A 144,179-nucleotide genomic window follows, 5' to 3' on the forward strand; every position below is an offset into this window, starting at 1 on the left:
TCAGGTAATTAACCCCACAGCTCAGTAACTGACCTTTGGCAGTTTCCAGGAAAAGGACCTGACTGGCCCTTATCAGGGCATGTGACTACCCTTTCATATTAGCTACATGTGGATACATGAGAAGCTGCCACGTGGACACACTGGCCTAAAACACATCCCAGGGAACTGATGCCTCCAGAAGGAAGGTCCCTGTGAATTGAGAGATGCCTTTAACAAGGACTATTATCTGAGTTAGCTTCTGTCCATCAGCATCCTTCTAAGGCATTTTGCTTTGTCTCTGTTTGTTTTTAATTCCTGATTTGAGGTTCCAGAGTGATTTGGCTGTGATATGTGTTACCAGTCCATCCTAAAGGAGATCAGTCCTGAGTGTTCATTGGAAGGACTGATGTTGAAGCTGAAACTCCAATATTTTGGCCACCTGATGCAAAGAGCTGACTCATTGGAAAAGACCCTGATGCTGGGAAAGGTTGAGGGCAGGAGAAGGGGATGACAGAGGATGAGACGGTTGGATGGCATCACCGACACAATGGACATGGGTTTGGGTGGACTCCGGGAGTTGGTGATGGACAGGGAGGCCTGGTGTGCTGCAGTCTGTGGGGTCACGAGGAGTCTGACATGACCGATTGACTGAACCGAACTGAACTGAATTGTGTTACCCAATGTGGGTCAGGGACCCCAGAGAACTAATGTGGTTTCATAAAGGGGCTACACGCAAAGATGCGGGCTGAGGGTAGGGAACCACAAGGAGTAGTGGGGCAGCTGGGGGCTGGTTACAGAGCGGGTCACAGTGTCACCTACAGGCGTTACAGGGCAAGAGCGGGTTATACTGTCATCTACAGGCGTTACAAGGCAAGAAAAGGAAAATTTCCAGCCCTGGAGACAGAGAGGGCTGTGGGAGGGGTGCTGATCTGTGACAAAGGGAGCACGTCACCCACAGGAACCCGGAGATCAGAACAACGGAACACCTCCGCTCCACTCCTTTCTGTACTGAGGACTGGGCGGGTACTTCTCATCAGCTGCTTCAACTCTAAGTCAGGACGCAAGGGAGCCTGTTGACAATTTCCATACCAATGAGCCTCTGAGGGACTAAGATTTTTTTAAAAAGGCTAGGGACTTTTTCAGTGGTTAACAATTCCAGTGGTTAAGAATTTGCCTTGCAGTGCAAGGGATGTAGGCTTGACCCCTCATCAGGGAACTAAGAGCCCACACGGGGCAGGGACACTCAGCCCCCACGCCACAGCTAGAGAGCCCAGGTGCTGAGACTAAGACCCGACTCAGTGAAACAAAGAAAGATGCATTTAAAAATAGAGAATAAATTTAAAAAAATAACTTAAAGGAGAGCTACAGAGCAGTGGCCATGAGTACACACCCTGAAGTCTCTCTGCAAGGTAGACTATGCCTGCGCTGGCCAGCTGGACAAAGCTGCTTTTCCTCCACTGACGTGGGATTTCAATTTTTAAGCTTAAGCCTCTGTTAAGAAGACAATTTCGTGTTTTTGTCATATTTACTTAAAAAATAAAATAATAAAATGCACCATATTCTTGAACTTATCTGGAAGACAGCACATGCGCAATAGATTTAATCTGCTGAGTACTATTTTCAGGGAATTGCAACCTCCCCGTGTTATTTGTCTGCAGTGAGCCCAGTGAACAGTAGAAATAAACCTGGTCTGTCCCTGTTGGTAGGGTGCGACACAGGCGAGGCTGCCCGGGGACGGCTGTAGCCTCCACCGGGAAAAGGTGACAGACTAATCCCAATCGCCCAGGTGAGCTAGAGAGGCTCTCTTTTGTTGATTTTGGATTTCTCCTCCGTTGGAGCCTCAGGCTACTGTGTACTTCAGATGGCATGTTTGTTCAGATGCTTGCCTGCTCTCCGTCAAAGAGGATTTAGTAAGCTCGCTCTTGGGTTCTTTGGCTCTAATTGGTAACACAGGAGTCATACTGTATTTCAAGTTTTCAATTCCATTCTTCAGAGGTGCCCTGGGATTCTTGGCAAATGACTGGTCAGAGATGAATCATCATTAGACAAAGAGGGGCTCCTTTCTTGGTTGGTATGCTGTTCATGGTGCTTGGTGAGAAATCTGTGTTTCAGCAAGAACGTGGAAGTTTTAAAAGCGAACAAGAAGATAAATTTGCTTTCTGTTAAAAATGTTCCCTTTGCTTTATGAATGAAACAAATCCTCTCCTCCTCACTTTGAAGAGTTCCTTTTCCAAACAAGAAGTTAAGGAAAGGAATCCATAATTGACAATTTTAGCAGATGTTTATTCTGCCCGACAACAAACTAAGAATACCATTTCTTCAGCTCATTAATGAATTCTTCATTCCACAAGTGGTAACCTACTGAGAAGTGTGTGTCAAGTCACTAAACGTGAGAGTGTGTTTACGCGTGCTAAGTCACGTCTGCCGTATCCAGCTCTTTGCCACCCTAGGGACTGCAGCCCACCAGGCTCCTCTGTCCATGGGGATTCTCCAGCTGAACCCACATCTCTTGACTCCCGCTCGGCAGGGAGTTCTTTGCCACGAGAGCCACCTGTGCTGCGTGCTCTGCTGAGTCGCTCCGTCAGGTCTGACCCTTTGCGACCCCGTGGACTGCAGCTCGCCAGGCTCCTCTGTCCATGGGATTCTCCAGGCAAGAGTACTGGAGTGGGTTCCCACGCCCTCCTCCAGCGGATCTTCCTGACCCAGGGATCGAGCCCAGATCTCCCGCATTACGGGCAGATTCTTTACTTTCTGAGCCACCAGGGAAGCCCCGCGCCAACTGGGAAGCCCCAAATATTAGAGTACTCAAGGCTATTTCTGTGTCTTCTTATTTCACTTTGTATACTTTTAGGTCAGTTTCATCCCCACTCATAAATTCAATGACCATCTCTAGTTCAGAGTTTTATTTTAGACTTCTTTTCTACTACCTTTTTGTCCTCTCTTGTTCTATTTTTTCAAAAGTACTTCAAATTAAATAGATGTAGAACCAAACTCATGATCGTCCCAGAAAACTTGGTTTTTATCCCATATGTCTTTCCCTACATTCTTCTTACAATCATGTAAGTAAGAAACCAGGAATAAACTTTAGCATTTTTCTGGGTAACTCTTCATCCAATCCATTACCAATTCCTATCAATTTTCTGATGAAACTTCTATTTAGCTTCATCAGTAACACTCTAGTAAAGCCACTGTCAGAATTCATCCCAGTCTACCTGCAATAGCTCATAATTTATGCCCTTATTCTGTCCTCCTTACAATCTACTCTTCATTCTAAGACCAGGGGGCTCCTTGAAAACAAAAACTAATCATAACAGGCAAACACACGCTCTCATGCTCAACACCACTTAAACAACCGATGGCTTTCCAGTGCTTTGGTGCTTCCACTGCTAATTACATCGGAGAAAACCCTGGTCACACAGGCAACAGAGCCTTGCGTGTTCCGGCCGCCGCCTCCCTTTCCAGCTGCGCCTCTCCAGGCCGGCCCCGACTCTCCCACGAGCCGCAGGACTGTGCTCTTCCAGGCACAGGGATTTTGCACCTGCTGTTTTCCCTGGCCAGGAAGTTCCTGTCCTCCTTGTTACGTTAAGGAAATCCTCTTAGGCCCACCTGACTCAATCACACAGCCCTGTATGCTGGGTCCATACTCTGCAACCTTCCCTTCCCCGGCTGTGAGGGCCCAGACTGTGCTCAGTGCATCTTTGGCAGTTTTACCTCAGGAGGGACTCCCTGTGCTTCAGCTGCCTCACCTGTACACAGGAATAATGAGATGTCCTTCGCAGGGTTTCTTTAACTGTTAAACGAGACACATCACCTTCTTAGGACAAGGCCCGAGTTGGACAGAGACAGCTCCTGACGCCGGCCACCGTCACTGCGTCTCTTGTTCGTTTAACCTCCAGGGCCCTGCGGTTCATAAACAGTGGCTGCTCCACTTACATTCGGAAGATTGGTGAGAACCTACTGTATGACCCGGGGAAGAAACAGGCAGGCATGACCTCCTTGTAGGACGTTTATTAGGTTAACCTTAAAACATGCATTGGGCGCAGACAAGCACTGTCTGATTCCACTTCAACCACGTACCTAGCATCGTCAGATTCATAGCGTCAAAAAACAGACTGGCAGACGCCGGGGGCCAGGGGCTGGGGGAGCAGGGGATTGAGGCTTAGCGTTTAATGAGGACAAAGTTTCAGTTTATGAAGGTGAAAGCTGCCCGGGATGGATGATGGTGGGAGCTGCAGGGCTGTGTGAAGGCGCTCAGTGCCACTGAGCCGCACAGTTACACATGGCTAAGATACTATGTTCTGGATTATGCGACTTCGACCACAGTAAAAAAAGAAGACGACTGGAAGACTGAGTAGCTTTCTATCTTAGACGCCAAATGATCCTCAAATTAGCCTTTCACAGCTGAACTGAAAGCGAGCGTCTACACCTCACATCTAGTTGCACACGCCTTCCAAGCTCTTGCAGTGAGTTGCTTTCTGAGTGCTATTAAGTAGCACGTGCATTCTCCCTAGAGGCTGGCAGGGAGTGATCCACCTGAGGCATGAAACTTTAAATCAACATTTTGTTCCTTAATGGGAAAGTCTTCACTGCTGTTTACATGTCCTCCACTGACAAACACAACATGCCATTTCAGGGCATCAGGACCAACCCCGCAGATAATAGGTCATCGATGACATTTTCAGCCTCAGTAACTATGCCTTTTGTTTGGAGCTTCTTGACGTGTCAAACTCAAGCTGAGCCGTTGAAGAGTGGATGAGAGAGGATCAGTTACAGATCGGTAACTGTTTACTCCGCAGGGAAAACTGACTGTGCGGTGGGCCTCCCGGCCCAGAATGGCTGATGGCAGGAAGAGCAACGGCACCAGAGGCACGGTGCTGACCCGCGTGGACTCCCTGCTGACTGACCCGCGTGGACTCCCCGCTGACTCCCTGCTGGGACCCCCTTTCCCGAGGGGTGCCCATCTCCAGGTCGCCAGGGTCGGTGCTGACCCGCGTGGACTCCCTGCTGACTCCCTGCTGGGACCCCCTTTCCCGAGGGGTGCCCATCTCCAGGTCGCCAGGGTCGGTGCTGACCCGTGTGGACTCCCTGCTGACTCCCCGCTGGGACCCCCTTTCCCCAGGGGTGCCCATCTCCAGGTCGCCAGGGTCGGTGCTGACCCGCGTGGACTCCCTGCTGACTCCCCGCTGGGACCCCCTTTCCCGAGGGGTGCCCATCTCCAGGTCGCCAGGGTCGGTGCTGACCCGCGTGGACTCCCCGCTGACTCCCTGCTGGGACCCCCTTTCCCGAGGGGTGCCCATCTCCAGGTCGCCAGGGTTGGTGCTGACCCGCGTGGACTCCCTGCTGACTCCCTGCTGGGACCCCCTTTCCCGAGGGGTGCCCATCTCCAGGTCGCCAGGGTCGGTGCTGACCTGTGTGGACTCCCTGCTGACTCCCCGCTGGGACCCCCTTTCCCGAGGGGTGCCCATCTCCAGGTCGCCAGGGTCGGTGCTGACCTGTGTGGACTCCCTGCTGACTCCCCGCTGGGACCCCCTTTCCCGAGGGGTGCCCATCTCCAGGTCGCCAGGATCATTGGGTCCTCACAGCTCCTGGCTGCTCCCTTTGGGAGGACTTCCAGGTCCCGACAGGACCCGCCTCACCCAGAGATGCCTGATGAAGAGCAGGCCCCTGTCCCCCGGGAGGACCCACAGCTAACGCCCGGTGGTTCCCACGGTGTAAAAACCCATCCTCTTCTCAAACTGGGACAACTCTGGTGTTCCTTTGGCTCCAGAACTCCCTGTGGGATGAGGCTGAGTCGAGTCAGCACCTAAACCACATCTTTACCCAGCTTTCCCCCAGCCCCCATCCTGCTTCCTGTACATCCAATCAGGCTTCTCTCCTGAGAGCACCCCCTTACTAATCAGAATCGGTCTCAGACACGGTCTGAAGGAAAGGTGATGTAAGTTTCACTGTGATCATTTCAATCCACCACACAGGCATATCTTAGTACAGAGTCGAAGCTCTGAGGTCGGCATTGGAGAGTTTTGGAAGGAGCCGTGGAAAACCAAGCGAAAGAGCAGAAGGCAGAGTTTTAGTCTGAATGAAGCAACAACCTACTGATACTGTGTCTGCGTGATCTGGCCTCTGGTGATATGAACCGGAAAATCTCTCTGAACTCTGAGATCTAAAAATCCATACCGCCCGGCAGAGGACTGACTGAAGGAAAACCCAGCTAAAGCGATTTTCGGGTGTTCAGATCCTCTGTGCTTAGACTGGAGACACAGGAAGTTCCCTTGAGGAATAAAATGAGTGAGAAAGGCTATAAGGGCGGCCATTAGGGACTGTCTCAGCAAAAGGGATTTTCCCAGACTGAATCAGCAGAGAACGATCATTCATAAAATCTGGCAGATATGAAGAAGCCCTTGCTAAGAGAGCACCGATAGCTTCCAGAATATATAAAATAGAGCAGGTGAAAGACTCAGTGAAGAGCTATTTCTCAGGTCTTTGTGTTGGTAGATGTTTAAAGATTCTGTCGCTATGATGATGCCTCTGAACAACTTTTAATAAAAACAAACGTCTTTCCCCAGCTGTGTTTTGAAGCACATTTTTCACGTATTTGAATACGTTAAGATCCATTTAGCACAGCTTTTAATTTTTTTGAAATGGTGATTGTCAATTGCTGAATGTTTCTCTGCTCTTTGTTATGCCAGTTATTCTTGGTATCCTGAACCCAGAGAATTTTAAAACTAACACTGCAAAAGGTGGTATTGCTTGCCCTAAAGGCAGAAGTAGGAAAAAAAAAAACAAAACAAACACCTTATCCTCAGAACACTCTCAACAACTACCCTGAATTAGGAGGGGAAAACTATCAAAACTCGCTAACCACAAGGGAAGCGCTTTCTGTCTAAAGGGAAAACTGGTAAAGTGGGATGTTTTTGCTTGTGCGTTTTCAGAACCATAGACGTTTAGAAGGAATAGATGAAAATAATGTGAACTCAAAGAGGGAGAAAGGCTGCTTATAAAAATTAGCATGGCACTTCTGCTGCTGCTGCTTCTAAGTCGCTTCAGTCGTGTCCGACTGTGCGACCCCAAAGACAGCAGTCCATCAGGCTCCACCGTCCCTGGGATTCTCCAGGCAAGAACACTGGAGTGAGTTGCCATTTCCTCCTCCAATGCATGAAAGTGAAAAGTGAAAGTGAAGTTGCTCAGTCATGTCCGACTCTTAGCGACCCCATGGACTGCAGCCTACCAGGCTCCTCCGTCCATGGGACTTTGCACTTCAGATATCGACAATTAAACAATAATATTTAATTCTCTATTGAATAATTCAGTCCTCAATCCTCCAGGCCCAGCACTTTCGGTGACAGATTCACTTCTGTTATGCAGATTTCTTAGCTTAAAATCTCGCTCTCTCTGGGGCCTCTCCTGAGTCCCATCTACACAGCCATCTACAGAGCCATGCAGTCATGCTCTGGAACACCACCCTGTTCTATCTCCTTGCACATTTCCCCTCCAGAAACCCCCATCTGTCTATCTCCCTAACAATCAGCTTGGTTAATTTCCATCCCTTCCTTATAGTGTGTTCAGCTTCCTGTCTAGAACAAGAGCTGGCTTGGTGAACAAGGGCTCACTGGTCAAATATGTGAAGAAAAATAGCCCCACTAGACTCATAGCTCCAATAAAAGAGAAGACTAGGCATCTTTTGCTCAATGCCTTGGCGGTGTTCTTGGTGCCTGGCATGAAGTAGATGCTCAAGAAACATTTGCTGAATAAATAAACTATCCTGGATGTGGATGACAGAGCAGAAAGCAAGTAAGAAAAGGCCCCTGCCCTCAAGGATGCTGTTAAATCATTAACAATACTTGGAGTGGCTCATTAACTCTTGACTCAATGGGAGAAAAAAAAGAAAGCAAAACAATTGTTTAGAATGAATGGGCCTCCTCTCTGGAATGAGACTTAAATCTGTTTAGCTGTTACATTTTTGTAAATGGCTTAAAGACTGTGTATACTTTGTAAATACTATTTAGGGATATTTGATGTCAATTTTTATTTTCTTCTCCTAAGAATCTGGGATAAGGACATTTTATCTGTTCTCATGTGATCAGATCAAGTCTAGTCTCTTCTGAAAATCTACTTTGCACATGTGCCTGACCCCTCTCCACACGCCCTGCACTGGAGCCGGTTGATTCCATTTTTCAGAAACGTATTAATATCATTACATGCTGCTTTTCACAGGCGCTATTACTTCACTTGCTCAAGAGTTCACTTTAGCGTCAATGCTTATCAGTTCATATCCAAAAGTTCTGCTTCTTCCAACACATGCTGTGAAATGCCACCGTAATTGCCGACCCAGGGAGGTGACCTCAGTCCCTGAGCTTGGCTCTATAGACACTGCTCTGCCAGAGCAATTAGTTGTCTCCAATGGTTGTTTTATTTTTGCTCAGAGAAGGAGAACAGTTCAACTCATTTTTACTAGTAAATTCAACTTCTATACGTATTGTTGTTGAAAAGAGATTTTCTCATTTTTCAGCTCCATGACACTTCTCATAGACCACCATGGAGTTCCCCTAGATGGGGAAATCTAACCTGTGTAGTCATTCTATGCCTGACGGCATGCCAGCTATATAGGGGGCACTTATTTAATCTACTGTATTTATTCACATATATTTTTCAATAAAAATATTGGGCATCTGTATGCCACTCATATACAGATGAAGGCAGTAGGGTCCCTGTCCTCAGACACTCAGTCGATGGCATGAAGACAGGCACAGGACTGAATAAAAACAAGGATGTTTCTCTCTTTGACCACTCTGGATAATGGGAAACTGACAGTTTCGGAACTCTGAGTATCCATAGCACGTATGCGTCTCGGCTTTGTTAACTTAAGAGAGCGCGTCTCTTCTCATGCTGCTTGACTCTGAATCAGCTCCATTTCTGCCGTAATGCCAGGGAAAGAGAAAGCATTACCGTCACTGTTCTATTAAAGGCTGTTTTCCATTACACAAAGCACTTGGGGGGACCTGGAAGAGGAGTGCCCACCAAGAGAAGCCAATTCTATTCTCTGTTCTATTGATCCACAAGGGAAATAATTCCAAAGATATACTGGTTGGGGAGAGAAATTGAACTTCCTGGGTTAGCTTTATAATAGTATTTCTAAACAGAGCCATCTACATAAACACCATTCCCCACGATGGATTGGCTCTCATTTCCATGAGGAAGTGCAATTTCTCCGAGAGTGAGAATACGGTCTGGAAATCAACTCAGTTCAGTTCAGTTCAGTCACTCAGTTGTGTCCGACTCTTTGCAACCCCATGAATTGCAGCACGCCAGGCCTCCCTATCTATCACCAACTCCCGGAGTTCACCCAGACTCACGTCCATCGAGTCAGTGATGCCATCCAGCCATCTCATCCTCTGTCGTCCCCTTCTCCTCCTGCCTCCAATCCCTCCCAGCATCAGAGTCTTTTCCAATGAGCCAACTCTTCACATGACGTTGTCAAAGTACTGGCGTTTCAGCTTTAGCATCAGGCTGATCTCCTTCAGAATGGACTGGTTGGATCTCCTTTCAGTCCAAGGGACTCTCAAGAGTCTTCTCCAACACCACAGTTCAAAAGCATCAATTCTTTGGTGCTCAGCCTTCTTCACAGTCCAACTCTCACATCCGTATGTGACCACAGGAAAAACCATAGCCTTGACTAGATGGAACTTTGTTGGCAAAGTAATGTCCCTGCTTTTGAATTTGCTATCTAGGTTGGTCATAACTTTCTTTCCAAGGAGTAAGTGTCTTTTAATTTCATGGCTGCAGTCACCATCTGCAGTGATTTTGGAGCCCAAAAAAATAACGTCTGACACTGTTTCCCCATCTATTTCCCATGAAGTGATGGGACTGGATGCCATGATCTTCGTTTTCTGAATGTTGAGCTTTAAGCCAACTTTTTCACTCTCCACTTTGAGAACAGAGCAATGTTTACAGGTGGTGACCTGATTCTCAGATTCTTTGGTCTCCTTGAACAAAAACCACAGCTCACCCAGCACAGACTGCTATTGTTAACATTACTCCTATTTCTGTTGAAATTTCTTTTTGTCACTTGAAGTTTTGTGTAAGTTGGCAGACAATTAGATAATGTTTCTTTAATTTTCCAAAAATGCATACACCAACAAAGATATTAACAACATTTGAATTCCATGAATGTATATACATATATATCATGGATATAAAGTTCAGTGTATTTTTACAGTTTTGAATAAAATTATATTTACAATGAATTACTAGAATATTGTAACCATTCTGTAAAATGTCATCTATCAGGTACTATGATGGCTACCAGGAGATTTAGTTATGTTTGTCCGCAATCCCTGAGGATGCAGCTATGGGAGACTTTTCTTGTTCCTTGAACCCCACACTCAAGCAGGGAGCTACATGAGGCAAAATGGGGTGGGGAAAGTGGAGAGAAACAGACAGCTCCTTTCACTGTTCCCTGCCTCTGCTCCTGGGACCACAAAGCAGCACAACCGTTCTGGAAAATCTCGTGGCATTGTTTGATACAACTGAAGAGGCACATAACTTACAGTCAGACTTACAGGCTGTAAACTTGTAGACCCAAGGACTGGCCCAAGAGTGTTTACACCACAGCACTTGTAATAGCAAACAAACTGATACAAGCAAGTGCCTTCAACTTCAGACTAGATATTTTCCTAAAAAACAAATCCTGGGGACTTCCCAGGTGGTCCAGTGGTTAAGACTCCACCTCGCAATGGAAGGGCCAGGGCTCAGCCCCTGGTCTGGGAACTAAGATCCCACGTGCCGCAGAGCCACTGAGTGCACACTCTGCGACTCCCGCGCCAGCACCCCTCAGCTGCAGAGCCTGCTCCGGAACACAGGCCTCGCACGGCACAGTGGGAGCCTGTGCTCCACAGCTAAGATTGGACGCAGCCAAATGAATACAGAGCTCACGTTTTTTCTTACAATGAAATTAATGACCTAAAGGGCTAGGGCACAGGTCAGCAAACTTTTTCTTCAAGAGCCAAAAAGTAAATGTGTTAGACTTCACCTGCTAAGAAGCAAAACAGGATAATATATAGAGACATGTATAGATGCTATATTAATGTAACTATTTAAAATATATCCATCTAAAAGTGTGAGGAGAAAAGCCATTTTTAACTAACTGGTCATTTAAAAAAATAAATGACATAAAATAAAATAATGAAACAGAAGTAGTGAGCTAGATTTGGCTTCTGGGTGGTTGGTTGCTGGTCTCCCGCCCAGACCATCACACCAGCATAGAGGAATCTGAAACAGTCAACGTGGAGCGGGGGCGTGGCTGAAGCACCCGTGATGCACAAGCCCACGTGGAGACAGTCCCGAAGCCTCAGAGCAGCCTCTGGATGGTGCTCCCAGCGGTGCCCATTCCCGAAGCCTGCAGAGCAGCCTCTGAATGGTGCTTCCGGCGGTGCCCATTCCCGAAGCCTGCAGAACAGCCTCTGGATGCTGCTCCCGGCGGTGCCCGTTCCCGAAGCCTGCAGAGCAGCCTCTGGATGATGCTCCCGGCGGTGCCCACGAAGCAGAAGCACAAAGGAAAACAGGGTGGCGCACCCCATCCTCACAGTAATCATGGCTTGTTTGTGGAGAGGACGATAAATGGGATCCATGAGGGTCACGGGGACAAGGGGGTAGGCATTAGTAAAAATTCCTTAAGCTAGAAGATGAACATATGGTGTTTAGATTTTTTCTCATATATGTGATATAAATATACTTCGTACATATTAAATAATTAGTAACAATACAAGATGAAGATCAATGCCACTTTATGGATATCATACAAATTTTAAGTGACAGAGAAAATAAAACACAATTGGGTCAAAAATCAGAGCCATCACATCCAACAGTTTATATAAAGGAGACTTACTAAAATCAGTCTGGGAAAAACATCTGCTTCACTGCATGTTGGAAATGTTGCGCTCAGATTTCCAAATGAGGAAAACAAACCACCTCTCTGCGCCCACAGCCATGTGGCTGAACCACCAATGCAACTGAGCTGCGGAAGCTCCTGGTCTACTTTTGCACTTCTTTGTTCCAGTGAGACCTCTGGAACTACCTGAATATCAAGTCCCAGGAACACTTCTACAGCTGAAAAAACGACATAAACAGAAAAGAGCGCCTTCCTTGGCCCCCAGAATGGCGTCTGTGATGATTTCCATCAGGGCTCGCATTAACCCAAAGAGGCCACTGCACTTGCATCGTCCCTTTATCTCCGCTCTCTGACGTTTGTTCATAAATAGTGAAGGGAACAATCAGAAGAGGCTCTGGTTCGGGGGAAGCGGGGGCACCAGCCTGGGACACTGCACTTGATCAATGTCACTGCCAGTGTCAAGAGATGGTCATTACTGCCCGGCAGATTTATTGCCTGGGTCAAAGCAAATTACTTTCTCTTCCTCTGGCCCTGGCTCCCGAGGTTTTTAATCTTTCTCCTTTGCTTTGTCGGTTTTCGTGCTTGGCTTCAGGCGATGGGAACACCAAGTTTGTTTGTTTGTTTGTTTGGATGGAGGGGGCAATTATCATGATAATTGACACCTTAGAAATGGTGACTTAATGAGGAATGCATACAATCATTGAATTAAATGATTGTTGTTCAGTTGCTAAGTCTTGTCCGATCCCTTAGAACGCTTCCTCGTTCTTCTCCTTTAGCTGCCCCCTTCTCCTTCTGCCTTCCATCTGTCCCACCATCCGGGTCTTTTCCAATGAGTTGGCTCTTTGCATTGGTGGCCAAAGTATTGGATGCCAGGCTCCTCTCTTCTTCACTATCACCCACAGCTTGCTCAAACTCATGTCCATTGAGTTGGTGATACCATCCAACCATCTCATCCTCTGTCGTTCCCTTTTCCTCCCACCTTCAATCTTTCCCAGCATCAGGGTCTTTTCCAGTGAGTCAGTTCTTCGCATGAGGTGGCCAAAGTATTGGAGCTTCAGCTTCACCATCAGTCCTTCCAGTCAATATTCAGGACTGATTTCCTTTAGGATTGACTGGTTTGATCCCCTACTGTCCAAAGGACTCTCAAGAGTCTTCTCCAACAGCACAATTTGACAATTCGTATCACCCAACACAGCCTCATCTATGCAATCACCTCTGCATAATTTGCAGCAACTTCCTCACTGGGTTTACCAACAATGATCATGTCTGTTTCTGTCATTCATACTAATTACATATATTTTTCCATCGTGTTACTGTTAATTGATTTGTTTTACATTCATCTACTTCAGCTCTATTTGTGTTCAGTAGAAAGCATTCAACATACACTGATTCTTCCCGGTAATGAATCCCCCCCCAGGAGCCATTCCATAAATGCCTCTTTCATAAGATGTGCTCTAGGATTCTTCTGACTCAACCAAGGTTTTCCATAAGTGAATGACATTGGGGGGGCGGGGGGGGGGGCGGGGGTGGATGGCTTGAAAGGAGACCGGTTGGGAGGGGAGGACTCATTTCATTGACAGGGACTGGCTGCTGGCTCCACCCCAGCTTGGGAGTCAGATGTGCCACACCGTCCTCTGCAAGAGAAGGCAGAGGTTGTTGTCTTTAAGTGAAACTTCCCAGTTTTAAAAACATCAGGAGCGTTCAACAAAGCATATATGAGTTAGCCAAACATAGCTAAAAGCAGCTGTTTTTCAACTTCTGACCTCTTATTTATGTTTCTACACTTTTCCTGAGCCACTCTATAGTTCTTTAGTTCATTCCCTAACTCCTTCTACCACTGAAATCCACATCAGGCCCTGCTCAAAGGTGACCTCCTGTTCTTAAGTGCAGCTTTGCTTCTGGCGCGTGTCCTATCATTACTTCCTTAACAGTTGTGTGCTTATCCGCCTGTGGCCTCCCTCCCCAAGACGGCTCAGCCTGGGGTCCGGTGTTTGTCTCCTTGGCACCGTGAGGCTGGCTCTGCACTGCGCACAGCAGAACCCCCTCGGGCCACACGGCCCTGGGGGCCCCACTGTGAGCCGGTGCTGGTGCCGATGCTGCAGAGGGCAGGTCAAGGTCCGCGAGCTCATGAAGCTCACATTCCATCAATGGAGAGAAAAGTCAAGAAAGTCGAAAATTAAAAAAGAGGGTGAGTCTCTTAACCTCATTTGTACTAGCCAGAAATTGTCTTCAAAGTGTTTCTTTTTTTTTATATACACATGGGTGATGTTCAGAAAAAGGATGTCTGTAATCAATTCTCACAGGGATCTGTGACCTCAGATAAATAAACACCTCACAGCAATATTGTTTTAAACAAACAGCAAGATGCCTGTTCCCTCCTCACTTCAATCTTCTTTCACATCAAGCGTTCCTTGTAACCAGCTACTTAGTAGTGAGAGCTTGAACTTATATCGCTTATTTGCAGTTTTCAAAGCACATTTCCTTTCATGACTTACTCTTGCCTCTGTAAAAATGCTATGAAGGGCTTATTTACCATCACAAGGCTTTGCAGACGGGAAATTGAGGTTCAGAGGTGTTCAGTGGCTTAAGCAGTATCACGTGGCTTGTACGGCACTAAAGCAGTGCCTAATTCCTGACCCAGCATCTCACCACACGTTGCATGACTTCAAATTGCCTCTATGACTGACCCAAATCGCTTCCCACCCCCATGGGTCTCTTCATATGGGAATAGTTGCTGATGAAAGACAGAATCTCAATACATTTCTCAACTCACCATGGTCCTTAACTCATAAACTATCCAGGCAGAGGAGAAAACACCCTTGAGCAACTCGGGTTTGAAATGTGTGGGCCCACCCATACATGGGTCCTTTTTTCAACACCAAAAGCTACAGTACTATACAATCTGAGGTTGACTGAATCCACAGATGTAGAACCAGGGATACAGAGGAGCCAGAGATGAAGAGAGCCAATTAGAAATTACACGTGGATTTCTGACTATCCAGAGAGTCATTGCTCCTAACCCCATGTTGTTCAAGAGTCAAATATATATGTGTGTGTGTGTTCAGTTCAGTCGCTCAGTCGTGTCCCACTCTTTGCAACGACATGGACTGCAGCACGCCAGGCTTCCCTGTCCATCACCAACTCCTGGAGCTGACTCAAACTCAGGTCCATTGAGTTGGGGAGGCCATCCAACCATCCATCACCAACTCCTGGAGCTGACTCAAACTCAGGTCCATTGAGTTGGGGAGGCCATCCAACCATCCATCACCAACTCCTGGAGCTGACTCAAACTCAGGTCCATGAGTTGGGGAGGCCATCCAACCATCCATCACCAACTCCTGGAGCTGACTCACACTCAGGTCCATTGAGTTGGTGAGGCCATCCAACCATCCATCACCAACTCCTGGAGCTGACTCACACTCAGGTCCATTGAGTTGGTGAGGCCATCCAACCATCTCATCCTCTGTTGTCACCCTCTCCTCCTGCCTTCAATCAGTATATGTGTGTGTGTGTGTGTGTGTGTGTGTACATATATTCCGCCCCCCCCCAGTTCTCTTTTAGCTATGCTTCCTTGAATCAATCTGCTCTACTCCCTCCTAAAGGAGGCTTTCTGAAAAGATGGCCATAATAATCTCAAACACACATGTTTATATCTCATGATGCAAGAGCTACAGAGATTTAACTTCCAAATTCCAGTTTATAACAATCTGGATAAAGACAGATTAGCCTGGCCTGCATTACTTCCCTAAAAATACGCAGTCTTATGGGTGCCTAGACCTAGGTCACTGATCCACCTCTGTGGGCTTCACCAGGACAGTATGGAGTGAGGAAGGAGTCTGCATAAAGAAAGCATGTGTGCATGTCTGACTCTCTGAGACCCACCAGGCTCCTCTGCCCATGGGATTCTCCAGGCAGGAATACCGGAGTGGGTTGCCATGCCCTCCTCCAGGGCATCTTCCAGCTCAGGGATGGAGCCCGTGTCTCTTATGTCTCCTGAACCGGCGGGCGGGTTCTTTACCACTAGTGCCACCTGGGAAGCCAGAAGAAAGGAGAGAACTGACAGGAACAAGAGATGGGGAGATGTTGGGGGCCAGCGTGAGGCACTCCGCCCATGGCAAAGGTCATGAGGAAGGAGGCTCGACATATGCAAAGGCAGGATCGAGCCTCAGGAGTCCCCCTGGAAATTCTCGAGCATCTACCCCCATAACCAGAGCCTGCCTACTTTACTACTTTGTGCTCTCCCCTACACCTCTGACTTTATGGGGGGCTGTCCCCCACCACCTCTTTCAGAGAAGGAGTTAACTTAGAGCTCCAGTTAATAAAAACTCCTGGGCGTGACAAGAGTGTTTTAACCTACAAACTCCTCTGAAGGTTCTCTAGCCTGCCTGACGGGCTTGTCCGGCCACATGTGATTGCTCACAGCCTCCCAACCAAGAGGCACGAGATGCTTTAAACCTTCTAAAAACAGGTTCCTTAGAAAAGTTAGAAAACCATTAGTATAAGTATAGTGGGCTGATTAGAAATTGTGTTGGTGAAGGGTTTTTCATTTGTTGAGCCAATGTTTGTTGCTAAGTCTCCACATCCCCTGCCCTTACACACATTAATGAATATATAGAAGAAATAAGTATTAACCTTTGATATTAATCACGTTAGACCTTAGGCTAAGCAAATTCTTTCCTTAACTAAACCAACTATACCCTCACCCTATAGGAATGTAACTTTATTTGGGTGGCGTCTGTTTTAAGAATAATCACCCCTGGAGAAATAAGTGTTCTGGTTGACTGACCACTGTCACAAGGAGAGGGTCATAAATTGTCAGCAGGCCCCCCTGGCCAGAAGATGATGTAACACCCCTAAGACCTCTGTATACATTTGTATGAAGCACCTGACTTTAATAAAAGTCAGGACTGCTGTCCCACGTGACTTTTGTATAACATCTCAGTGTATAAAAACAGACTCTGGAAAATAAAGAATTGGGATCAGTTCCTCGAAAGACTGGTCTCCCCATGTCACTCTCTCTCTCTCACTCTGGCTGAGTCTCCATCTGGAGCGTGGAACTCGCCATGCTTACTAATTATGCCTGGGCTTCTAAGATCCGACCAGGGAGGCCTCAGTGTCTCCTCTCCTTTGGGAGAATGGAAGGACGCCTGTGGCCTACGTAAGTGGTGCAAGCTTCTTGTCTTGAAGTTTTATTGGTCTCCCGCGTAAACCAAGCTACTCAGCCTCTTTTCTCCACTGAATTTTCCTACTGAGCTATCCTCATTCTATTACTCTTTACATCTCTAATTAATGTCTAATTGAAGCTATTGTATCCTGATCCTCTGGATCCTGTACCCTGGATCAGCCGGGGCTGGACCCCGGCAGGGAGAATAAGGTGCTTTTCTACATCACCTGGTTAAGAATATCTGATTTATGGTAAAGACTGAGAACAACAGACAGAAATAGAAAGTTAATGCGTACATGAATTAGACTCCCTTGTATCTGCATTTTTTAAATTCATGGTGTGTGTGTGCTTAGTTCTGACTCTTGCGGCCCCATGGACTGCAGCCCACCAGGCTCCTCTGTCCATGGGATTCTCCAGGCAGGAATACTGGAGTGGGTTGCCATGCCCTCCTCCAGGGGATCTTCCCAATCCAGGGATTGACCCCAGGTCTCCCACATTTCAGGCGAATTCTTTTCTATCTGAGTCACCAGGGAAGCCCAAATTTGTGGTATAAACATCAAATAGTTGATATGTATGAACTGAAGACTTACATATAATAACGACATTGTTTTAAAGATGAGCAAGATGCAGCCAACAGTGGGGAAGAGTTGGTGACACTGTCTTCAGTGCTTACAGAAAGACACCCAGAGAGAAGTGCAGGCTAGTCAATTCCCCTTAAGGAAGGCATTCCCAGGGATTTATGAATGCATTCACTCACTTGTTCCATGCACATGACAAATGCACTAACAGTGGGTACAGGGCTTAACTCATTACCTTTAGCACATGAACCATTCACAAACTTGAGAACTTTAACCAGTATGAACAACATATTTATACTTAGAGTGCCAGGAAATAATCAAGTGAACTTTATAAATCCGCACTTTGGAGAGAGTACAGAGATGCCAAAAGCTGTGGGCGACAGCTTTTATCATGAAGCATTTTCACGCTATTTCAGGCAGTTATGAACTCCAGTTTGGCCTGCTTTCTACAGCATCCTCTTACTGACTTATGCCTGGATCAGGGTTTACAATGTCCCAATTTGTTTTCTGGTTTTCCGTGGGGAAAAAATAAATAAAATTACATTATGGAGTGACCCATTTTTATCTCTCTCTGTTTATCCCCGTGTAGAATTATTCCTCCTAGAAAAGGTCTGAGGAAGATGGATAATTCCCTAAATAATAAAACCCTGCAGTCTTTTTCTCTGACAATACCCCTAGTGAAGAGGTGCAGAGAAGTCACTGCCAGGCGGAGCCAAGAGATAAGGTCAGATGCTGGCATTTATTCATGAAAATAGTAGCAAGATGGTTGGGTGCATTATTTTTAAGGTCCCTTCGAAATGCACGACAATGCCTTTAACAGGAATTCTGCATAAGAATGTCAGCACAGCAGGGCACAGGAAACCAGGGCTGTGGTCTCTGGAGGTACTGGGGGGAGTCTGCAAGGCTCACGGCCTAAGTGCACATCATCATTGTACTGTGAGGAGCACTGTGTCAGTGCTTCAGGAAACTCAGGTGCAGGAGAGAAACTGCTCTTGTTCAAAGGACACTCTCACTTCTCCTACTGTTACAAACATATACACAGGCATTGGAGGCCAAGGGATAACCCATGGAGCTTTACAATCCAAAAGAAGAGTAGCTTTCCAAATAGAAATATTCTGTGAAAAGCTTGGACATTTTAACATGATTTGTTCTCATAGCATCATAACAATCATAGCATCATAGCATCAATCATAGTTCTCATAGCATCATAGCAATCATAACATGATTTGTTCTTGTAGCATCGCTGACTCAATAGACATGAGTTTGAGCAAACTCCAGGAGATAGTGAAGGACAGGGAAGCCTGGCGTGCTGCAGTCCATGGTTGCAAAGAGTCAGACACTGTTCAGACTTAGTGACTGAAGAATAACAACAAAAAAAAGAATAATCATCCTACATATTTCTTTTTTTCTGGTATATGCTTGTGTAAAACTTTCTCACTGTCCCAGGGAGGGAGCCAATTCTGACTCCACGTGGGGAACTTTCTTTGGCTTGCTTTTCGATGACTCAGTGGCTGGGCTGGAGGACCCTGCCCCTCCGCGTGACTGTGAACTAATTGCCTCTATTCAGCTCTGGAGGGACAGCTTGTCCCTGCCGCCTGTGACCAGAAGAGAGGAACACTCCCCTTCCGAAGGCGGGCCACTCCCTGGAGATGCTCTGCAGGACTAAAGACCCCTTCCCTTTACTACCCGCCCTCTAGTCTGCCTTTTGACTCTAGTTCCTTATTGCTTCTTTCTCTCTAATCTATAAAAGAACCTAGTATCCAGATAACGTTAAGATGGTTATTTTGAGGCTCTAGCCCACCATCTTCTCAGGCAGCTGCTTTCCGAGTAAAGTCGCTTCCTCACCTCAACACCTCATGCCTCGTATTCACTGGCCTGTTTGCAGCGAGCAGGGTGAGCTGGGACTTGGTAAGAAGACAGACAGTTTTTAAAACGTGAACTTTGGGAATTTAACCATAATGGAACCCTGCATGTGTCTTTTAGGCTTTATTCGTATTTGGGGAACGTACTGAGTAATGTATTGTGCTGGTCAAAAACTTCATTTGAGCTTTTCTGTAACATCTTATGGAAAAACCCAAACGAACTTTTTTGGACAACCCAAATAAATCACAGTTCTGAGACACTCAGCTCCAAATAGCCCACAAATTTTGAGTCGTAAAAAAAAAAAAAAATCATGAACCCAAGGGAAAAGGAAAAAATAGACTAAATGTTAATTGCTTGGAGAAAGAAAAGATAACAACCCCTGACTTACAGGTAACTGGAAAGCAATTTTCAAAACCCAGTCCCATTTTCACGAAGGATAACAAAGTGCCAAAATAATTTCAAATAAAGTATATTTAGGAATCACAGGAAGCAGTGTTATCAGGCTAGGAACTTCAAAAATATCACCTGCCAAAAGCAGGGAATCATCCTGTACTTCCCAACATTACTATGCCATTTACATGCTGGACTTTCAATTCAAAAATGAGAGGAAAAAAGGTAATTTTATGAACTGATGAATACTAACAATCAAAAGCTCCCAACAAGGCTCTGCTGGAATCTCAGGCATTTTTAAGAAAAGCAAAATTATGATGAAAATCTAAATGGCACTGGCAGTTAGAGATAAGCAATGTAATTGTTAAGTTGCAAGGTGAAGAAATGGTTTTGTTGGTCTCTTAGAAAGGAGACACAAAAGTTTGGAGCAATATTACCGAAGAGTAGGATCTATTGCAAAACAAAACCCAGCAAAGCCCCCTTTATCTTTCTTTTAGTCAGTATTCTTGGCTTTCTTTGTCTCTTAGGTATGTTAATTTACAAAGCATCCTCCTTAAAAACTAGGCATCACCATGGAGATGATGCATGGAGACCGTTTTTATCAGAGTCACCGAGACTTTCTGTTCTGTCAGTTTGGTGTTCTGATGCTTGCTGGCAGGCACTTGTGTGTGTGTTCAAGTCTAGTCTTTTTAGAAAGAGAGTGACATCCTCCAATTGTATTCCTGTTGACACTTCATCCAGGCTCTACACGTCCACATGTAGCCTTCACCAGACTTGTTTTTATAGAATTAGGGAGCTTGTCAAGGTAGATTAAAATAACAGTGTCTCCACAGGGCATGATCAAGTACATCAACAGAGTGCAAATTTGGGATCTATAGAACTTAGGTAGATGGTACAAATTAGCATCGTGAGTCTGGTGGGACCATGAAGACATGCAGCTCTATGTTCTTCAGACAGAAGGCAGTGCCTACTCCATGGAGCAGTCTGTTGCCTTGCTGAAATTTGTCTCCCAGAATCCTGAGAACTGATACTTTAGAATAAGTAAAAACAATCAGAATATACATATATATATGGGCTTCCCCAGTAGCTCCTCGGTAAAGAATTCGCCTGCAAGTCAGGAGACATCCCCTGGAGTAGGAAACAACAACCCACCCCAGCATTCTTGCCTGGAGAATCCCATGGACAGAGGAGCCTGGAGAGCTACAGTCCATGGGGTTGCAAAGAGTTGGACACGACTGAAGTGCCTTAGCATGCATGCATGTGTGTGTGTATGTGTACATACATGTGGGGCTTCCCAGGCAGCACCAGTGATATAGGACCCACTTACCAATGCAGGGGACACAGGGGACAAGGGTTTGATCCCTGGACTGGGAAGATCCCCTGGAGAAGGAACGGAAACCCACTCCAGTGTTCTTGCCTAGAGAATCCCATGGACAGAGGAGCCTGGCGGGCCACGGTCTTTGGCGTCGCAGAGTCTGATGTGACTGAAGTGATTTAGCATGCACGCGTACATATATGTTGTTGCTGCTGCTTTTAATCACTAAGAAATGTCTGACTCTTTGTGACCCCGTGGACTGTAGCCCACTACGCTCCTCTATCCATGGGATGTCCCTAGCTAGAATGCTGGAGTAGGTTGCCATTTCCTTCTCCAGGGGATCTTCCTAACCCAGGGATCGAACCCAAGTCTCTTGACGCTCCTGACTTGCAGGTGGATTCTTTACTGCTCAACCACCAAGGAAGCCCATTTGTTTATTTGTGTGGGATCTCCTCTCATGTTTGCAAGTGAATGGAAATGATATGTTATTGTTGTTGACAGGAGATATGGGTTTAATCCCTGGGTCAGGAAGATCCCCCTGAAGGAAAGGGCAACCCACTCCAGTATTCTTGCCTGGGAAATCCCATGGACAGAGGAGCCTGGGAGGCTACAGTTTATGGGGTCACGAAGAATTGGACATGACTTAAAACTAAACAGCAACAAGTTAATGTGGGATCTTGCTTCATGTTTGCAAGGAGATGGAAATGATGTACCTGACCTAAAAACAAGACTGACTTTGCGTGGCAGACATGGAAAGATCACATCCTTACTAAACGAGAAGCCCAGTGTTCCTCTGCAGACAGAGCTCCCAGGGGACCCTCCTCTTTCTGAGATGCTATTTGATTCCGCTTCTGAGGTTTCCCGTGGCAAGGGACCCAAAGTTTACATCTTGAACACCTTTTTCTTCCTCTAGTCCTTCGCCTCAGTCTCCCTGTTGTTCTATGGTTGATTAAATAATTTTTGTCAAGATAACTGGACTTGGTAAAGTGTGATGAACAACTTTAGGTTAAAGGGACACATTTACTTTCCCACATTAAGCAGTCAGATCAATTTTCTGAAGCGGCAGTCTGCCAATAAAATACTTTGTCTCTTCACTGCTGCTGCTGCTGCTAAGTCACTTCAGTCGTGTCTGACTCTGTGCAACCCCAGAGACGGCAGCCCACCAGGCCCCACCGTCCCTGGGATTCTCCAGGCAAGAACACTGGAGTGGGTTGCCATTTCCTTCTCCAATGCATGAAAGTGAAAAGTGAAAGTGAAGTAGCTTCAGTTGTGTCTGACTCTTCTCGACCCCATGGACTGCAGCCCACCAGGCTCCTCTGCCCATGGGATTTTCCAGGCAAGAGTACTGGAGTGGGGTGCCATTGCCTTCTCCGCCTCTCTAAACTAAATGCACGTAATTACTCACACTCGCTCAGCAATAGAAGGTTTAACCCTTCATCCTACTGAAATTCTCAGAATGAGAAGGGAGGGTTAGAAGGGAGGTGTGGAAAGTTCTGAAGAAGGCGGCCTTCTCCAGAAGCTTGTCTGAGAGCCTGGCCTGCCTCCTCCACTCTCCTCTGTCCTCCTCACGCCTCAGGCCTTTTGCATCAGAGGCGCCAGAGGGAAGTGGGAGCTCTGACCCAGAAGAGAGGTGAGCAGAACACAGACGCAGGAGTCTTGGTTTTGCGGTGCCCAGGCCCTCTGGCCCAGCCACACTGCCTTCAGTGTTGGCTGGAGATGCTAGCGTCTCCATATTTGTATAAAACATGTGGAATGCAGCTTGCTGCCTGGGAAGGACCCACTCTGAAGAAACAGACACCAGGCAGTCATCAGGACACTTGCCTTCACTCTATATTTACTAAGAGGCTGTGTGTCAACGGAGAGAGGACACATGATCCCAGATCCATGCGGACGCTGTGAAATACCCAGATATTTCAGATCTGGAAGGCACATGGGAGACGCTGTAGTCTCTCATTTTAGAGACAAGAAGATTAAAGTCCAAGAGACCAAGGGTCACACTGCAAGCCAATAACTGAACTTGCACTGGAATCCAGATACTCAAAATTCCCAAGTTGTAAAACCTATATCTAATGGGAAGAAAAGGGCAGTAACAATAGAAAGAGCTGCCTCACGCTCACGGAGATGTGCCCGCGTGCTCTGCGTGGGCACCGCTCTAGACGCGCGTCCCGTGTCTCTGCTAGCCTTCACAAGCTTCTACTGCTACCCCGGTAAGGAAAACTGAGCTTCGGTGGGTCAGCCAACCTGCCGGGCCTCCAGCCTGCCCCTCACGACTCCTGAGGTGAGCGTCTTCACTAACAAGCAGGGCATTTTCTGGCCTGGGTCCACTCTTTAGATACAAAGAACGTAAAAGATTGATGGTGGCTCAAATACCCTTTTGTTGCTACTGTTTAGCCGCTAAGTCGTGTCTGACTCTTTTGTGACCCCGTGGATTGTAGCCCACCAGGCTACCCTGTCCATGGGATTTCCCAGGCAAGAACACTGGAGTGGGTTGCCATTTCCTGCTCCAGGGGATCTTCCTGGCCCAGCGATTGAACTCGTGTCTCCTGCACTGGCAGGAGGATTCTTTACCACTGAGCCACAGGGAAACTCTCAAAAGTCTTTAAACCTGCCCAGTTGAAAATAAGTTGATATATTAAAATGCTATTACTTAGAATTTTACAGCAATGGTTGACAAATCTAGTTAAGTATTTAAATACTTTTAAAAAATTATTCAACTTCTCATTTTTCTTCCTAGATGAAATCAAGTAATTTTTTTTATTTCCCCACCCCTGAGTAATTTTAAAGGTCATATTTGTATTAAAAAAGTGAAATTAAAAGCTTTTCAATATTGATGCAGTCTAATTTTCAACAAAATGGCATGAATCCTTCTCTTAAGCATATGGGAAGTCACACCATCTCCAACAGGACAATGTGGCAGAGAACAGATGACATATTACAAAGGGTGTGCTTGTCCGCACTCTCCTCATGCCACAGGAAATCTTTTATTTCTCCAATTACCACCCAAGACCATGTCACCGGACACTTCTCTTCCTACCAAGAATCTTCTCCTTTTACATTTTTCTCTCCCCTAAGCTTTCAGCTTTGCAAATTCCTATCTCCCCTATCCACTGCAGAGTCAAACTCCCATCACCGCAATGAATAGAGTTGTCATCTACAAGTGGCAGAACACCCAAGCCAAATTAGTGTAAAACGGAATAGACTGCTCCACACGATCAGCAGCTCCAGGACAGAGCGGATTTCAAACAGAACTGAGCGCAAGGTTTCCCAGTGACTAGGACAAGACGTCTCTCTCCAGGGCCTGGTTCTGTATCCCTGTGCTGGTTCCACATTTAGACTCCATGCGGTAGGCAGCAGGGTCAGTCCGTGTACTCTTCAAGTACAGTGGGAAAGAAAGGGTGCCTTTTCTAAAAGACCTGTAAGAACCCTGAAGTTCCTGTAACTGCACTGACCGTGGCCAACTCAAAACGCCAGGCTAGCCATGATTCAAGCGGGGGTCAGAGCTTCAGTCCTGGAGAGGCAACAGAAAGAGCACAGAAATGAACAGTTTAGGGAAACCCCAAATAAAAATCGGGGATACTGTCAGAAGAATGAGAGATGGTTCTATGGGAGCAAACAGCAATAAATACCGCATGCTTTTTTGTATACATTTCTCCCATATTAGAGGAAAAAAGCTCATTTTCTTAGAGAGCATGTCCACTGAGGTACTTTTCTCCCAAGAAAAAGGAATTATCATTATAGTACGCGGATTCTTGTTTTACTTTTACCCTAACCTTCAACTCAATCTTCAGCTAGCTCTTAAAAAATAATTTCTTTCCTCCTGTTATATTGAGAAACCTTCTAAAGTAATATAGATGGATTTATTTCTATGATCCTTTAATGTCCGAGTACCTGGACAAACTGAATGAAATCAGGCCAAGTGTTGCCTAATGGAGCATATGTTTTAATGGGTTGGTAAAAATGATTTGCAATTTAAGCACAGCTCCTTTGCAGAGATAGAAGAGGCTGTAATAGGCCACTGCTGTTATTGAAGGGTGCCCATAAATTAATATTCAATCTTGTTTGAGAATTAAGTCCTTGCTTTATGCTTTAAAAATGCTTTATGCTTTATGTTTAAAAATTCTGATATTTATCAGAAAAATAGATGACTGTGTTTATTACAGGTTGAATTTGGAAGGTTTAATAAGCTATAAATAGTGATTAGGAATTTAGAGCTCACATATTGACAGGCTTTACTTATATTTTCCTTTATGACTGAGGTAAGACTATTTGGGGTGCAATATATAAGAAATGCATTTAATTAAATGATCAAATGATTATAAAATGCATTGCACAGTTCTTAACTGGTAACAAGCTTTGGACCAATTCTTGCTGCTATTAATAAAATAGTGACAGTGGTTTTGGTGATGATGATGACTCTGTAGCTTGGAGACACGAGTATTATTTAGAATCATTAAAGAATAATGATAAATAATAATAAGGAGATCCAACCAGTCCATTCTGAAGGAGACCAGCCCTGGGATTTCTTTGGAAGGAATGATGCTGAAGCTGAAACTCCAGTACTTTGGCCACCTCATGTGAAGAGTTGACTCATTGGAAAAGACTCTGATGCTGGGAGGGATTGGGGGCAAGAAGAGAAGGGGACGACAGGATGAGATGGCTGGATGGCATCACCGACTTGATGGACGTGAGTCTGAGTGAATTCTGGGAGTTTGTGATGGACAGGGAGGCCTGGTGTGCTGCGATTCATGGGGTCACAAAGAGTCAGACACGACTGAGCGTCTGATCTGATCTGATCTGATAATAATAATATTAGACATCAGGTAAGAGCCCCAATGGGGAAATGACAAGAGCAGGGCTCCATGGCGTTTCTGTCTGGCATGTAATTTACAGACATAAGTGTATGCACGTGAATGTGTACATACACAGTACAACAAAATGTGCACACGCACACACACACACAAACACACACACACACAACTGCTGTTCAAATTACCAATGTGTGTGTGCTCAGTCGCTAAGTCGTGTCCAACTCTTTGTGGCTCCATGGACTGTAGCCCCCCAGGCTTCTCCGTCCATGGGGTCTCCCAGGCGAGAATACTGGAGTAGGGTGCCATTTCCTCCTCCAGGGGGTCTCCCCGACCCAGGGATCGAACCCACGTCTCCTGCATTGGCGGGCAGGGTCTTTATCTCTGAGCCACCTGAGACCTAAGCCCCAAACACAAAACAATGATTTCCAATTCTGTCCTTTCTTGGCAAAACACAAGACTAAACAGTAACTATGAAATAGTTACATTTTCACAGCGGTTCTCTTAACAGAATCAGAAACCACAGCGATACAACTGATGAGAGGGAGCCCCAATTTCAGGAGGACTCTAACCTTTCAGAGCACAGATGCAGTGCTGTGCTCCAACAGGGCTCCTTGCTCTGGCATTTCATATGTTCCCAAGGGTGGCAGAATATTATTGCCAACCTTTATCTCATGATTTCCTATCATATTCCAGCAGCTGTAAAGTCCTTTAAATAACTGTAAAACATATACAATAAAAACGATTTTAATATTATTTTTTCAAAGAAGAGTCCTTTTCCCTGCACACGGGTGTCTTACAGGCTGAGGAACACAGCGCTTTGCACCTTCTGGCCTTAGTTTTGCCGTCTGTGAAATGGAGCGAGACTGACGCCTTGTGCAGAGCGGTGGTGAGGCATGCGCAGTGCTCCTGGTGGGGGCGGGATGGACGCGCCGTGACACTGGAGTCTGTTCGGGTCTTCAGATCCCCGCGTTTGCCGTTTGTGAATCTGCCCCTCCTGTTTAACTCAACGGCCCTTCCCTTCTCAGCACTCTAAAAGCTGTATTTCAACCAGCAGCAGAACGACTTAGAGGGGTGACTCCTGCCTCCTCGTTCTTCTAGCAGGCTCCTGCTCCGCACTGTGAATGGGGCATCCAGAGGGTTATTTTTCCTGGATCGCACTCCGTGTGCTGCGCGCATGGGTGTCGGCTGACCCAGCACATCCTCAGCTGGAGCAGTGTCTATGAATACAAACCATAAACCTGAATCACTAGGGCAATGAATCGTGGGTGCCCACCTCCATCAATCTCCTCTACAAGCATATTGCACAGGAGGATTTTTCACTGGTAGCGACTTTCTGTTGGAATTTCAAAACAGTCATGCAGTTTCTCTTGGGCAAGAATCTTATTCAAGCAAGGACTATTTTCTTTCCTTTTTTCTCTATTTGCCCTTCTTTCTTTGTAAAGCCTGGAACAAAAGCTCCTGTATCTAGACTCCATTTTATTTTGTTGCACAGGGATCAGAAGTATGATCATTTTTATAGAGATTCTATCCATAGAAGTTACTATTTGTTTTCGAACCCAGGTCAACAGGAAGAAAAAAGAGAGAAAATGGAGGGATAAAAGAGGAAAGAAGGGCAGGGAGAAGAGACAGAGAAAGAGCGAATGCCACAGGTGGAACTGAGGCTGTGAATTTAGACAGAACTTGTTTTAAATTTTGGATCTACAACTTTACTTGTATGCAAATCCAGTGAATAAGTTCTAAAAGCCTCAGCTTCCTCATCTGCACAATGGATATATTATTATTAATCCACTCCAAGATGCTGTTAAAGAGATTAAATAATGTAATACATAGAGAACACCAAGCTGCCTGCTTCAGCGAGTACATAGTCACTCCGATTCAGCTCCTACTAACAACTGCTATTATATTCATAGAACAGCCACTGGTTGATGGCCTGCTCATGGCTAATTCAAATAGTATTTCGTCTCTACCAAACAGCTAAAGCTCAGAACAGAATAGTTCATTATATTAAACCATGGATTCTAGAAATGGAGACTTAAAATAGACACTGAACATCAGGACTTACACAATTAAAAGTCTACTTGGAATCTGTTTTATGATCAAAGGGATCTTTCTAGACCTTTCCTGGGGCTGTGCTGTACTAAGTCACTTCAGCTGTGTCCGACTCTTCGCAGCCCCATGGGCTGTCGCAGCAGGAATGCTGGAGTGGGCTGCCATGTCCCCCTCCAGGGGATCTTCCTGACCCAGGGACTGAGCTCCTGCCTCTTACTCTCTGCACTGGCCGCCTGGAAAGCCTTCCTGGGATGTGAAAAACGACAAAAAGAGCTCAGTGCCTTCAGACCAACGTACTGCTCACAGAGAAAGGCGGAGGAGCGCGACTCATTCACTTGCCTCTCAGCACCCTCTGAGACAATGAGTGGGTTCATACGAAAAGGAAGCTGCAGGAACAGAGGAGAGCGTGGAATGAGTTTGATTCCATTATAAAGCTGGTGTAACACTGGAAAAAATCAAATGCACACAGGTGGCCTGCAGTAAGCATGAAATCTACGTGGACACACAGAAAGAAGATATTGGTACCAACTGCTGAGGCAGACGAAAACAAGATGTACTTATTAGTTACAATCTTATATACTTCAGAAAATTAAATTCATGTCCATGGATACTGTCTTGATTATTATGAAATGAGGATGAAATGACTGCAATGAAGATATTTCAAGAGAACATTCTGAAATTTCATACTGTCACTGAAACGCTTAAAGATAAAAATTCTGTGATGAAAGAGACAAGGACTCTATTTGAAATTTAGAAGTGTTATCAATATTTTATATCACAGTATTTTATAGAAATAATAACTTTTTGTGTTATTTCCTGTGCATATTTCCAAAATTATCATCAGTGAATGACATTTGAAGGCAAATGTTATCTCTTATTTCATATAAGCTGATAAAATGTTTTTAAAATCATCAAATAAATAAAACAATTCCTGTATAACTTGCTATCTGACTTTTTCTAGCATGTATGATCACTATTATATTTAATGTCTAAGTCACAATACTTGTGAGGCCTTGGAATTTATCTTTTTAAGGACTCAGTTTCCTCATCTCTAAAGTAGGGATAACAGCAGTGATTACTTCCTGGGATATTGTGGGGATTAAATAAAGCATGTAAAACCCTAATCCTGACTCACGGCAGCAAGAATTTAACAGATTTAATACAGGTGGTGGCTGATATGAAACTTTCTGATTTGGACCAGGGGTATACTCACTGGTGTTGGCTCTTTAGTGGAGTAGCAAAAAAACTGAAACATAATAATCCTATGTCGCTAAAGCCACACTCTTCACTGTGGTCTTATTTCAGTTATATTTGCAATGGTATAAAAATTATAAATACATAAAAGGTTAGTTAGGTCCATGAAATATTAAAAATACAAGTATTATAATCTTAGATTAAAAAATATTTTCCTAGGAATGTAAATTCACTCACCTTTGTTTAAAAAGACTTGTGCAAGGATTTATACTGGGCTATGTTTTACAGTCACAAAATCCCAGCAGTAATTTAAATATCCTCCAGTAGAAGAATGACAAGTCACAGAACATCTATGAATCCTCTTTACACACTAAGAAGAATGAGGTAAATAAATGAAAGAATATGAAGTGGTATTTAACTTCCTTGGGCATGAAAACGTGCTTAAATGACAACCTAGTGGTCTGCGCCCACTTGTGTTAGGAAGGATGACACACACATGCACGCCTTTACGGACGGAATCAGAGAAGGCAGAAAACAGCCACAGCGGTGCTGGCCGTTGCGAGCAGCACTGAGGAACTGAGAAACTAAAATGTAAAAAAGAAAGAAGAATTCTTTCTATATGCTTTTTGGTGCTATTTAAAAGTTTTAATGTTCATTTAATCGCCTTACAAAAAAGATATGATATTAAGCTGTAAAAGGGGGCTTCCCAGGTATCACAGTGGTACAGAATGCGCCTGCCAACACAGGAGATGCAAGAGACAAGGGTTCGATCCCTGGGCCGGGAAGATCCCCTGGAGAAGGAAATGGCAACCCACTCCAGTATTCTTGCCCGGGGAATCCCATGGACAGAGGAGCCTGGTGGGACACAGACCATGGGGCTGCAAAGAGTTGGATGTGACTAAGCACACACACATTAAACTGTAAAATAAGCCGTTAAGATTGCTTTTTCCAGTGGTCATTTATTTTCTGGCTTCCCAGATAGTGCTAGTGATAAAGAACCCGCCTGCCCGTGCAGGAGACTTAAGAGACGTGGGTTCAAATCCCTGGACTGGGAAGATTCCCTGGAGGAGGGCACGGCAACCCAGTCCGGTATTCTTGCCTGGAGAATCCTGTGGACAGAGGAGCCTGGTGGGCTCAGTCCATGGGGTCACAAACAGTGGAACACGACTGAGTGACTTCTACTTTTTTAATTTATTTTCATTTAGATTTGATTGATTCCAGGACAGTATTGAGATCCTCTATCAATGTATACGTAGCACACTATAGAATCAACAGTCGTTTGCTCCCCAATACAATAGGGTCCGTGCCATAGACACAGTCTTCTAATCATTTTAACCTGGCTGCCCAGACACTACAAGTCAGGAGGAAGTACCTAAATGATATCTGCCCAACCGTTTTCGTTCCAAAGAGGAACTGAAGAATGAGGTGTTATATGTGGGGATTCACTAGCTTATTGACTTTCTGAGACAAATTTTAATGTTGGGTGGTGTGGTTTCTTTGAAGGGAAAGATTGCAAACCCTTTTCTTTAAATGTAAATAATAATCAATGGCTGGAAAGAACCATAGTGGTTAACAGAACAAACAGCTCTCAATTACTCTAAGACCAAATGAAAATGTAATCTATAAGTATTACTTTAAGGTATTTTAGATTCAGTTAGGTAAACAAACAAACAAAATCTCAGAACTTCGTTTGATTCTCGATTAGAATCATGAACCTTTATACCAGTAATAGTGAGAATCCAACCCCTTGAAGATACACACAATGTAGTGTAACGCTGGGTTATATATATGTTACCTGGAGTGGGCAACTGGTTATTTTATGTTGCTCTTTTTGAAGAAATAAATCTCCTTAACTCATTTCAAAGTGGCATAACCCAGAACTCAATTGCTGGCATCAATAAACTTCAGAGTGCTGAATTTAAAGGGCAGTCCATCCCATATCTTATTCTCCTTCCTGTCTGTATTGGAAACTTGTTACCACTGATAGCATCCTGACCCTCTATTAGGTTGTATTAACTAGTTTGCCTGGTACAACAGTCTTATTTTTTTCCTAAATATTCTGTTTAGAGGAATGTCTTCTAGTCTCACTCTCCATCATGGTGTTGTTTTAGTTGCTAAGTCCATGCAGCCCCATGGACTCTACCTGCCAGATTCCTCTGTCCATGGATTTCCCAGGCAAGAACGCTGGAGTGGTTGCCTTTTCCTCCTCCAGAGGATCTTCCTGACCAGGGATCACACCCGCACCTTCTGCACTGCAGGCGGACTCTTAACCGCTGAGCCACCTGGAAGCCCCTCACCCCCCACGCTTTCCAGGAAGAACCTCAGCTACGCTCATGGTTAGGACCGTGTTTTATCACCACTGGCTTCCCAAGGTTGTACCATCTAACCAGACCACTCCCCTGAGCACTGGCATTTCCTGTCTAACTAACTGCAGGCCAGTTTCTTCCAAAGTCCTACAGGCCTCTGAATCCACTGTACACAAATTCTATTTCATCACTGTATTCATTCCACATCCTTTATGCCAATGACATCCTTTATAATAGTTGGGCTTCCCTTGTGGCTCAGCTGGTAAAGAATCTGCCTGCAATGCGGGAGACCTGGGTGTGATCCCTGGTTGGGAAGATCCCCTGGAGAAGGGAAAGGCTACCCACTCCAGTATTCTGGCCTGGAGAATTCTATGGACTGTAGAGTCCCCAGGGTTGCAAAGAGTCAGAGACAGGAGTGTCTTTCACTTTCACAGCTAGCCAGTTGCGTAAGTAAAAAGCTGTGGACCTCATCCTGCACTGCAGCTTTCTCACGATCAGCATCACCTGTGCAGTGTGATGAACACAGATTCCCAGGCTCATCCCCTGAAATTCTGATTCAGGAAACCCGGGGTTGGGCTGAGACTCTGTGAATTAAATACTCACATCAGTAATTCTTACACTGTGCTCTTCTCTCTCCCCAGTAATAAAGTCCTATGTATTCTGACTGATAAACAGTTCCTGCACCCGTTCGCTCCCCTCCCTGTGAAATGACGTGAGACAAGGCTCCACCTGCTGTGCTCTGGCGCGTCAGTCACAGCTAACTCATCTGCCACTGCTCCCCCAGCCACCCCTCACTGCTTCCCTTCCTCGCCACCTCATGTTCATCTGACTAACTTCCACTTGCCAGTTAGATATCAGCTCAGATATTAATTCTTCTAAAAAGTCCATACTGATTTCCGTGTTCTGGAATAAATACATGAGTGTTTTCCAGAGGAAAACTAATGAGATTTATCTTTTGCATACTGCTGACGTCTGTCATTGGGGCTTCCCTGGTGGCCCAGTGGTAAAGAATCCACCTGCCAATGCAGGAGACAAAGGTTCGATCTCTGGGGCAGGAAGATGCCTTGGGGGAGGGCATGGCAGCCCACTCCTGTATTCTCACCTGGAGAATCCCATGGACAGAGGAGGTTGGCGGGCTACAGTCCACGGGGTCTCAATGAGTCAGACAGGACTGCGCGACCTAGCCTGCACATACACGTGATGTTCTTCTTCAGACGCGAAACCCTATGAGGGGGACCCACAGCATCCATGACACATGATGTTCTTCTTCAGACGCGAAACCCTATGAAGGGGACCCACAGCATCCATGACACATGATGTTCTTCTTCAGACACAAAACCCTATGAGGGGGACCCACAGCATCCAGGGCACCCAGTCCAGAGGAGTGCCCCATGTATTAACTGAATAGACAAGTTTATGAACCAGGATGATAAGTATGCAAAGCTATGATGGAAGGAGTCAGTTGGAAGGTGACTATGATGGAAGGTGACGGATGCCTACAAGCTAGAGCTCAAATAGGTAAAACAAATGGAGGCGTTTGGATTGGATACACGGAAGTGAGAAATTCCCTAGGGCTGATGTATACGGACTACTACTTTAAAAAGACAAAACATTAACCTCCAAATGGTATAAAACCAGTTTTAAACTTGTGTGCAAAGACCCTTTGATAACCTCCTGGAAGGACATCTCTCACAGACTCATAAATTTGTTTAAATTATGATAATAGCAATTAAAATAAAATTAATCAAACACACCATGGAAATTTTCCTTAAACATATTTAGATTCTTAAAATCACCATTAACAGATGAAACCATAACGGAAGTGCACTTTCGGCATAATTGTCATTAACTTGCTAATCATCTGTGTTCATTTAAACCCTAAGTGTGTAACTATTCACATGTAGCACAGTCATTCTGCCTCAGATTAGAGAAGGCCTCGGTAAAACAGGATGAAGAAGTAGGTAAACTCAAGAAATGTAAGGGCTTCCCTGGTGGCTCAGTGATAAAGAATCCACCTGCCAATGCAGGAAACACGTGTTCCATCCCTGATCCAGGAAGACCCCACACCCTGAGGAGACGCTAAGCCCATGCGTCACAACTCCTGAGCTTGCGCTCTAGAATCCGGGGGTCGCAACTACTGGGCACACCTGTGGCAGCTACTGAAGCCCGAGAGCCCGAGAGCCTGTGCTCTGCAACAAGAGGGGCCACCACAGGAGGGGCCACCACAGGAGAGGCCACCAGAGGAGGGGCCACCACAGGAGGGGCCATCACAGGAGGGGCCACCAGAGGAGAGGCCATCACAGGAGGGGCCACCACAGGAGGGGCCACCAGAGGAGAGGCCACCACAGGAGGGGCCACCACAGGAGGGGCCACCAGAGGAGAGGCCACCACAGGAGGGGCCACGACAGGAGGGGCCACCAGAGGAGAGGCCACCACAGGAGGGGCCACGACAGGAGAGGCCACCAGAGGAGGGGCCACCACAGGAGGGGCCACCACAGGAGAGGCCACCAGAGGAGAGGCCACCACAGGAGGGCCACGACAGGAGGGGCCACCAGAGGAGAGGCCACCACAGGAGGGGCCACCACAGGAGGGGCCACCACAGGAGAGGCCTTCACAGGAGGGGCCACCACAGGAGGGGCCACCACAGGAGGGGCCACCAGAGGAGAGGCCACCAGAGGAGAGGCCACCAGAGGAGGGGCCACCACAGGAGGGGCCACCACAGGAGGGGCCACCACAGGAGAGGCCACCACAACTCAGTCATCACACCTGAAGGGGAGCCCCCCATCCCCGCTCACCACAACTAAAGAAAAGCCCGAGTAGCAACCAAGACCCAGCACGGCTAAACATTAGTTCACTTTTTTAAGAAAGAAATGTAATGTTATGAATGTGGGGGTCAGTTCAGTTCAGTCGCTCAGTCGTGTCCGACTCTTTGCGACCCCATGAACTGCAGCACGCCAGGCCTCCCTGTCCATCACCAACTCCCGGAGTTCACCCAGACTCACGTCCATTGAGTCAGTGATGCCATCCAGCCATCTCATCCTCTGTCGTCCCCTTCTCCTCCTGCCTCCAATCCCTCCCAGCATCAGAGTCTTTTCCAATGAGTCAACTGTTCACATGAGGTGGCCAAAGTACTGGAGCTTCAGCTTTAGCATCATTCCTTCCAAACAAGTCCCAGGGCTGATCTCCTTCAGAATGGACTGGTTGGATCTCCTTGCAGTCCAAGGGACTCTCAAGAGTCTTCTCTAACACCACAGTTCAAAAGCATCAATTCTTTGGCGCTCAGCTTTCTTCACAGTCCAACTCTCACATCCATACATGACCACTGGAAAAACCATAGCCTTGACTAGATGGACCTTTGTTGGCAAAATAATGTCTCTGCTTTTCAATATGCTATCTAGGTTGGTCATAACTTTCCTTCCAAGGAGTAAGTGTCTTTTAATTTCATGGCTGCAATCACCATCTGTGGTGATTTTTGAGCCCAAAAAAGTAAAGTCTGACAGTGTTTCCACTGTTTCCCCATCTATTTCCCATGAAGTGATGGGACCAGATGCCATGATCTTCGTTTTCTGAATGTTGAGCTTTAAGCCAACTTTTTCACTCTCCTCTTTCACTTTCATCAAGAGGCTTTTGAGTTCCTCTTCACTTTCTGCCATAAGGGTGGTGTCATCTGCATATCTGAGTTTATTGATATTTCTCCCGGCAATCTTGATTCCAGCTTGTGCTTCTTGCAGCCCAGCATTTCTCATGATGTACTCTGCATAGAACTTAAATAAGCACGGTGTATGCAGCCTTGACGTACTCCTTTTCCTATTTGGAACCAGTCTGTTGTTCCATGTCCAGTTGTAACTGTTGCTTCCTGACCTGCGTACAGGTTTCTCAAGAGGCAGGTCAGGTGGTCTGGTATTCCCATCTCTTTCAGAATTTTCCACAGTTTATTGTGGAATGTGGGGATAATAAAAACTAAATTAGAAAAGACTCCTCCAGCTTAAAATGGTAGCTTTGAAGTGCTTAGTGCTTCATTCTGTTACCTTCCCCAGGTGTCAGCCACTTGGTTAAATGTATGAAGAGAGGCAACGTTGTAAGAATTACTGATATGCACATACCCTGGACACTGTTTTTGTTTGAAAAAGAGGGTGAAAGGACCTAAACATCTCTGCATCAGTCAGAACCACTTTCACAGGATGCTAGTGGCCACTCTATTACAGGAAATCTCCAAGAAAAGGCTTAAAAGCAGTTTGACTTCTTCACTTTTCTCCCCATCCCGTCACATAAATACATGCCTGCAGCCCTATGTCTAAATATTTACAGTTATAAATACAGCCAAAGAATGGATGCTTTTGAACTGTGGTGCTGGAGAAGACTCTTGAGAGTCCCTTGGCAGCAAGGAGATCAATCCAGTCAATCCTAAAGGAAATCAGTACTGAGTGTTCACTGGAATATTTACATACAAAGCTCCCATACTTCGGCCACCTGATGCAAGGGGCCGACTCATTGGAAAAGACCCTGATGCTGGGAAAGATTGAAGGTAGGAGAAGGGGACGACAGAGGATGAGACGGTTGGATGGCATCACTGATGCAATGGACACGAGCTTGCACAAACGCTGGGTGATAGTGAACGACAGGAAAGCCTGGCCTGCTGTAGTCCATGGGGTCTCAAAGAGTCGGACGTGACTGAACGACTGAACAACGAAGCACCGTATTAAGTACTGTATTGAGTAGCATACAATCTGTCTTCATATTTGGGCAAGTATATTGCCACATTTACAATTTTTTGAATTATATAATTTTAAAGCACTTATTGACTGAGAATTTGCCAAAGTGTCAAATTTAACTATTATTATAGATGTCTGTGTGCTCTATTTGGACAAGAAACAAAATCCATAATTCATGAAATGTTTATACTTATAACATGGAATATGTTTTCAGTAAATATATTTCAGTAAAATCACAAATGAGTATGTCATAATCAGTTCAGTTCAGTTCAGTCGCTCAGTCGTGTCCAACTCTTTGCGACCCCATGAATCGCAGCATACCAGGCCTCCCTGTCCATCACCAACTCCCGGAGTTCACTCAGACTCACGTCCATTGAGTCAGTGACGCCATCCAGCCATCTCATGCTCTGTCGTCCCCTTCTCCTCCAGCCCTCAATCTTTTCCAGCATCAGGGTCTTTTCAAATGAGTCAGCTCTTCTCATGAGGTGGCCAAAGTATTGGAGTTTCAGCTTCAACATCAGTCTTTCCAATGAACACCCAGGACTGATCTCCTTTAGGATGGACTGGTCGGATCTCCTTGCAGTCCAAGGGACTCTCAAGACTCTTCTCCAACACTACAGTTATAATCAAGATTTCCACAAAATACGTGTTCTATGGACGTCAGTGGACTAAACGATTTTAAAAAATAAAGTGCAGCTATGAAGTAGATTGTGTAAATCACACAAATTGTTTTTTTAAGTTTTTTGTTTTAAATGGTTAAAGTGATCTCAAAATTCAAAGATGCAATACAAACTGAAACAAATTAATATCAACATTTTAAGCAAATTGTTTACATCAAAGTGAACAAGTGTGACAACTGTGCGGCTGCTCCCGTTTCTGCACTGATATTTTCCTATGTGTGCTAGGAAGCTATTCAGGAAACCAATGAGCAAAACTCATGAAAAGAGATGCTCATTAGGACAAACTGGGGTGAAATTCCTTAATTTCAAGATTAATAACAATAAGAACATTGAAAAAAATAGCAAATTATTAAGAGTGCTTATTTTAGGGTATTGGAATTAAAAGTAATATATAATGTTTGTACTTTCGCATCTTTTCCAAATTTTTCACAAAGTTCACACACTGCATTTTAATCAGTTTAAAAACTACATGCTATTTTTTGTAAACTTACACCAGCTCATAACTATTAGCCACTTGCACCCAAGTTTTCCCTTAACCATTATGCTATTATATTAGAACTATCTGTTAACAACATTTCACTGTGAAAAGAACACATGAATAGGCATTTAATTGCATAAGGGATTTGTACTGAAACTATTTTAATAAATCAAGCTTGGAACATCTGCAAACATTTGTACCTAAATGTTTGAATTTTGAGATCACTAAACTACATATTTGAAGGAACAGCAACCTAAAAGCCCAAAAGCTCTGAATCAAAATGAAGATGAAATATTTCAACCCAAACCTTCTGCCAAAGTCTTAGCACAAAATCACTATTGTTTTATACACAATTCTGATTTGTTGAATGAAGTTTCAGTTCTCTTGATGCAAAACAGCAAAGCTTTGTAAATAGAAAAACAAAGGAATTAAGTACTGATACATGAATGAACCTTGCAAACATTATGCAAAGTAGAAGAAGCCAAACTCTAAAAACAATATATTGTATGGTTCCAGCTACATGAATTGTCAGAAAAAGACAGATTCACAGAGACAGAAACATGTCCATGATTTCCAGATATGACGGGGATAGGGTGTAACTACGTAAGCATGCAGCTTCTTTGAGGGTGATGAAAATATTCTGGAATCCGAAAGTGGTGATAATTGCACAACTTTGTTAATATGCTAAGAACCACAGAATTGTCCAGTTTAAAATAATAAGTTTTATGATATGTGAATTTCAATGCAATTTTTTAAAAAAAGAAAAGAAATGAATGCCTTGTCAGGAAATTCCACATAGCACGTTCCATTGGAAACCGTATGCAATATTGCTGCAATATATATTATGTTAAAAATAAAAGGTCTAGTTGTCAAGAAAGCTTGAGAAATATTAAGTTAAGCAGATTCGCTTTCCGGAAGGTTTCACAGAGCCGCCAGTTGACTAGTGCGCTTCATGGTCTTGTGTTTCCTGATTGCTTTCTGTCTTCCGCTTGTGGAAACTCTTAGAGGAACATGCTCTGTGAACACACTTTGAGAGCTACAGCCTGGAAGGACAGTCTTGGAATTCTCTGACAAAAACAGCTTAAATCTTCCTCTGATCAAAATGCAACTCATTATTTATTCAGGTGCCATATATTGCTAAGAAAGCTGCTATTCACACATAGCTTCATTACTGTAAATTTTTCCCTTAAACCTAACAGTCGCAGTTTTAGAGGCTTCAATACTTCATAGGAAGTATGACAAACTCTACTGGTATAAAACAACCCAATAAAGTTAAGAGACTAGAAATTTAAGCAAGACTACTCATCAGGAAGTGAGTAAGTTGGACCCTATGAAGAGCATCTTGGCAGTGTCCAACAAATTACAAACGCACATACTATTTGATGTAGAACAACATCTAGGAACATAGCCTTATACATGAGCAAAAAGTTCACATAACTGGATAGGTCGATACAAAACAGATATAGCAATAGAAAGCTATAGGTATAGAAAAGAGACATGAATATTGTTTCAGCTAGCTTCAGACATGAGTTTTACTTCATGGTATTTATTCCCTTGTGTAGTCTCCTTCCTCCTTCTCCTTGAAGTTGGTACCTGGTAAGGACTCAATGGAGCTTCCCTGGCAAGTCAGCTGGTAAAGAATCCACCTGCAATGCAGGAGACCCTGGTTCAATTCCTGGGTTGGGAAGATCCCCTAGAGAAGGGATATGCTACCCACTCCAGTATTCTTGGGCTTTCCCTGGTGGCTCAGATGGTAAAGAATTCTCCTGCAATGTGGGAGACCTGGGTTCAATCCCTGGGTTTGGAAGATCCCCTGGAGAAGGGAAAGGCTACCCACTCCAGTATTCTTGCCTGGAGAATCCCATGGACAGAGGAGCCTGGCAGGCTACAGCCTGTGCAGTTGCAGAGTCGGACACGACTGAGCAGCTAAGCACAGCACAAGCACTCAATGGACTTCCCAGGTGGCGCTAGCGGTGGAGAGCCCGCCTGCCAATGCAGGAATTGGAGCTTCAGTCCCTGGGTTGGAAAGATCCCCAAGAGGAAGACACGGCAACCCACTGCAGTACTCTTGCCTAGAGAATCCCATGGACAGGGGAGCCTGGCGTGCTACGGTCCATAGGGTGTCGCAAAGAGTCAGACAGGACTGAAGTGACTTAGCACACATTATCTCCTCCCACATTGAATGGGGTTAATCAACAATACACTGTAGGAATGATGAAGTGTGTCCTCTGAGCTTAGTTCACAGAAGGCACTGTGGGGTTCACTTTACTCTCTCTCTGGGCTCACTCACTTTGGGAAAGCCAGCATCTGTGTCATGAAGACCCCGAAGCAGCCCTAAGCAGAGACCAGTGCAGTCGGGGGCTGAGAGCCCCACCCCCAACAATGCAGACTGGTGGTCGCTGACCCTGCGGGCGCGGGTTCTCCAGCCTGGGCGAGCCTTCTGCAGACGCCAGCCCCTGGACAGCAGTCCAGAGACTCTCAGCCGGAACCACACAAACTGATTCATGTAAACTGCTGGTTCATGGACACTTCTGGTTCATGGAAGCTGTTTTAAGTAGCTAAATTTGGATACATAGTTACATAGAAATATATAATTAATATAGTTATCTATTATTTTATTATGTGAAGCATTTTTATAGTAAAAGATTTTTAAAATCTAAATGTAAGCAGTGAACATACAAAACATTATATATATATATATGTTTGTGTGCATATATATATTAGATGAAATAGACATAAAATTAAGAAATATCATTAGGACTTCCCCAGTGGTTTAGTGTCCATCCGCCAACACAGAGGGCATGGGTTGGATCCTTGGTCTGGGAAGATTCTACATGCTGGGGGGCAACCAAGCCCACGCACCACAATGACTGAAGCCTCAAGCCCTAGAGCCTGTGCTCAGCAAGAAGAGAAGCCACTCCAGAGAAGCCCTCACACTGCAACTAGAGAAAGCCCCTGCCCAGCTACAAAGACTCACTACAGTCAAAAACAGAAAAATAAAAAAATAAATATCTTTATATATGGATGTAAAACATTCTAATAAGAAAAGAAATATGCAGAGAAACTTGTGAAAAAAAGAGAAAGTGAACACACGTCCACATGTGCTAGTGTGTGTGAGTGTGTGTGTCTATCTCTAGAAGGATATGTGCTAATCTACTGATATTTACTGGTTCCTTTCCAAGAAGGCTAGGGGAGGCAGATTTGAAAAGGAGACTTTTCACTGTACTCTACATATTTACTGTATTTTCAACCATGTGAAGGCATTAACTTTTCATTTTCAAGTATTCATTTCTGCTACTGGTATGGCTCCGTGAGAAGCTCAGGTAATTTCCCTCCACAGAAAACAGACACGAAACTGCACAAAGTGATTTTAAAAACAACTGGACGATGATCAAATACAAGCACCAGATTAGAAGTGTTTACTCATGGCCAGCTGAATTTTACCAAGAAGGATGAATTTGTTGACTTCTTGCTTGAAGGTGTGGAAGCCCAGAGTTTTACTAGCCAGAAATGGTGGAGTTAGCTTGGGGCAGGTAACAGAGCAGTTAGAAATTTAAATGTGAGATAATGAGAATGGGAAAGCTATGACAACCCTAGACAGCATGTTAAAAAGCAGACATTACTTTGCTACAAAAGTCCTTCTAGTCAAAGCTATGGTTTTTCCAGTAGGCATGTATGGATGTGAGAGTTGGACCAAAAGGAAGGCTGAGCACCAAAGAACTGACGCTTTTGAACTGTGGTGTTGGAGAAGACTCTTAAGAGTCCTTTGGACCACACAGGGATCAAACCAGTCAATCCTAAAGGAAATCAAGTCTGAATATTCATTGGAAGGATTGAAGCTGAAGCTCCAATACTTTGGCCACCTGATGCGAAGAGCCGACTCACTGGAAATGACTGTGATGCTGGGGGAAGATGAGGGTAGGAGGAAAAGGGGAGGACAGAGGATGAGATGGTTGGATGTCATCACTAACTCAATGGACATGAGTAAGTTCCAGGAGTTGGTGAAGGACAGGGAGGCCTGGTGAGCTGCAGTCCATGGGGTTGCAAAGAGTTGGATCAATGGAGCAACTGAAAAAACAAACCAATAAATGTCCTCTTTTTCATGAAAATGATTTAATATGGCTTCCTATCATTGACAACTAAAGCTTTTATTGATACAAGGAGTTATTGGAGCAAGAATCCAGATAGAGACAGATAAGCAAAAACTGAATCCATCGATTGGGTCAAGGAAGCCAGTGGCCAGACGGGGTTTAAGATCATGGTCATTTTCCAAGGGGTCAGTGGCACGAGCACTTGGAACTGGATAATAGGGGAGATCTGGAGCCTGAGAGCCAGATGGAACCAGCTGGGACTAAGCTCTTGCTCATGTGAACATCTGGTGCAACTCACTCCAGGTCGTGGAGTCAGAGCATCCTGATTCCTCTCACCTTAAGGATAAATCTCGAGGGCACAGTCTCCTGTTGCCCCACAGTGAAGCGGGGCAGGGGCCACAGCCTTCTCAGCAAGCAAAGCCTCTTTCCTCTAGAGCAACTTCAGAGGAAATTCCACAGATTTAAACAGAGTATTCTTACAGGAAGGCATTTTCTGGAGAGTCTGAAATTAGAATGTGTTTATACTAAGAGAAGTTAATTTACAAACCATCATAATTTACCTTGATCTACTTGATCTACTAGTACCTGGTCAGAATGATTTAAATCTGAAATAACTCTCTGACTGACATATCTATTCCAGATGCCAGGAAAAACCAATTTAAGAGAACCAACTGTTCAGTCTCCCTGTATAACAAGAAAAGAATGCCCATTCATAACTGAAATGGCAACTGACCATGTTGGGTACCACTTTTTTTTTTCTTTTAAATGACACAATGAACAACCAGTCAGTGTTAGGTCAGCTTTGCTTTTTCCTACTGCCTCCTGTTCATGTCATACGACAAATTCATACTGGGCTGAAATTCAATTAGTTTCTAAAGCAGGACTCATAAGTTAAATGCTACCTGTTACTACTCAATTGGAAATACAATTTACTATTTGGGGGACTTGGGCTTCTTTTAGTTGAGTCCTTATTTAAAAAGCATATTCACGTTACCATGCTTCAAACAGTAAACTATGTTTTTCTTTTTCAAGAGATTCATATCTTATTCAAGTTCCTGTCAAAATAATTTCCACTCACAATAAATGTGGAGACTTTTTCTACCCCATAAGTGGTTTCTCAAGTCTCTGAAACTAATCAAATTATGAAATTAAAAATAATGATTCATTTACACTTGTTAATTCATTCAACAAATGTTTATTAAACAAGCAACGTGTACTAGGCCCTATGTTACCTGCTGAGAAGAGGAATTAGAAAAAGGAAGCAAACACTGCCCCTACTGGGATAACTGGGAAGGGTCCACAGGAACCTCCTCAAGGAGGACTATCAGCATATTCTAGAGAATGAGGAAAGAAAACCCACTTTGTGGAGTAAGAAAGGTCTAATGAAATAGCTGCGCCTTTCATACCAGTAAGGAGAGGCATTTTCCCCTTTCAATATCAATTTCACATTATTTTGCATATGCAATAAATGCACTATCAGATTTGAAACTTTTGCATGGAGTCTCACTTGCTGACGTTGAAATCTAGTTTGCTGAGTTAGTTCCTCCAATGAACACAAAATATGTACCTACTGCTTGCTAAGGGAGCTACAAAAGAAATGAAAAGCACAGATTCTACTGCTGTGAATGGACCCTTCTCGTTAAAAGACAAAACTGTTCAGTCAGCATGTTCATTAAATAGAACTGTCTTTTCAAATTATCAGCTAAACATTTGATCACTCTTTTTTCTTGTGGAGGCATTCAAGAGTTCATCCTAAGAACTCATCTGAGAGAATACTAGATATTCCTGAAAAATTCATATCAATAGAAAGATGACATGTCAATAATTTCTGGAAATAATAGAAGGATGCTAAAAGTCAACATTCTGCCCAGGTCTGTGAGATGAAGAGCACTTCCTGCAAAGGGAGAAGGCCAATTTCCTGGGACTGTTTTGCAAGACATTAAAGATATTTAAAGGAAATTCTACTGGAAGAATCAGTGGGTTTCCTGCCATGTTGCTGCTGACAAATAATATTGTCTCCTTCTGTGCAGCTCCATTTCTGAGACAATACCAAAGCTATAGCATGAAGGACAAAGGAAGGGGGGATTTCTATAAAATAATCTTTTTCTTATGTCAACCAGAGTACAGCCTTGGCAGCAGACAGATGCCACAATGCAACACCAGTCAACTCAGCTGAACAATATTACATAGAGCATAGGAGGCTTCAAAATGCAAAACTCCTTCTTTCACTGTATTCACTCCTGAGTCTGACAGCGAGAGCTGTTGCGTCTCAGTTTGGAAAGTGAAAACGCTGGTCGTGGGTGAACGTGATACTCTGTTCACCCCGCGTTCACCCATCCCCACTGCCGGCACTATGACCTTCTCCTCAGAGCCCACACCTGACGCTGTTTCCAGCCTTGTGATTCACGAGACTAACACTTCCCTCCACGGCTCAGGGCCGAGCAGGCAACCTAGTCTCAAGGGCAGAGAACCCACTTCCCACCGGTCACTGGGGCCCCGGGCAGAGCCTCAGCCAGCCGCAGAGAGCTTCCAACTTACAGCCTCACTGCGGACTTCAGACAGTAGGCTGTGTCCTCACACTGGGGTTTCTGAGAATGTGCGCCCTGGCCTTTAGCTGTCGTCTCATCCCGCATGGGGTGTGTTTGCCTTAGAACAAAGCTAATACAGTGCAGAGCAGAGTTTTAAGGTGGAGAGAGAAGGCGTGACTTTACGCCTGATATAACACACACCTGAAACTTTTATTTACCTTGTGTGTGTGAGTCGCTTAGTCGTGTCCGACTCTTTGCCACCCCGTGGACTGTGGCCCTCCAGGCTCTTCTGTCCATGGACTCTCCAGGCAAGAGTACTGGAGTGGGTTGCCACTTCCTTCTCCATTCATCTACCTTAACTAATAATAATGTTAATTAATTTTTATTTATTTACATCTTCAACTAAATTGAAACGGCTTTCTATCTTCTAGCCAAATGCAACTGAGTCCTGAAAAATAGTATCTATCTAGCTATATCTTTATCTACATCTAAATATATTTAGAGATATGTAGATACTATAGTCAAGTGGAAGAACCTTGAATATGATTAAAGGTGCACTGTTTATGGAGTCTGGTTACCTAATGCTCAAATTCCAAGAATTTATATACTATAGAACCCTAAGCAATGGATATAATCACTCTGAATTTTCCATCCTTCATATAGAAAGCATAGACCCCAAATCTTATACCTTGCAAATTCTATGAGTATTTAATTAGGACATAGAGGTTGAGTTGCATACTTTAATCCAGAGGTCCCCAACCTCCATGTCTGATGCCCCATGGTCTGAGATGGAGCTGACATCCTGACATAATAATAAGAGAAACGAGGGGCACAGTAAACAGAATGTACTTGAATCACCCCTAAATCACACCCTCCACCCCGGTTCATGGAAAAACTGTCTTCCATGAAACCAGTCCCTGAGGCCCAAAAGGCTGGGGACCACTGCTTTAATCCCCGTGAATGGCCCCCTGGAGAGCCCTCTAGAGGACCGCACTCCTACAGGATAGGGTGTCAAAAGAGTGTTGAGGGCTTCCCGGGCGAGTAAAGAATCCGCCTGCCAATGCAAGAGACACAGAAGACATGGTTCCATCCCTGGATTGGGAAGACCCCCTGGAGGAGGAAATGGCAACCTAGTCCAGTATTCTTGACAGGGAAGTCCCACGGACGATGGAGCCTGGTGGGCTACAGTCCTCGGGGTCACAAAGAGGCAGACACGACTCAGCACGCACATGTCAGGAGTGCTGACACCAGAAACTGAACAACGGGCAGCCCGAAAAACGGACGGAAGGTCACCTCGACCAAACAAACGCTTTCCTCGTGTGACGCCAGAGCGTCAGATCTGGAAGCGACCCAAAACATCCCTTCATTCAGATATTTCATTATAGGAAAGAGAACACAGGCCAGCAAAGGGGACGGGAGAAGTTGCAGTCATATGGCCGACGGCAGAGTGAAACCTGGATTTCAAATTCCCTGTCTCCTTCTGTCCATGATATCCCTTTATTTGCCACAGCTGGGAAGAAAACCGTGCTGTGCTTACAAACCAGATCTGAGTGGCTCTGTTTAGAATGCTACCAGCTGGCTTGCTTATTTCTAGAGTCAAAAAAAATTAGGGAAAAAAAATGTTGGACTAACCTTTTGCAGGTGAGATTGAGTGGCAGTTGCTATGCAACCCAACAGGGAGGATTTATAGTCTGTAGGAGTTGAGTGGGAAGCAACGGAATCTGACTGCAAGTTGAGGGCTGAGAGAATAGAAGCAGGGTGGAGACTGACCAAGCCGGCCTTGTGCTTGTACTTATCATGGAATATGAATGCTAAAGAAAATTTAGAGTTTGAAACAGTTTCAGAGTTTGGGTGAAATTTCATTTTATTATAACAATTTCTTATTTTACCTGTTGGGCTAAAAGATTTAGATAATTACTCTTTTCTTTTTTTAGTTGAATATATTGGCACAGCCCATCACAGATAAAAACTGTACTGTCTTTATGAGAACCCCATTTTTTCACTTTGGATTCAATACAATATTTCTATTGAAAATAGAGTCTACATATTTCCAAAGCAGTGATTTGCATATTTTCTTCTGAAAACAAACAAATCAAAATTACACAGTTAATAAAGAAAATATGAGTCAAATCAATTTTTGTGATCTGAAGAGACTGAATTTTACAATTTTAAATAATTATCTTTTACACACAAGTAAATTTATGCATTATTGGAAAAGAACCTATTTTAAAATGTTTAATCCAGGGCTTCTCTGGTGGGTCAATGGTACAGAATCTGCCAGTGCAGGAGATTCGGGTTACTCCCTGGTCCAGGACGATCCCACAGGCTGTGGGGCAACAAAGCTCGTGCGTCACAACCGCTGAGCCTGTTAGAGAGGCCTGTGCCCTGGAGTCCAGGAGCCACAGCCACTGAGCCCACGCCCTGCAGCAGGAGGAGCCACCACAGAGAGAGGCCTGGGCACTGCAGTTAGAGGAGCCCCTGCTTGCCACAACTGGAGAAAGCCCAAGAAGCAATGAAGACCCAGCACAGCCAACAAATAAATAAATAAAATCACAAAATGTTTAATCCAGATATGTGAATAGTCAGCCATCCATTAAATGAGAATTATGCAACTGACATCATTTCCCACATCTCTTTTTCATATTCCCCCTAATCTTTCATGATTTCTCTGCCTTAAAAAGTACCAGGCGTTCTTCATGACTTTGTTAGCTTTCCAAAGCCCCAGTGTCCTTCCCCTACTGTGTTTCGCATCTCAAGCTGAAGAGTCTCATTAATTGAACTTTGTTTTCCTCCAGCATTACATCAAAACCTCTGTAGAAAGTCTAACTCCCACAAGGATGTGCTCTCATCTTAAGATCCCACTGACAAACCAGCAACCAACCAAGAGGCAAAAATCAAGCTTTTGAAAAGATGTCAGGTAGTTCTTCCCTGTATCCTGCTTTTTCTTTTTTTTTCTTTTGTCTCCTGCTTTTTCATTTGCAGTGTGAGGTCACTTCTAAGTACAGTTGACAGTAAATTAGTTTTAAAACTTAAAGTCTGACTTAGGTTCTAATATATGTGGGACTCGACCCCATTTCTAAAAATAGACAAATTATTCTAAAATCCTCATGCTACAAAATGTCTGAAATGCTGAATAAAAGGTGTGTTAACAAAGCCTTTAAACACATAGCTGTGATGTGAACTGGGGCACACACCTAGAGACAGGGACCTGCCCTAAGAGTGTCTGCCAGTCTCGTGAGTCACATGAAGCTCTTAGCTGAGAGTCCCTAAGGGAGATGGGAGACTACTTCATCCCTTGGAAGGCAAGGAGTTGCAGCAGAGATTCCTGTGTTATCTAGAATCTCCAGTACCTTCAGTGATTCATTACTTAAAATAAAAATAACCATCCCATTTCACAAAAGGAGTAGTCAAAGACACTTGTCTGAATCAATTTTGGCTGTGTGTGAGAGTTGAACCATAAAAAAGGCTGAACACCAAAGAATTGATACTTTTGAGCTATGATGTTTGAGAAGACTCTTGAGAGTTCCTTGGACTGCAAAGAGATCAAAACAGTCAACCCTAAAGGAAATCAACCCTGCATACTCATTGGAAGGGCTGATGCTGAAGCTCCAATACTTTGGCCACTTGAGGCAAAGAGCCGACTCATTGGAAACAACCCTGATGCTGGAAGACTGACTGCAAGAGGGGATTGAAGGGGGAGACAGAGGATGGGGTGGTTAGATAGCATTGCTGACTCAAAGGACATGAATTTGAGCAAACTTCAGGAGGTAGTGGAAGACAGGGGAGCCTAGTGTGCTGCAGTCCATGGGGTTACAAAGAGTCAGACACGATTTAGTGACTGAGCAACTACCCGAAACGGAAGATCTGTTCTTGAAATGTGCAGTGTACAACTGGCCCTTACATGGATTTAGGGTTTGAATTCACTTATTCTGTGTGATAAAAACATTTCAACGCAGGAATTTTTTAAGAGCAATCTTGGGGTAGTAGAACTTCCAGATGCTGCAGTAACAAGTGCAAATCCTCACTAGGTAGCATGTTCTCAAACCAAGTCTCATTGAAGCCTAGAGATAAGGTTTCAGCAAATAAGGGACCATATTGAACATCAGAGAATATAGGGAAATCAGGGACAATGAGAGAGCATTGCCGAAGTACCAAACAACAGTGTCAACTCCACAATATACTAGATACTAAAACTATCAAATACAGGATAGAAAATAAATGCATTGCTTAAAGAATGATATGCTTAAAGAAGCCGGAGACCAAGTAAAAATATCAACTAGAAATAAGGAAACTGACTGTACATACATTTTTAAAACAGAAGCAAAGGATACATCTCAAATGAGAAATTTCATTCCAATTGAACATTTTTAAATGTATAGGTTATTCATAAGTATGTCAGATGAACATAGAACGAGGGAACTGAAAGATAAATATAAATACACTGCCTGTGCCCAGAAACTGATGGAAAAATATGGCAAAAAGTTAAAAGCAAGCAGGATAGATAATTTTACGTGGTTAACTGGAGTCCCGTGAAAGAAAATGCAGAGAATTAGAGAAGGAATATATGAAAACAAAAATTGCTCAGAATTTTCCAGATGTTATGACAGATATAAATCATTAAGCCACTGTAGTAGAAACTGCAGAAAACCAAACATTAAAAGTGTAAGAATAGCCATAATGAATTAAAAAATTACCTGCAGAACAAGGTTGATGAGATTCACAGCTGACTTTTCTATGGCCATAGTGGAAGTCAGATGACACAAAAACAGTATCTTCAAATGACGACAAAAAATCATTACCAATTTAGACTCTATACTCAGTGACATAACAGGAAATTTTCTAGAAAAAAATGTGCTATTTGATGCAAAAAAAAGGGGAAGGAAACAAATATATCAACCAAGACAAAAGACACTAAAATCGCATATAATTAAACCTACAGAACAGACTACACATCCATCTTCCAGGGCTTCCCTGGTGGCTCAGATGATAAAGAATCTGCCTGCAATGCAGGAGAACCGGGTTTGATCCCTGGGTTGGGAAAATACCCTGGAGAAGGGAATAGCTGCCCACTCCAGAACCCTTTTCTAGAGAATTCCATGAACAGAGGAGCTTGGTGGACTACAGTCCATGTGTTCACAAAGAGTTGGACACAACTGAGTGACTAACACTTTTACTCACACACACAATACTTCTTTGCTATGAAATACATACACATACACATATATGCATATATATCACACAAAAGAGTGCATATGTGTAAAATTATAAAAAATAAAATTAGCACTGATTTGCTCATGAAAATGCTTCAGTTCAGTTCAGTTCAGTCGCTCAGTCATGTCTGACTCTTTGCAACCCCATGAATCGCAGCATACCAGGCCTCCCTGTCCATCACCAACTCCCGGACTTCACTCAGACTCATGTCCATCGAGTCAGTGATGCCATCCAGCCATCTCATCCTCTGTCGTCCCCTTCTCCTCCTGCCCCCAATCCCTCCCAGCATCAGAGTCTTTTCCAGTGAGTCAACTCTTCGCATGAGGTGGCCAAAGTACTGGAGTTTCAGCTTTAGCATCATTCCCTCCAAAGAAATCCCAGGGCTGATCTCCTTTAGAATGGACTGGATGGATCTCCTTGCAGTCCAAGGGACTCTTAAGAGTCTTCTTCAGCACCACAGTTCAAAAGCATCAATTCTTTAGCGCTCAGCTTTCTTCACAGTCCAACTCTCACATCCATACATGACCACTGGAAAGCCATAGCCTTGACTAGACGGACCTTTGTTGGCAAAGTTATGTCTCTGCTTTTTAATATGCTATCTAGGTTGGTCAACTTTCCTTCCAAGGAGTAAGCATCTTTTAATTTCATGGCTGCAATCACCATCTACAGTGATTTTGGAGCCCCCAAAAGTAAAGTCTGACACTGTTTCCCTATCTATTTCCTATGAAGTGATGGGACCAGATGCCATGATCTTCGTTTTCTGAATGTTGAGTCAACTTTTTCACTCTCCTCTTTCACTTTCATCAAGAGGCTTTTGAGTTCCTCTTCACTTTCTGCCATAAGGGTGGTGTCATCTGCATATCTGAGGTTATTGATATTTCTCCCAGCAATCTTGATTCCAGCTTGTGCTTCTTCCAGTCCAGCGTTTCTCATGATGTACTCTGCATATAAGTTAAATAAGCAGGATGACAATATACAGCCTTGATGTACTCCTTTTCCTATCAAAATGCTCAAGAAATATAAAAAGATGACACTGTGTTTGAAACCCTCAGTGTGTTCCTTCATAAACATTACTGCTAGGGGGAAATGCTTGTCCTGATTCTTATATAGCATTTCAATTTAAAATCATTCTTTTTCTTTTAAAAAGGTTTTAACACATTCACAAATAACTTTAACAATATTGTATATGAATTTGCCATGTGTATCTTTTGTACAAATGGAATTATATTCCAAGATTATTGCGTTCTGTGAATTTCTCCCCTCTCACCAGCCCTCTGGGTAAAAAGGATGCTTTTGACTCTCATCTCACTTTTTGGTGTTCCATTGTCTAAATGTTAAAAGCGCATCTACTGTTATCCATTCTACTGCTGACAGACACTTGGGTTACTCCCAAATCTTTATCTATTATAAAAGTTCCACTCTAGGGCTTCCCTGGTGGCTCAGTGGTAAAGAATCAGCCTGCCGATTCAGGAGACATGAGTTTGATCCCTGATTGGGAAAGATCCCAGAAGCTTTGAAGCAACTAAGCTGCCTAGCCACAACTGTCGAGCCTGTGCTCTGGAGCCTGGGAACTGCGACTAATGAACACAGGAGGCACGAGGACTGAAGCCCGTGCCCTCCAGAGCTCAGGTTCCACAGCAAGAGAAACCACCACACGGGAGGCCTACGCCCACAGCTACAGAGGGGCCTGCACCCCAAGGCTAGAGAGGGGCTTGCACCCCAAGGCTAGAGAGGGGCCCTGCACCCCAAGGCTAGAGAAGGGCCTGCACCCCAAGGCTAGAGAGGGGCCCTGCACCCCAAGGCTAGAGAGGGGTCCTGCACCACAGTTAGAGAGGGTCCCCTGCACCCCAAGGCTAGAGAGGGGCCCTACACCACAGCTAGAGAGGGCCCTGCACCCCAAGGCTAGAGAGGACCCTGTACCCCAAGGCTACAGAGGGGCCCTGCACCCCAAGGCTAGAGAGGACCCTGCACCCCAAGGCTACAGAGGGGCCCTGCACCCCAAGGCTAGAGAGGGGCCCTGCACCACAGCTAGAGGGGGCCCTGCACCCCAAGGCTACAGAGGGGCCCTGCACCCCAAGGCTAGAGAGGACCCTGCACCCCAAGGCTAGAGAGGACCCTGCACCCCAAGGCTAGAGAGGGGCCTGCACCCCAAGGCTAGAGAGGGGCCCTTCACCCCAAGGCTACAGAGGGGCCCTGCACCACAGCTAGAGAGGGGCCCCTGCACCCACAGCTAGAGAGGAGCCCCTGCACCCACAGCTAGAGAGGGGCCCCTGCACCCCACAGCTAGAGAGGGGCCCTGCACCACAGCTAGAGAGGGGTCCTGCACCACAGCTATAGAGGGGCCCCTGCAGCCCAAGGCTACAGAGGGGCCCCTGCACCCCACAGCTAGAGAGGGGCCCCTGCACCACAGCTAGAGAGGGGCCCCTGCACCCCAAGGGTAGAGAGGATCCCCTGCACCCCAAGGCTAGAGAGGAGCCCCTGCACCCACTGCTAGAGAGGGGCCCCTGCACCCACAGCTAGAGAGGGGCCCTGCACCACAGCTAGAGAGGGGCCCCTGCACCCCAAGGCTAGAGAGGGGCCCTGCACCACAGCTAGAGAGGGGCCCCTGCACCCCAAGGCTAGAGAGGAGCCCCTGCACCCACAGCTAGAGAGGGGCTCCTGCACCCACAGCTAGAGAGGGGCCCCTGCACCCACAGCTAGAGAGGGGCTCCTGCACCCACAGCTAGAGAGGGGCCCCTGCACTCCAAGGCTAGAGAGGGGCCCCTGCACCCACAGCTAGAGAGGGGCCCCTGCACCCCAAGGCTACAGAGGAGCCCCTGCACCCACAGCTAGAGAGGGGCCCCTGCACCCCACAGCTAGAGAGGGGCCCTGCACCCCAAGGCTAGAGAGGGGCCCTGCACCCCACAGCTACAGAGAAGCCCCTGCACCCACAGCTAGAGAGGGACCCCTGCAGCAGCCAAGATCCACCACAGCTAAATATAAGCTAACAAATAAAATAATTAGGAAAGCTCCACTCTAAGCGTACCTTCATTAGTCTCTGCGTGAATACACCCGAGAGAGTCTCTCAGCTGTAGGAGCTGAGACTTTCACACACACATCCACAGCTTCACTGAGCCACGCCACTGTGCTTCTCAAAGTGGCAGCGGCAGCCTGCACTCCCAACGGAAGAAATCGCCTCAGTTCCATCCATTTAGTTTTTGCCATTGTGATACGTGTTACATGCTGTCTCGCCGCAGTTTTGATTTGTATGCACGACTACCAGTGACTTGGAGGATATATTGCTGTGTTCACTCACCACTCCTATTTTCTTTCCTAATGCCTTTAATGGGGCGGGATGCTTTCTTTTTGTTATTGATTTGTAGATGTTGTTTATAGTTTTGGAATGCTAATTCTTATTGTTTACATATCTTGAAAATATCTTTTCCCATTATATGGCTTGTATTTTTAGCTTTATAATATTTTTTTTGGTGAAACACAGTCCTTAATATAATCCAACATTAAAATTTTCTTTATGATTTCTCATTTTTATCATATTTATAATTTAAAATTACCTATTTTAATGATTTAGATATTCTTCTAAGATTTCTTTTAAAAATTAAAGCATTATCTTTCACAGTTAAGCAATAAATCCATCTGGAATTGATTTTTGTATCTAGCATGAAGCTGAAATTCAATTTTATATGTTTCTATGCAGAACTGACTCTGCCTGATTTACTAAACAGCACATTATTTCTGTAGGGATCCACAACGGTGGCTGTGTAATACACAAAGTTCACAGATGTGTGGTAATGTTTTGTGGCTTTCTTTTCTATTCTATCAGTTTATTTTATTATGCCAAGTATAGATACACTTACAGGATAAATTATTTAAGAGTGAAGGAACAGACAATCCTGATTTTTTTCCTCCATTATCTCAGAAAAAAAAACAACAACAAAACTATAGGGAGTATCATCCTTATTTTATATTACAAAAATTACTACAACTTTGAGAGCAAACTCTGAAAGAAAACCACATACATACAAATGCACACACACACATGAAAGTCATATCTGTCTCCTTTCTAACTATAGAAGAAATACCTCTAGGTCAATATTAGCCTCCAGAATCAGCACAACAGAATGGGAGGGAAGAAGGCAAGAAAAGGCGGGGGTGGGAAGGAAAGAAGGAAGGAGAAAGAATGACTTGGATAAACTGACCAAGAAAAACAAGGTAAATGGATTTAGAAAACAGATCGTAAAGCATGCTGAAATTTTTATTACTTAAATGCCTTGAAGACATCTGTACCAAAACACAAAGAAGAAAACAAGGCTCAGCTCATTCTTTTTTCACACTGTTATGCATTTTCTACTGAGCCTATAACAAATAGATATCTTCATAATAAAAATATTACTCTAAATTTTAAATCAGAAAGTAAGAAAATAACAAAATGCTCCAAATAGTAAAAATATCAAGTATATGATGTTACATTTTATATGATGGATAACATTTCTATGTTTTCTATCTAATAATGAAGTTTCTAAACCAATTTCAGCCAATGTTAAAGAGAAAAAAAACAGAGAAAACTTTGATTAATAGCAATCATTAATATTGGTTGCTGCTGCTGCTAAGTCACTTCAGTCGTGTCCGACTCTGTGGGACCCCATACACGGCAGCCCACCAGGCTCCCCGATCCCTGGGATTCTCCAGGCAAGAACACTGGAGTGGGTTGCCATTTCCTTCTCCAATGCATGAAAGTGAAAAGTGAAAGTGAAGTCATTCAGTCGTGTCCGACCCTCAGCGACCCCATGGACTGCAGCCTACCAGCCATGGGATTTTCCAGGCAAGAGTACTGGAGTGGGGTGCCGTTAATACATTTTAAATGCTACATTAGCCTGTCAATCATATTTTTATTTTCTTTTCACATTTGTTTAAGGTATATTTAATACATAACAAACACCCTCTTCCAACAACACAAGAGAAGACTCTATACATGGACATCACCAGATGGTCAACACTGAAATCAGATTGATTATATTCTTTGCAGCCAAAGATGGAGAAGCTCTATACAGTCAGCAAAAACAAGACCAGGAGCTGACTGTGGCCCAGACCATGAACTCCTTATTGCCAAATTCAGACTTAAATTGAAGAAAGTAGGGAAAACCAATAGACCATTCAGGTATGACCTGCCAGGGTCCAGCCCCAACTGATCCAGGGTATTCGAAGGAGAGACGGTGTCAGTGAGGATCAGGAAACAATTGCTGAATTAAACGTTAATTAAGGATATAAAGATAATAGAATGAGGATAGCTCAGTGAGGAAATTCAGTGGAGAAAAGCGGCTGAGTAGCTTGGTTTACGCAGGAGACCAATAAAACTTCAAGACAAGAAGTTTGCACCACTTACGTAGGCTGCAGGCGTCCTTCCGTTCTCCCGAAGGAGAGGAGAGACTGAGGCCTCCCCGGTCGGATCTTAGAAGCCCAGGCATAATTAGTAAGCATGGCGGGTTCCGCGCTCCAGATGGAGACTCAGCCAGAATTTGGGAGAGCGAGCGACATGGGGAGACCAAGTTTCAGTGAACAAGGCCTGCACTTTATTTTCCAAAGTAGTTTTTATACCTTAAGTTGTGCATAGAGGATAATGGGGGAAGGGGAGGAGTCATGCAAGGACAGCAGCTCCTGGTCCTAATCGAAGCCAGGCTTTCAAACTTATCATTTGCAAAAGTTCAGGTGAATTACATCATCTTCTGGCCAGGAGGCCTGTTAACATTTTAAGAAACTTATCTTTCTTTAAAGGTGATTATTCCAAAGTCAGGCACCAGCCTCCAAAAAAGCATTGGACAAAGCTGCATTCCTATAGGGCAAAGGTGAGGTGGGCTCAATCAAGAAAAGAATTAACTCAAGGGTCCAAGGTTACAAACATTGAGGCTACTACTTACATTTCTATACACCCATTATATCAATCAATACACTGCCAAGGACACAGTAGGTAAGGAGTACGGAGACTTAGCAGCAAACATTGGCCCAATAAGTGAAAATCCCTTCACCAATACAATTTCTAATCAATCTTTTAACTACTCAAAGGAATCTGTGTTTAGACAGTTTAGAACATCTCTTGCCTCTCACAGTTGGGAGGCTCTGAACAATCACATGTGGCTGGAAAAACCTATTCAGGCAGGCTAGAGGATTTCCAAAGGAGTTTGTAGGTTAAACACTATCACACCCAGAAATTATTAACTGGAGCTGTAAGCTAACTCCTTTTTCAGAGAGAGGTAGTGGGGGACAGCCCCCCGTAAAGTCAGAGGTGTAGGTGAGAGCACAAAGCAGAGAGTAGGCAGACTCTGGTTTTGGGGGTAGATGCTCGAGAATTTCCAGGGGGACTCCTGAGGCTCGATCCCGCCTTTGGGTGTGCCAAGCCTCCTTCCTCATGACCTTTGCCACAGGCGGAGCTCGCTCCCCGCAATGACCTAAATCAAATCCCTTATGATTATACAGTGGAAGTGAGAAATAGATTTAAGGGCCTAGATCAGATACATAGAGTGCCTGATGAACTATGGAATGAGGTTCGTGACATTGTACAGGAGACAGGGATCAAGACCATTCCCATAGAAAAGAAATGCAAAAAAGCAAAATGGCTGTCTGGGGAGGCCTTACAAATAGCTGTGAAGCAAAAGAGAAAAGGAAAGATATAAACATCTGAATGCAGAGTTCCAAAGAATAGCAAGAAGAGATAAGAAAGCCTTCTTCAGTGATCAATGCAAAGAAATAGAGAAAAACAGAATGGGAAAGACTAGGGATCTCTTCAAGAAAATCAGAGATACCAAAGGAACATTTCAAGCAAAGATGAGCTCAATAAAGGACAGAAATGGTATGGACCTGACAGAAGCAGAAGATATTAAGAAGAGATGGCAAGAATACACAGAAGAACTGTACAAAAAAGATCTTCACGACCCAGATAATCATGATGGTGTGATCACTCACCTAGAGCCAGACATCCTGGAATGTGAAGTCAAGTGGGCCTTAGAAAGCATCAGTACAAACAAAGCTAGTGGAGGTGATGGAACTCCAGCTGAGCTATTCCAAATCCTGAAAGATGATGCTGTGAAAGTGCTGCACTCAATATGCCAGCAAATTTGGAAAACTCAGCAGTGGCCACAGGACTGGAAAAGGTCCGTTTTCATTCCAATTCCAAAGAAAGGCAATGCCAAAGAATGCTCAAACTACCGCACAATTGCACTCATCTCACACGCTAGTAAAGTAATGCTCAAAATTCTCCAAGCCAGGCTTCAGCAATATATGAACCGCAAACCTCCAGATGTTCAAGCTGGTTTTAGAAAAGGCAGAGGAACCAGAGATCAAATTGCCAACATCCGCTGGATCATGGAAAAAGCAAGAGAGTTCCAGAAAATCATCTATTTCTGCTTTCTTGACTATGCCAAAGCCTTTGACTGTGTGGATCACAATAAACTGTGGAAAATTCTTCAAGAGATGGGAATACCAGACTACCTGATCTGCCTCTTGAGAAATTTGTATGCAGGTCAGGAAGCAACAGTTAGAACTGGACATGGAACAACAGACTGGTTCCATATTGTCACTCTGTTTATTTAACTTCTATGCAGAGTACATCATGAGAAACGCTGGACTGGAAGAAACACAAGCTGGAATCAAGATTGCCGGGAGAAATATCAATAACCTCAGATATGCAGATGACACCACCCGTATGGCAGAAAGTGAAGAGGAACTCAAAAGCCTCTTTTTTTAAAATTTTATTTTATTTTTATACTTTACATAATTGTATTAGTTTTGTCAAATATCAAAATGAATCTGCCACAGGTATACATGTGTTCCCCATCCTGAACCCTCCTCCCTCCTCCCTCCCCATACCATCCTTCTGGGTCGTCCCAGTGCACTAGCCCCAAGCATCCAGTATCGTGCGTCGAACCTGGACTGGAAACTCGTTTCTTACACGATATTTTACATGTTTCAATGCCACTCTCCCAAATCTTCCCACCCTCTCCCTCTCCCACAGAATCCATAAGACTGTTATATACATCAGTGTCTCTTTTGCTGTCTCGTACACTGGGTTATTGTTACCATCTTTCTAAATTCCATATATATGCGTTAATATACTGTATTGGTGTTTTTCCTTCTGGCTTGCTTCACTCTGTATAATAGGCTCCAGTTTCATCCACCTCATTAGAACTGATTCAAAGCCTCTTGATGAAAGTGAAAGTGGAGAGTGAAAAAGTTGGCTTAAAGCTCAACATTCAGAAAACGAAGATCATGGCATCTGGTCCCACCACTTCATGGGAAATAGATGGGGAAACAGTGGAAACAGTGTCAGACTTTATTTTTCTGGGCTCCAAAATCACTATAGATGGTGAGTGCGGCCATGAAATTAAAAGACGCTTACTCCTTGGAAGGAAAGTTATGACCAACCTAGATAGCATATTCAAAAGCAGAGACATTACTTTGCCAACAAAGGTTCGTCTAGTCAAGGCTATGTTTTTTCCAGTGGTCATGTATGGATGTGAGAGTTGGACTATGAAGAAAGCTGAGCACCAAAGAATTGATGCTTTTGAACTGTGGTGTTGGAGAAGACTCTTGAGAGTCCCCTGGACTGTAAGGAGATCCAACCAGTCCATTCTGAAGGAGATCAGCCCTGGGATTTCTTTGGAAGGAATGATGCTAAAGCTGAAACTCCAGTACTTTGGCCACCTCATGCGAAGAGTTGACTCATTGGAAAAGACTCTGATGCTGGGAGGGATTGGGGGCAGGAGGAGAAGGGGATGACAGAGGATGAGATGGCTGGATGGCATCACCGACTCGATGGACGTGAGTCGGAGTGAACTCCGGGAGTTGGTGAGGGACAGGGAGCCCTGGCGTGCTGCAATTCATGGGGTCGCAAAGAGTCGGACACGACTGAGCGACTGATCTGATCTGATCTGATCTAATACATAAGTGTATTTAATAAAATAACATTCTACATGGAGTATATATAACTAAAAATGCAGCTGGTTCAGCATAATGTGAAACAATGATCACTTATGTACAAATCATGGGCTATTTGGGAAAAAAGAAGCCTCAAAAATTATGTTTAAGATAAAACCTCTGTCTGAACTCAAATAGGACCATAGGGTTACATCCGTGGCGTCCACTCAGATTTTAGCATAATATTTTAACATAACATGCTCTTGGCCATTTTCAATACTACTCTTCCCCAAAGACAAAGAAAAGTGTGAAGAAAGCTCTGGAAGATCAGGTCGTATTAAACAAAATGCCTTTTGCTGCTGATGGATACTCTTTAAAGTTATAACACGGCAATAAAAGAATGGTAACAGTGACAGCAGAAATGAAGAGGAGAGTTTGACAAGATCCAAAATACTTGGCTATATTCAGATAGAAACCTGAATATAAATGCGTGATATTAAAATTCACAAAAGAACAAATGAATATGGTGACAAAGGGCAGACAGTCCAGAGTCACAGGCTCACTGGTAAATGACAGAAGCAGCAAAATGTAACTTGTCTGTAAATAATCTGCAAAAACATTTGCTCAGGGGCCTAGCTTGTAACAGAATGTCTCATCCAGAATGTAACACATTCTCCCCATAGGTAATGGAGTTTTATGAAGAACAACATCTTCTCAGATTCCCAAAACACATAAAAGCACCTATTATTGAAATAAGAAATGAGATTCAACTACGCTCATAGAATCCAACACGATAGGAAACAGATACGTTTCCAAGTAATGTAAGTCAGCAGAATAATTTAAGTCTAGTAGATCTACTTCGGTAAAATGCACCGTTTCTCTGAAAGTGGCAGAACCATTGTGAGAGCCACTGAGTTACCGGAAAATTCTCTGTCTTATGATTTGGAGGTCACATCCTCAGCAGAGTTTGAGAAGACCCTCTCCCAGCCTTGGTTGGTGCTAACATAAGTGAGTGTGAGTGTGTGCTCAGTCGTGTCTGACTCTTTGCAAGTCCATGGACTACAGCCTGCCAGGCTCTTCTTTCCATGGGATTCTCCAGGCAAGAATACTGGAGTGAGTTGCCGTTTCCTCTTCCAGGGGATCTTCCCTGACCCAGGAATCGAACTCACGTCTCCTGCATTGGCAGACAGATTCTTTACTGCTGAGCCACCAGGGAAGCCTGGCTAATATAAGACTCCAGTATTCCTGCTTGGGGAATCCCATGGACAGAGGAGCCTGGTGGGCTACAGTCCGTGGGGTCACAGACGGTCAAACATGACTGAGTGACTGAGCATGCACAGATACACACAGCCTAGCCTAAACACTAATGAATGAACGTCACAGAATTTTACAGCATCACCGTCATAATTATAACACAGTGTTGGGAACATTGTTGTGTTAAAAAAAAATCAGTGATGACAGGTTGATACACAATTTCTCAATTATGCTGCTGCTGCTGCTGAGTCGCTTCAGTCGTGTCCGACTCTGTGCGACCCCATGGACTGTAGCCCACCAGGCTCCTCTGTCCTTGGGAATCTCCAGGCAAGAGTACTGGAGTGGGTTGCCATTTCCTACTAAATGGGATCTTCCTGACACAAGGCTTGAACCCACATCTCCTCCATTGGCAGGCGGATGCTTTACCATTAAGCCACCTTGGGAAAGCCCAAAAAAGATTTTAACACTTCCGAAAAGGAAAAAAATAGCGAAAGAGGTCTCAAAAAATGAATACTAGCTACCAATCACTGTCGATGTTTTCTGGAAAATTCCTGTTACCTTTCATGCCAGCCAGTTATTTTGACCCACACAGATGATCCTGGGCTCTGTCTGGACTTATGCTGTGCTAAAGTCAGGCATTTTGAACAGCTGCTGACATTTTTACATCCAGCTGTCCCACACTACACCCTGAGTCTCTGGGAATTTTTCCTGTATGAATCACTGAGTGGATTTGTGACTTAAAGTCTAGATAAATACTCTCAATTTACCAACAACAATTGTGCCAACCCAGGCAAATAATAGCCTCCAAAAACTAAAAGGATAGGATGTCACAACATCTGTTTTCAGTCTTAGTCCCAAAGGTACTTTATCTCAGCAAGCTCGGCATCACTGGAACAATAATTCAAGAAAGAAGGTACCCAGAATCCCACAGCAGAGTGCTCACATTCATGCCCATGGCTCTCTCACCAGAACAGACTCGCTTCCTGGGTTAGACAGATGTTGGCATGAACACTGTAAGATTTTAAAGTCGCCTTAATAGAGACGCTAAGTCACTGGATTTTGAAAATTTTTATCCCAAAATGTTTCCATACTTCCTATAACAGCCATATATAATGAGTAGTTAAATGACACTCTTTCTGCACACTAAAAAGAAAATAGTACCAGATTGAGTCTAAACTGTCTTGTAAATGTAGTAATTATTATGCAAGTGACAACATGAATTAGCTTCCTCTGGCGTGAAACTGGTCAGGCAAAAGCATGCTCAGGTATCATGCTCAATAGAAATAGTTTAAAATCACATTTAAATACAGTCTTCATGTGTATCTGCAGGCTAATCCAGTAATAACTACAGATAGATTGTGGTTGCTGAGAAATCTCTGTTGAGTAACACTGAATTTTATTTTATTTTGTTTTGTTTTAGGGGCGATGTAGCTTTCATGAATTGATCAGATTAAATGGTGACTCCCTGTGCCCCCATCCCTTGATGTATAGTCCTTCTGACTAAGTCGCCCTGTCTATTGCACTTTATGTTCTTGTTTAAAATGACTTGGAAGGCCAGGGTTTGAGCGCTGGTTTTAGCAATGACCACTGGATAATGACATCACAGCTTTCAACTTTTCTTGCCTTTTTCCTAGTGGGCAACATTCTCAAAACTGTCATCACGCTTTGCTAAGATGGTGTGTGGACATTCCTTCTTGCCCATGTAGCTGCTTGATAGTAAGAACTTCTATCTTCAGGACCTGCCATCCTTCATTCAAACTATATTGTCCCTCTGCCGACTTTGTGCCAAGGACTACTCTGGGTCTCTGGAGGTGGAGTAGAGAACAAATTTACACTCATGGGACTTATATTCTAGCACCTAGGAGACACTTGATTACCTAAGTCTTACTGATCTATGTTCAGTGTCTCAACAATGATACATGTGTTAACAGTGATTTTAATCATTATATTTATTACCACTTCTATAATGTGAGCTGTATATTTACAAAGACTATTCATTATTCCTATTGGTATCTGTTAGACTTTTCACCTTGCCTGGAGAATCCCAGGGACGGGGGAGCCTGGTGGGCTGCCTTCTATGGGGTCGCACAGAGTCGGACACGACTGAAGCGACTTAGCAGCAGCAGCAGCAGCAGCAGCAGCAGCAGCAGCAGCAGACTCTTCACAGCATCTGAGTTCACAATATGGACTCAATAATGTTTACTGAATAAATTAATAAGTGATGCTATTTATGGTGCCTAACTTACAGAATTTACCATAAAAAGAAAAATCAGGGACAAAACTTATCTCACCACTAACCAAGCTGTTAATGCTTTGTTATTCGATAAGCATCAGTTAAGGGAAACACTGGGGATCTTTACTCTCTAGTTTAGGACACAATACTAAGGGCTTCTCTTCTCAAGACATCTGTCATCTTGTGGCAGAGACAAAATATGAAACAGAGGCTTTGAAACTATGTTCCTTTTAGCAGAGGTATTTCAAAGACTGTGCAAAAGTTTTATTTGAATTTCATTAAAATATTATTAAATTATTTTAAAGCTATAATAAATTGTTCTGCCCCATCAAGTATTATATACCAAGCAATAACACACTGCAATCCCCAAATGTGCTAAACTCATACTGTCAGATTAATTCATTTTTATGTAGCACTGGGAATAAAACTACTTTTGCTTTATCTGTGATTATCATCATGGCTGCATTTTAGGAGAAACTGATATTATGCAATTATATTAAAAACTCTGATCTTATGGAAAATTGGAAATAATTCTAGTCTCTCTAAAGTATTAAAATATTTTATTCAGAATCACACGAAATCAAAGCTCGTCTTGCATTGCGGAAATTTTGAATCAGGCTTAGCTGTCAAGACAAATCACTGGTATAAAAGGTATTCTCCACATAGTAGGCATGATAAGGATTGTGGCAGTACGACACTCGCCTTTAATTTAACAGCCAAGCTTATGCCAGACCACATAACGTGTGAGAGCAAATTCACAACAGAAAAAGCAAAGTAGTAAAAGAAAGCGGGCAAAACACGGCTGCCACATTCACTTAAAGACCTGCTGAGTGGAAGTTTGGCGATAATAGAGCAATGCATGCTAAGCCAACTGATCTTCAAAACTAATTCCAAGCTCTGAATGATTTTTTTTTTAATAAACTTGTGATAGAATGTGTAAGAGGCTACTAATTCTTCCCTTTTGCATCCCTTGCAATGTGATGCTATAATTCTTCCCATCAAGAAACAGAGTCTATTTCTCACGCCATATGATTTCCTTTGGTCAATTAAATATTCACAGTATGGCACAGATGCTTGGAAAGCCCTTGTTCTTCGAGGCTTCCCCTTTACTGTTGGGAACGCCTGTGCCTGTCATAGGAAGAGACCCAGGTTCAGCCTGTAGATGAGATGCGCACAGCAAGTCTGTCCCTTCCGACGGTTTGCCATCAGCCAGATGAGTGAGTGAGGACATCCTAAGCCACTGAGACCTAGTCAGGCCACCAGCTGATCACAGGTGCAGTGCGGAGACTAGCAGAAATAAACCAAGTCAGCTCAGATAAAAACTGTCCAATCCATGCTCAGAACCGAGAGCCAAATGAACAGTTTGCTAGAAGCCACAAAGTTCTGGGGCTTCCCAGATGGTGCCAGTGGTAAAGAATCCGCCTGCCAACGTAGGAGAGATAAGAGACGCACGTTCGATCCCTAGATTGGGAAGACCCCCCGGAGAAGGGCATGGCAACCCACTCCAGGATTCTTGCCTGGAGAATCCCATGGACAAAGGAGCCTGGCGGGCTACAGTCCATGGGGTCACACAGAGTCGGACACGACTGAGTGAGCACACAGGCAGTAAGGCCAGTTTTATGATTGGAGAATAGGCGCATGAATTTACCTTGATGAACAGAGGCAATTCCTCACAAAGAAATTCAGATTTGGTTGTCAAAACATCTTGCAACGTCCTCCACAACCTGTTTCAAATTGCTCCTGGTTTCCTGTCAAACCAGGAGCAATTTTGCCCCCAGGGGCCACTTGGCAATGCCTAGAGATGGGTTTCATGATGGGGGTGGGCGCTGTGGGCATCTAGTGGGCAGAGACCAGAGATGCTGCCAGTCACTTTTCAGGGCACAGGACACCCTTCCCCCAACTCTGTAGGCCTAAGAATTAACCATCCCAAAACAAAGTTACTGTGAGACTGAAAGACTCCCTGGACAGATGCATACTAGAATACTGATAAAGTACAAAGTTCTGTCGATTAGAAGGAACGACCCAGAGGGATGGTATGGGGAGGGAGGAGAGAGGAGGGTTCAGGATGGGGAACACATGTATACCTGTGGCGGATTCATTTTGATATTTGGCAAAACTAATACAATTATGTAAAGTTTAAAAATAAAATAAAATTAGAAAAACAAAAAAAAAGAAGAAGACATTCAGTGGGCCCAGGCAGTACTACTATGGTGAACACAGTCATTTTCTTGAGCACCAGGAAACTCAATACTCCTAACACAGAACACAGAAGCTGGTCATTTGGCATTTCTCTGCTTTAAATGATTCTTCACTTTTATTTCTATTTACATTTGCCTTTGGATTCTTCTCCAGTGATGGAGGAAGTATTTTATCAAATCATGCACAAGCTCATATTTTGAGATGAAGTTTGCTTTAGGATAAGACTTCCAAATCCCATGATATATCCTACTAGAGCTTTGGTTAACACTATCCATGACAAAGTGTTTGATTGATAAATATTGGAGTAAGGTAATTTTGAATTTCTTGTGATTTCTCCCAGTGCTTTTTCTAGGAGGAAGAAAAAGATGGAAACAGAAAAGAGATGTCAAAGACTTCTGAATGGCTATTTCTATGTGCAATTAACAGTCACAATATTCTAATTCTCATCTGGATAATTATATTTTTGCCTAAATTATACAGGTAATTCAGGCAAAGCGGCAGACAGGTTTGGGAAGGTAACCATCCTATCGCACACTTCTTTCGTTTGTGTAGAAACAGCCTTTGTTCTTGATCTGCCTTGAGTATGACATTTTAAAACTGCATGGGTGGCAGAGAGGTGGAGGGGTGTTCACGTTTACCAAGGCTTTGTGCTCCTTGTTCTTTGAGCTCATTTCATGCCCAAGTTGGTCTACCAGGTTATTTTTAAAACTCCAACAGTCTACGAAGCCAGTTCTGTGACCCAGGGAAGCTTTTGTGCTTCTAATCTGACATGAAGATAAAACAGCCCTCCTACCATAGCTGGCCTATTCCATGTCACGCGTAAAGCTGGGCTGAACATCTGAGAAAGAAAGGCAGGGAGAGAAAACGACTGTAAGAAATATGCCCAGAACTCAGACACAAGAGACAGAAGTGCATTCCATGTAAACATACATTTATGTTATATAACATGTTATTCATACCACACGCATAAGATGTTACATGTGCATGATAGGCAGCTCATTCCCTTTCTAATGTACCCGTGTTCATCACCCTAATCCAACCTGGATCTCAGCTGGATCCACTCTGTTTCTCCTTCCATCACAAAATGAGTTTTAAAACACTTAAGCCAGATCTTATTAGACATATCTTTAAAACCCATCAATGAGTTCCTGATGCATTTGATGTAATATGCAAGGTCTTCCCCAGGTGAGGTTAGCAGGTCCTACTTGGCAGAACTCCGTCCACTTCTCCAGCCTCAGCAAACCTCTTTCTCTTCCTTTCCTAATCAACCCTTCCTCCTCCGCCCCGCTCCTCCTTCTCCACCTCTTACTCTTGCCTCTGGGGACACTTTTCCGTACCTTGAATTTGCTAAACTCCTCCTTGCCTTAAGCCCTCTTTGACATTTCCTTTGTCTGGCAAGGACTCCCTCCTCCACTGACATCCCCTGACCTTCACGTGGCTAGCTCCTGTTCATCTTTCAAGTTTCACCTGCTCTCAGTTTGAAGGTGGAATGCTCCCACTGTCTACAGGGTTCTGGACACCAGAGCTCGCTCAGTTAGCTCAGACGTTAGAGTGGATGATGAGTACACCAACAAGAATAACTGAATCAGAAGTGCAGGATGAAAAACACACCAGTCAAGGGCAGTCAGACTTCAGTCAGCACAGATCAAATCACCATTCTGATGGGTGTATTAGGCAGGGCTGTTCAGAGAAATAGAACCAATGTGAGACAGATAGATGTGTGTGTGTGCAGTCACTCAGTCGTGTCCAACTCTTTGAGACCCCATGGACTGTAGCCCGCTAGGCTCCTCAGTCTGTGGAATTTTCCAGGCAAGAGTACTGGAGGGGGTTGCCTCTCCCTTCTCCAGCGGGTCTTCCCGACCCAGGAAGGGAGCTCAGGCCTAAGTCTCTTGTGCTGGCAGGGGATTCTTTACCACGAGTACCACCTCCGAAGCCTAGACAGATACGAAGATGGACAGACATTTATCATGAAGGGCTGGCACACGTGATCATGGAAGCTGAGAAGCCTCTGCTGTTTGCAAGCTGGAGGCCCAGGAAAGTCGCCGCTCTAACTCAAACCCAAGTCTGAAGGCCTGGGAGCCAAGGGAGTCAGCAGTCTCAGTCTGAAGAGTGTTAACGTCCAAGGGCAGAAGCCAGAGGCCCCACCTCAAGCAGAGAGCAAATTCATCCTTCCTCCACCCTTTCATTCTCTCCAGGACCTCAGGAGATTAGGAGGATGGCCATCTGCATCGGTGAGACGAGCACTCAGATGCAAACGTTAATCTCCTGCAGAGACACCATCACAGACACGCCAGAAACAGCGCCTTACCCGCTCTCTGGCATCTTTAGTCCAGCTACACTCCAGCACTAAATCAACCTTTCTAATGAGAAACGAAGTTCTGAGCCCCTTTAGTTTTTCATCTGGGAAGAAATTATGGGTCAGTGGTAAAATCTAATCATAGCTCCCTTAACTCATTGAGGACACTCACAGAATTTTTCCTATGTAATCTTTAATAGATTAATATAAAGGAGACCTTTCATGGTACCTTAGCAATGAGGAGCAGTAAGAGAATTTGTAAATAGCGCTGTCTTTTTTTTTGTATTTCTGAAACTCTTTTCAGAGAAAGATCACAAAGATCTTTAATAACAAATAAAAATCAGGTTTATTTCCCACAAAAAAAAAAGAGAGAGAGAGAAATAAATGCTTTGGCTCCTTAAAGGGGATTTCCCTGAGGCCCCCTATAACACTTTCTCAGAGAAGTGACTCTATATCAGAACTCCCACATCAGGGGAGCCTCTTTTTAGCAGCATCTTAATGACACTCCACCTGAGGAGGCCCTGGTGCTGGAGACCACACATCTTAGTGTCTCCGAGCCTCAGGTCCCTTGTCTGTACAGACTGTAGCACCTTCAAGGCCCTGCCTGTGAAATATTTGTTTTGTTTTGTTTTGTGGTGTTTTTTTTTTCTTTTCAAGTCTACAAAAGCAACTCTTTAAAGTTTGGCAAGTTTTGTGAACAGGAAATCAGGAGAAGAAAATTAGAGTTCCTGTCTTGGAACAATAAGACAGATGGGAAGCTTTGATGTAAATCCTAAAACCTGAAGTGGGTTTTTTAGAAGACTAGTATCTGCAGACACCTGTGCCCTTCTCTCCTGTCTGCAATCCAGGGCTTCTATTCTAGAACAGTCTGGAAGTTCTAAGTCAGGAGAGTGGGTAAGAAGGAAGGAAATCCTCCTGTGCTGGCCCTCATCCTGGCCTCTCAGTGGCTGAGCCCAGTGAGTCACCGGTGAGTGGCAGTTCATAGGAGTCTGCTCCTGCTCAGGCTCGCAGGCAGTAAGGCTGGAAGGTCAGGAGACAGCTCAGCCCCTTTAACCTCTAGGTCACGAAGGGGAGACACTGGAAGTGACAGGTGCCAGCTAGGCTATTGGCAGAGCTTAATTAATAAAGCTTCAGGGGCTTCTCTAGCTATCCAGGGATAAAGAATCACCTTGCAATGCAGGGGACGTGGGTTGATCCCTGGTCAGGGAACTGAGATCCCACACGCTGTGGAGTGACCAAGCCCGTGTGCTTCAGAGCCCATGAGTCACAAGGAGAGAGGCCAGATCCAGCCTGATGCAAAGAAGACCCTGCGTGCCACCACCAAGACCCAATGGAGCCAAAAAAAATAGGCCTTAAAAATGATCCACATGAAAAAAATACTTTAAAAAATGCTGTTTTAACCTTTAGACACATGCTCTGTGATCTGCATTTGTCCTCTTTTCTTGGGACCCACAAGTGTGAGGGGAGGCCCACTCAGCTTTTTGATTCCCTTCTCTGCATATGAAATGGGCGTCTCCATGGAGACGGGAAAAAGTGGGAACAGTGGCAGACTTTATCTTTCTGGGCTCCAAAACCACTGCTGATAGTGGCTGCAGCCACGAAATGAAAAGACACTTGCTCCCTGGAAGAAAAACTATGACGAACCTAGACAGCACATCACAAAGCAGACACATCACTTTACTGACAATGGTCCAGATAGTCAAAACCATGATTTTTCCAGTAGTCACGTACAGATGCTAGAGTTGGACCACAGGAATGCTAAGCTTTGAAGAACTGATGCTTTTGAACTGTCGTGCTGAAGAAGACTCTTGAGAGTCCTTTGGACAGGAAGCCAATCAAACCAGTCCATCCCAAAGGAGATCAGCCCTGAACATTCATTCAAAGGACTGATGCTGAAGCTGAGGCTCCACTGCGGAAGGAAGGGCTGCTGGCACCGTAGGCTCACACCTTCTCGGGCTGAGTCTCCTGAGGCCGGGGCTCAGGGCGTACGCTTAAGCAAGCATTACCTTAAGCACCAACTCTGCACCCCCTGCATGACCCTAAGCGTGACGACTTTCTTAGGTTCTGTGACCTAAGCACTTTGCTTGTCTCACTCTTGTTCCCAGATATACATGTTGTCAACTGCACACCAAGAAAAGGGAAAAGGGCCTTAACTCCCCTGCAAATCATTCTAAACACGTCTATCCCCAGAAGGGCTTTGGCCGACTGCTTGGGTCATGTGCCCACTGTTGGTTCCTTCACTGACAGTAAGAATGCAGTACCAATCCAGGACTAATCTGTACTACCTGTCCCCCACCGTGGCCTGGAGGGAGAAGGAAAGGAATGCAGGTGAAGCTTCCGGAACAGAGAGCAAGGAGGGTTTACAGCACAAAAGAAAAAATATATACATACTGAGTGCCATAAGCTTGTCATGGCTCCGTGCGTGGGTGTTAGTCACTCAGTCGTGTCTGACTCTTCGAGACCCCATGGACTGTAGCCCTAGACTCCTCTGTCCATGGGATTCTCCAGGCCAGAATACTGGAGTGGGTTGCCAGGCCCTCCTCCAGTGGATTTTTCTGACCCAGGGATGGAACCCGCTCTCCCACATTGCAGGCATGTTCCTTACCATCTGAGCCACCAGGGAAGCCTATTGTGGGTCCATATATTCTGATATATCATAGACTCCCTCTATCATGAACTATTATTTATGAGATGAATATAAAAAATACTAAAGTGATTCTAGACATAAAGCATATATTACGTAAGTGCTAATTTTGATTTTGGTACCTAATTTGGGGTGGTCAACAATATGATTTATTATTTTTTTTGCCTCTGGGTTGAACTCGATGGACAAAAAGGAAAAAACAAAACCTACCAGGGCAGGAAGATGCCTTTCATTCCTGATCAAGGCTCAGCAGAGCAGCACTGCAGAGCATATTGCCAGCTTACAAGGGCCATAACGAGCTCAGCCTTCTGCTAATAAGTGGGAGGCAGAGATTAGTTATCTGGCTTTGCTTTTGAGCCAAAACCTAAGTCCATGGCACATTAATTTGACACAGAGCACAGCTTTCCATTAGAAATCAGTGTGAGGTCCACGCTGTGGAACGGCAGCAGTACATTAACCTGAGCTGCCCTGCCTCCGGTGTGTCACGGGCCCCATAATTGAGCACGGCACCAGCATTTCTGATGAAGAGGTGGAATCGACGTGAGGGCTACTTGCCTGTAAATTAGCTGCACGTCCAAAACAGTGTGAGTTAAAGGCCACTCAGTCTAGAGCGGAGACGGCAAACACGACGCCGTGTAGCAACGACAAGGAACAAACACGCTTCCTCCCCCATATTCTTACCATACACAGGGCATCTGTTACTTCAACAAAGGTGTTCCTACAGGACTCCTCTTCTAAAACCACAAGGAGGCTTGAGTTTTCAGAACAGGCTGTCTTCCTGGCAGACATTCAATAACCTGAAAAGGGCTTATTTTAACAAGCTCCATTTCATTCCACTGGACACAGAGAAGGTTGATTTTCAAAAGCCTTCAAACTAAATGATCCTCATGCCCTGGCCATCACTACACGTAGAGTTTTTGCCTTCTTTGTTATTTGCCTACCTAAGCCCAAATTACACAGAGTAGGGCTTAAATATTTTGGCAATACCTGGATTTTTTAAAGCTGAAAATTCACCTTCGGGCATGTGTGCTAAACTTGCTTATTCTTTCAAACTCCACCTGATGGATATGAGTAAGAAAGAAGAAAGTGAAGAGGACAGAGACCGAGATGGAAAGCCAGATGCCCCAGGGACCGGGGTAAGGTGACCCACATGTGGCCTCCATGCTGAGAGTGTAACAGAAAACTGTGACGACTGCAGTGACCGACAGCCCACACTCGCGCTCAAGGGGCGGCCTCCAGGATCTGTGCTGACTCTCGAAATCACCGTCCCACCTTTTTGAAGAGAAGTTAGAAATGTAGATTTTCACTGAAAACTACTGAGTCAAATTTTGGCAACTAAAGCTTTCAAGTGTGTGGGCTTAAAAAGCACTCTGAGCTCTAAAATTCAAAACAGCAGTAAATTTCAGTGTCTGGCATCTAGCACTGGAAGACGTTGGGAGAGCTGGGTGTTGTGATAGGCATAAGTGAGGTTCCCCAAAATGTCCACATTCTCATCCCTGAAACCTATGAGTATGACCAAAGGGACTCTGCATGCGTGACTGTGTTAAGGATCTTGAGATGAGAAGATTAACATTTATTATCTAAGTGGGTCCAATGTAATCATAAGAGTTTTTATAAGAAGGAGACAAAGTCAGAGAGACACAGAGAGACACACAGAGACAAGACAGAAATGTGAAGTTGCTATGTGCTGGGTTTAAGCTGGAAGGAGAGACCATGAGCTGAAGAATGCAGACGGCCTCTAGAAGCCGGAAAAGGCCCGGAAACAGATTCTCTCCTGGACTCCTCAAGAAACGCAGCTCCACCAACACCTTGCCTTTAGCCTAGTGAGATAATAAATTTGTATCGCCTCAAGATACTAAGTTTGTGGTAACTTGTTTCAGCAGTAGTGGGGAACTAATGCAGGCATGAACTCTGACCAGACACATAACAGCCATTCCTTAGAGCAAACACGGCTTCAACCTCTCTAACTGTAAATTTCCCGATGAGCTTACTAATAGCTGGTCCATTTAACTCTAGCATGAGGATTAGAAAGGAACGAATAAAACACGCCGAGTGGAGAGCTCAGTACTAGTTATGGCGATTAGCAGGGCGACGGGCTGCTGCCATTTCCTGACACCACTTCTAACACCAAAAGTCGTCTTGTTTTTTTGCTTTTTGTATTTTTTTCCCCAACACCAATCAATTATCTAACACTGCACTGGAGAAGGAAATGGCAACCCACTCCAATGTTCTTGCCTGGAGAATCCCAGGGACCGGGGAGCCTAGTGGGCTGCCGTCTATGGGGTCGCACAGAGTCGGACACGACTGAAGTGACTTAGCAGCAACTGCATGTCAACAAGTACAATCAATTCTGACATGAACTATCCAGAGAGAAGCCACAGATTAAAGAGCTCAGTCTCATAAGACTGCCTCTACCTCAAATAGCAGCTGGAAATGGGGCCCCCAGGGCACCCACCATTCTGTTAGGTCAACTACAAACGTATGGGTTTTCATGACAGAACCCTGCAGGTTCAATAATGACGCACGGAACTCAAGTAAACACTTATATTTGCCTGCACGATGTCTCGGGCGCAGACACGGGTCAAGGAACACAGGAAGGGGTGTAAGGTTTCCACACCCTCTCTGCATGTTCCCCCATCCCAGTGCCTCAGTGTGTTCACCAGCCCAGAAACCCTTTGAGCCCACTATTTGGGGGTTTAATCAGAAGGTTCTATTATGTAGGCATGACTGACTAAGTCGTCGGCCACTGACATTTTACTCCATCTCCAGCTCCTCCCCTCCTTAGAGGCGGGGGTGTGTGGGGTTGAAAGCTACAATTCTCTAATCTTGCCTCAGTCTTGGTCTCTCTGGTGATCAGTCCCCTTCCTGAGCTTTCTAGTTTCCCCTGCCAGGAGCATATGCAAGGTGTTCTTATTATCAAGGGGACTCCACGAGTTTAACGAGCTCTGTGCCAAGAACTGGGGGGAAAGATCAACGGCTTATTTTTCTGATTACACCACTGTTATTGCCAACTTGCCCCAGACGCTTCTCATGCTCTTGTCTGGCCTGTCTTATCGCCCTGAGGGCATGATTCCACAGGCTGCATCCCCCAGGCTCTCCCGCTGACTGCTTTCTTGTTGGATTTGCCAAGGAAGGCACTGGAAGGAGATCACAGAGTGGGAAGGGTGTGTCTTTCCCAGCTTCTCCCTGATTAGTGTGAGTGTCAGTTGCTCAGTCCTGTCTGATTCTTTGTGACTCCATGGACTGTAGCCCACCAGGCCCTCTGTCCATGGGACTTTCCAGGCAAGAATACTGGAGTGGGTTGCCATGCCCTCCTCCAGGGGATCTTCCTGACCCAGGAATGGAACCCGGGTCTCCCACATTGCAGGCAGATTCTTTACCATCTGAGCCATCAAGGAAGCCCCGATAGTTTATTTATTAAAGTCTCTTTGAGCTTCTCATTGGTAGGATGAGCTCCATAATTTGCAGATCCCTGTACAGAATAAAAATACGTACAGAATAAAAATAAATCCAGAAAACACGTGCTGCCAAAGGTACTAAAATAAAGATTTTCACTTTCTTTCATGATCTCTTTCGTGACCTATCATAGGATTTTTTGCTTGTATTACTACTTCATGTCATTCTAAGTAAAAATAAAGTAATAAAACAAACTTTAAAATTATTAGCATAAATTTTAGCATTCCTTGTGTTATACAAGGCCAATTTTAGATGCAAATAAAGACGCACTGAGCTCATGCACAGAAATACCACAATTACACACTTGATATTTTGTAGTTCATAATGCGTATGCATTTTGTTCTTAGCAGGACAGTGAAAACACTGCATAAAACTAAACCTTTTCTCTTTATTTCACATGTACTCTACTAACTCCCTGTATCCTCAGCTCTCCGATGAGTCAGGAAGTGAGCATGGATCTCTTTTAGTCAGTTTACCAAACTACATGCTAATCTCTCCCAGAAACACCCTCACAGATCACAGACACACTCAGAAATAATGTTTTGCCAGCTATGACCTAAGCTCATCCCTTAGGTCAACTGATTCGACATGTAAAACTAACCATCACATTCTCAACAAAGAGCCAATCATCTGGCCTGGACAATATTTATTGAATGAATACACGCGTATTATCAAGTTGGCACCGCTAATTGCTGTAAGCATTCCCTGCATCACCGTTTTGGGAATACCTGGGATTGATAGTTTTCATTACTTTTAACTTAATTTCTAAAAGAAATTAAAGACTCAGGGAATAAAAACCCCAAAGTCTAACCTAAAGCAAGTAAAGTCATCTCTGCTGTTGTTCAGCCGATCAGTCATGTCCGTCTCTTTGCAACCCCATGGACTGCAGCACACCATGCTTCTCTGTCTTCCACTATCTCTCAAAATTTGCTCTAATTCATGTCCATTGAATTGGTGATGCCATCCAAAAATCTTATCCTCTGCCATTCCCTTCTCTTTTTGTCTTCAATCTTTCCCAACATAGGGGTCTTTTCCAATGAGTCACCTCTTGAGAGATTCAAATAAAGTTGAAACTGAGAGTAATACTTTGGAAGTAATATGATTCTAGTCAACAGATTTACAAAGATCTTTTTGCCTTTCTGTTACTTGTGAATGGCCTGAAGAATAATCCACATGTCACCAGAGTGAGATGATCTAGTCAATTACATCACTCCCTATGGTTTCCAAAGGAAAGAAAGTCTCAAAAAAGCATACACCCGTTGGAGCTCCTTTTCCAATGTAGAAGCTGAAGGGTTAGTGTGCCTGTGTTTGCTGGTTGAAAAAAATTCTGAATTATTTACTATAGCACAGGCTTGCTAATGGGAATAAATTGATATGTGAATTAAATATGCAATTGCAAATTGGACGATAGCCAGTTGGTAAAAACTCAGGCATCAGCAAGCAGCAGATAGTAACAGATGATTAAAACCCACAAACATTTTAAACTTTGGCTTTGATAGATAAAATAACAAATTATATCCCATGTCCTGCACGCTCCTCTTGTGTCTACAAACAGCTACAGAGAGGCAACAGGTGTATTGCTTAAATCATAACTAGTATTTACATCATGTTTTATCATTAACAATCTAAGAAATGAAATAAAATATTTATTTTCAAATTTACTGTTACTTTCTCCTAGTTTTAACAGATTTTCTCTTTTTATTACAATAAGAGCATATGCTTGTACAAATACTGCAAAATAGATACTAGCAAAAAGAAAATAATAATCTACCAATAGTAGATAATATTAATATTCAAAGATAATTACTTTAGAAATAGTGTGTATTCTTTCAGCCTTCATGCTGCATGTATTTTTAAAAAGCATCATATTTCCCAACATGTTTTATAACATGTTTTACTCAACCAACTAGTATAGTATAAACACATTTCATCATATATTATTTTAATAGGTTTTTAATGGCCACCTAGTATTACATGCCGCAGAAGGCAATGGCACCCCACTCCAGTACTCTTTCCTGGAAAATCCCATGGACGGAGGAGCCTGGTGGGCTGCAGTCCATGGCGTCGCTAAGAGTCGGATACGACTGAGTGACTTCACTTTCACTTTTCACTTTCATGCATTGGAGAAGGAAATGGCAACCCACTCCAGTGTTCTTGCCTGGAGAATCCCAGGGACGGGGGAGCCTGGTGGGCTGATGTCTGTGGGGTCACACAGAGTCGGACACGACTGAAGCGACTTAGCAGCAGTATTACATGCAACAGATATGCATTGTTTTTAAGTCAATTTTTATAACTAGGTATTTTGCATGTTTTCATAATTTTGTTATAAATAATTCTGCAGATAAAATTTAGGAGGAGTACATTTTATAACCTTGAGATAAGCAAAGATTTTTGAAACCAGGAAACTATCTTGAAGAGCCTCCTTTGCCTATTTTAACCTCTTCAGTGCAATTTTCCTTTGACAGTTCTCTTAATGGAAGCTGGTGTTTCAATATTCAGATTACGTGGGAAGGAAAGTCAGGCTGGAGCCTGGGTCAGGGAAGGGCAGGGGTGGGAAGATCAACAAAGAAATGCAGATGATTTCTTTAGAGCGGACAGGGTGCTGACCTCCAAGGACTGCGAAGTAAGAAGAGGTCCTCATTGTCTCAGCCTTTTAAGGAGGATGTCAGGACAGAGGTGAAAGATTCAGGAATGTGAGCATAACAAAGACTGAAAGGCTGGACGATGCAGGGCAAAGAGCTAACGGATGTTGGGAAGAGGCAGCGCTTCTGAGCCTTGCTCCTCACTGCTAACTTCCTCGGGGTGACGGCAGTGTCGAAGAAGCTTGGGAAGCTGACCCCGCCATGGGGCAGGTGAGCGTCTGATCCACTGTGACACCAACACAGGGGAGAAGAGGAGGTGGGGCGAGCCAGCCTGTTCAAGAGGTGAGCACCCGTCAGCTAGGACACCTCTGCAATCAGAGTTTGCCACTAAGGAATGGTAGTAGCTTCCCTGGTGGCTCAGTTGGTAGAGTCTGTCTGCAATGCAGCAGACCCAGGTTCCATCGTGGGTGGGGAAGATCCCCTAGAGAAGGAAATGGCACTCCACTCCAGTGTTCTTGCCTGGAGAATTCGAGGGACAGAGGGGCCTGGTGGGCTACAGTCCATGGGGCCACGAAGAGTTGGACAGGACTGAGTGACGAACAAACAGTAGTAACCCCCCAGAGAAGAGCCACATTGATCTCTGTCATCCTGCACCGCACACACACCTCAGCAAGGTGAACCCCATTACACACACCTCGGCAAGGTGACCCCATTGGTCCCTGTCATCCTGCACCGCTCGCACACCTCAGCAAGGTGAGCCCGTCAGTGTGCTCTGCTATTGAAAGCGGCCGAACGCGCCCCAAGCGCATGCTACACTGTTCTGACTGGCCCGTACGCTTCCTCCTTGAGGATAACACTTTTGTCAATATTCTTTTATGTTTAATTGTTCCTTTCAGGATTCTGAAATTCTTCCCATGGCTTCCTCACTATTCATCTCAAAGTAAAATCTGATGTGCTATGTTCAAGTTTATTTTTTTTTAAGAGCCTTGACTCCATAATTTGAAAGATCAGGTTCTCTGCCAAAAGCTGCTATGCTTATGAAGCCCAGCAGACTGGAACACAGAGCAGGTTGCAGAGGGGTTTAAAGGTAAGTGGACCACACACCAGCTAGCTCTGGGAAAGAAGGTAGGTATTCTCACTAGTGGGGACTGCAGAGCTATGTGGATTTCAACACCAGACTCAAATGTTCCTTAAGGGGCCAGATCTGCGCAGTTTCTGGCTTCCTGCCCATAGGCACTCCTGACTTCGTAACCTTCACCAAGGGGAAGGGCATGCAGAGACAAGACAGGATGGAGACAGAGAGAGTGGGGAGGAAAACTATTTTGTGCAGCCTGAGGAGTCTACGGGAGTGAGAGAGAGGCCAACGCAGAGAGACTGGAGGTTTACACGGACCAGTGGCCATCACCTGAGGGGCATGCGCTCCCTCTGCCACCAGGGATTTTGGTGGTCACTGCTGCACTTGAGGGAGGGTGGCATCTAAGGAGTAGAGCCAGTTCAGTCGCTCAGTTGTGTCCAACTGTTTTCGACCCCATGGACTGCAGCACGCCAGGCTTCCCTGTCCATCACCAACACCTGGAGCCTGCTCAAACTCATGTCCATCCACTCGGTGATGCCATCCAACCATCTCATCCTCTGTCATCCCCTTCTCCTCCCACCTTCAATCTTTCCCAGCATCAGGGTCTTTTCCAGTGAGTCAGTCCTTTGCATCAGGTGGTGAAAGCATTGGGGTTTCAGCTTCAGCATCAGCCCTTCCAATGAATATTCAGGACTGATTTCCTTTAGGATTGACTGGTTGGATCTCCTTGCAGTCCAAGGGACTCTCAAGAGTCTTCTCCAACACCACAGTTCAAAAGCATCAGCTTTCAGTTCTTTGGCACTCAGCTTTCTTTATGGTCCAACTCTCACATCCATATATGACTACTGGAAAAACCATAGCTTTGACTAGATGGACCTTTGTTGGCAAAGTAATGTCTTATTTTTTAATATGCTGTCTAGGTTTGTCATAGTTTTTCTCCCAGAGAACAAGAAATTTAATTTCATGGCTGCAGTCACCATCTGCAGTGATTTGGAGCCCCCCACAAAATAAAGTCTGTCACTGTTTCCATCAGACTCTGGGAGAAAACAAACAAAACCTTGTGCACACCAGGACCCAGGAGAAAGGAGCACTGACTCCACAAGAGACTGAGCCAGATTTGCCTGTGAGTGTCCAGAAGTCCTGGACAGAGGTGTTGGTTAACAGTGGCCTGTGCAGATCACGGGCAATGAATACAACAGTCCTGGGAGCCACGGGCATGCTGCATATGTCCTTTTGAATGAGTTATAGTTATCTGAATAAAACTCATCCACCCCAGTCCATTTTAGTTTACTGATTCCTAAAATGTCATTGTTCACTCTTGCCATCTCCTGTTTGACCACTTCCAACTTGATTCATGGACCGAACATTCCAGATTCCTATATAATACTGTCCTTTACAGCATAGGACTTCACTTTCATCACCAGTCATATCCACAAATGGGCATTGTTTTCACTTTGGCTTCGTCTCTTCATTCTTTCAGAAGCTATTTCTCCACTGATCTCCAGCAGCATATTGGGCATCTTCCGACCTGGGCAGTTCCTCTTTCGGTGTCCTATCATTTTGCCTTTTCATACTGTAGAGGCATGGAACAATGGACTGGTTCCAAACTGGGAAAGCAATACAATAATGCTGTATGTCATCACCCTGCTTATTTAACTTATATGCAGAGTACATCATGGGGAATGCCAGGCTGGATGAAATACCAACTGGAATCAAAATTGCCAGGAAAAATATCAACAACCTCAGATATGCAGGTGATACCACCCTGATGGCAGAAAGCCAATAGGAACTAAAGAGCCTCTTGATGAAAGTGAAAGAGGAGAATGAAAAAGCTGGCTTAAAACTCAGCATTCAGAAAACTAAGATCATGGCATCTGGTCTCATCAATTCATGGCAAATAGATGGGGAAACAATGGAAACAGTGACAGACTTTATTTTCTTGGGCTCCAAAATCACTGCAGATGGTGACTGCAGCCAAGAAATTCAAAGATGCTTGCTCCTTGATAGAAAAGCTATGACCAACCTAGACAATGCATTAAAAAGCAGAGACATTACTTTGCCAACAAAGTTCTATCTAGTCAAAGCTATGTTTTTTCAAGTAGTCATGTATGGATGTGAGAGTTGGACCATAAAGAAAGCTGAGCACCAAAGAATTGATGCTTTTGAACTGTGATTTTGGAGAGTCCCTTAGACTGTGAGGAGATCAAACCAGTCAATCCTAAAGAAAATCAGTCCTGAATATTCATTGGAAGGATTGATGGGTGAAGCTGATGCTCCAATACTTGGACCACCTGATGCGAAGAACTGACTCATTGGAAAAGCTTGTAATGCTGGGAAAGATTGAGGGCAGGAGGAGAAGGGGGTGACAGAGGATGAGATGGTGGGATGGCTTCACTGACTTGATGGACATGAGTCTGAGCAAGCTCCGGGAGCTGGTGATGGACAGGGAGGCCTGGCATGATGCAGTCCATGGGGTGGCAGAGTCAGACATGACTGAGTGACTGATCTGAACTGAACTATAAAGGCCAGAAAGAAGAAAGAAAGTGTGCTCAGTCGTGTCCAACTCTTTGCGACCCCACGGACTGTAGCCTACCAGGCTCTTCTGTCCATGGGATTTTCCAGGCAATAGTACTGGAGTGGATTGCCATTTCCTTCTCCAGGGGATCTTCCTGACCCAGGAATCAAACCAGGTCTCCTGCATTGTAGACAGACGCTTTACCACCTGAGCCACCAGGGAAGCATAGAGGCCAGTTCAGTTCAGTCGTTCAGTCGTGTCCGACTCTTTGCGACCCCATGAATCGCAGCACGCCAGCCCTCCTTGTCCATCACCAACTCCTGGAGTTCACCCAGACTCACGTCCATCGAGTCAGTGATCCCATCCAGCCATCTCATCCTCTGTTGTCCCCTTCTCCTCCTGCCCCCAATCCCTCCCAGCATCAGAGTCTTTTTCAATGAGTCAACTCTTGGCACAAGGTGGCCAAAATACTGGAGTTTCAGCTTTAGCATCATTCCTTCCAAAGAAATCCCAGGGCTGATCTCCTTCAGAATGGACTGGTTGGATCTCCTTGCAGTCCAAGGGACTCTCAAGAGTCTTCTCCAACACCACAGTTCAAAAGCATCAACTCTTCGGGGCTCAGCCTTCTTCACAGTCCAACTCTCACATCCATACATGACCACAGGAAAAACCATAGCCTTGACTAGACGAACCCTTGTTGGCAAAGTAATGTCTCTGCTTTTGGATATGCTATCTAGGTTAGAGGCCAGGGACACTGCTAAAAACTCCACAATATACAGGACATTACCCTCCCCTCTAAGAGCATTCGACCTAAAGTGTCAGTATTACTGAGGTTTATAAACGTTGAATCAGAGTAAGCTGGCACTCTATCTCCCTCGAATCGAAGAAGCTGCACGAACATTTTCACTCCTATATCGACTGGAACATGTCATGGAGACAAGAACCAGCAGCAGCATCGCCATTGCTGGCGCCCTTATCCCTGCAGTCACAGTTATGAAGAACATCCTGCATGCACGCATTTTATGTTCCCTGGCTCACTGCTTGCTCACGCAGTAAGTAGTCAGTGCTATTTAATATCTTTGAGATGCAGAGAGATAACTAAAAAAACTTGAAGTTCCGAGAGATTATTATGTAATTTCTTCCAGGTGTCAGACTGCAATATAGTTTAAGCTGGCACTTAATTTCCCCAAAATTGAAGAAGTTGCACAAATATTCCTCAGAGTCAGGAATCCTGCCCCCTCCTCCACAATCCATTTATTTGTCCAAAGCTAGCACTTTCCACCATTCTGCTGTGAGGGAAAAGCAGGGGAAGCAGGGAGCATAGATGTACTTTTTAATATACGGACATATGAGTTTGGCAAGGCCGCCGCATGTGCAATCTCAGTAAGAAATCTTATATGCCAGCAACCACCAAAAATAACATTTAAAAACAGCAAACAAAATTATGAGCATCCAAGAAAAATTCTAACGAGTCTATGATTTTTAGGTAAAATTATTGACAAACTTGGTAGAAAGCCTAAATAAACGGAGAGAGAGACCTTCTCCACTGATAGGAAGACTCATCAGCATAAAATGTTACATGTCTCCAAATTCATCAAAATGTAATGCAATTTCATGACAAGTTCCAACAGGGTTTTTGTTGCAATTTGGTAAACTGTTTATAGGATTTACATACGATAAATTATCAAAGTAGACAAGACAGTGCTGAAGAAGACCAAGAAAGTGAAGCAATTTTTTTCCTGAGCATGTATCCAGCGACGGGAATTGAGAGTGTGCAGAACTGGCCCAGGGAGAGGTCTGCTGCTGCTGCTAAGTCGCCTCAGTCATGTCCGACTCTGTGTGACCCCATAGACGGCAGCCCACCAGGCTCCCCCATCCCTGGGATTCTCCAGGCAAGAACACTGGAGTGGGTTGCCATGTCCTTCTCCAATGCGTGAAAGTGAAAAGTGAACGTGAAGTCGCTCAGTCGTGTCCGACTCTTAGCGACCTCATGGACTGCAGCCCGCCAGGCTCCTCTGTCCATGGGATTTTCCAGGCAAGAGCACTGGAGTGGGTGCCATCGCCTTCTCCGAGGGAGAGGTCAGTGGAGCAGAAAAGGACTGGCCTGGGGAGAGACCAGCGGGGCAGGAAAGGAAGCCGAACAACATGTCCCCAGGAGGCACAATGCTAGAGCACCCACCTGCAAGGCAGGAGAGACAGGAGACGGGAGTTCAGTCCCTGGGTCGGGAGGGTCCCCGGGAGAAGGAATTGGCAACCCACTCCAGTGTTCTTGCCTGGAGAACTGCATGGACAGAGGAGCCTGGAGGGCTACAGTCCCTAGGGTCGCGAAGAGCTGGACAGACTGTGTGACCGAGCGCACGCACGCACACACACACACACACACACACACTTCTGAGACTGAACTGTAATCGCAACAAATAGTACTTAGACCATCACTTATCATTCAAAAACGTTATTAAAAATGGAACAAAAATACATATACGGAAGGTGAAGACCAAGGTGTAAAAAACAAAATTTTAAATACCTCAGAAAGAAATTTTAAAATATGCATATTTATGATTTGGGCTCAGAGAGTTCTTAAAATGAAATCTAATAAAACATAAATTATAATAAATTATGATTATTCGACTATGTTATAATATAATTGTCATCAACAGACATTTAAAGTCTGAAAACAGAATATCAATTGGAGGAATATATTTGAATTTAGTAACAAAGCATTAGAGAACTAGCAAGCAAAATTTAAAATCCTTCTAAATCTCAATAAGAAAAGTAAGTACAATCCAAAAATGGATAAAGGATATACATAAGAAATTAAAAAAGAAGGAAATAGTAATGAATAATAAACATGTAAAAGATGGTTTAAACAGAGCAAGCAGAGAAACACAAAGTAAAATTGAAGTAAGACACCATTTTAAGGGGACTCCCAGGTGGCTCAGCAGTAAAGATCTGCCTGCCAATGCCGGAGACGCAGGTTTGACCCTAGGCTGGGCAGATCCCCTGGAGAAGGAAATGGCAATCCCAGTGTTCTTGCCTGGAAAATTCCATGGACAGAGGAGCCCAGCAGGCTTCGGTCCATGAGTCACAGAGAGCTGAACATGACTGAGCACACGTACACGCGCAATCAGAGAAACACAAAGCAAAACTGAAATGAGACAGTATTTTATATCCAACACTGAACAAAAACTCAAAATATCTGGGTACAATCTTTAGGTAAGGCTGTGGCTCAAGAGGAGTCCTTGCACACTGCTGGTGGGACTGCAATGTGCACGACTGCCTTACAGACCAGTTGAGCAGTAGCTGCTAAAGCCAGGGATGTGAATAGCCACAACTCAGCATTTGTCCTTGGAGTTTTAGCCTCGCATAAAGTGGCATGTTCAAAAACATTTGTGGCCATGTGTGCATAATAGAAAAGATCAGGAGAAATGAAAATTTTATCCATCAGGAGAAATGAAAATTTTATCCATAGGAGAATAGATGGGTTAGGAGCAGTGATACAATGGAATATTACAAAGAAGTTAAAAATAAACGTGCCAGAGCCACACGTGTCAGCAGTATATCTTTCCTCACGCCAACGGAAAATAAAAACAAGTTGCCAAAATAATATGTACAAATTATGCCACAGATACATTTTAAAATACACAAACCTGGGACTTTCCTGGTAGTCCAGAGAGCTCCCAGCGCAGGGAGCCCGGGTTCAATCCCTGGTCAGGGAACTAGATCCCCTGTGCTGCAAATCAGAGTCTGTATGCCACCATGAAATTCCTGCATGCTACAACTAAGACCCAACTCAGCCAAATACATAGATAAAATGCTTTTAAAAAATGCAGACCTATGTTATTTATTACTGAGGAAGTCTACTCATCAGAAGCAGAAGTGAAATAGCAAATAAAAATCTAAGACAGTGATTACTCTTGATGTGGTGGGAGAGACAGACAAGTGAATAGTGAAGAGAGAAGCTTCAAATGATGGGTAATAAGTTACTTTTTAAGTCAAGTAGATATATAGGGATCATTATTTTTTAAAATATAAACAATCAACTTTTAAAGTGCAAACAGCCACCCTTTCCCCTGTTCAGTGAATCACTGAGCATGTAGGGTCATTGCTGAGTGTTGTGTGGTGATGCTGCAGAAAGGCTGCATCCAAGAAAACTGAATTCAATTGCCTTTGCTTTTAGGAAAACTGACTGCTTCAGGCAGTAGATGTTCCTTGACTTCATACAACCTTCCGTGGATGAAGCTGGCTTAGCAGGTGGATTCCTTGTGCCTTCTCACTCTTACCTTGGATCTTGTCTTTAGATCAAACCCTGGGATATGAGCTTCAAACACACCAGCTGTCCTGTGCTGCTTATAACATAACATCTAGTATATTTCCAAGGACCACGTCCTGCCAGAAACTATTGGACCGCTATAAATACTAACAAAATATCTTCTCATAATTCAAAATGAATGAAAATAACTAAAAAAAGTCTTGAAATTAAAAATCCCAATTTCCAGCAAAGCGCTGCACTGTCTGATCTGTTTGGGCATCGCTGTCAACAGTGGCAGATATGATGGCCACATGGCCCAGGAACCAACTGAAGGCTGATGTGAAATGATAACAGTGAGGGACTGCAAAACAACAGCAACTTGTCTTTATTCTAAGTTTGTTCATTAGGAATTTTTCATTAGTTTTGGTATTTAAAAATGATTGCATTGTCTGCTATTTAGGTTGATTACTGAGTATTTCAGTCAGTTCAGGCACTCAGTCCTATCTGACTCTTTGCAGCCCCGTGGACTGCAGAACGCCAGACTTCCCTGTCCATCAGCAACTCCCAGAGAATGCTCAAAGTCATGTCAATAGGTCAGTGATGCCATCCAACCATCTCATCCTCTGTCATGCCCTTCTCCTCCTGCCCTCAATCTTTCCCAGCATCAGGGTCTTTTCCAATGAGTCAGTTCCAATGAGTCAAGATTCCTGGCATTCTAGACTCCAGCTTGTGCTTCATCCAGCCCAGCATTCTGGATGATGCACACTGTATAAAAGTTAAATAAACAGGGTGACACTATGCAGCCTGGACGCACTCCTTTCCCAATTTGGAACCAGTCTGTTGTTCCATGTCCAGTTCTACTGTCGCTTCTTGACCTGCATACACATTCTCAGGAGACAGGTCAGGTGGTCTGGTGTTCCCATCTCTTGAAGAATTTTCCACAGCTTTCTGTGACCCACATAGTCAAAGGCTTTAGCATAGTCAACGAAGCAGATGTTTTTTCTGGAATTCTCTTGTTTTTCTATAATCTAACAGATGTTGGCAATTTAATCTCTGGTTCCTCTGCCTTTTCGAAAACCAGCTTGAATATCTGGAAGTTCTCCACTCATGTACTGCTAAAGCCTAGCTTGAAGGATTTTGATCATTACTTTGCTAGCATGTGAGATGAGTGCAATTGTGCAGTAGTTTGAGCATTCTTTGGCATTGCTTTTCTTTGGGATTGGAATGAAAACTAACCTTTTCCAGCCTGTGGTCACTGCTGAGTTTTCCAAATGTGCTGGCATATTGAGTGCAGCACTTTCACAGCATCATCTTTCAGGATTGGAAACAGCTTAGCTGGAATTCCATCACCTCTACTAGCTTTGCTCGTAGTGATGCTTTCTAAGGCCCACTTGACTTCATATTCCAGGATGTCTGGCTCTAGGTGAGTGATCACAGCATTGTGATTATCTGGGTCATGAAGATCTTTTTTGTATAGTTCTGTGTATTCTTGACACCTCTTCTTAATATCCTCTGCTTCTGTTAAGTCCATACCATTTCTGTCCTTTATTGTGCCCATCTTTGCATGAAAAGTTCCCTTGGTGTCTCTAATTTTCTTGAAGAGATCTCTAGTTTTTTCCATTCTATTGTTTTCCTCTATTTCTTTGCACTGAGCACTGAGGAAGGCTTTCTTATCTCTCCTTGCTACTCTTTGGAAATGTACATTCAGATGGGTATATCTTACCTTTTATCCTTTGCCTTTTGCTTCTCTTCTTTTCTCAGCTATTTGTAAGGCCTCCTCAGAGACCCATTTTGCCTTTCTGATTTTCTTTTTCCTGGGGATGGTTTTGATCACAGCCTCCTGTACAATGCTACAAACCTCTGTCCATAGTCCTTCAGACACTCTGCTATCAGATTTAATCCCTTGAATCTATTTGTCACTTCCAGTGTATAATCATAAGGGATTTGATTTAGGTCATGCCTGAATGGTCTAGTGGTTTTCCCTACTTTCTTCAATTTAAGTCTGAATTTGGCAATAAGGAGTTCATGATCTGAGCTACAGTCAGCTCATGGTTTTGTTTTTGCTGACTGTATAGAGTGTCTCCATCTTCAGCTGCAAAAAATATAATCAATCCGATTTCAGTATTGACCATCTGGTGATGCTCATGTGTACAATCATCTCTTATGCTGTTGGAAGAGGGTGTTTGCTATGACCAGTGCGTTCTCTTGGCAAAACTCTGTTAGCCTTTGCCCTGCTTCATTTTGTACTTTAAGGCCAAACTTGCCTGTTACTCCAGGTATCTCTTGACTTCCTGGCTTTTGCATTCCAGTCCCCTATGATGAAAAGGACATCTTTTTTGGTGTCAGTTCTAGGTCTTATAGCTCTTCATAAAACCATTGAACTTCAGCTTCTTCGGCATTAGTGGTTGAGGCATATACTTGGATTACTGTGATACTGAATGATTTGCCTTGGAAACAAACAGAGTTCATTCTGTCAGTCTTGAGATTGCACCCAAGTGCTGCATTCGTCTACGGGGTCGCACAGAGTCGGACACGACTGAAGTGACTTAGCAGCAGCAGCACTGCATTGCATATTCTTTTGTTGACTGTGAGGGCTACTCCATTTCTTTCCATTAGATTAGTATATACATGTTATAACTTGTTTTTCTCCTTTTGCTTATATCCCATCAGTGTGTTCATATTTAAAATAGATTTCTTGCCAATTTATGTTTGGTTTTCCTCCATTCCATATTTCTGATCAGAAAATTTCCTTCTGATAGAAAGTCTGGACCGTCACAGAGCTTACTCCCTTTGTGTACCAATGTCAAGGGAAGCTGCCTATAGGAGGTGATATTCAAAACCTGAAAATTAGGTAGGAGTTAATCAGTGGGATGAGTGCTGGGCAGGAAGCTTCATGAAAAAAATCAATTAATAAATGCCAACACCAAGATGATAGAATGTTAGGATTATTTAAAGCAGTCATCATAAAAATGCTTCAGTGAGCAACTACCAGCATTTTTTTTGTTGTTCTTGTTCAGTTGCTAAATAATGTCCCTACTCTGTGTGTCCTGTGAACTGCAGCCCGCCAGACTCCTTTGCCCATGGGGTTTTCCCAGGCCAGAATACCGGAGTGGGGTGCCGTTTCCTCCTCCAGGGGAGCTTCTGGATCCAGGGATCGAACCCACATCACCTGAACTGAAGGCAGATTCTTTACCACTGAGCTACAGGGAAGCCTACTAACACATTAGAAGTATTTTTTTTTTTTTTAAGCTGAACGTCTCAGCAAAGAAATAGTATAAGTAGAGAAACAGAACATATAACGAGGGAGAATATTTTTGAACTGAAAAGTTCCATAACCAAAAACTTGAAAAATCCAGTAAATGAACTCAGTGTCAGGAAAGAGTGGGAATCAGAAAGAAATACTGAACTTGAAGGAAGAACAACGGCAATTATTTCATCGGAGCAAAAGGAAAGAGTAGACAGTGGGAAAGAATCAGGCTCGGGGATCTGCAGAATAAAATAAAATAAGCAACACTTATGCCCTTAGAGTTTCAGAAAGAGAGGGGAAAAGGATGGAAATCAAGAAATATTTGAAGAAACAATGGATAAATTTTTTTCCAAATTTAGCAAATGACAAAAACGTACACTTGCAAACAGCTGAGTTAACTCCAACTAGGATAAACTCAAAGGAATCTATACCAGGACATAACATAGTCAAATTTCTGAAAACTAAAGGCAAAAAAGAACTTCTTAAAAGCAGTGAGAGAAATAACACTTTAAGTATAGGTGGAAACAATTTGAATAACTGCATTTCTCATGAGGAATTGTGGAGGCCAGAAAGAAATGACACAGTATTTTTCAAGTACTGAAAGTATAGTACTGACAGTATAGAATCCTTTATCCAACACAACTATCTTTCAGCAATGAAGGAGAAACTGACATTTTTAGATGAAGGATAACCAAGAAAATTTGCCACCAGCAGAATTATCCTAGAAGAATACCTAAATTAAGTTATCTAATTAGAAAGGAAATCAGATCAGATCAGATCAGATCAGCTCAGTCGCTCAGTCATGTCCGACTCTGCGACCTCATGAATTGCAGCATGCCAGGCCTCCCTTTCCATCACCAACTCCCAGAGTTCACTGAGATTCATGTCCATCGAGTCAGTGATGCCATCCAGCCATCTCATCCTCTGTCGTCCCATTCTACTCTTGCCCCCCAGTCCCTCCCAGCATCAGAGTCTTTTCCAATGAGTCAACTCTTCGCATGAGGTGGCCAAAGTACTGGAGTTTCAGCTTTAGCATCATTCCTTCCAAAGAAATCCTAGGGCTGATCTCCTTCAGAATGGATTGGATGGATCTCCTTGCAGTCCAAGGGACTCTCAAGAGTCTTCTCCAACACCACAGTTCAAAGGCATCAATTCTCTGGTGCTCAGCCTTCTTCACAGTCCAACTCTCACATCCATACATGACCACAGGAAAAACCATAGCCTTGACTAGACAAACCTTTGTTGGCAAAGTAATGTCTCTGCTTTTTAATATGCTATCTAGGTTGGTCATAACTTCCCTTCCAAGGAGCAAGCGTCTTTTAATTTCATGGCTGCAGTCACCATCTGCAGTGATTTTGGAGCTCCCAAAAAATAAAGTCTGACACTGTTTCCACTGTTTCCCCATCTATTTCCCATAAAGTGATGGGACTGGATGCCATGATCTTTGTTTTCTGAATGTTGAGCTTTAAGCCAACTTTTTCACTCTCCACTTTCACTTTCATCAAGAGGCTTTTGAGTTCCTCTTCACTTTCTGCCAGAAGGGTGGTGTCATCTGCATATCTGAGGTTATTGATATTTCTCCCGGCAATCTTGATTCCAGCTTGTGTTTCTTCCAGTCCAGCGTTTCTCATGATGTACTCTGCATATAAGTTAAATAAAAAGGGCGACAATATACAGCCTTGATGTACTCCTTTTCCTATTTGGAACCAGTCTGTTGTTCCATGTCCAGTTCTAACTGTTGCTTCCTGACCTGCATACAAATTTCTCAAGAGGCAGGTCAGGTGGTCTGGTATTCCCATTTCTTTCAGAATTTTCCAGTTTATTGTGATCCACACAGTCAAAGGCTTTGGCATAGTCAAGAAAGCAGAAATAGATGATTTTCTGGAACTCTCTTGCTTCTTCCATGATCCAGCAGATGTTGGCTATTTGATCTCTGGTTCCTGTGCCTTTTCTAAAACCAGCTTGAACATCAGGAAGTTCACGGGTCACATATTGCTGAAGCCTGGCTTGGAGAATTTTGAGCATTACTTTACTAGCGTGTGAGATGAGTGCAATTGTGCCATAGTTTGAGCATTCTTTGGCATTGCCTTTCTTTGGGATTGGAATGAAAACGGACCTTTTCCAGTCCTGTGGCCACTGCTGAGTTTTCCAAATTTGCTGGCATATTGACTGCAGCACTTTCACAGCATCATCTTTCAGGATTTGGAATAGCTCAACTGGAATTCCATCATCTCCACTAGCTTTGTTCGTAGTGATGTTTTCTAAGGCCCACTTGACTTCACATTCCAGGATGTCTGGCTCTAGGTCAGTGATCACACCATTGTGATTATCTGGGTTGTGAAGATCTTTTTTGTACAGTTCTTCTGTGTATTCTTGCCATGGTATATTGAAATATAAGAGAGGAAGGAAGAAAAAATACTATAAGCAAGAATATGGATAAATGGAATACACTTTACTTCTCCTCTAGAGTTTTCTAAATTATGTTGATGGTGGAATCAAAAATCATATCTACATGTCTAATGTGGTTCCAAACATGTAGACAAGATAGTCAAGATAATTATAGTATAAACAAGGGAGGGTAAAGGGACTTAATGGGAGATAAAGTTTGTATGCTTCACTTGGACTGGGAAAATGACAAGACCAGAATCGCAGGTGGGCTTTCCCTTTTAAGGTGTGTGTGTGTGTGTGTGTGTGCGCGCGCACGCACACAGTCAGTCGTGTCTGACTCTCTGCGACCTCATGGACTGTGCCCCACCAACCTCCTCTCTCCATGGGATTCTCCAGGCAAGACACTGGATCAGGTTGCCATTTCCTCCTCCAGGGCATCTTCCTGACTCAAGGATCGAACCTGCATCTCCTGGGTCTCCTCCTGTGTAGGCAGGCAGATTCTTTTACCACTGAGCCCCCCAAGAAGCCCCCTCGGGTGGAAGTATTCCCTTCTCATCTTCCATTACTTCTGACTGCTGCTACCATAATGTTTACTTCATTGAATAAAGAGCTCTCCCTTCTCCACCTTCTTTGTCTCACATAATTAATAAATTATCACTGACTAGAGTAGAATTTTCTCCTCTTATACTGCTGTGCCTTTTCCTATATGAGATTATCAGGTCATCCCCCTCTCTCGTCTCCAAGGAAAGAAGCTACGATCTCTGTCATTGACCTTTCAGTATGAATAGAGCTTGGGAGTGTGTACTCTTCTCCTTCGCTAGTAAGACACCTCCTTCCCAGGGAGCCACAGAGCCCTAAATCCTGGGATTTCAGGTCTGATGGCCAAGGGGGTACCTGACTCCTTCCTCCATCTCCCACAGAGAGAACAGTTGGTTCCAAATGGAAATCACTAAAATGTTTTCTCTCTCCTGCGTTCCCTGGGTTAACAGAACAGAAACCATCCCTCGTGTCAGAATAGCAACTGGTCCAGGGAACTCCACTGCTTTAACTGTGAATGTTGTTTTAGGTCAATTACATTAGTAAGGTTAATAAGTTCCAGGCTGGAAGTTCTGCGTTGCCAAATCTGTACTCATTGTAATTCATAGAAAGTTCAAAGCTCACACAGCAGGGTACACGCTGCGTGTCAGCTCCTCCGCAGAAGGTTACAACACAGTGATAATGATAATGATGGTGACTGTGATAAGCACAGTAACAATTCCTCATATTCATATTGCTTGTTATATTTTTCAAATGCCTTCACACGCATTATGTCATTTATACTTGCACCACCTGTCACCTATAATACTACGCTTCATTTCAGGAGAGACACAGACAACAAGCTGTAAAAAAATTACAAACTTCAAATTCACCTAATACTTAGTTCCTGAGCCCATTTGAGATAAAGAAATTGATTTTAGCCACTTAGGATGAACCCTTAAATGACATATTTACTGAATACATAGCTGACTAAAATGTGACACTCACTAGGTCATATGCTTAAAACCATCAGTGCAGCCTGTGGCTTGCTCAGTGTCAATGGTCCTCTTTAGTGTCTGAACATGGTCACGTTGCTTACTGCCTGCTTTTCCAGGTGGGTCTCCCATTCTTCCCGTTGTTCATGGAAGTCAACTCTAGCCAGAGTGCTAGTTTTTTGAGCTTTTTCTCCTTCCTTTTAAGTCAGTTTCCCTTGCCTGGAACGCCGAACTATATCTATATCCATCTGTACCTATAGACGTTTTAGTAGCTAAGTCACGTTCGATTCTTATGGCCCCATGGATTGTAGCCCACCAGGCTCCTCTGTCCTGGGGATTTTCTAGGCATGCAAGAATACTGGAGTGAGTTGCCATTTCTTTCTCCAGGGGATCTACCTGACCCAGGGATCAAACCCAAGTCTCCTGCACTGCAGGCAGATTCTTTACCAACTGAGCCACCAGGAAATTCCCATACCTATAAACACACACACACACACACACACACACACACATATACATACATCACCCTCCAGATATGTAGATATATATACATTTGTATCATCTTCTAGTCATCTCAGAATTCTTCCCCCGCAAATCCAAGATACACATGATTGTTGCCTTGCTTAATCACTCTTTTTTTAAATTCATTCCCTAAACAGAATGACTGTGCCCTGTGGGAATGCCAGAGGACACTTGAAGGTCAGCTATTTTGAGAAAATTCAAGAATTACTTCCAGCGCAGTCTCAAACCTTCAATATCATTTTTCTGTAAATATTAGCAGATGCTGTTGACTTCATAGTCTATGGGCCAAAGGTCATCATAGTTTTCAAATACAAGCTCATATACACACACACATACACACACACACACACATGCAGAAATACCCTTAAATCACTTGCCTTTTACATCAAACTTTTCTAACGTTTTGTCTCTGGCCTTCAGGCCTTCGGATGACCTCACTGATCTGTGTATTCTTCCCTTTGACCAAAGTTTTTTCAGGTTTGCCTACAAATCAAAAAGAGGGCAGCAAGAAGCGAATTTGCCACGAGTCAACACGGAGGAAACAGGTTAGCCTTTGAGGACCACATAATCATCACAGCTGCTCAGCTCTGCCTCCCAGCATGGACGCAGCCACAGACAACACGTGAATCAATGAATGTGGCTGCATTCCAATAAAACTTCATTGATGGCCAGCAGAATTTGAATTGCATAGCGTTTTCATGTGTCAGAAATAATAGTTGTTTTCAACTCTTTATAAATTGTAAAAATCATTCAAACATAGACAGGAGGACAATTTGGGTCACCAGTTACATTCTGCCAATCCGTGCCACAACCACACATCTGAGTCTTTTCATATTGCTGTTGTTCAGTCTCAAGGTCATGTTTGACTCTTTGTGACCCATAGATTGCAGAACGCTAGGTTCCTCTGTCCTCGTCTATCTCCTGGAGTCGGTGATGCCATCCAACCATCTCATCGTCTGTCCCCTCCCTCTTCTCCTGCTCTCAATCTTTCCCAGCATCAGGGTCTTTTCCAATCAGTCGGCTCTTCTCATCAGGTGGCCAAAATGTTGGAGTTTCAGCATCAGTCCTTCCAGTGAATATTCAGAGTTGATTTCCTTTAGGAATGACTGCCTTGATCTCCTTGACATCCAAGGGATTCAAGAGTCTTTTCCAACACCACAATTCAAGAGCATCCGTTCTTTAGTGCTTAGCCTTATGGTCCAACTCTCTCATCCTTACATGACTACTGTACGCAAAAGCATTAATTATTTAGAAAGGTGGAGCATTTTGGATTGTATTTGCACCCTCCCAAAATTCATGTATCAACACTCTTCCGTCCCAGTATGATGATATTTATAGTCAGAGCCTTTGGGAGGGGGTCGGATCACTGACCTACAATTATCAAATTGTGATCATTCTTGTTTTATTTACGTGTGCATGCTCAGTCACTTCAGTCATATCCAATTCTTTGTGACCCCATGGGCTGTAGCCCTCCAGGCTCCTTTGTCCATGGGATTCTCCAAGAAAGAATACTGGAGTGTGTTGCCATGCCCTCCTCCAGGGGATCTTGTTGACCCAGGGATCGAGCCCACATTTCTTGTGGCTCCTGCATCCAGTCAGATTCTTGACTGGTGAGCCTCTGAGGAAGCTGTATGATCTATACTCCCACTGAATTAACCTCACAACTACCTTATTTTAAAGCAAATCCAGACATCAACTAATTTTAGCCATAAATATTTCAGTACTTATCTCTTTAGTAAGATAAGGACTCATAAAGATAGCCATGATACCAACACCAATCACACACAAAATCAACAGTAATCCCCTAATACCATAAAATGTCCAGTCATTGCTTTTTTCTGATAGTCAAATACACATATTTACAATTATATTTTTCTAATCAAAATTGAAACAAGGCCCACATGTTACATTTTGATATGTCTTTTAATTCTCTTTAAATCAAGATTTCTCATTCATCTTCCACCTTGAAATTAGTTTCTTGATAAAACTAGGATGTCTATAGTAGCATCCCCACACTCAAGATTTCACTATTTGCCTCTCCATCATGTCACTAAATATATGTCTCTGTTTAGAGGCTTCATTTGCTTTGGCAAAAAAAAAAAAAAAAATCTGTAGGTACTATTGCATACTTCTACTGGGATGCACTTCATTAATACTATTATCTCTCTTTAATATGTCAGGGGCTGTGGATGAGGATTGCCTGTATTTATTTTGTTAAGGACATATAAAATGTTAATTAGGCTTCCCCAAGTGGTGCTAGTGTTAAGGAACACACCTGTCAATGCAGGAGACAAAACAGACTCGGGTTCAATCCCTGGGTCAGGAGGATCCCCTGAAGGAGGGCGTTGCTACCCACTCCAGTACTCTTGCCTGGAAAATTCAATGGACAGAGGAGCTTGGCAGGCTATGATTCATTCGTGTCTGACTCTTTGTGACCCCATGACTAAACAGTCCATTAAATTCTCCAAGCCAGAATACTGGACTGGGTAGCAGTTCCCTTCTCCAGGGGATATTTCCCAACCCAGGGATCAAACCAAGGTTTCCTGCATTGTGGGTGTATTCTTTACTAGCTGAGCTACAAGGAAAGCCCTTGTTAAGGACATATACAATGTTAATTAGGCTTCCCAAGTGGTGCTAGTGGTAAAGAACACGGCTGACAATGCTGGAGACATAAGAGACTCGGGTTCAGTCTCTGGGTCAGGAAGAGCCCCTGGAGTAGGGCATGGCTACCCACTCCAGTATTCTTGCCTGGAAAACTCAATGGACTGAGGAGCTTGGCAGGCTACGATGCAAAGGATCACAAAGAGTCAGAAAGGACTGAAGTGAATTAGCACTCAAAATGTTAATATTATAATTCTATAGTTGCTTCTTCCTTCACTAGATGGATATGCCTACAGAGAGAGGCATTTATCAATGCTTCAGTTAGTCTAAGATGTTATTTGAACAGAAAAGATAGGTTAAATGTTTGATTTTCCCCTTTATTTACCTAACTTTAGAATAATAAATTGGCTCCCTAATATTCTCTAAAACAAACAAATGAGTTTTAAAATATCATTATGAATTCATGGGCTTTTAATACATGTACTGTATTGAATTTATTGCATTTATTATTCATTTCAGTACTGAAGCTATTATACCTGTGGCCTCTAAAGCTGGCTTGCAAATATTAAGAATTTTTTTATTATTATTATTTGATTTAAACAAAAAATTAAAGGAAATTTCAGTTCAGTTCAGTCGCTCACTCGTGTCCGACTCTTTGCAACCCCATGAATAGAACCACGCCAGACCTCCCTGTCCATCACTAACTCCCAGAGTTCACTCAGACTCACGTCCATTGAGTCAGTGATGCCATCCAGCCATCTCATTCTCTGTCGTCCCCTTCTCCTGCCCACAATCCCTCCCAGCATCAGAGTCTTTTCCAATGAGTCAACTCTTCACATGAGGTGGCCAAAGTATTGGAGTTTCAGCTTCAGAATCAGTCCTTTCAATGAACACCCAGGACTGATCTCCTATAGGATGGACTGGTTGGATCTCCTTGCAGCCCAAGGGACTCTCAAGAGTCTTCTCCAACACCACAGTTCAAAAGCATCAAGTCTTTGGTGCTCAGCTTTCTTTATAGTCCAACTCTCACATCCATACATGACCACTGGAAAAACCATATCCTTGACTAGATGGACCTTTGCCGGGAAAATAATGTCTCTGCTTTTTAATAGGCTATCTAGATTGGTCATAACTTATCTTCCAAGGAGTAAGCGTCTTTGAATTTCATGGCTGCAGTCACCATCTGCAGTGATTTTGGAGCCCAGAAAATAAAGTCTGACACTGTTTCCACTGTTTCCCCATCTATTTCCCATGAAGTGATGGGACCGGATGCCATGATCTTCATCTTCTGAATGTTGAGGTTTAAGCCACCTTTTTCACTCTCCTCTTTCACTTTCAGCAAGAAGCTCTTTAGTTCTTCACTTTCTGCCATCAGGGTGGTGTCATCTGCATATCTGAGGTTATTGATATTTCTCCCAGCAATCTTGACTCCAGCTTGTGCTTCCTCCAGCCCAGCGTTTCTCATGATGTACTCTGCATATAAGTTAAATAAGCAGGGTGACAATATACAGCCTTGACATACTCCTTTTCCTATTTGGAACCAGTCTGTTGTTCCATGTCCAGTTCTAACTGTTGCTTCCTGACGTGCATACAGGTTTCTCAAGAGGCAAGTCAGGGGGTCTGGTATTCACATCTCTTGAAGAATTTTCCACAGCTTATGGTGATCCACACAGTCAAAGGCTTTGGCATAGTCAAGAAAGCAGAGATAGATGTTTTTCTGGAACTCTCTCGGTTTTTTGATGATCCAGCGGATATTGGCAATTTGATCTCTGTTTTCTCTGCCTTTTCTAAAACCAGCTTGAACATCTGGAAGTTCACGGGTCATGTATTGCTGAAGCCTGGCTTGGAGAATTTCAAGCATTACTTTACTAGTGTGTGAGATGAGTGCAATTGTGCAGTAGTTTGAGCATTCTTTGGCATTGCCTTTCTTTGGGATTGGAATGAAAACAGATCTTTTCCAGTCCTGTGGCCACTGCTGAGTTTTCCTAATGTGCTGGCATATTGAGTACAGCACTTTCACAGCATCATCTTCCAGGATTTGAAATAGCTCAACTGGAATTCCATCACCTCCACTAGCTTTGTTTGTAGTGATGCTTCCTAGGGCCCACTTGACTTCACATTCCAGGATACCTGGCTCTAGGTGGGTGATCACTCCATCGTGATTATCTTGGTCATGAAGATCTTTTTTGTACAGTTCTGCTGTGTATTCTTGCCACCTCTTCTTAATATCTTCTGCTTCGGTTAGGTCCATACCGTTTCTGTCCTTTATTGTGCCCATCTTTGCATGAAATATTCCCTTGGCATCTCTAATTTTCTTGAAGAGATCTCTAGTCTTTCCCATTCTGTTGTTTTCCTCTATTTCTTTGCATTGATCACTGAGGAAGGCTTTCTTATCTCTTCTTGCTATTCTTTGGAACTCTGCATCAAATGGGTATATCTTTCCTTTTCTCCTTTGCTTTTCACTTCCCTTCTTTTCACAGCTATTTCTAAGGCCTCCTCAGACAGCCATTTTGCTTTTTTGCATTTCTCTTTCTTGGGGATGGTCTTGATTCCTGTCTTCTGTACAATGACACAAACCTCCATACATAGTTCATCAGGCACTCTGTCTATCAGATCTAGTCCCTTAAATCTATTTCTCACTTCCACTGTATAGTCATAAGGGATTTGATTTAGGTCATACCTGAATGGTCTAATGGTTTTCTCCACTTTCTTCAATTTCAGTCTGAATTTGGCAATAAGGAGTTCATGATCTGAGCTACAGTCAGCTCCTGGTCTTGATATAATGACTGTATAGAGCTTCTCCATCTTTGACTGCAAAGAATATAATCAATCTTTTTTAAATATCAAATCATATTAAAATTTATATAATTTAATGTATATATCACAGACTTATTATATGATTTGATATATATATATAAAAGAATTGTATATCAAATCATATAAAAATTATATGATTTATGTATATGTGATTTCTAGAATAAGAAATCTTTTAGAGCTAGAAAGTAGATTAATATATGTGTGAGACTGTGGGGAACAGTATGAAAAGGGAAAATGATAGGATAAAAGAGGAACTCCCCAGGTTGGTAGGTGCCCAATATGTTACTGGAGATCAGTACAGAAATAACTCCAAAAAGAATGAAGGGATGGAGCCAAAGCAAAAACAATACCCAGTTGTGGATGTGACTGGTGATAGAAGCAAGGTCCGATGCTGTAAAGAGCAATATTGCATAGGAACCTGGAATGTTAGATCCATGAATCAAGGCAAATTGGAAGTGTTCAAACCGGAGATAACAAGAGTGAATGTTGACATTCTAGGAATCAGCAAACTAAAATGGACTGGAATGGGTGAATTTAACTCAGATGACCATTATATCTACTACTGTGGGCAGGAATCCGTTAGAAGCAATGGAGTAGCCATCATGGTCAACAAAAGAGTCTGAAATGCAGTACTTGGATGCAATCTCAAAAATGACAGGACGATCTATGTTCATTTCCAGGGCAAACCATTCAATATCACGGTAATCCAAGCCTACGCCCCAACCAGTTACTCTGAAGAAGCTGAAGTTGAACGGTTCTATGAAGACCTACAAGACCTTTTAGAGCTAACACCCAAAAAAGATGTCCTTTTCCTTACAGGGGACTGGAGTGCAGAAGTAGGAAGTCCAATTTGGCCTGGAGTAACAGGAAATTTGGCTTTGGAGTACAGAATGAAGCAGGGCAATGGCTAAGAGAGTTTTGCCAAGAGAACGCACAGGTCATAGCAAACACCCTCTTCCAACAACAAAAGAGAAGACTCTACACATGGGCGTCACCAGGTGGTCAACACCGAAATCAGACAGATTACATTCTTTGCAGCCAAAGATGGAGAAGCTCTATACAGTCAGCAAAAACAAGACTGGGAGCTGACTGTGGCTCAGACCATGAACTCCTTATTGCCAAACTCAGACTTAAAGAAAGTAGGGAAAACCATTAGACCATTCAGGTATGACCTAAATCAAATCCCTTATGACTATACAGTGGAAGTGAGAAATAGATTTAAGGGCCTAAATCTGATAGATAGAGTGCCTGATGAACTATGGATGGAGGTTCATGACATTGTACAGGAGACAGGGATCAAGACCACCCAATGGAAAAAAAATGCAAAAAAGCAAAATGGCTGTCTGAGGAGGTCTTACAAATAGCTGTGAAAAGAAGAGAAGTGAAAAGCAAAGGAAAAAAGAAAAGATACAAGCATCTCAATGCAGAGTTCCAAAGAATAGCTAGGAGAGATAAGAAAGCCTTCCTCAGTGATCAGTACAAAGAAATAGAGGAAAACAATAGAAGGGAAAGGCTAGATATCCCTTCAAGAAAATTAGGGATACCAAGGGAACATTTCATGCAAAGATGGGCTCGATAAAGGACAGAAATGGTATGGACCTAACAGAAGCAGAAGATATTAAGAAGAGGTGGCAAGAATACACAGAAGAACTGTACAAAAAAGATCTTCACGACCAAGATAATCACGATGGTGTGATCATTCACCTAGAGCCAGACATCCTGGAACGTGAAGTCAAGTGGGCCTTAGAAAGCATAACTACAAACAAAGCTAGTGGAGGTGATGGAATTCCAGTTGAGCTATTTCAAATCCTGGAAGATGATGCTGTGAAAGTGCTGTACTCAATATGCCAGCACATTAGGAAAACTCAGCAGTGGCCACAGGACTTGAAAAGATCCGTTTTCATTCCAATCCCAAAGAAAGGCAATGCCAAAGAATGCTCAAACTACTGCACAATTGCACTCATCTCACACACTAGTAAAGTAATGCTTGAAATTCTCCAAGCCAGGCTTCAGCAATACATGACCCGTGAACTTCCAGATGTTCAAGCTGGTTTTAGAAAAGGCAGAGAAAACAGAGATCAAATTGCCAATATCCGCTGGATCATCAAAAAACCGAGAGAGTTCCAGAAAAACATCTATCTCTGCTTTCTTGACTATGCCAAAGCCTTTGACTGTGTGGATCACCATAAGCTGTGGAAAATTCTTCAAGAGATGTGAATACCAGACCCCCTGACTTGCTTCTTGAGAAACCTGTATGCACGTCAGGAAGCAACAGTTAGAACTGGACATGGAACAACAGACTGGTTCCAAATAGGAAAAGGAGTATGTCAAGGCTGTATATTGTCACCCTGCTTATTTAACTTATATGCAGAGTACATCATGAGAAACGCTGGGCTGGAGGAAGCACAAGCTGGAGTCAAGATTGCTGGGAGAAATATCAATAACCTCAGATATGCAGATGACACCACCCTGATGGCAGAAAGTGAAGAACTAAAGAGCTTCTTGCTGAAAGTGAAAGAGGAGAGTGAAAAAGGTGGCTTAAACCTCAACATTCAGAAGATGAAGATCATGGCATCCGGTCCCATCACTTCATGGGAAATAGATGGGGAAACAGTGGAAACAGTGTCAGACTTTATTTTCTGGGCTCCAAAATCACTGCAGATGGTGACTGCAGCCATGAAATTCAAAGACGCTTACTCCTTGGAAGATAAGTTATGACCAATCTAGATAGCCTATTAAAAAGCAGAGACATTATTTTCCCGGCAAAGGTCCATCTAGTCAAGGATATGGTTTTTCCAGTGGTCATGTATGGATGTGAAAGTTGGACTGTGAAGAAACCTGAGCGCTGAAGACTTGATGCTTTTGAACTGTGGTGTTGGAGAAGACTCTTGAGAGTCCCTTGGACTGCAAGGAGATCCAACCAGTCCATCCTAAAGGAGATCAGTTCTGGGTGTTCTTTGGAAGGACTGATGCTAAAGCTGAAACTCCAATATTTTGGCCACCTGATGTGAAGAGCTGACTCATTTGAAAAGACCCTGATCCTGGGAAAGATTGTGGGCAGGAGGAGAAGGGGACGACAGAGGATGAGACGGTTGGATGGCATCACTGTCTTGAAGAACATGGGCTTGGGTGGAGTCCGGGAGTTGGTGATGGACAGGGAGGCCTGGCGTGCTGTGGTTCATGGGGTCGCAAAGAGTCGGGCACGACTGAGTGACTGAACTGAACTGTACTGAACCAACTACACATGAGGCTTCCAGTTTCTCAACAGCCTCACCAATACTTGTGATTATCTCCCTTTTCAATTATAACCATCCTACTGAGCATGAAGTGGTACTTGTGATTTGCTGGTTTTAAAGAGCTTATTTCTTTGTTTATATATTTCAGTTAACAAATATTTACTGGTTAAATTTTAGATATCAATGTGTTGCCAGAGGACTACACACTCTTTGCAAGCTAGAAATATGAGACCATTTTATTATTCCAGCTGCATAGTCAAAAGCTCTTGGTATTTTGAGGTTTTAATAAAAGAGAAATAGACTCATCTTTGTTTTAATCCATATTTTGATTACTTTGCAATCTTGGAAATTTTTTATACTTCAATATATATGTAGCTATTTAACAAGGCATTAACTTTAGCAATTCTTATAATTTAAAAGACACTTATATCAGGTAGTAAAGATACAATATTAAAAAGTTCAATTAGGTCTGAGTTTTTATAGACCATGAATTAATGGCATCAGGGGCTCCACAAAGCTAATTAATTTGCTTAAGGCAGTTAAACAAGAATATGTTAAAGTCAGAATTACCTTTAAAATGATTAAAGATGCCAGCGTGACAGGTCAATATGATTACACAACCAGCATGCCCAGAACGCAATGTTAGGGTGAGGTCCTGGTTTTGCCTTGCACTCAGAGCTTTGGGAACAGGACATATGCAATTAAGAAACAAGAGTATCCAGTTGAAGGTCAACACTGGAGACAACTAGCATTTCCCCTTATGAATCTTTATGTAAAAGGCACCAGTGTGCTGGCTAACTTCTCCAATCACTGTGAGTCGGACCTTGAGCTGTGCAGTCTGCACAAGTGCCCCATGTCATCGTCACCACAGCCGCACCACGGGGGCGCTCCTGCCGTGTCACAGGTTTAGACTGTTGAGTCTTAAGGGAGTCGTGTGATCTTCCAAAGACCACACAACTAAAGAGTGGAAGAACCAGAGTTAAAGTCCAGACCCAGCCTTCCTTGGAATCCCATGGATGGAGGAGCCTGGTAGGCTGCAGTCCATGGGGTCGCACAGAGTCCGACACAACTGAAGCGACTTGGCAGCAGCAGCAGCAGCAGCCGTCCTTGGGGGCTTCCCTGGGGGCACAGTGGTAAAGAATACGCCTGCCAACACAGGAGATGCAGGCTCGAGCCCTGGATCGTGAAGATCCTCTGGAGGAGGAAATGGCAACCTACTCCAGTATTCTTGCCTGAGAAATCCATGGAGAGGGGAGCCGTACGGGCTGCATTCAGTCCCTGGGGTCACAAAGAGTCAGACACAACTGAGCCCGAGCTCCAGCCTCCCTCAAGCCTGATCTCTCTTTCTGTGACCACGCACTGAACCCAGATGGAGTCCAGGGACCCTCTCTCCCAGGAGCAGGTGGGCACGGTAATGTGACAGAGGCCTTGCTCATTCCTAAACTATCTCATCTATATGAGAAAGAGCAGAGGCTTGAGAGTATGGAGTGTGAAAAATAAAGTCTGCTCGTTGTCCAGAACCGGTCTTCCATCATATGTTTCCACTGTGAATTAGCACCACGTCAAGAACTCTACACAAGAGAGTTTCAATAAATCTTTGCCATCAGAGGCGTGCTATAGTATGTCCATTTTAGAGATGAGTAAACGGAAGCTCAAAGGAAAGTGAAACCCACAGTTCCTGCAGCTACTACCTCAAGTAGTATCGCCGTTACTCCAAGGATATCTAGTTTTGTCTGACTCTCATCTTCCTAATACAGACATAAATTCAATCCTCACCAAAAATAGGAATGTAAACAAGTATGATGACACATAGTTTTTGTGGGTTTGGAGGGTTAGGAAGGGTTAATAACTCCCTAGCTGTCAGAATCTTAGAAAGCTTGAATGATATAGTATAAGCAATTAACATATCGGCCAACCAGGTTCCCTGATCCTGCACTAAATGTTCTCCATGAGTACGTATCTTTGTAATTATTTATTTATATATCAACAGATATTCACTGAATGCCTATTGTTAAGCAAACTACATTTCATAGCATTGGAGAATTAAACTCTGTGTGGATAAGTGGAAACTTGTATTCTGATTCCCTTCTCCCTTACCTGGGCAGAGCAGGTTGGACTAAAAAGCATTCTTAGATTTTTGTCAAATAAAAGAATGAATGATACCCTAAAAACAACAACTTTGGTGGAAATACAGTATAATGAATGCTGACAAGGAACCAGGAGATTTGGGGGAAATTATTCATTTTTCTGTCTCAAATTCCTCAACTCTAAAATGGAAATTAAAAAAGAATTGTGTTGCCAGTGTGGATTATCTGAACTAATACATCTAAGGTATTGTTCTGAGGGACAGTGAGTGGCACAAAAGTAATTCACTCTGTCATTACCTGGCACAGCTACTGCCCGGGTCTATATCGGAATCTGCCATTTGTATGACGTGTGATCTTAGGTAAAACACTTCTTTTTTGGAGCTACAGTATTTCAAGCTTAAAAAATTTTGATTAACTTTAAATGAATACCTGCATGCTAAGTTCGGAGAAGGCAATGGCACCCCACTCCAGTACTCTTGCCTGGAAAATCCCATGGGTGGAGGAGCCTGGTGGGCTGAAGTCCATGGGGTCGCTAAGAGTCGGACACGACTGAGCGACTTCACTGTCACTTTTCACTTTCATGCATTGGAGAAGGAGATGGCAACCCACTCCAGTGTTCTTGCCTGGAGAATCCCAGGGACGGGGGAGCCTGGTGGGCTGCCGTCTCTGGGGTCGCACAGAGTCGGACACGACTGAAGCGACTCAGCAGCAGCAGCAGCAGCAGCATGCTAAGTTGCTTCAGTTGTGTCTGACTATATGCAACGCTATGGACTGTAACCCACCCGGCTCCTCTGTCCATGGGATTCTCCAGACAAGAATATGGAGTGGGTTGCCATGCCCTCCTTCACGGTATCTTCCTGACCCAGGGTTCAACCTGCATCTCTTATGTCTCCTGAATGGCAGGCAGGTTCTTTACCATTAGTACCACATGAAAGTAAAACTGAAAGTCACTCAGCCACGTCCAACCCTTTTCGACCCTTTGGACTGTATGTAGCCTGCCAGGCTCCTCTGTCCATGGAATTCTCCAGGCAAGAATCCTGGAGTGGACAGCAGTTCCCTCCTCCAGGGGATCTTCCCAGCCCAGGGAACAAACCCAGTTCTCCCTCATTGCAGGCAAATTCTTTACCATCTGAGCTATCATGGTTTGGAAGTCCTAAACTGAAATCAGATCAGATCAGATCAGGTCAGTTGCTCAGTCGTGTCTGACTCTTTGCGACCCCATGAATCACAGCACGCCAGGCCTCCCTGTCCATCACCAACTCCCGGAGTTCACCCAGACTCACGTCCATCGAGTCAGTGATGGCATCCAGCCATCTCATCCTCTGTCATCCCCTTCTCCTCCTGCCCCCAATCCCTCCCAGTATCACAGTCTTTTCCAATGAGTCAACCCTTCGCATGAGGTGGCCAAAGTACTGGAGCTTCAGCTTTAGCATCATTCCTTCCAAAGAAATCCCAGGGCTGATCTCCTTCAGAATGGACTGGTTGGATCTATAGTACTAAGCAATTATTCTTTGCCAGAGAGCCTTCTAAGCTCTGGAAATAAAGAAGTGAATAAGATATTTAAGATCCCTGCCCTCATAAGCTTGTACTTTAAAGAGGAAAACATAAAAAGCAATAAGCGCATAAACAACAAAATACTTTCTTAATATGAAATGTGCACAAACCCAGAATGAGGCAATGGAGAGCAGTTGGTGGGGGCAGAGTAGGCGGCTTCAGCTTTCTACAGGAAAGATCGCTCTTCAAGGCCAAGGAATTTGTATCAAGCAAATGACACACTGATGCCAGTCATGCAAAATCTGGGCAACGACCTTTCCATCCAAAGAAACAGGAGATGCAAAGCGCAAGCCAGCAGGTATTTGGGAAAGAGACCCAACTTCTGAGGCAGGTTTAAATTTTCCTCATTTTTCTTCCACTTTTTATTTTTAACATGTGGACATTTGTAAGCTCCTTGTGGTATTTTTAAAGACAGAGTGATAAAACAAAAGAAAAAAAAAACCCAGTGTGATGTTTCAGATATAGTAAGCACTCAATGTATCTTTGTTCCCTTCCCCTAAGCTGAGCCAACGTTAAGGACTCAGCCTCTAACACCCATACATCTTGCAGAGAACAGGCAGTGATGTGCTTTTGATTTTGTGAGCACCACTTATTAACATGCTAGGAGGGACGCTAAATGACTGGAATCTCTTAGCGATTTGTCTTTCCAACCCCATTCTGATTTAAAGGTTTAATTCCCAACCCTGTCATCATCCAGATTTTAAAGCTTCATGCTTAAACTGGCACAAAGTCAAGACATGCTTCTAAAAAATGAATCGGTACCAGAGATAATAAAATTAGATGTCAGTGCATTAAACCTTTTTCTCCCCATGGCTGGCCATCACAAAATATCATAAAATCTGTCATAATAAAGGGCAATACCCTTTAAATAGGGTGGTGGGGCATAGGAGGATGCAGATGATTTACACTCTCTTAGCCAAGGAGAAGGTAAGTTGCCCTTTTGACGACACCCAACTTTCAATGTTTATAAACAGGTGACACTGATATGGAGGGAGACTGCCTGCTCTGGGCGCAAAGGAGTTAATTAACTGCTGAAAAGAACCGAACAATTACATGGCTATTCCACACTGTGCTATGATCTAGGAAGAACAAATACTTCATCTGTAGAGTTCAAAAAATTCATCCTCTATATTTCCATTAATCTCCATACATTTCAGCACCTCTTAAAAAGTTACACTGAGTATTCCAAATTATAGCACCAGTTTCGAAGTGCCCCAAAACAGGTGATAAAATTCTGTTAGTGCTTTGGTTACAATTAGGCTGAAAACAGTAAGCAAGCCTGTGTGTGCTCAGTCGTGTCCAACTCTTGTGACCCCAGGGACTGCAGCCCACCAGGATCCTCTGTCCATGGGATTTTTCAGGCAAGAGTACCGGAGTGGGTTGCTGTTTCCTCCTCCAGGGGAGCTTCCTCACAGAACCCATGTGCCCTGCATCAGCAGGTGGGTTCTCCATCACTTAAGCCGCCTGATCAACAGCCTGCCTGCTAAGTCATTTCAGTCGTGTCTGACTCTGTGCAACCCCATAGACGGCAGCCCACCAGGCTCCCCTGTCCCTGGGATTCTCCAGGCAAGAACACTGCAGTGGGTTGCCATTTCCTTCTCCAATGCATGAAACCGAAAAGTGAAAGTGAAGTCGCTGAGTCTTGTCCGACTCTTAGCGACCCCATGGACTGCAGCCCACCAGGCTCCTCTGTCTATGGGATTTTCCAGGCAAGAGTGCTGGAGTGGGGTGCCATTGATCAACAGTAGTAGCAGCTATTTATTGAGTGGTAACCACATATCAGGAATCTTGTGAAAGAGCTTCACATTTGTGGCAGAGGAAGTAGTAACCAACCACACAGCATCTCATTTGGTCTACATTTTCCAGCTTCCTTATAATTAAGCAAACTCAGAATTCCCTGGTGGTCCAGGGGTTAAAAACACACCTGCCAGTGCAGGGAACATGCGTTCAATCCCTGGTCCAAGAAGATGCCACGTGCTGTGGAGCCACAAAACCTGTGCACCACAATTACTGAGGCCCCCACACCCCAAAATCGTGCCCCTCAACCAGACAGCAGCTCCCGCTCACAGCTAGAGGAAAGCCCACGTGCAGCAATGAAGACTCGGCTCAGCCATAAACAAACAAACAAAACTAAAAAGAAACACTGCTGCCTTTAATGGAGATGCAGACACAGAGAACAGACTTTGGACACAGTGGGAGAGAGATGGTGGGACGGTTTGAGACAGTAGCACTGAAACGGACACGTTGCCATGTGCAGACAGCCGGGGGTGGGGGGCTGCTGCGTGACACGGGGGCACAAAGCCGGCACTGTGTGAAGGCCAGAGGGGTGGGATGTGGAGGGAGGTGGGAGGAGGTTCAAGAGAGAGGGGACGCGTGTATACCTACGGCTGATTCATGCTGATGATGTATGGCAGAAACCATCACAATATTGTAAAGTAACTATTCTCCAATTAAAACTAAAACTTTAAAAAAATTAAAAAAGAATGCTCCCTTTAAAGTAAATAATAAATAAATAGGCAAAATCATGTGACCACTTTCAAGAATGGCTGGGGCATGGACTGCATTCAGATTAGACAGTGAACATATGCAACTCTACAGCTGTCTCCTCCTTCTTTACAGGGCAGATGACTCCTCAAATGTCAGATCCTCCATTAGCTTGAATCCGTTAACCACCACGTGGAGCAGAAGCCCTACAGACTGAAGTGGGCATGAGGCATAGTGGGAAAAAAAAATCTTTGTAGTCTTTGTAAGCCACTGAGGTTTGGAAGTTGTTACTGAACATAACCTAGCCTGTCCTGACAGTATCATCTCACTAAATTCCTCCAAATAGTGCTGAGAAAGCAGTGCAATATCACTATTTTATATAAAGAAAGTGAGGTACAGCTAGTCGCCTAGCTAGTCGGCCAAAGCACAGCTACTAAGTGAAGAAGCTCAGGAATGGTCATCAGACCTGAGATGACGGAGACTCAGCTCCCTGAAAAGCGGGAAGAGTTAGTATTTGTTTCTGGTCTGCCATGGTTCAATGCTGCACTCCAATTTATAGCACCAGTTTCGAAGCGCCCCAGAATAGGTGATGCAATTCTGCGAGTGCTTTGATTAGGATTAGGCCGATAACAGTAATAGCAGCTATTTACTGAGTGGTAAGCGCGTATCAGGAATCTTACGAAGGACCTTCACATTTGTGGCACAGGAAGTAGTGACCACCCAGTGTCTCATTTGTTCTGCATTTTCCAGCTTCCTTATAAACAATCAAAGTCACGTCTCCACTTTGCTTAGTGGCTGGGGCTGGGGCATGGATCACACTCACATCAGACAGTGAACATATGCAGCTCTACAGCTGTCCTCTCCTCCATGTTCAGCCCAGAACGTAACTTCAAGCCAGTTACTCAACTTTTCTGTGTCTCACATTTTTCCAGCTAGAAGATAAAGGCAGTATTAGAATATGTTTAACCAGTTTTGTTGGGAGGATTAAAAGAGGTGATGTATGTTATTAAATTAATGCTTAGAATTGTGCCTAGCACATAAGCTATAAGTAATATTTATCATTACTGCTAACACTATCAAAAAACTAGAAAAAATTCAATTTACAAAGGAGAACTTTCTTGTATACCAGGAGCCCAAACTTCCTCCAGTTTACAAATCAGAAAACTGAGGCCCAAGGACTGTGACCCTTGTCCAAGGTCACAAAACAGAAAGAAATCTAGACCTTTCTTCACAGTCCAGTGGGTTTTCACTCACTTTGCTGACTCCAGTTCTAAAGAGGTCAACACAGGGGAAGAGCACAGAGAGGAAAACCCTTTGTCACTTTCAATCCCATCAGCATATCCTTGGTTTCTTCCTCCTCCAAAAGTGCTGATGGAAGCCTTGCTCATCATCTGAATAATGCCGTTCTTATGAGAGACAGCAGGAGGGCAGAAATCTATACTGAGTCTAATACAAAAATTATGAGTAATTGCTGCTGATCTGATGACAACACTCCCCGCTCTGTCTTCAGTGTGGTTTTCCTGACATCTGGCGACTTTGTTGGGTGTGCTAAGATGGTGATAGTAAGGAAGAGGCAGTGGTAACTGAACATTCTAAACAAACAATTCTGTCATCCTAACGAGAAGAAAGGAAGAGAAGACGAGGGACAGGAAGAGAGGGAAGGAAGGAAAGAAGGAAGAGAAAACAGAGAAAGAAAGCAAGGAAGGAAGAACGAGAAGTGAGAGAAGAGGAACGTCTCTGCTGCTCTTCTAGTCTGATGCTGGAGACACATCTCTAGCTGCGGCTGCTGAATTGATGCTGTGGGCATTTGAACACTTAAAAAATACCTTAAACCTTTGCTACACCTGTAGTTATAGAAGCAACATAAATTAGACACAAACTTCAGTTGCAAATACTGTGATGCTTGGAAATTGCCTGCTTTTATTTTTTCCTTTTCTGGGATTAGCTGCTCAACAGATTGCAGAGGATTTACTTGGTACTGTGGTGTTTTACCTTCTTCTTCTTTTTTTTCAAAATTAGTCCAACACCTGTTTTCTCACTTTGATATTCTGTTTCCCCATGTCTGAGAGTCTTCCCTAAAACTTTCATTACACACTTGCTGTTCAGATTCCTGTAAATGAAGAGACAGCTATTTGACATCTGGAATGTTGGAGACTTTGAGCTTTGTTTTACTCCAGCTGTTCTCCCAAATGCCATACATCACTAGTGAAGTTGACATTTGGGAGGAAAATAAACCTGATTCCAAAATTATGATAACTGAGAAATCTGGTGTATACTAGGATCTATTCTGGAAAGATATTTGAAAAATGATGAAAAATGTTCAAAACAAATTCACACAAGACCTGAGCCTTATAAAATAGAAAGAACTGACAGCTAATCTGTAGTTTAACTTAATCTTTAACTTTTCTCCCAAGTTCCCTGCTCTGGTATAAAACAAACAGTTCCTTTATTCAAATTTGATGATTGATACATTCACCAAGTATTCATGGATCCTCTACTATTTAGGCACTCAAATAGTTTTGGCAGAGATGAAAGAAAGACAGAGCTGATCTGATCAAGCGAAGATTTCATTCTAGAGGAGGAAAGAGACAAAAAAAAGAAATCATCAAGGTAAAAGAGGTAAGTATAATGTGGGGAACACATAAAAATGGCAGGGGTTGTTGGGGTGAAAGGAAAACTCCACGTGAGGGACATTTACGCGGAAACAGCGAAAAAGGACAGACCCAGGGAAGGGCCCAGGAGTAAGTATTTTAGTCTCAAGGAACAGTCTAGGCTAAGAGCCCTGAAGAGGGAGACGGGGGGACGAGCAGGAATCAGGGATGCGGCCGTCACCATACTTATTACTAAGACCCCTGAAGAGGGAGACGGGGGGGAACGAGCAGGAATCAGGGATGCGGCTAAGACCCCTGAAGAGGGAGACGGGGGGGACGAGCAGGAATCAGTGATGCGGCCGTCACTATACTTATTATCCTATACTTATCCCACCACTAAACTGTTACGTTTATTATGTTATACTACTATACCTGCTATACTACTCTATTTAGTGTATCTATTATACTGTTTATTATACTATATTTATAATACTTTTACTATGCTTAGTATATTCCACTTATTATAGTATACTCTGCAGACAGCTCCCCATCTCTATTAATTTATCAGGGAGCTGCACATGAGTTCAAGTCAGAATTAACTTCCTGGTTCTTTATAGAATTGAGGTTTATATTCTAGAGATTACAGGTCAATAATGCGTTTACTCCTTGTGTAAACATCTCTGAGTCTGTGCTCTGCACCAGATCCTGGAGCAATTTTGCTCATAGCTGTGTGCATAGATATTTATGAGATGTTTTAAAATAAGATTTAACAAATGTCTCCTATGCTTAAGCCATGTGCTAATCACTTTGTACGCATAATTTCAATGAATCCTGTGACGTAGATATCATAATTATCCTCCTATAACCTGGAGCAGGAATTGGGAACCCTCTCCAGTATTCTCCCCTGGAGAAGTCCATGGACAGAGGAGCCTGGCGAGCTACATACAGTCCATGGGATCACAAAGAGCTGGACATGACTCAGCACACACTCAACCTGTGTGCAAACTTAGAGTGAGGTTAAATAATTTGGATAACGTCTCACATCTACACTAAAACACTACGTTTAAATATGATACATTTTATCCTCTTAACCAGGAATTAGCTTGAAGTTCTGCCTCTTCCCACAGAACTTTCATTTGCTCTCTTATTTTGATCCCTTGCCAATATCCTTTGGTAATGACAGCATTCTGCCTAATTTCTTAAATAAAAATATAAAATAAAAAATGCTACAAGGTCATTTGAGTTATCGCACACAGTGCTCGGAGGCCATCCTGTCCAGCATATATAAAACACATCCCTAGAAACGTGTAACGGGTAAAATCGTGCCTGATTTGTCAGAAACCAGCTCCACTGTGTCAGGGGTGGTCACAATACTGAGGAGGCCACGAGCAGCCCCAGGACATGGCGTCTTTCTTCCCTGGGCTCAGCAGGATGCAGCGTTTCCCTGAGAAGGAGAAGGCTAACTGCTCGCTTTGTGGTAAATGCTGAAAAGGAAGCTTCACAATGGTAATCACGGCTACCTTCAAATATAGGGCATTTTCCTACAGAAAAAAAAAAAAAAAGCCATATAGAGAGAACAGCAGCTGGACGGACTGACAGACGGATGAAAGGCACGTGTGCAGGGAGCTAAGCCCGAGGGGCCTGCAGACCCAGCACGTCCTTCTGGATGACGGCCTTGAGTGAGGGCCACACAGGGAGACGAGACCGTGCCCAGGGCAGCTGGAGGGTCACCTGCCAGGCCCGCCGGCGTCCCCGCCATCAACCGCAGCCGATTCGGGTGCCAAAGACGCAGAGGAGGAAGTGGTGCACGGCAGATGTCACGCTCTTTTTGATAATACTTTTATTAATAATAAAAATTTTTAACACCTTACAATGTGTCAGGGACTTCACACACATAGATTTATTTATCTAATGCCTAAAACTATACCATGAGGCAGGGTTGACTATCTTTTTCCATCTCATGAGTTAGTAATTAAAACTGAAACTACCTAATTTCAGCCTAAAAGGACACTTGTGAAAATATTACATATTAACTCACAGAACTGAAGGTAAAGCTGGGTGACCAGGTCTTTGGGAGGTTAGTTCATCAGTCAAGAATTCATCAACAGTCTCTTCTGTATCTTTCTTGCCACTGAAATGACTCAGTTCAACCCACTTTTCCTGTCTGTTTCTGTGCTTCATTCTCAGATTCCCAGAGCATGAGTCTCAGTGGCTTAGCCTGAGCCCCCGCCCTCCTTGGCACAGGTGGACTTGTTAACAGCCTTCCCAAGACCTCCTGTTACATGAAGGAGTGAAAGCGAAAGTCGCTTAGTTGTGTCTGACTCGTTGCGACCCCATGGACTATCCAGTTTTTGGAATTCTCTAGGCAAGAACACTGGAGGGGGTAGCCTTTCCTTTTCCCAGGGGACCTTCCCAACCCAGGGATCGAACCCAGGGCTCCCGCACTGCAGGCAGATTCTTTATCAGCTGAGCCACAAGAGAAGCCCAAGAATACTGGAGTGGGTAGCCTATCCCTTCTCCAGTGGATCTTCCCAACCTAGGAATGAAACCGCGGTCTCTTGTATTACAGGCGGATTCTTTACCAACCGAGCTATCAGGGAAGCTGAGCTGCAAGGGAAGCCCAAGAATACTGGAGTGGGTAGCCTATCCCTTCTCCAGTGGATCTTCCAGACCCAGGAATCTAACTGGGGTCTCCTGCATTGCAGGTGGATTCTTTACCAACTGAGCTACCAGGGAAGCCCATAGTAAGGAGTAGTTACCCTAATGCAAAGACACAATTACCCAAACAATAGAGAGGAAACAAGGGAAAGGAAATACAAGAAGACATGCTAACTACACCAAAAGAAGACCTGTTTGAATTAAAGAAACTGAAACATAAGCACTGTTTCATCTTGGTACTGTCCCACAGGTGGTAGGCAGCTGGCACAGGAATTAAACTCACCTCTGTCTGATTTTAGAAATAATCGTGCTTCACCTGTAAATACACAGTGTTTCCTATATCCGGCTGCACCCACATGACTGTTTTATGGCAGCCTGGATTTTCTAAAGAGGCTCTGAGCTCCGCATGTGTGTGTGCACACGTGTGCGTGTGTGTGTGCTTCATGGCACACGTTCTTCCTACAGCGTGACTAACTCTCTTCCAAACGAGCGTCAGAGGATAGTTCCTTCCCCTTGAATTTCTCAGGGGCTTGTTCCCGCTCTGACCAACAGACTATGATGGAAGCGATGCTACGTGCCTTCTGGGGACACAGCCTCTTTGTGGCCCTCTCTGTTGCTCCATCTCTGTCTGTCTTTCCTCTTTCTCTCTCCTTCCATTTTCCCCACTCCTTCCCCTCGTCTCTCTCTGCCTGTCTGTTTCTGGCATTCTCTCTTCCTTTGTCTCTTCGTCTCTCTTTTTCTCTCACTCTCTCTCTCCTTCCCTCTTCTTGGAGTGCCTGCCCTCACAAACCTATTGTCATGGCAGTGAGGAGTTTGGGACACATGGAGAGGTCACTGTGCGCGTTTCAGTTGAATTTATCCAGCACCACTGGATACGTGAGTGAGTGAGCCCTCTGCTGACACTGAGTGCAGCAGAGACAAGCCATGTCCACTGAGCCTGGCCCAAAGTGAGGATTCTCCAGCAAAACAAATGCTGTCATTATTTGAAGCCTCGGAGTTTTGAGGTCGTTTGATTCAGCCGCAGGAACTGGAACACACGTGGCAGGAAGGAGTGGGGCGCTGCCGTTGAGCACCTGTGGAAACAGCCTTGAGACACGGCAGTGAGGGGAGCCTGGGGTGTTGTGAAGAGGCTGTCAGCGGACACTGGCCATGTCTCAGTGGGATGTCCGTGAGAGGTAGGAATGAGACATGCAAATAAAATGAAGAAAATAACACTGGAAGATAGAGAAAAGGGGATCCTTGCTAGTCACAGAAAAAATAATTGTCCTGCCTGTGTTGATGCAGAAAATGGAAAATGCACACAAGAAGCTGGACAGCCCAGCTAAAGGGCCTGCCCAGCAGATGACTGCAGGTGCCCACTGCTTCTACCCACAGCCGTCAGCAGAACGCGAAAGAGCAGAGATCAGCCTGAGAGAAGAATGCTATAAAGACACCAGAAATGTTTGAGTTCAAAAACAGCAAATTATCTCCAAGTTCCAGTCTGCTTATATGGAAAACAGTGCTAAAACTTAAAGGAAAAATAAATAAAAAAGAAATGACTGACTTCTGGGGAAAGATAAATCCAAGACACTGGCAAAAACAGTTTAAAGATGAAGCTAAGAATGCAATCATCAAACCTTTTAAGACCTCTGAAGGATTTAAGAAGGCACCTAAAATAAACAGAGACCTTGAAAGCACGCCTTTCAGATTATCTCCATTAAACAAAGGACTTTTAAGAGTCAGAGTGGTGTGTTCCCACCGCAGTCTCACAGGAAGCTCAGGTTACAATAGAACAGGGCTTATCTTGATGAGATTTGTAAGGGTGGAGTTTTTACTAATAGAGTGTACCAGGATTCGAAGGACCTTCAGAGACTTTTAATGAAAACGGCATTTGCAAGACCACTACTGGGTAAGGCTAAAAGTGACAGAGACAGGACAAAACAAGACGATCATTAGGAGCAACAAACGCCTAACTGGAAAAGGCAGTGGCACCCCCTCCAGTACTCTTGCCTGGAAAATCCCATGGACGGAGGAGCCTGGTAGGCTGCAGTCCATGGGGTCGGGAAGAGTCAGACATGACTGAGCGACTTCACTTTCACTTTTCACTTTCATGCATTGGAGAAGGAAATGGCAACCCACTCCAATGTTCTTGCCTGGATAATCCCAGGGACAGCGGAGCCTGGTGGGCTGCCGTCCATGGGGTTGCACAGAGTCAGACACGACTGAAATAACTTAGCAGCAGCAGCAAACTCCTAATTATCCTTTTCTATAAGCACAAAGCAGTCAAAGTAAACTATCAATCCACAGTTCAGTTCAGTTCAGTCCCTCAGTTGTGTCCGACTCTTTGCGACCCCATGAATCTCAGCAAGCCAGGCCTCCCTGTCCATCACCAACTCCCGGAGTCCACCCAAACCCATGTCCATTGAGTCGGTGATGCCATACAACCATCTGATTCTCTGTCATCCCCTTCTCCTCCTGCCCTCAGTCTTTCCCAGCATCAGGGTCTTTTCCAATGAGTCAGCTCTTCACATCGGGTAGGCAAAGTATTGGAGTTTCAGCTTCACCATCAGTCCTTCCAATGAACACCCAGGACGGATCTCCTTTAGGATGGGCTGGTTGGATCTCCTTGCAGTCCAAGGGACTTTCAAGAGTCTTGTCCAACACCACAGTTCAAAAGCATCAATTCTTTTGCAGTCAGCTTTCTTTATAGTCCAACTCTCACATCCATACATGACCACTGGAAAAACCATAGCCTTGACTAGACAAGTGCTAGATATTTCTTATGTAAAGAAAAAGACACTCATCCTGAGAAATCAAGTGTCTTCAAGGAGAATCCAAGAGTCATGTCAAGTTGTTTCCAGGCAGTGGAATTATATGTCCAACAGTTCAGTTCAGTCACTCAGTCGTCTCTGACTCTTTGCGACCCCATGAATCGCAGCACGCCAGGCCGCCCTGTCCATCACCAACTCCCGGAGTTCACCCAGACTCACATCCATCGGGTCAGTGATGCCATCCAGCCATCTCATCCTCTGTCGTCCCCTTCTCTTCTTGCTCCCAATCCCTCCCAGCATCAGAGTCTTTTCCAATGAGTCAACTCTTCATATGAGGTGGCCAAAGTACTGGAGTTTCAGCTTTAGCATCATTCCTTCCAAAGAAATCCCAGGGCTTTTCTCCTTCAGAATGGACTGGTTGGATCTCCTTGCAGTCCAAGGGACTCTCAAGAGTCTTCTCCAACACCACACTTCAAAAGCATCAATTCTTCACCTCTCAGCCTTCTTCACAGTCCAACTCTCACATCCATACATGACCACAGGAAAAACCATAGCCTTGACTAGATGAACCTTTGTTGGCAAAGTAATGTCTCTGCTTTTAAATATGCTATCTAGGTTGGTCATAACTTCCCTTCCAAGGAGCAAGCATCTTTTAATTTCATGGCTGCAGTCACCATCTGCAGTGATTTTGGAGCCCAAAAAAATAAAGTCTGACACTGTTTCCACTGTTTCCCCATCTATTTCCCATGAAGTGATGGGACAAGATGCCATGATCTTAGTTTTCTGAATGTTGAGCTTTAAGCCACTTTTTCACTGTCCTCTTTCACTTTCATCAAGAGGCTTTTTAGTTCCTCTTCACTTTCTGCCATAAGGGTGGTGTCATCTGCATATCTGAGGTTATTGATATTTCTCCTGGTAATCTTGATTCCAGCTTGTGCTTCTTCCAGTCCAGCGTTTCTCATGATGTACTCTGCATAGAAGTTAAACAAGCAGGGTGACAATATACAGCCTTGACGTACTCCTTTTCCTATTTGGAACCAGTCTGTTGTTCCATGTTCAGTTCTAAATGTTGCTTCCTGACCTGCATACAAATTTCTCAGGGGCAGATCAGGTGGTCTGGTATTCCCATCTCTTGAAGAATTGTCCACAGTTTATTGTGATCTACACAGTCAAAGGCTTTGGCATAGTCAATAAAGCAGAAATAGATGTTTTTCTGGAACTCTCTTGCTTTTTCCATGATCCAGCGGATGTTGGCAATTTGATCTCTGGTTCCTCTGCCTTTTCTAAAACCAGCTTGAACATCTGGAATTTCACAGTTCACATATTTCTGAAGCCTGGCTTGGAGAATTTTGAGCATGACTTTTTTAGCGTGTAGGATGAGTGCAATTGTGTGGTAGTTTGAACATTCTTTGGCATTGCCTTTCTTTGGGACTGGAATGAAAACGGATCTTTTCCAGTCCTGTGGCCACTGCTGAGTTTTCCAAATTTGCTGGCATATTGAGTGCAGCACTTTCACAGCATCATCTTCCAGGATTTGGAATAGCTCCACTGGAATTCCATCACCTCCACTAGCTTTGTTCGTAGTGATGCCTTCTAAGGCCCACTTGACTTCACATTCCAGGATGTCTGGCTCTAGGTCAGTGATAACACCATCGTGATTATCTGGGTCATGAAGATCTTTTTTGTACAGTTCTTCTGTGTATTCTTGCCATCTCTTCTTAATATCCTCTGCTTTTTTAGGTCCATACAATTTCTGTCCTTTATCGAGCCCATCTTTGCATGAAATGTTCCCTTGGTATCTCTAATTTTCTTGAAGAGATCTCTAGTCTTTCCCCTTCTGTTCTTTTCCTCTATTTCTTTGCATTGATCGCTGAGGAAGGCTTTCTTATCTCTTCTTGCTATTCTTTGGAACTCTGCATTCAGATGCTTATATCTTTCCTTTTCTCATTTGCTTTTCACTTCTCTTCTTTTCACAGCTATTTGTAAGGCCTCCCCAGACAGCCATTTTGCTTTTTTGCATTTCTTTTCCATGTGGATGGTCTTGATCCCTGTCTCCTGTACAATGTCACAAACCTCATTCCATAGTTCATCAGGCACTCTATCTATCAGATCTAGGCCCTTAAATCTATTTCTCATTCCACTGTATAATCATAAGGGATTTGGTTTAGGTCATACCTGAATGGTCTATTGGTTTTCCCTACTTTCTTCAATTTAAGTCTGAATTTGGCAATAAGGAGTTCATGATCTGAGCCACAGTCAGCTCCTAGTCTTGTTTTTGCTGACTATATAGAGCAAATATATATGTCCATCATATATATATATGTCCATCACAGACTACCAGTACATCCTACCTAGATTTCAAACTCATTACGGACCTTTCCTGTCTTCCTTCTATTCTGAGGACCTGCAGCTGCTATTCTCTGTGGGTCACACCAGTTGACACTTGGCTTATGGGGGCTGGATGGTGAATTCTCTCTTTAGTGTACTTAGTGATTTTTAGCTAATGACTAGTGTATTCAATAATTTTTCCTATTACATCAAGATTGTGTGCTCTGTTGCACAGTCATGTCTGAGTCTTTGTAACCCTTTAGACTGTAGCCCATTAGACCCCTCTGCCCACGGGATTCTCAAGCCAAGAGCACTGGAGTGGGTGATGTTTCCTCCTCAGCGGGTCTTCCCAATACAGGGATCCAACCCACGTCACCTGTGTGTCCTGGGATGGCAGGCAGATTCTTTACCATGGAGCCATCAGGGAAGTTCCTGATCTGTATTCAAAATGTTTCAAAGCTTCGGCTACTCAGACAGCAGACTGAAAGAGAAATTAACATGCAGAATTATTATTTGGAGTTCTCAGAGGATCCAAACATGTAGAAGGAAAGGAAGAAAGCAGGACTGGTGGAGGAAGAAGAGTAGCTGCAAGACGGTGTCAACAGAAGCCACAAAGTTTCAAGGAGCTCAAAAACTAGATGAGCCTTCAGAATCATTTCATGTTGCACAAAACGACTGAGCTTTGTGTCAATGGTTGCTGGATGAGCACATCTCAGAAAGCAGACATGACTTCAAGCAGAGGCAGCTCCTGAGCAGGATGGCTGCAGAAATCTGCACTTCTCATCCCATCCTGAAGGGAGAGCTAAGCAGAGCTCATAACATCTACAACTACGGAAACATGAGGCTGGAGTTGTGGCCGCCATCTTGACAGGATGAACAAAGAAAAGAGGATGAAAACGGGGGGGGGGGTGTGTGTGTGTGTGTGTGTGTGTGTGTGTGTGTGTGTGTCTGCGCTCAGTCATGTCTGACTCTTTGGGACCCCATGGACTGTAGCCCACCAGGCTCTTCCATCCACGGAATTTTCCAGGCAAGGATACTGGAGTAGGTTGCCATTTCCTTCATGAAGACCACATACGAAGCAGAAAGACCGAAGGATCTTAGGACACTGATGATGCTATGGGGTTATTTCATCAATCCAGGGTTGACCTTCTCTAGACTTATTATTATGTCCTAAGAACAACTTCCTGCTTGCTTAAACCACTATATACATAACCTTGATACATTGTTATCACTTGTTAGAAATGCAGGTATAATAATCTGAATAAAAACTGTGAATGCATTTTCCATTACTCTAACTTATTTCCTAAGACCCACACTATATGTTTCCCCTTGTAGGGAACAGTTGTTTATTACTACTATTTCTTTAAGAAGTCTCAAAGTCCTCAAAGATTTGAGCCCTCAGAGATTTCTTCTCACTGTGACTGCCGGGTAGCACTCATGATATGCTTTGTTCATGCAAAAAAAAAAAAAAATAGTTTTCGTTTCTTCTTGTATTTTTCCTGTGCTCAGGTCTGGGTTGTGTGATCACCTCATGTGTGTCACAGGCCTTCCCCCAGTCCCTCCATGCTAAACCATTTAAGAATAAGCTTTATATCAGACTACATTTGTATCTTCCCCAGTTTGAATGCATGGAAATATAGGCCAGATAAATGTGACTGATCAATACTTGCTGACACGAATGAGAGCTCTAACAACACAATTATAAATATATGTTAGGTCTCCAACAACATGATAATCTAATAAGGCACTCTGTGTCTTAGGAGAAGCAGAATAAAAGTGCTAAAAATAAGGTTGCTCAACACCCCAGCAATTCATCTCATGGCAAGCCTGCTGTACTTGAGGACACCACTCTCCTCTCCCAAAGCATCAACATTCAACTTGAATATTGAGCTTTGTTTTAAATGCCCTTTGGAGCATAAGGGAATCAAAAGCAATGACCTGATATGCTCCGTAAAGGACCAGTGCACAGTTCTCATCAATAGTAAATAATGCACGACAGCAAGGAGTCGGGGGCTCACACACATCCTACATATTTATTAAGAGCGGCCACTCTGAGAGGGTCCAAAGACCTTGAGAAAGTGTCCTGGGCATGCTTTTTCTCATCTGCTCCTTTTCAACAACTCACCACATTACACTGAGCACCAGAATCTTAAGTGAGAAGGCATAAGAAGGTGAAGAGAAGGGCACATATGTCAATTCAGGGGCAGTCTGATGCCAAATAGCACATAACTTTTGATTATATCCTTATCAGCTGCAGCAAAACAATATTCTTCATCAAAAAGCCACTTTCCAATTTTATTAGCCCAGTTCTGTAGAAAAATAAGCTGAATCAACACTTTCAGGCTAAAGGATTTATTGGGAAGTAGGGTCTCAGAGGAACAAGCGAGGTTGGAAGGAAGAAACGCAGGGAGGAAGAGAAAGTAAATACAAATTAGCAAGTGGGTTTTCAAGAGCAAAACCCATCAGATGTAGAAATTAAGCAAAATGGATCAGATGAGGAAATGAAGGAGTACTGTAGCTTCCCAGAATGTCTAGTCATGGTTAAAAAAAATTAAGTCCACCACTCTTCAAGAGGTATAAATAGAATATTTAGAAATTAGTGCCTACTTTAAGCTTATGGAAGCCTTTCTTGAGAACTTTGAGTTATGCTATAGGGCTTCTGTCATAGCTCAGTTGGTAAAGAATCCACCTGCAATGAAGGAGACCCCGGTTTGATTACTGGGTTGAGAAGATCCACTGGAGAAGGGATAGGCTACCCACTCTAGTATTCATGGGCTTCCCTGGTGGCTCATCTAGTAAAGAATCCACACACAATGCTGGCTACGATCCCTGAGTTGGGAAGATCCCCCGGAGAAGCAAAAGGCTTCACACTCCAGTATTCTGGCCTGGAGAATTTCATGGACTACAGTCCATGGAGTTACAAAGAGTCGGACACGACTGAGCGACTTTCAAATTCACTTTCACTTCACTTTCAACAGGAGAAGAAAGTAGTGATAAATCTAGGAGCGGAGCAATAAACCAGGAAGAATGTCATTTTTCTCTGAATTCTGGTACTTAATATGAAAACCTTGAACTCCTACTGAAGAATAACAGTTAGATATATATGATATATAGATAGAGAGAGAAATTACTATTTAATTCAGATGACCGTTACATCCACTACTGCGGGCAATACTCCCTTGGGAGAATGGAGCAGCCATCGTAGTCAACAGGAGAGTCTCAAGTGCAGCACTCGGATGAGTCTGAAGAATGACAGAATGGCCTCGGTTCATTTCCAGGCAAACCATTCAGTATCACAATAACCCAAGCCTATGCCCCGACCAGTAACGCTGAAGAAGGTGAAGCTGAACGGTTCTATGAAGACCTATAAGACCTTCTAGAATTAACACCAAAAAAGATGTCTTTTTCATCCTAGGGGACTGCAAAGCAAAAGTAGGAAGTCAAGAAACACCTCAAGAAACAGGCAAATTTGGCCTTGGAGTACAGAATGAAGCAGGGCAATGGCTAAGAGAGTTCTGCCAAGAGAACACACTGGTCATAGCAAACACCCTCTTTCAACAACCCAAGAGAAGACTCTACACATGGATATCACCAGATAGTCAAAACCAAAATCAGACTGACTATATTCTTTGCAGCCAAAGATGGAGACACTCTATAAAGTCAGCAAAAACAAGACCGGGAGATGACTGTGGCTCAGATCATGAACTCTTTATTGAAAATTCAGACTTATATTGAAGAAAGTAGGGAAAACCACTAGACCATTGAGGTATAACTCAAATAAAATCCCTTAAGGCATCACTGACTCGATGGACGTGAGTCTGAGTGAACTCCAGGAGTTGGTGATGGACAGGGAGGCCTGGCGTGCTGCAATTCATGGGGTCGCAAAGAGTCAGACACGACTGAGCGACTGAACTGAACTGAAGATTATACAGTGTAAGTGACAAATAGATTGAAGGAATTAGATCTGATAGAGAGAGTGTCTGAAGAACTATGGACAGATATTCATAACATTGTATAGGAGGTGATCAAAACCGTCCCCAAGAAAAAGAAATGCAAAAAGGCAAAATGGTTGTCTGAGAAGGCCTTACAAACAGCTGTGAAAAGAAGAGAAGTGAAAGGCAAAGGAGAAAAGGAAAGATATACCCATCTGAATGCAGAGTTCCAAATGCAAGGAGAGATAAGAAAGCCTTCCTCAGTGATCAATGCAAAGAAACAGAAAGAAACAATAGAATGGGAAAGATTAGAGATCTTTTCAAGAAAATTAGAGATACAAAGGAAACATTTCATGCAAAGATGGGCATGATAAAGGACAGAAATGGCATGGACCTAACAGAAGCAGAAGATATTAAGAAGAGATGGGAAGAATACACAGAAGAACTGTACAAAAATGATCTTCATGACCCAGATAATCACGATGGCGTGATCAATCACCTAGAGCAGGGCATCCTGGAATGTGAAGTCAAGTGGGCCTTAGGAAGCATCACTATGAACAAAGGTAGTGGGGGTGATGGAATTCCAATTTCAAACCCTAAAAGATGATGCTGTTTAAGTGCTGCACTCAATATGCCAGCAAACTAGGAAAACTCAGTGGAGGCCACAGGACTCTTTCATTCCAATCCCTAAGAAAGGCAAGGCCAAAGAAAGCTCAAACTACCACAGAATTGTCCTCATCTCACACGTCATTCCAATCCCTAAGAAAGGCAAGGCCAAAGAATGCTCAAACTACCACAGAATTGTCCTCATCTCACACGCTAGCAAAGTCATGCTCAAAATTCTCCAAGCTAGGCATCAACAGTATGTGAATCAAGAACTTCCTGATGTTCAAGCTTGATTAAGAAAAGCAGAGAAACCAGAGATCAAATTGCCAACATCTGCTGGATCATAGAAAAAGCAAGAGAGTTTCAGAAAAACATCTACCTTTCCTCTACTGACTACACCAAAGTCTTTGACTGTGTGGATCACAACAAACTGTAGAAAATTCCTTAAGAGATAGGAATGCAAGACCACTTTACCTGCCTCCTGTGAAATCTGTTTGCAGGTCAAGAAGCAACAGTTAGAACCAGACATGGAACAATGGACTGGTTCCAAATTGGGCAAGGAGTACATCAAGGCTATATATTGTCACCATGTTTATTTAATTTACATGCAGAGTACATCATGAGAAATGCTGGGCTGGATGAAGCACAAACTGGAATCAAGATTTCCATGAGAAATATCAATAACCTCTGATATGCAGATGATACCACCCTTATGACAGAAAGCAAAGAGGAACTAAAGGGTCTATTGATGAAAGTGAAAGAGGAGACTGAAAAAGTTGGCTTAAAACTCAACATACAAAAAAAAAGATCATGGCATCCAGTCCCATCACTTCATGCAAATAGATGGGGAAGCAGTGAGAGACTTTATTTTCTTGGGCTCCAAAATCACTGCAGATGGTGACTGCAGCCATGAAATAAAAGAATGAAACTAGAACACTTTCTAACACCATACACCAAAATAAACTCAAAATGGATTAAAGATCTAAACGTAAGACCAGAAACTATAAAACTGCTAGAGGAGAACATAGGCAAAACACTCTCCAACATAAATCACAGCAGGATCCTCTATGACCCACCTCCCAGAATATTAGGAATAAAAGCAAAAATAAACAAATGGGACCTAATTAAAATTAAAAGCTTCTGCACAACAAAGGAAACTATTAGCAAGGTGAAAAGACAGCCTTCAGAATGGGAGAAAATAATAGCAAATGAAGCAACTGACAAACAACTAATCTCAAAAATATACAAGCAACTCCTGCAGCTCAATTCCAGAAAAATAAACGACCCAATCAAAAAACGGGCCAAAGAATTAAATAGACATTTCTCCAAAGAAGACATACAGATGGCTAACAAACACATGAAAAGATGCTCAACATCACTCATTATCAGAGAAATGCAAATCAAAACCACTATGAGGTACCATTTCACACCAGTCAGAATGGCTGCGATCCAAAAGTCTACAAGCAATAAATGCTGAAGAGGGTGTGGAGAAAAGGGAACCCTCTTACACTGTGGGTGGGAATGAAAACTAGTACAGCCACTATGGAGAACAGTGTAGAGATTCCTTAAAAATCTGGAAATAGAACTGCCTTATGATCCAGCAATCCCACTGCTGGGCATACACACCAAGGAAACCAGAATTGAAAGAGACACATGTACCCCAATGTTCATCGCAGCACTGTTTATAATAGCCAGGACATGGAAGCAACCTAGATGTCCATCAGCAGATGAATGGATAAGAAAGCCGTGGTACATACACATAATGGAGTATTACTCAGCCATTAAAAAGAATACATTTGAATCAGTTCTAATGAGGTGGATGAAACTGGAGCCTATTATACAGAGTGAAGTAAGCCAGAAAGAAAAGCACCAATACAGTATACTAACGCATATATATGGAATTTAGAAAGATGGTAATAATAACCCTGTATGCGAGATAGCAAAAGAGACACAGATGTATAGAACAGCCTTTTGGACTCTGTGGGAGAGGGAGAGGGTGGGATGATTTGGGAGAATGGCATTGAAATACATATAATATCATATAATAAACGAATCGCCAGTCCAGGTTCGATGCAGGATACAGGATGCTTGGGGCTGGTGCACTGGGATGACCCAGAGGGATGGTATGGGGAGGGAGGTGGGAGGGGAGTTCAGGATGGGGAGCATGTGTATACCCATGGTGGATTCATGTTGATGTATGGCAAAACCAATACAATATTGTAAAGTAATTAGCCTCCAATTAAAATAAATAAATAAAATAAAAGATGATTGCTCCTTTGACAAAAAGCTATGACCAACCTAGATAGTATATTAAAAAGCAGAGACATTACTTTGCTGACAAAGGTCCATCTAGTCAAAGCCATGATTTTTCCAGTAATCATATGGATGTGAGAGTTGGACACTAAAGAAAGCTGAGCGCCGAAGGATTGATGAATTTGAACTGTGGCGTTGGAGAAGACTCTTGAAAGTACCTTGGACTGTGAGGAGATCCAACCAGTCCACGCTAAAGGAAATCAGCCCTGAATACTCATTGGAAAGACTGATGTTGAAGCTGAAGCTCCAATACTTTGGCCACCTGATGTGAAGAACTAACTCATTAGAAAGACCTTGATGATGGGAAAGATTGAAGGCAGGAGGAGAAGGGGATGACAGAGGATGAGACCATTGGATGACATCACCAACTCGATGGACATGAGTTTGAACAACTCCGGGAGCTGGTGATGGACAGGGAAGCCTGCCAAGCTGCGGTCCATGGGGTCGCAAAGAGTCAGACATGACTGAGCAACTGAACTGAAGTGCAGCAAACCAGTATCATATATGATGAAGATACTGGTTTCCTGCAGTTAAAAATTATAATTTAAAGCTTTACACTATTTGGCATAATACCTTTGAAGATATGGTACTGAAGAAAATAGCTATCAACCTAGATATTCCACAAGCAAGACACTCCTTAAAGAGAGAGAGGCAACTTTTGCTTCCATCAATGTATATTCACTAATTCAAACCAGCTTTCCTTCTTGAGATGAAAAGAAATACAACAAGGTACTTGTATTCAGAACACAAACTCTACAATATTATAAAGTAATTGGTATTTAAAATTTAGTAATTAAAATAAATAAATTAATTTTTTAGAATTAAATGAACTTTAAAATGTAAATATTAATACAAATAAGAATAGTACAAAAATCTGTGGGGGAAAAAATAAAGTAAAGGAGCCAACAATCCAATTGGAAAATGGGCAGAAGCCTGGAACAGAGGCTTCATCGTGGAGAATACATGGACGGAAATAAGCACAGGAAAGTTTTTTTTCAACATCATTAGCCATTAGGGAACCATAAATTAAAGCCACATTAAGACACTTTCATATACCTATAAGAATAGCTAAAATAAAAATAAAAATTTACAACAAGATTAAGTCCTATTGAGTATGTGGCAAATTTTGACTATTTTCAAATCCATATTTATGGAGTGCTATTTCAAGTTCAATATTTCTTTCCCTTTTCATCTCCATCCTACTGTTAAGACAATACAATTAATTTTTCATATCAGATACTGTATTTTTCAGTTTAAGAATTTCCACATGGTTGTTTTTATAGCATTGTTTTCTGCTAATATTTCCTAGTTTTTCATTTGTCACAAATATATTTTAGTTTCTTCTGTTAAACATAGCTATAATAGCTTTAATTTTCCTTTCCAGAAAAAGCCACTTCTGGGTCAGTTTAAGGTTGATCTCAGTAGAATATTTTTTCTTTATTTCCCCGTTCTTCTGTATGTCAAGCATTTCTGAATTGCATACAGCACACCATCAGATTCTGGACTTTGCTATTTTTCTGGATGATGATTTTGTCTTAACAGATAATCTAGTAGAAGTCAAATTGCAAATTCTGTCTCCTGAGGAAGCAGCTTACATTTCACTTTAATTCATTTACTTTTATGTATTCTTCTTGTTCATGTATGTTTCAAGGGTTAGCCAGAGATTTGGGGAAAATTTATACAGAGTTTGAGGTCTGTTCTCTCCTCTGGATTGTTTTTTTTTTTTTTTTTCTGAGATTTCCTCCTCATCTTCCAGTGGCCCTAGACTGTTCCTTCTTCAGCTAACTGTAAAACTGAGCAAGTTGTCCACATATCCATAATGGGATATGCCCTATAGAAAATGTATTACTAAAAAAAAATCATACCTTAAAATTCCTTTTAGCAGTTTTATAATAGAAGAAAATAATAATATTTTTCCCATTTAATGACACAGATGTAGTTAATAGAGTGTGTGTCTTTTAGCAATTCACTGAGCTGCATACTATTATTCTCTCATATACTATGTGCTTGTGTGATAGTGTTCACAATAATAAAATTTTGGTGATCAAGTTTGCGCAAGTTATACGCATTTTTTCTTTTTACTTTTAGGCTGAAAGGACTAGTGTCATTATTTCAGTGGAAATAAGCTTTGGGATACAGTGTGTTCCAAATGGAAACAGTGGCAGACTTTATTTTTCAGGCTCCAAAATCACTGCAGATGGTGACTGCAGCCATGGAATTAAAAGACACTTGCTCCTTGGAAGGAAAGTTATGACCAACCTAGACAGCATATTAAAAAACAGAGACATTTCTTTGCCAAAAAAGGTCTGTCTAGTCAAAGCTTTGGTTTTTCCAGTGGTCATGTATGGATGTAAGAGTTGGCCTATAAAGAAAGCTGAGCACCGAAGAATTGATGCTTTTGAACTGCGGTGCTGGAGAGGACTCTAGAGAGTCCCTTGGACAGCAAGGAGATCCAACCAATCCATCCTAAAGGAAATCAGTCCTGAATATTCATTGGAAGGAGTGATGTTGAAGCTGAAACTCCAATACTTTGGCCACCTGATGAGAAGAACTAACTCACCTGAAAAGACCCTAATGCTGGGAAAGATTGAAGGCGGGAGGAGAAGGGGATGACAGAAGATGAGATGGTTGGATGGTGTCACCAACTCAATGGATATGAGTTTGAGTAAGCTCCAGGAGTTGGTGATGGACAGGGAGGCCTGGCATGCTGCAGTCCATGGGGTCACAGAGTTGGACACGACTGAGCAACTGAACTTAACTGAAGTTTGGGATAACAAAGATTATATGGATTAAAAATTATGTGCTAATTTAATATCTGAAAATATAGTCTAGTTATATAGCTGACTATAATTATTTGCTTTTATGTTTTATTACATTTTGTGTTCTGGTGAAGGAAAATAATTAGATGTATCTTCTTCACCATCTACTAACCTACTTGTTTGTTACTTGGTCAATATTCAGATATTTATTAAGCTAGTGCCTTTCTTGGTACTGGAGATACAAAGGTAAATAATGCCAAGAGGGATCATGATTTCAGAAAGCTTACCTGGATGTGGAACACAAGAATTTTTTTTAAGCCAACATTTTGTATGTTGATAATGTCAAAAAAAGAAGATATTTTCAACAGAGAGAGAAGGACACAGACTGAAGGAAAAAAAAAATATGTAAATTAATAGCAGAAAGGCCATCCACATATAAGATACCATGTGGCATTTTCCCTGTTCTTTTGGAGCTGAGGCCAAAATCGAGGATATTTGGAGCAATGTCCCCATGAGTCTAAGTTCAAGAAGCTTTCAGAGGCTGGTGTCAGGCACCTCACAGTTGGTTCTGTGACTCATGCAGAAAACCTGGCCCTGCCATTAACCTCAGCCCTCCAGTCCCAAGTCAGTACGAGAAGGCTGAGGAATTCTAGGTGTTTATACCTCTGTGAGGATACAGTCCTTTTAAGTAGAGGGTTTCTGAAGAGGAAGAAAAAACCACTGACTCTTCCAATGGAGAGGTGGTTCAAAATAATCACTTTCAGAGATTGATGTTGCAAGAATGAAGTATTGAAATTTATCTCCTGCTTGCAAATATGTTTACCAGTACAATGATCTACATCCTCAAATCTTATATGTAGAAATCTCCCACGGGATGAGCGAGCACTGACCGAGGGAAAGTACATAGGCTTCAGCTCCTTTTTGGTGCCCTACCAACAGGGCCAGCACCCAGACAAGAGATCCCCGAAGATAGGAGCTGTCCTGTGAGGGAATCAGGAAATGATGGAAGATGTCAAACTCAGTCCCGGAAAGCTCATGTCACAGAACAAACAGGATGAAACACTTTGCAGGGCATTCCAAAGACCTAACCTTCCAGAGGGGGTCCCCACATGGCACAGTGGTACGAAATCCACCCGCCAGTGCCAGAGACACAGGTTCAGTCCCAGGGTTGGGAAGATGCCCTGGAGGAGGAAATGGCAGTGCGCTCCAGAACTCTTGCCTTGGAAATCCCATGGGCAGAGGGCCGGGTGGATTCGAGCCCACAGGGCCGCAAAGAGGCAGACACGACCCAGCGCGACGTACTAGCCCACTAACCAGCGTTTGGAGAAGGTGCGTTAGTTTCCAAGGGTTGCCACGTGAAGTGTGTGGCTTAAACAACAGAAACTTACTGTCTCACAGTTCTGGTGGCCAGAAGCCCAGTGTCAAGGCATCCACAGGGCCGGTACCTTTCTGCAGGCTGTGACAAAGAACCTGTTTCATTGCCCTCTTATAAATTCTGGCACATTTTTTCATCCCTTAGCTTGCAGAGGCGTCTCTGTAAGTCCGCCTTCCGATGCACAGATCCTCCCTGTGCCTTCACGTCTTTCCTGCTCTGTGCTTGTCTCTGTGCTCAAGTTTGTTTGAGGTTACCTATCATTCTGGGTTAGGGACTACCCTAATGATTTTATTTTGACTTGATTACCTCTCTAAAGACCCTATGCCTAATTTCCAGCATCAGCCACTGAGGTGATGTCTTGTATCTCTTACCATCTTGTGCCAAGAGACACAGAACCCTGTGATGTCAAGAAGTCCCACTGATGGCACTTTTCATTACAAGGGCCCAATTCCCTTTTGGTAATTGGTAAGTAATCTGTGGTGTAATCATTTGAGATCATGTAAACATTCTGTGCCTCAGTCTGTACCTCTGTGACTTAACTATTCACTAATAAAAAAGTAAAGACCCTGTTTCTAAGTACATTCACATTCTGAGTTAATAACATTTAGGGCTTCAGTATACATGACAATTCACCCTATGACGGATTAAGCAGAAAGAACTGCTTTCTGTGTGGACCACACAGTGGACTGGTCCTTGCAAGGGCAAGAAGCTGCAACAATCAACCCAGCAAAGAGATGGAGGAAGCTTCCGTCATCTCTTCCTTCCTTCCTCCTTATTGCCACATAGCAGAATAGCAGCTAAAAGCAGGGCTTCCCAGGCGGCAAGGTGATAAAGAACCCATATGTCAATGCAGGAGACTTAAGAGACACGGGTTCGATCCCTGAGTCAGGAGAAGATCCCCTGCGGGAGGAAGTGGCAACCCACTCCAGTATTCTTGCCTAGAGAATCCCATGGACACAGAAGCCGGGCAGGCTACAGTACATAGGGTCGCAAGGAGTTGGAGACTCTTTGAAGTGACTTAGCACGCAGAGAACATGAGAAAAGAGTGGATTACGCTCTCAGCCCTTCTTCAAGATGAATCAGGCCTGTTCTTGAAGGAGGAGAAGGAAAGTATCAAATAACACTGAAGTTCTCTATCTTCAGGATGGTTCCCCTAAAGTAACATTTGTATTTTTATAGTAAAATAGTATGGATTTTAGATTTGGTGTATGCTTTGAAAACAAAGAATTCAGTTTCTTGATGCAATAATTTATTTTAACACTAATTTGAAATTTTGATTTTTAACTTTACCTATAATTAGCCTAATACCCTAAAATAGTTACCAAACAAGTATTTATTCAGGCCAATATGGCTGGGATTTTTATTCAAATGCAGAATCAAGTAATTAACTTCCCAAGTCAATTCCCCCTTTGTTTTTAGCCTGACTACACAGGGACAAAAGGAAATGTAATTCTTTGCTACTTGAAACAAATTTATTTTGCATGGGTCCTGACAAAGCCTTCATTAAGATCTGCAGTTTTAAAGATGCTGCAAGTCTCTTGTCAAGTGTTAGCTGAATTTACAGAACCTATCCGTTTGTACTAAAACTTAAGGTGCATTTTAGAGGAAATACTGAGATACTCAGATATAATTGATAGTAATTTCCTTGACAGTCATCTATAATTAAAATTCTCCTAGGTAACTCCCTACACATAGTGCTGCTGCATTGAGATGTCCAAGACACAAAGACAATACATTGAAAAGCCTGGTCTACAAAGGTCCTTTTTGGCATCATAAACCCCAGGGTCAGAGATTCAGTTATTCACAGTCAGTCGTGTGCGTTCTCGGTCATGTCCAACTCTTTCAGACTCCTCCCGTCCCCCTCCCCGCTCAATGAACTGTAGCCTGCAAAGCTCCTCTGTGCATGGGATTTCCCAGGCAAGAATACTGGAGTGGGCTGCACTTCCTTCTCCAGGGTTGCCCCAACCCAGGATCGGACCCAGGTCTCCTGCACCAGCAGGCGAGTCCTTTACCAGCGCACCGTTATTCCACATGACATGTAAGAAAGAAACTTGAGATGAACTCAGAAGCTGCAATGCAGCATCCTTGCACGGTGATGTTCTGCATTTCCCTGATTCCATGAAATTTTGATCCGTTTTTTAATAATGCATAGGTTCAACAATACAAGTATGCATATATTCCCTTTGGACACTGTCTGCACAAGAACATAAGTGAAGTCAAAAGTATTTAACTAGAAATATTTTTTAAATAACAATGTATCCTAATGAGACATTCTCTTTGTGATGCATTCAAGGGTGGCTGTTTCATTCAGTGAATTGACAGAGGCTTCTATTGTTTGGGTGCTGCCCATAATCAACACTATAGTCAGAAGCTTCTTCAAACTGTTCCAACTGCAATATTCTCAAGGCAATTTAGGCCTCTCACTCATCATTCATGTAAATGGAAAAATAAATGTATTCTCATGTATATCACATACTTAAATCAATAATCTTTTGGAGAATATATTTGGACTTTATGCAAAATAGCAAGAAAATACAACAATTTCCTAGGAATAACTACTACAATTTCCTACCATATTGCTTTGAAGAAATCATAAAACTTTACTGAAGGTCATAAAAGAAAATTTGAATAAATGGAAAAACTATATCATCGTCCTGAATGTAAAGATTAAATGTTGTAAAAAATGATGACTCTTTTGAAAGCAATGTGTGGGTTTAATGTGATTCAATTAAAAATGAGTGGAATATTCTTATAAAAAATAAGTGGAATACTCTTTTAACTTGTTGAGGTAACTCGTAAGTTTGTTAGAGTAAATGAGCAATATTCAAGGAAGTTGTGAAAAAGAATGATATTACAGTCAGGCAGACTTTTCTGTGTTACCAACATGTGTCACAAAGTATAGTAACAGTGTGTCTGTGAAGGAGATGTGAACAGTCCATCGGTGCTTAAGCTCAGAAACAGACACAAGAATTTGAGAAACAATGAATTAGCCTCAGAGTAGTTGGAAGTAAATGCTTATTTCATATATTGCAGAGATGTTAAATAAATTTTGGAAAAAAGACTCGGAGTTTAATGTCAGTTCTTAACCAAATAAAGACAAAAATGGACATTTGAAACATATAAAGATTAAAATAAGTGTAATCGTGATACTTTAGAAACTCTTAAGACAACATTAGTCGATCTTCATTAAAAATAACATAATCACAAGGAAAAAATCAGGATAATTCATTGCACCAAAAATGAAATCTCTAATAAAAAAAAAAAAATCATGTACCATTTGAAAGGCAAGGAGTAGCTTTGTGACTTCTGCCTTGGCCAGCAGCCTATCACTCAGATTTTCTCAATTTCTTCTTACAAAAACATTTGAAAACACAGAAAATGATGATAACCAAAAATTGTGACTGACAGTCAACCTGTCACCAGAATTCTGGAGAGATTTTTACCAGTTTACTTAACTGACAGAGCTGAGAGGCAAAACAAGTCGCAGCTGACCCTGAAACACCCTTGCTCCCTGAAAAAGGAGACTGGCCAGCCGGACGGCACGCCTGCCCCGTGCCTCCTGCCCACCCAGAACCCAGAGCAGCAGCAGGGAGGGCGCGGGTGGGCCTCCGCCACCCACTCCGACGACCCAGCTGCCAGAGGACCGCGGCGATTAGACGCCGCCGTCGCCGCCTCCGCGCCCTGGGAAGCGCTGGAGGAGCGCTGCTGAGGGCACGCTGCCTTTCTGGGTAAGGAGGTTGCGGCAGGGAAAGGACGTGAATGAACAACCGGGACACAGTGTGTATAGCGTACGATAAAAGAATAATTTGGCAGGGAGCTTACTTTGTGAAATGTGATCAACATTATCAAGATACAGCTCGTTGTTGCTGTTCAGTCACTAACTTGGGCCCAACCCTGTGTGATGCGTGAACTGCAGTCCAGGCTTCCCCGTCCTTTGCTCAAACGCATGTCCGTTGAGTGGGTGATGTCATTCCAGCCATCTCATACACAATTATTATGAGACACAGCACACATAATAACTATAATGGGCTTGCTGGGTGGCACAGTGTTAAAGAATCTGCCTGCCGATGCAGGTGACGCAAGAGATGCAGGTTTGATTCCTGAACTGGGAAGACTGCCTGGAGAAGGAAATGACAACCCACTCCAGTATCCTTGTCTGGAAAATTCCATGGACAGAGGAGCCTGGCAGGCTACAGTTCAGTGGGTCACAGAGAGTCAGACGTGACTGAGCGACTGTATACAGAATTATTATAGTAGAAAAAAATAGAATGCTTTGGTTCATAGTTTAATCTTCAGACAAAATCATATGACAATTACAACCTAAAGTTTATATTTGTCATTCACAGTAATACCGTATGGTAGTCAAATAGTTAAAAAATGTCTAAAGGCTTATTCTCAATTTCTAGCCTTTTCTCATCTTAAGCTGGTGAGAAACATTCACAGACTAGTATGGACTTATGTGAATCTTTGAGAAGCACTGTATTAAGCAACAGTTTGAGGGCTTTTAATTTTCCTCTGCATCATCTATGGTATCTGGAATTTTGAATTCTTGTATTAGAGGCACCCATTTGTACCACTTCAAAATATTAAATAGTTGATGGAATTTGGTGAAAACATTCTAGCACAACAGATCTAGATGTACCTCTGGCAGATGTTGACAATTATTCCCAAAGGGGACACAGTACCATGATTGTAGAGATAAAGAAATTCCACACTACTTTTTGAACGCTGTTTCTCTAGCTGTTTCTCAGATAGCTTACTATTTGAAATTTCTATTAAGAAGGAAGGGTATGGATCTGAAGCAGGAGCACTGTAACTCACTCCAGACGCCACTCTGCTCATTTGTTGCTCAGCTACGGCAGCAGAAACTATAATACCCACATTTCTTTGAAATGTTTTATAATTTTACATGGCAGACAGTGAATTGAGTCAAGGGTAATCCAATCACTTTGTTTACAAAAGAGTCTGGACAAAAGTGTTTATTGCCCATAGGTGAGTAAAGAAAGAGAAAATGTAAAATCTGATAAATAAATAATGTCCTGATCACTCTTCAAAGAAAACTCTTTAATATCAGTATTATAAAGGAAACAAAAAATATCCAAGAAATTTATAAATATTTAAGAATAAGTTATCCACTGATCAATGAAGTTTAGGAATGGTTAGACCAATGTCGACAAAAAACAACAATAATAACAAGTTTTTTAAAGTTGAAAACGAGTCAAATCTTCTTTGGAATCAAAGAAATGAATGTAAACACATTATATTTTCTATCTTTTAATTTATTATTAGAATTAAATGCAGTCTTTGCAATAATACATACAAGTGTTTTAATTGTTGATGTTGAACACTGAAAAAAAATCCCAGTTAGTGGGAAATTATCCAACATATACAGAGTGTTATTCATGATTGTACTTTTGGACAATGATACATAATGTTGAACTCTGTCCTAAGAAAATAATCAAAGAATTATACAAAGATTCATATTATAATATTGTCAATATTTAACTTATCTATAATATCAATAAATTGGAAACACTATAAATTTTCAAATACATAAAAAATTAGTGTAAAATTTGCATCCTCACGTCATGAAATATTCAGTTCAGTTCAGTCGCTCAATTGTGTCCGACTCTTTGCAACCCCATGAATCGCAGCACGCCAGGCCTCCCTGTCCATCACCAATTCCCGGAGTTCACTCACACTCATGTCCATCCAGTCAGTGATGCCATCCAGCCATCTCATCCTCTGTCATCCCTTCTCCTCCTGCCCCAAATCCCTCCCAGCATCAGGGTCTTTTCCAATGAGTCAACTCTTCACATCAGGTGGAAAAGTATTGGAGTTTCAGCTTCAGCATCAGCCCTTCCAATGAACACCCAGGACTGGTCTTCTTTAGGATGGACTGGGTGGATCTCTTTGCAGTCCAAGGGACTCTCAAGAGTCTTCTCCAACACCACAGTCCAAAAGCATCAATTCTTCGGCTCTCAGCCTTCTTCACAGTACAACTCTCACATCCATACATGATCACAGGAAAAACCATAGCCTTGACTAGACGAACCTTTGTTGGCAAAGTAGGTCTTCATAGAACCATTCAATTTCAGCTTCTTCAGCATTACTGCTTGGGGCATAGGCTTGGATTACTGTGATATAGAATGGTTTGCCTTGGAAACAAACAGAGATCATTCTGTCATTTTTGAGATTGCATCCAAGTACTGCATTTCAGACTCTTTTGTTGACCATGATGGCTACTCCATTTCTTCTAAGGGATTCCTGCCTGCAGTAGTAGATATAATGGTCATCTGAGTTAAATTCACCCATTCCAGTCCGTTTTAGTTCGCTGATTCCTAGAATGTCGATGTTCACTCTTACCATCTCCTGTTTGACCACTTTCAATTTGCCTTGATTCATGAACCTGACATTCCAGGTTCCTATGCAGTATTGCTTTTTACAGCATCGGACCTTGCTTCTATCACCAGTCACATCCACAGCTGGGTATTGTTTTTACTTTGGCTCCATCCCTTCATTCTTTCTGGAGTTATTTCTCCACTGATCTCCAGTAGCATATTGGGCACCTACCGACCTAGGGAGTTCCTCTTTCAGTATCCTATCTTTTTGCCTTTTCATACTGATCATGGGGTTCTCAAGGCAAGAATACTGAAGTAGTTTGCCATTCCCTTCTCCAGTGGACCACATTCTGTCAGACCTCTCCACCATGACCCATCCATCTTGGGTGGCCCCTCACGGCATGGCTTAGTTTCACTGAGTTAGACAAGGCTGTGGTCCGTGTGATCAGACTGGCTAGTTTTCTGTGATTATGGGTTCAGTGTGTCTGCCCTCTGATGCCCTCTCGCAATACCTACCATCTTACTTGGGTTTCTCTTACCTTAGACGTGTGGTATCCCTTCACGGGTGCTCCAGCAAAGCGCAGCTGCTGCTCCTTACCTTGGACAAGTCGCCCCTCCTGACCCTGAATGTGGAGTAGCTCCTCCCGTCCTCCTGTGCCCGTGCAGCCACCGTTCCTTGGACGTGGGGTTGCTCTTCTCTGCCCCCACTCCCAACTTCGGATGTGGGATAGCTCCTTCAGCCTCCACCCCTGACCTCGGACGTGTGGTAGTTCCTCTCAGCCGCTCCTGTGCCGTTGCAGCCTGGCGCTCTCGTTCGCCGCCCCTCACCCTGGGCATGGGGTAGCTCCTCTGGGCTGCGCTTCCTGCCCAGTCCACATGAAATATTATGCAGTCATTAATTGTTAAATTGTTTTATGAATTGTTATAATGCATATAATATAATGAAGTCACATAAAAATAAGGATAATAAAATGTAGCATGACCTCAATTTCAAAATAAATTTACCTGTAAAGAAAACTTATGTATAATTGTAATTGCTGATTGCAATGATAAAAAGTGAAAAAAGAAACCTGCTTAATTTCCAGTGAAAGCATTGTAATGTAACAGGCTCATAGTACTTAACATTAAGTATAAATTAAAAATTATGTTAAAAGAAAATTTCCTGAATGAACAAATTATTCATAATATACTATGTGAAAAAGGAAGGGTAATAAATTGTGTGTAGAGAATATTTCATATGATACAAAATAAATATACAAATGCATGTATATACTTTATTGCAGAAATAGTTGCACAGCATAAATACTAAGGAAGTACAATGGCCAACTGTGGTTTTGCTCAGGAGTTAGATTGCTGTCATGTTTCATTTGCTGTTTTGTATTATATTGTTTTGCAGTTTTAAATTTTTGACAATGAGCATATTTTAGTATAATGATCAAGAGAATAAATTACTTATGAGTATATGCTTATAGGATGTGTGTGTTCTCCAGAATATTTATTCATATATACACATATATATTTTACTTATATTCATCCATCCTTCCTTCCCTCCTTCCTTTTGTCTTTTTCTATCAGTTCAGAAAATACAAACACACACACACACACACACACACACACCATGGTTGCTGTCCTAGCATATCCATGTGATTTTTCTTCTTGGTTACAAAATTGGAATGTATTTTATCACCATCTCTAAGTAAAATCTCTTCAGTTTTTAGGTTTTGTTCTTTTTTCATGTTCTTTGAATAGAAACTGATTTGTATTCCAAGAATGTGTTTAAAAAATTCAATTAGTTCTAAAACAGAAACAGTTGTGGAAATACTAGTGGGTGATTAATAACAACATGAACATAGGCAAGCACTGAGCTCTAATTTACTCCATAATACACCGTGGATTTGGAAGCTAATTTTAAGTATATTAGATGCACTTTGTGTCAAAATTTCTTTCTGTAGTTGCAATTTTAACCAGAAAACTTTGTTGGGAGGTGTTGCTTTTTCACTAATTCAAGACTTTCCCTTTGCCTCCTGTAAAAAAGTTAATAAACAGAAACCTCAGTTAAACAGAGTTGGAGACCAGAAGACCATGACCAGTGACAAGAGCAGAGCCCAGCAGGAAGATACAGGCTCCTCTGCTTCCTTCCTGGCACAGACGCAGCCGATGAAAAGCCTGGACTCTGTTCACTGTACCCTCCCAGCTTCCCAAGCTCTCTAGAAAGGCCCTCTCCTTCCCTTGCCTAGAGGGACCTTGCACGTGCCTCTTCATGGCTGCAGACCCTAAAATAGCATTCTCTGCTGGTTCCAAATCAATGCATGTCTGCTGAAGAAATAACTATTTATTTCAAGTCAACAAGTGCTTACCAGCTGACATGAGTTACTAAAACCACTAGAAGCACAACTGGAAAGGAGTATCTACTAAAAGCCTGGAGGGCTGCAGTCCACAGGGTTGCAAAACGTGGGACACAACTTAGAGACTGAACAACAACAATCTGTAAAGTGAATGCAAATGAATGGACATCAGCCGAACTACAGAGACTCTCTAGGATGGCACGGCCAGCACAACAGATTTAATACAAGGTCTATGTGTAGCACACGTTTCTTTTCATGAGTAACTGGTTAGAGTTCAGTTTTGAATCAGGCTGTAGAAAATGAATACACGCAGCATTACCTGTGAAATCTGTTAAAATAAGGCATAATGGCTGGGTTCAACAAATACTGACGTGCTTAGATCTAACACATGACGTGATGTGGTTAAAAAAAGACTTCTGCAAGTACTGCCCTGTCTTTATGCTTCTGTGCTGAGTGCTGTGCTTAGTCAGTCCGTCATGGCTGACTCTTTGGGACCCGATGGACTGTAGCCCACAAGGCTCCCTGTCCATGGCATTCTCCAGGCAAGAATACTGGAGTGGGGTGTCATCCCTCCTCCAGGGATCTTCTAACCCAGGGATTGAACCCAGGTCTCCCACATGAAGGCTCTTTACCATCTGAGCCACCAGGGAAGCCCTCTTTATGCTTCAAGTTACTTTAAATGACATGAAGACATTTATGATGCTGAATATTCCAAAATTCCTAACTTATATAATTACTCTTAGGGCTTTTTTTTCCTTAAAAGGAAAAATTTAGGAACAAAAAGAATGAGACAAATGACAAATGACATTCTTGGATTCTGTGTATTAAAGATACATTTCACATTTTTCCTGTGGCATATAAAAACATTAGATTTATTATTGAAGTAAAGGAAAAATTCATTCATTCAGCATTCATTCAGATAGTCCAAGGTTTCTCAGCCTCCACACTATCAATATTTTGTTTTGGTGACTTTTCCTGCACATTATAGCAACATCAAAGGAACATTTCATGCAAAGATGGGCTCGATAAATGACAGAAATGGTACGGACCTAACAGAAGCAGAATATATTAAGAGATGGTAAGAATACACAGAAGAACTGTACAAAAAAACATCTTCACGACCCAGATAATCACAATGGTGTGATCACTAACCTAGAGCCAGACATCCTGGAATGTGAAGTCAAGTGGGCCTTAGAAAGCATCACTACAAACAAAGCTAGTGGAGGTGATGGAATTCCAGTGGAGCTATTTCAAATCCTGAAAGATGATGCTGTGAAAGTGCTGCACTCAATATGCCAGCAAATTTGGAAAACTCAGCAGTGGCCACAGGACTGGAAAAGGTCCGTTTTCATTCCAATCCCAAAGAAAGGCAATGCCAAAGAATGCTCAAACTACCACACAATTGCACTCATCTCACACGCTAGTAAAGTCATGCTCAAAATTCTCCAAGCCAGGCTTCAGCAATACGTGAACCGTGAACTTCCTGATGTTCAAGCTGGTTTTAGAAAAGGCAGAGGAACCAGAGATCAAATTGCCAACATCCACTGGATCACGGAAAAAGCAAGAGAATTCCAGAAAAACATCTATTTCTGCTTTCTTGACTATGCCAAAGCCTTTGACTGTGTGGATCACAATAAACTGTGGAAAATTCTGAAAGAGATGGGAATACCACACCACCTGATCTGCCTCTTGAGAAATCTGTATGCAGGTCAGGAAGCAACAGTTAGAACTGGACATGGAACAACAGACTGGTTCCAAATAGGAAAAGGAGTACGTCAAGGCTGTATATTGTCACCCTGCTTATTTAACTTCTATGCAGAGTACATCATAAGAAACGCTGGACTGGAAGAAACACAAGCTGGAATCAAGATTGCCGGGAGAAATCTCAATAACCTCAGATATGCAGATGACAACACCCTTATGAAAAAAGTAAAGAGGAACTAAAAAGCCTCTTGATGAAAGTGAAAGTGGAGAGTGAAAAAGTTGGCTTAAAGTTCAACATTCAGAAAACAAAGATCATGGCATCTGGTCCCATCACTTCATGGGAAATAGATGGAGAAACAGTGGAAACAGTGTCAGACTTTATTTTTCTGGGCTCCAAAATCACTGTAGATGGTGACTGCAGCCATGAAATTAAAAGACGCTTACTCCTTGGAAGGAAAGTTATGACCAACCTAGATAGCATATTCAAAAGCAGAGATATTACTTTGCCAACAAAGGTTCATCTAGTCAAGGCTATGGTTTTTCCTGTGGTCATGTATGGATGTGAGAGTTGGACTGTGAAGAAGGCTGAGCGCTGAAGAATTGATGCTTTTGAACTGTGGTGTTGGAGAAGACTCTTGAGAGTCCCTTGGACTGCAAGGAGATCCAACCAGTCCATTCTGAAGGAGATCAGCCCCGGGATTTCTTTGGAAGGAATGATGCTAAAGCTGAAACTCCAGTACTTTGGCCACCTCATGCAAAGAGTTGACTCATTGGAAAAGACTCTGATACTGGGAGGGATTGGGGGCAAGAGGAGAAGGGGACGACAGAGGATGAGATGCCTAGAGGGCATCACTGACTCGATGGATGTGAGTCTCAGTGAACTCTGGGATTGGTGATGGACAGGGAGGCCTGGCCTCCTGGGATTCATGGGGTCCCAAAGAGTCAGACACGACTGAGCAACTGATCTGATCTGATCTGATAGCAACATCACTGGCCTCTACCTACTAGATGCCAATTCTGACAACCAAAAGGCCTTCAGTTCAGTTCAGTTCAGTTCAGTCACTTAGTTGTGTCCAACTCTTTGCGACCCCATGAATCCCAGCACGCCAGGCCTCCCTGTCCATCACCAACTCCCGAAGTTCACTCAGACTCACATCCAGCAAGTCAGTGATGCCACCAAGCCATCTCACCCTCTGTCGTCCCCTTCTCCTCCGGCCCCCTATCCCTCCCAGCATCAGAATCTTTTCCAATAAGTCAACTCTTCGCATGAGGTGCCCAGAGTACTGGAGTTTCAGCTTTAGCATCATTCCTTCCAAAGAAATCCCAGGGCTGATCTCCTTCAGAATGGACTGGTTGGATCTCCTTGCAGTCCAAGGGACTCTCAAGAGTCTTCTCCAACACCACAATTCAAAAGCATCAATTCTTCAGCGCTCAGCCTTCTTCACAGTCCGACTCTCACATCCATACATGACCACTGGAAAAACCATAGCCTTGACTAGACGGACCTTTGTTGGCAAAGTAATGTCTCTGCTTTTCAATATGCTATCTAGGTTGGTCATAACTTTCCTACCAAGGAGTAAGCGTCTTTTAATTTCATGGCTGCAGTCACCATTTGCAGTGATTTTGGAGCCCAGAAAAATAAAATCTGACACTGTTTCCACTTTTTCCCCATCTATTTCCCATGAAGTGATGGGACCAGATGCCATGATCTTCGTTTTCTGAATGTTGAGCTTTAAGCCAAGTTTTTCACTCTCCTCTTTCACCTTCATCAAGGGGCTTTTTGATGTTGCCAAATGTCCTGTGCGAGGTAAAAATCTCTACCAGTTGAGAACCCATGAATTAATCCATCAGTCTTTCCCTAAGCATTCTGAGATCTCACTTTGTGTCTAGCACCCTGCTGAATACAGAAGACATAACTAAATAAAGTGAGGGTTTGGCCTCAAGGAGCTCAAGTTATAGACATGAATCGACAATCAAAGAATGGGTGACGTGCTAGTACACATTGAGCTTATGTCATCTGAAGAATAAGTGAAGGTTTCCTGGGGAAGAAATGCAAATAACTGATTCTGAAGAATGAGCTATATTTACCCAGGTCTGAAAACTGCAAGAAGTCCTTTTAGGAGTGATGGTGTGGGTATGAAACAAAGGGAAACAACCCACAAAGCTGGATGACAATGTAGTCACTAACCATGGCTGCTGTTTAGTCACTGAGTTGTGTTCAACTCTTCTGTGACCCCATGGACTGGAGCCCACAAGGCACCAGATTTCCCAGGCAAGAATACTGGAGTGGGCTGCCATTTCCTTCTCCAGGGGTTCTTCCAGACCCAGGGATTGAACCCACATCTCCTACATCAGCAGGTGGATCCTTTACCACTGAACCACCAGGAAAGCCCAGCCATTAAGCATAGTCAAGGATCTTTAGTTCCTTCTTCAGAGCTCTAGAGCTTCTTGAGACCTTCTTGAGAGCCAGCAAATTTGGAAAACTGAAAAAGGTCAGTTTTCATTCCAATCCCAAAGAAGGGCAAGGCCAAAGAATGTTCAAACTACCACACAATTGCACTCATCTCACACTAGCAAAGTAATGCTCAAAATTCTCCAAGCCAGGCTTCAACAGTATGTGAACTATGAACTTCCAGATGTTCGAGCTGGATTTAGAAAAGGCACAGGAACCAGAGATCAAATTGCCAACATCCGTTGGATCATAGAAAAAGCAAGGGAATTCCAGAAAAACATCTATTTCTCTTTTATTGACTACACCAAAGCCTTGGACAGTGTGGATCACAACAAACACAATTCTTAAAGAGATGAGAATACTAGACCACCTGACCTGCCTCCTGAGAAATCTGTATGCAGGTCAAGAAGCAATAGTTAGAACCAAACATGGAACAACAGATTGGTTCCAAATTGGGGAAGAAGTATATCAAGGCTGTATATTGTCACCCTGCTTATTTAACTTATATGCAGAGTACTTCATGAGAAATGCCAGGCTGGAAGAAGTGCAAGCTGGAATCAAGATTGTTGGGAGAAATAATATCAATAATCTCAGATAGGCAGATGACACCACCCTTAAGGCAGAAATTGAAGAGGAACTAAAGAGCCTCTTGATGAAAGTGAAAAAGAGAAGTGAAAAACCTGGCTTAAAACTCAACATTCATAAAACTAAGATCATGGCATCTGGTCCCATCACTTGATAGCAAATAGATGGGGAAACAGTAGAAACAGTGAGAGACTTTATTTTTGGGGCTCCAAAATCATTGCAGATGGTAACTACAGCCATAAAATTAAAAGATGCTTGCTCCTTGGAAGAAAAGTTATGACCAACCTAAAGAGCATATTAAAAAGCAGAGATATTACTTTGCCAACAAAGGTTTGTCTAGTCAGAGCTATGGTTTTTCCAATGGTCATGTATGGATGTGAGAGTTGGACCATAAAGAAATCTAAGCTCTGAAGAATTGATGCTTTTGAACTGTGGTTTTGGAGAAGATTCTTGAGAGTCCCTTGGACTGCAAGAAGATCCAACCAGTCAATCCTAAAGGAAATCAATCCTGAATATTCATTGGAAAGACTGATGCTGAAGCTGAAGTTCCAATACTTTGGCCACCTGATGGGAAGAACTGACTCATTAGAAAAGACTCTGATGCTGGGAGGGATTGGGGGCAGGAGGAGAAGGGGATGACAGGGGATGAGATGGCTGGATGGCATCACCAACTCAATGGACATGAATTTGAGTAACCTCCGGGAGTTCATGATGGACAGGGAGGCCTGGTGTGCTGCAGTCCACGGGGTTGCAAAAAGTCAGACACGACTGAGCAACTGAACTGAACTGAACTGAGAGCTATAGATAATATTCTGAGCCTTATCCTGTTGGCTATCATATTGAAACCAAAACCCCCACCAGATGGAAGACAGTAATTACGTGAAGATCAGACTGTAGTCATGATATAAGCTGCCACAATTCTGAGAACTGGCCTTAAAGAAATTGGAGCAATCTGATACTGGAACTAAAGACTAACTGTACATAAAACAATCACAATGATGCTGGTCAGACTACCAATGACTCATTTCAAGATGACTGTCAGAGCTGACTCTTCTGTTTCTGAATGCAGCCCCTTCCCCCAGCCTATAGAAGCTCCTGCCCACGGGTTGTCAGTGAGGGGAGTCGGCCTGTGGATGGGCATCTGCCCACCCTGCACCAGCTGCCAGCATCCAAAACAAAGCAAACTTTAGTTCCCACCAACCTGGCCTCTTTATGGGCTTTTTGAGAGCTGAGCAGTAAGATCGCACTTTCAGTTACACATGGACATGCAAACAGTCTACCAGAATGTACGCAAAAGTCTTAAATAGTAAGTTCACAAACGAGGAAAAAGATAAATGGAAAAAACATAAAGAGGTGTTAAACTTTATAACATATCAGGGAAATGCAAATTAAAATAATAACGAGAATCAACTATATTTGTCAACATAGCTATATTCTTCAAAAGATTTTAAAAGTCAAGTAATGGCAACAATATGAATCAACTGAAACTCTTCCATATTGCCAATGAGAAATGTAAATTAGCATGAACTTTAGCAAAACTGATTGTCAGTGTCTGCTCAGGTGAACACGCATGAGCCTATGGTTGCATTCAGTAACCTTCACATCCTCAACTTCACGCCCTTGTGTAACTGTGCAAAACAATGCCTTCACTGTGTGCTGTATGACTGTGACTTTCTTCTGAGTAACAGAGCAGAGTGAGGTGATGGAATGCCACTTCCAGTATTATGTTGCAGAGCGAGTCTGGAATTTCTACTTCCAGAATGTCCAGAATGATGGTGTTAGACGTATCTTTCCCTAGAAACCCAAGATGCTATTTATAAAACAAACAGAAGATTCTGAAAGGTGGAGAAAAGAAAGCAGAGCAGCTGTGAACACTGGGACCCAAGGAACAACGTGGCCATGAGTTCTCTGGGTTTTCTTCGTGCCTCTTATTTCCCAGATGTGGAGTTGAAGAGCCAGCAACCTAGAAATCCCACAGGCACAGAAGCCAGATGTCTCCATCCAAAGTCAAGAAGAAGGGCAGCCTACAGAGACAGGATCATGCACTGGAGAAGGAAATGGCGACCCACTCCAGTGTTCTTGCCTGGAGATTCCCAGGGACAGGGGAGCCTGGTGGGCTGCTGTCTATGGGGTCGCACAGAGTCGGACACGACTGAAGCGACTTCGCAGCAGCAGCAGCAGCAGAGAGACGGGAAACTTTCAGCTAGCAAGAGTGTTGCTGTATCCAAACAGCACAGGAGAGAGAAGGGCCTCACCGCTACCCCTAGCAGCAAATGCTGCCTCTGGAGTGGGTTTCCTACCTTTGGCATGCTGGAATAAGTCACCCTAACCTCCCCACTGGGATGGGGTCAGAGAAGGCAAGGACTTTGATTCCCACCAGGCGGCAAGGTCCCACTCTGCAGCGTCAATGGATACCACGTGGAGACTGTGGACTTCCAGCTCCACTGGGAACAACCTGGGATTTCTACCCCATATGGCAGTAAGGTCACCACTCCCTTCCCCTGGGAGAACAGGGTTAGGAGTTCCAGATAAAACAGACAGTTTGAGATTCAGAGTCTTAAAAAACAATACACAAAATGTCCAACTTTCCATTAAAAATCCCTCATCATCCCATCATACCAGAGCCAGGAAGAGCCCAAGTTGACTGAAAAATAAAAGGTAATCAATAGATGCCAACACAAAAATGATAGTGATGTTTGAGTTAAATTTTCTGAAAAAGATTGTAAAGTAGCCATCATAAAAATGCTTCAAAGACAATTATAAACATGAGTGAAACAAATAAAAATAGAAAGTTCCAGGAAAGAAAATACAAAGAAAACCCAGTGGAAAAATTTTAATGGAAAAATACAATAACCACTTTATAAAACTCAAGAGACAGAACAATAGAAATGACCCAGCCTGAACAAAGGAGAGAACATACACGGGGAAAAAAAAAAAATAGAGCACCAGGGACTGCTCTACACACCAGGGACTGAGTCTACACAAAAGACATTAAATTTGTGTCATAAGAGAGAAGAAGAGAAAAGGGTAGGGCTGAAAAAGAACTCAAAGAAATAAGCATCTTTTGCCCAAGTGTGGCAAAAGAGATTAACCTAGAGATTCAAGAAACTGAACAAAACCCAGACAGGAAAAATGAAAAGAACTTCATATGAAAACACATCATAGCTAAACTTTGAAAAACTTCAAAGGAAAAAAAAATCTTGAAAGCAATAAAAGAAAAAAAAATTTCCCTATAGGGGGAAAACAATTGCAGGGGATATATAAAAAGAGCTTGCAAAAGAAAATAGCAAAAAAAAAAGAAAGAAAGAAAGAAACCACTGAAAGGTCCAAAAAGAATATAAGGAAAAGATACCAAAAAAGCAGCTCACTACGGACGCTATACAGATAACAAACACTTGAAAAGACGTTCAATACGTTACCTGTCAGAGAGATTCAAACTGAAACCACAATGAGGTATCACAACATTTCTATCAGATCAGATCAGATCAGTCACTCGGTTGTGTCCGACTCTTTGCGACCCCATGAATCCCAGCACGCCAGGCCTCCCTGTTCATCACCAACTCCCGGACTTCACTCAGACTCATCGAGTCAGTGATGCCATCCAGCCATCTCATCCTATGTCGTCCCCTTCTCCTCCTGCCCCCAATCCCTCCCAGCATCAGAGTCTTTTCCAATGAGTCAGCTCTTCGCATGAGGTGGCCAAAGTACTGGAGTTTCAGCTTTAGCATCATTCCTTCCAAAGAAATTTCAGGGCTGATCTCCTTCAGAATGGACTGGTTGGATCTCCTTGCAGTCCAAGGGACTCTCAAGAGTCTTCTCCAACACCACACTTCAAAAGCATCAATTCTTCACCTCTCAGCCTTCTTCACAGTCCAACTCTCACATCCATACATGACCACAGGAAAAACCATAGCCTTGACTAGATGGACCTTTGTTGGCAAAGTAATGTCTCTGCTTTTGAATATGCTATCTAGGTTGGTCATAACTTTCCTTCCAAGGGGTAAACGTCTTTTAATTTCATGGCTACAGTCACCATCTGTAGTGATTTTGGAGCCCAGAAAAATAAAGTCTGACACTGTTTCCCCACAACATTTCTATAAGAATGACTAAAATAAAAATATGCATTAGCTGCTCAGTCGTGTCCAATTCTTTTCAACCCCATGGACTGTAGCCCACCAGGGTCCATTGTCCATGGAATTCTCCAGGCAAGAATACTGGACTGGGTTGCCATTCCTTCTCCAGGGGATCTTCCCAACCCACAGATCAAACCCGGGTCTCCTGCATTGCAGGCAGATTCTTTACTATCTGAGCCACCTGGGAAGCTCAACAAAAATAGTAACCAAGAAATAATGAAAA

The sequence above is a fragment of the Bos indicus x Bos taurus genome, chromosome 13 (genome assembly GCF_003369695.1).
Source record: "Bos indicus x Bos taurus breed Angus x Brahman F1 hybrid chromosome 13, Bos_hybrid_MaternalHap_v2.0, whole genome shotgun sequence".
Lineage (NCBI taxonomy): Eukaryota > Metazoa > Chordata > Mammalia > Artiodactyla > Bovidae > Bos > Bos indicus x Bos taurus.